General features: G+C 44.7%; 12 protein-coding genes and 2 long non-coding RNA genes across 33 annotated transcripts; 9 read left to right on the top strand and 5 right to left on the bottom strand.

Moving 5' to 3' along the window:
- The first annotated feature begins 1518 nt into the window (after positions 1 to 1518).
- On the top strand, positions 1519 to 9570 carry pak4 (p21 protein (Cdc42/Rac)-activated kinase 4). The gene is made up of 11 exons (XM_085916662.1): positions 1519 to 1669; positions 5953 to 6190; positions 6277 to 6449; positions 6643 to 6835; positions 6920 to 7153; positions 7236 to 7685; positions 8034 to 8167; positions 8260 to 8386; positions 8482 to 8607; positions 8698 to 8832; positions 8903 to 9570. The coding sequence occupies exons 2-11, from the start codon at positions 5990 to 5992 to the stop codon at positions 9056 to 9058; spliced, it is 1929 nt and encodes a 642-aa protein (XP_085772788.1). The 5' UTR covers positions 1519 to 1669; positions 5953 to 5989; the 3' UTR covers positions 9059 to 9570.
- A 3045-nt stretch (positions 9571 to 12615) lies between these two features.
- eml2 (EMAP like 2) lies at positions 12616 to 22021 on the top strand. The gene is made up of 22 exons (XM_085916880.1): positions 12616 to 12798; positions 14936 to 15163; positions 15229 to 15346; positions 15416 to 15520; positions 17495 to 17523; positions 17604 to 17733; positions 17895 to 18044; positions 18288 to 18357; positions 18430 to 18540; positions 18610 to 18705; positions 18774 to 18908; positions 19055 to 19154; positions 19231 to 19385; positions 19448 to 19573; positions 19710 to 19841; positions 19915 to 19982; positions 20053 to 20141; positions 20206 to 20303; positions 20416 to 20503; positions 20574 to 20669; positions 20810 to 20940; positions 21039 to 22021. Exons 1-22 carry the CDS (start codon positions 12702 to 12704, stop codon positions 21162 to 21164), a joined length of 2478 nt encoding a protein of 825 aa, XP_085773006.1. The 5' UTR covers positions 12616 to 12701; the 3' UTR covers positions 21165 to 22021.
- A 1255-nt stretch (positions 22022 to 23276) lies between these two features.
- On the top strand, positions 23277 to 30179 carry gpr4 (G protein-coupled receptor 4). 4 transcript variants are annotated; one of them, XM_085916356.1, is made up of 5 exons: positions 23277 to 23427; positions 26560 to 26649; positions 27300 to 27810; positions 27897 to 28161; positions 28376 to 30179. In XM_085916356.1, exons 3-5 carry the CDS (start codon positions 27682 to 27684, stop codon positions 29059 to 29061), a joined length of 1080 nt encoding a protein of 359 aa, XP_085772482.1. In that variant the 5' UTR covers positions 23277 to 23427; positions 26560 to 26649; positions 27300 to 27681; the 3' UTR covers positions 29062 to 30179. The 4 variants fall into 4 exon arrangements, with proteins under 4 accessions (XP_085772482.1, XP_085772483.1, XP_085772484.1 ...); XM_085916357.1 differs by lacking the exon at positions 26560 to 26649; XM_085916358.1 differs by lacking the exons at positions 23277 to 23427; positions 26560 to 26649 and adding an exon at positions 26931 to 27024.
- Positions 30180 to 30530: 351 nt separating this feature from the next.
- Positions 30531 to 35451, top strand: LOC147054085 (nucleotidyltransferase MB21D2). Its single transcript, XM_085915906.1, has 3 exons — positions 30531 to 30971; positions 31058 to 31440; positions 31554 to 35451. The coding sequence occupies exons 1-3, from the start codon at positions 30719 to 30721 to the stop codon at positions 32433 to 32435; spliced, it is 1518 nt and encodes a 505-aa protein (XP_085772032.1). The 5' UTR covers positions 30531 to 30718; the 3' UTR covers positions 32436 to 35451.
- Positions 35452 to 35576: 125 nt separating this feature from the next.
- On the top strand, positions 35577 to 47405 carry LOC147054086 (fibroblast growth factor 12-like). 2 transcript variants are annotated; one of them, XM_085915907.1, is made up of 5 exons: positions 35577 to 36117; positions 43183 to 43293; positions 44094 to 44197; positions 44679 to 44877; positions 45234 to 47405. In XM_085915907.1, exons 1-5 carry the CDS (start codon positions 36090 to 36092, stop codon positions 45413 to 45415), a joined length of 624 nt encoding a protein of 207 aa, XP_085772033.1. In that variant the 5' UTR covers positions 35577 to 36089; the 3' UTR covers positions 45416 to 47405. The 2 variants fall into 2 exon arrangements, with proteins under 2 accessions (XP_085772033.1, XP_085772034.1); XM_085915908.1 differs by lacking the exon at positions 35577 to 36117 and adding an exon at positions 41264 to 42277.
- Positions 47406 to 47810: 405 nt separating this feature from the next.
- Positions 47811 to 62991, top strand: rsf1a (remodeling and spacing factor 1a). 7 transcript variants are annotated; one of them, XR_015066611.1, is made up of 22 exons: positions 47811 to 48008; positions 49776 to 52433; positions 53679 to 53770; positions 53865 to 53957; positions 54121 to 54326; positions 54406 to 54530; positions 54717 to 54812; positions 54987 to 55532; positions 55666 to 56125; positions 56220 to 56400; positions 56486 to 56683; positions 56771 to 56875; positions 57038 to 57117; positions 57196 to 57244; positions 57325 to 57428; positions 57509 to 57570; positions 57650 to 57818; positions 58103 to 58314; positions 58372 to 58557; positions 58798 to 59452; positions 60005 to 60122; positions 62962 to 62991. XR_015066611.1 is itself a non-coding variant. In XM_085915620.1 (21 exons), the coding sequence occupies exons 2-21, from the start codon at positions 52280 to 52282 to the stop codon at positions 60045 to 60047; spliced, it is 3816 nt and encodes a 1271-aa protein (XP_085771746.1). In that variant the 5' UTR covers positions 47811 to 48008; positions 49776 to 52279; the 3' UTR covers positions 60048 to 60473. The 7 variants fall into 7 exon arrangements, 6 of the variants coding, with proteins under 6 accessions (XP_085771746.1, XP_085771745.1, XP_085771748.1 ...); XM_085915620.1 differs by lacking the exon at positions 62962 to 62991 and having other exon boundaries at positions 60005 to 60473; XM_085915619.1 differs by lacking the exons at positions 60005 to 60122; positions 62962 to 62991 and having other exon boundaries at positions 58798 to 59815.
- Positions 48422 to 51726, bottom strand: LOC147054088 (pannexin-1-like). Of its 6 annotated transcripts, none has more exons than XM_085915626.1 (8): positions 51634 to 51726; positions 51467 to 51535; positions 50586 to 50775; positions 50133 to 50502; positions 49783 to 50067; positions 49446 to 49668; positions 49052 to 49283; positions 48422 to 48983 (listed from the first exon to the last, which is right to left on the bottom strand). In XM_085915626.1, the coding sequence occupies exons 3-8, from the start codon at positions 50764 to 50766 to the stop codon at positions 48895 to 48897; spliced, it is 1380 nt and encodes a 459-aa protein (XP_085771752.1). In that variant the 5' UTR covers positions 50767 to 50775; positions 51467 to 51535; positions 51634 to 51726; the 3' UTR covers positions 48422 to 48894. The 6 variants fall into 6 exon arrangements, with proteins under 6 accessions (XP_085771752.1, XP_085771756.1, XP_085771755.1 ...); XM_085915630.1 differs by lacking the exon at positions 51634 to 51726 and having other exon boundaries at positions 49783 to 50061; positions 50133 to 50320; positions 50387 to 50502; positions 51467 to 51627; XM_085915629.1 differs by lacking the exon at positions 51634 to 51726 and having other exon boundaries at positions 50133 to 50320; positions 50387 to 50502; positions 51467 to 51627.
- On the top strand, positions 62969 to 64574 carry sertad3 (SERTA domain containing 3). The gene has a single exon (XM_085915634.1). The coding sequence runs from the start codon at positions 62969 to 62971 to the stop codon at positions 63794 to 63796; it is 828 nt and encodes a 275-aa protein (XP_085771760.1). The 3' UTR covers positions 63797 to 64574.
- A 46-nt stretch (positions 64575 to 64620) lies between these two features.
- kcnk6 (potassium channel, subfamily K, member 6) lies at positions 64621 to 67331 on the bottom strand. The gene is made up of 3 exons (XM_085915633.1): positions 66925 to 67331; positions 66088 to 66480; positions 64621 to 65140 (listed from the first exon to the last, which is right to left on the bottom strand). Exons 1-3 carry the CDS (start codon positions 67241 to 67243, stop codon positions 64935 to 64937), a joined length of 918 nt encoding a protein of 305 aa, XP_085771759.1. The 5' UTR covers positions 67244 to 67331; the 3' UTR covers positions 64621 to 64934.
- A 1362-nt stretch (positions 67332 to 68693) lies between these two features.
- On the bottom strand, positions 68694 to 73985 carry LOC147054091 (uncharacterized). The gene is made up of 6 exons (XM_085915625.1): positions 73667 to 73985; positions 71043 to 73120; positions 70535 to 70674; positions 70315 to 70430; positions 69775 to 69889; positions 68694 to 69677 (listed from the first exon to the last, which is right to left on the bottom strand). Exons 2-6 carry the CDS (start codon positions 72904 to 72906, stop codon positions 69546 to 69548), a joined length of 2367 nt encoding a protein of 788 aa, XP_085771751.1. The 5' UTR covers positions 72907 to 73120; positions 73667 to 73985; the 3' UTR covers positions 68694 to 69545.
- Positions 70136 to 74711, top strand: LOC147054092 (uncharacterized). Its single transcript, XR_015066612.1, has 4 exons — positions 70136 to 70461; positions 70538 to 70646; positions 72505 to 72758; positions 73712 to 74711. It is a non-coding gene; the product is annotated as an uncharacterized LOC147054092 (long non-coding RNA).
- A 394-nt stretch (positions 74712 to 75105) lies between these two features.
- Positions 75106 to 93491, bottom strand: prx (periaxin). Of its 3 annotated transcripts, none has more exons than XM_085917053.1 (9): positions 93434 to 93491; positions 89017 to 89072; positions 88776 to 88883; positions 88094 to 88219; positions 87643 to 87811; positions 87377 to 87570; positions 86991 to 87220; positions 76830 to 86854; positions 75106 to 76644 (listed from the first exon to the last, which is right to left on the bottom strand). In XM_085917053.1, exons 1-9 carry the CDS (start codon positions 93489 to 93491, stop codon positions 76394 to 76396), a joined length of 11217 nt encoding a protein of 3738 aa, XP_085773179.1. In that variant the 3' UTR covers positions 75106 to 76393. The 3 variants fall into 3 exon arrangements, with proteins under 3 accessions (XP_085773179.1, XP_085773177.1, XP_085773178.1); XM_085917051.1 differs by lacking the exon at positions 93434 to 93491 and adding an exon at positions 91573 to 91721; XM_085917052.1 differs by lacking the exon at positions 93434 to 93491 and adding an exon at positions 91573 to 91721 and having other exon boundaries at positions 76508 to 76727.
- On the top strand, positions 80894 to 103102 carry LOC147054094 (uncharacterized). Of its 3 annotated transcripts, XR_015066748.1 has the most exons (5): positions 80894 to 86914; positions 87019 to 87237; positions 99259 to 99325; positions 100060 to 100168; positions 100409 to 103102. It is a non-coding gene; the product is annotated as an uncharacterized LOC147054094 (long non-coding RNA). The 3 variants fall into 3 exon arrangements; XR_015066747.1 differs by having other exon boundaries at positions 100060 to 103102; XR_015066746.1 differs by having other exon boundaries at positions 99259 to 103102.
- pld3 (phospholipase D family member 3) lies at positions 94528 to 98579 on the bottom strand. The gene is made up of 12 exons (XM_085917054.1): positions 98418 to 98579; positions 97660 to 97730; positions 97446 to 97496; positions 97214 to 97371; positions 96890 to 97073; positions 96709 to 96826; positions 96490 to 96617; positions 96220 to 96417; positions 96012 to 96151; positions 95645 to 95810; positions 95464 to 95563; positions 94528 to 95390 (listed from the first exon to the last, which is right to left on the bottom strand). The coding sequence occupies exons 2-12, from the start codon at positions 97684 to 97686 to the stop codon at positions 95203 to 95205; spliced, it is 1458 nt and encodes a 485-aa protein (XP_085773180.1). The 5' UTR covers positions 97687 to 97730; positions 98418 to 98579; the 3' UTR covers positions 94528 to 95202.
- Positions 103103 to 111553: the final 8451 nt, after the last annotated feature.

Below are 111553 nucleotides of genomic sequence, written 5' to 3' on the forward strand. Positions count from 1 at the left end.
GAAGTACCTCCCCGTGGACCCTTACTATACTACCTCCAGGATAGCTTTATTCTTATTAAAGTCTTTTTTTTTTTGGGGTGCCACTTTTTACCAGTTGTCAGTCACACATTTTCAACAATTATCTTCAAGCATGTATAATGTATTGGGAAAAAAAAATCCCTTGAGTTCACTTTATAAATAACTTCACTTGACAAATTTATATGTTGCAGGATTATGGAATGTGAGTCACCGACTGATACTTTTTGTTATGTAATGTCAGAAATTTGATCAAGATTGGACCCTAAAAAAGGAGGCATGACTAAATCGTCCAGCTAATCTAATGTGATGATATCTCTTTGGCAAAAAAAAGGTCAGTTTTTCTCCTTAAAAAAAAAAAGAAAGTAAATTAGAACATAAAACAAAGATACGGACATACAGAAACTCCGTTCGAGCCCGACTACAAAGTTCTGAATTGAATTTAAACCATAATCTTAATGATCAACCACGATAAACCACATGAGCATATTTGGAGTTATATTTCACACACCGAAAATCACTTTTCCCCACGTAATGTCCTAAATATAATCCGAGTGGGCTCAGAATAATTCGGCTTTTGCAATTTTACAGATGACCAAAACATCTTTCAAAATGGACCCGGGACCCTCAGTTTGGGAAACCTGACTGTTTTAGAATATAGCTTGGCTCCTGTGAGCAGATGTCTCACTACAGTATGTGCACTGATTTAAGACTATTCAGGTAATATCTCAAGTGTAGCAGAACACGTAGCCTGATATCATCTAGTATGTTTGTATAGCTCCGCTGTGGCAACGCTTTGGATGGAGCTTCATTGGACCTTGTGACAGCACTTTCTATGCTCGCAGTGACTGTTTTGTTGATTGCGACAATGATCATGATGATAAACTATGCATTTATTCCTGTGTGGGTGTTTTTTTTTGTGTGTGTGTGATGATGACGATTGACTGTGATTTGGATAATACTGTAAACTAGACTAAACAAATGTTATTGTCATGCAGTACGTGGTCTGGACGCTAGGTGGTGGTGTTGTACAGCAGTGATTTTCTCTAGCGTCGGGTTTGCATCCATAGTTCGTATTTTTCTGATATTTAGATTTTTTCATCATTTGTATTTTTCCTCTCACATTTAACCATCTTTACTTTGTTTCTATAATATTAGTTGTGTATTACCCCAGCTATTTCTTACGTACTGTCCAGAATATTTATATCTTTTCTCTTTTCCAACATGTTTTCAACATTTCAATATTCCTGTATTCATCCTCTCACATTTGTTTCTTTTTGTCTAATATTTATTTTTCCAATATGTGCCCTTTACTTCTATTTTTCCACATTTGTGCATATCATTTTTATTCATTCTGATAATGATATATTTTGGTCTTTTATTGTTTGTGCTTTTTTTTTTTCCTATTTCAAGCCGTCGTAGCTTTGAAACGTCGCATGTCGTTCCCTGCTCGGTTACCATGACAGCGGCCCTGCAGTTTCCCGGATGTAGTCTACCCCCACCTCTTCCTCCTCACCGCCACCCCCTGCCGCTTCCAACATGGCGTCGGCAAAGTGAGACTTTGGGCTGATAGTTTACGGCTCTCATAAAGTCCTCCCGGGGCTCTCTTGCGCTCTTTGCGGCGCCACGGACGGTTCACCGGGGATCTTACATGGTGAGTAAGCTCTCTTTTTTTGTACCTATAAAGCAAAAGTTCAGCGACTTCTTGTGTTCGAGTTTTGAGTTGAGAGAGAGAGGGGGGGCGCTTTTCTCCTTTACCTGCTATCACTTGCTAACGTTAGCTTCTCCTCCTGCGAGGATACTTTGCTCGCTCACTTTTTCCTACTTTATACCTCGATATGATGTCACAAAAATATTTTATTAGTGATGTTTACACCTTCTGAATTGGGTTGAGTGTTTTCAATCAAATCGACGAGACACTTCCTGGTGGAGTTGTTGGAAGCATCAGAGTTACAGCTGTTCCATTTCCAGTAGGGCTAAAATCCAAGCTAAATGCTAAAATCTCTTCCTGCGTGTGTTGGGAGTATCACACATTCCCGGGATGCCTCAGATCCACGGAAGAGTGGGTCGACGCTCCTTACTATTTTGCCATGTTGGTCTGGATGGTGCGATTAAAAGTAATCCTGCCGACATTTTCAGGAACGAAGTTGACCGGGCACTTTTCCGACTGTGGAATGTGAGGATGGTGACCTCAAGTGGGTAAAAATAACTCCAGTATTTCTTTATTACTGAATATAGCCTAATATTTTTTTTTTTTTGATTGTCTGATCAGTTTGGTGTTTTTTTTAATCTTCGTGTTACAGAGCGATGTTGTGCTGTGTGAAAAGCACTGACATGGAATGATGAGGTGACAATTATCTCAGTAATTTTGCGCTTAAATGATTCTATCAGGGATGGGCTAGCCTCGCAAGCCCTTTTGCATTCATGTTTGTGAAAAATATGATACCGTTTTTATCTTTTATACATCTCAGCGGATCAGTTTGTGGGTTGGGTCCTTTGGAATTAGGGATAATCTCAGCAGGGAGGCTGAACCTGCTTGAAGTGTGTGTTGTGGTTAGTTTCAAGTCATCTGACTCGCCGGCTGGCTTTGAGGCAAACACAGCTGGTGAATGACCGCAAGGGAGGAGCTGCCCCTCGCAGTGCCTGATGAAAACATCTCGAGCAAGAGTACAGTTTGACTTAAAAGAAAAAGTGGAGGACATTGAATTGCATACTTCCCATTCAACTCCAGGCACAGTCAGTCATTGTTTTAGCTAGTCATGTCTAACACCCGGTAGAGGAAAAACTGGTTTTCACATAATCTGTTAAATATATATGCTTTACATTTTGGTTCTTTCCGTGTAAGTTAACACAATATCATTATTTGCTGTCATGGCAAGTTAATTTGTGTGAGTAGAAATCTGAGATTTGATTGTCAGGCTTTCCTGGCTAACCTGATGTAAAGAGGTTTAATTTGTGCAGGTTTGTCATGGTTTTAATCTCACAACCTGTTGCAGAGTAGAAACTGGAGCTTCCACGCCAATCGGAGAATTGTTTGAGTGGTGGCCCGCAGCAGCGGGGAGGCATGAAGCGGCAAGTTAAGTTGATGAAATAAACACAGCAAAAAATTCAGTCAGTGCATAAGCAGAACAAACGCTGGGAGGGGCGGCCAGGTTTGTTGCCTTTAGAAGGCCGGATTTTGGGGGGGGTCTTCACTGCAACGGCCACAGGACCCAATATCAACACCCCACCACTTTTGGAAACAGAGGTGAAAATACACAGAAGGTAAACAAAACCTTTTGAGTGAGAGTGAACTAGCGGCGTCCTTATCAAGGGTTAGCGTTCCCGCTGCATTCCTTTGTGTTGTTGTCAGTTTGTTCTCCTCCCAATGTTCGCATTTGCGAATAACTTGAAAAAAAATATGTTTTAATGCCAATCCAAAAAAAGTCAAGCTAGGACGTGCTCTTCACAAACACACAACACACATCATTCGAAAATTCAAAATGGTCTGACTTGAGTCCCGGTGGTGTTGAAGCGGTAGAGAACAGTGGTGGGAGTAAACAAGAGCTGCCTTTTTGTCTGTTTGAACTTTTTTTTTTTTTTTTGACCGGAATGTTCCGCATGGCTCTGAGTGTGAATGGACACAGCATTGTTGTAACTAGGGCTGCTACAGTTAATCTAAAAAAAAAATATGCAACATTGAAAAGGGGTTTCATGTGTAGAAATAAGTTGAACATTTCCACGTGACATTTTTAACAGCACACACTGAGACGTGATGCAAATTTGCCAGCATCGTGGTCTCAGTGTCGACCTGCAGACCATCTGGCTTTCATTGACCCGAAGAAGTGTGCGGGAGGATTGCGAGAGAAATATGTGAGGATAATCAAAGAATCCTACAGGAATGTTACAAGTACAGTAGGAAGTGCAGTTGGAACAACAACGCCAAGTTTCCAAGTACCGCTAATTGCACTGCTGGAGTCCATCAAGGCTCCGGTCTAAGCCCACTCACTATATTTGTATAAAGGCATTGACACGGAATGGCGGGGCCCAGTTGACCTAGCATTTATCTGGGTTTTGAAGTTTGAATCCGCCTTCAGTCCATTATGTTTGAAAGCTGTCTTTTGTAAAGATTGATGAGTCATTAATCTACTTCTGCTGATGACAGTAGCAAGAGATGGGAAACTTCCTCATAGCACATTTTACCTTGTAAACTCTGTGTGTGTGTCTGTGTGTCATTGGTTGTCCCACATTCCACAACCTGTCACTGGAATCTCACGGCCATTGGCCACGGCCCTCCGTGCTTTTGTTTGAAAGAAATCTGGTGATTGGCTGCCGACCTGTTGGAGGCCTTCCTCGTGTGTGTGTGTGTTTTCAATGTGTCACATTTGGTTATTTATTCAAAAGGTAATTGACTTGTGCTGGATTTGTTGGTGTTAGTATGTACAAGCTAGTTTTCTCACGCTCCTGTTTAGCTGACAAAATTGACTCGTCAATGGTTAACAAAAGCCACTAAACACACTGAGAGAAAAAGAAGGCCAGCAGAATAAAGATTAAAAAAAAAAAAGAAAGGTATTTTTACAGTATCTCTGTCTAACTTTTGTCCCTGCTGATATTTAACCAAAGGGAGCAGTTTGGACTTTTTGCCCTCAGGTTTGTTTACATTACCTTTACGTGACATTTACCTGCTAGTCCACATATGAAAGAATTGAAATCTCCTGCTTTGGGGGGCTTTTCAACACACTTTTCCAAACATTTGGTCAGTCCTCCTTTGTTTCCCCCCATTTTGAAAAGTTGGGAGGAGCTGAAAGAGAAAAAATCAACTCTGCTTTATTTAGCTTATTTAATTCCCGACTCTGGTCTCCACGGTTTTGGCATTTTTCTCCATTTCAAAGCGCGCGTTTACAAACACGGCCGTCTGCTTTTGAAAGTCAAGCCGTGTCTTTGTCCTCCGCCGCGTTCCAACAAGGACAAGCGCAAGTTGTTTACGTTGGCCTTATCAACTGAGGCGAGCGGCGTCCCGGCATCCAGACGTCTCGCTATGTCAACGAAAATCACGGCAGATAAGAAACGTGTGCTAAATGTCGAACCGCGCTCGATGACAGGTTGCAGATTGTTTTTGCATCATTGCCACCGCTACCCATCCATGTATACAAGTGGAATGAGGTCACCGTGCTCCTCCGATGATTTCCGACATCCTTTCTCGCTGCTCGGCCAGGCGAACCTACGGCAGAGGGCGAGATGGCCGCTACTGTGCTTCTGGTCGTTTTTGTTTATATCCGCTCTGTGATTGGCCGGTGAATGGAAGTCGTAAAACCTTAGACGAGGGAGGTTTTTGTCGCCTGCACGCGAGCCGTCGACACTCTCATTAGCTGAGCAGAGAGGCATGTAAGAGTGAAGCTACCAGACTCTTTCACCCTGAGCCGTCAACTCTAAATGTAGGCTTTTGACTTCATTGAGGTTAAAGTAACCCCGTGGTTAAGTTCTGTCAACAGGCTGACATGTCTTCAGCGCTTGGTGTCATCAAAGTGCTGCTAACCTCAAATGTTCTCAGTGTCTGACTCACCAGCTGACAGAGCGTCTTTTTTTTTTTTTTTAGGCTCTATGGTTCTTCTTTTCATGGTCTTCAATGTCATGATCTTGCTCCACCTGTTCCTCATCTTCTTGGTCATGCCCCGCGCAATCATAGTCAACCTTTCTGCTCCTTTTCTTCTCTTGATTGTCGTCAGTTGTTTTTCTTCTTTATTGCCCGAGCCTTCACACGCACGGATGGATTTTCCAGAATGAAAGATCTTTGTTGGGAGTAACCTTTGGTTTTTAAGATCAAAGTCACTCCTTTTGGCAAAGTTAGCATGCAGGTGGTTCATCTTCAGCGCACATGCTGAACATCTGTGCGACAACGTTGATTTGTGCACCTCGACGTCATAGTTTCTCTCTCTCTCCCTCCCTCCCTCCCGGCAGCGCTGATGCTCGGCTGTTTGCCGCCCCGGCCGCCGCCATGTTCACCAAGAAGAAAAAGTCGCGCATCCAGATCTCGGCGCCGTCCAACTTTGAGCACCGCGTGCACACCGATTTTGACGAACAAGAGCAGAAGTTCGTGGGCCTGCCCCGACAATGGCAGTCGCTCATCGAGGACACGGCCAAGAGGCCCAAGCCTTTCATCGACGCCACCGTCATCACGACCGTCGAGCCGCACAAGGTGGGACGAGCAGAACGACACTCGTCAGCCAGAAATTTGAAACCATCAAATATTCTGTATTTATTTCATTCTCTGTTTGTCTTCAGCCCATCGTGCGCGGCACAAAGCTGGGGGTGGACGGCTCACTGACTTGGCTTCTGGACGAGTTTGACACCATGTCGGTGACTCGCTCCAACTCATTGAGGCGGGGCAGCCCCCCCGTGCAGCCTCGCCAGGAGAACGGAGACCCCCACCAACGACAACCCTCGCAATTCGACAGGTGAGACGAGTTAGAATTAAAGCGTCGTTAATCCTAACACGACCCAACGCGCAGGGAAAATCGCAATTGGATTGTTTTTCTAAATCCTTCTTCCCTACTGCCCACCCGTGGACCAGACCATTGGATTTCCAGTCCGCAAATTAAATAAACACGAAAGAAACTTTGGAGACCACTCCCGTGTTTTGTTTGATAGAGAGCGCCTGGGCTCAGACCCCCGCCACAATCTGCAGCCCCACCGAGGCTCTCAGCGAGAAGACGGGCCCCACGCTCGGCCTCAGCAGCAACCTCGAGGCCAAGAGCCTGGCTGGGTCAACAGGGACAGACCGGGTTCCGGTCCCCCGCCACCACCTCCGCACAGAGACAGACAGCTTCGGGACCAGAATCAGGTTAGACCCGCTTTAAATGGATTCATTTTTCTGTTCATGAAGAATTTTTCTATTGTTCCTCATCCTTACATTTACTGTCTTCAGGATCAGGTTGTCCGCCGCGATCCACATGGTGAACACAGACCAAAGTCCAGCTACCAGGTGCGGGATGGCAGCCCTCAGTCCCCCCGGGAAAAGCGGCCCCTCTCAGGGCCCAACATCCGCACGCCAAACCTCCCGGTGACCGACGGCGTGGCAAAGACCGCGCAGCAGACGACGCGGCCGTTCAACACGTATCCTCGGGCGGAGAGCGACGGAGGGCGCAGCCCCACCGGGCCGGTAAGCACGCCAGTAGAACATCCCAATGGACCTTCGTAATCCATTGCGTTGGTGATAATGATCGTTTTTGTCCTCCTTCTAGCCGGTGCGTCCTCACGAGTCATCCCCTCAAAACGGCCCCTCCGTCCCCCTCCGAGGGTCTTCCGGTTCCAAGCCCCCCGTGGGCCACCCGCACCCTCACCACACCTCGTCGCATCCCAGCCTGACACCTGAGGCCGGCCAGCACCCGCACACCCCTCACCCCGGCGTGCCGGCCCCACGGCCGCCGGCCCCCTCCGGCCTCCCGCCACCTCCCGACGCCCGCTCCCCGCAGAGAGAGCCGCAGAGGGTCTCCCACGAGCAGTTCCGCACGGCTCTGCAGATGGTAGTGGATCCCGGCGACCCCCGCACCTACCTGGATCACTACATTAAGATCGGAGAGGGCTCCACGGGCATCGTGTGCATCGCCACCGTCAAGACCACGGGAAAACTGGTAGCTGTGAAGAAAATGGACCTGAGGAAGCAGCAGCGCAGAGAGTTGCTCTTCAATGAGGTAACCGCTAACAAGCTTAGAGAACATCTGCAAAGTATTCACAGAGCTTGGCCTTGTCCACAACGTCTTCTGTTACAGCCTGATTGGAAAGTGGATTACATTCATTTTCTGTCTCAACACCTCATTGTGGCAGTGACTTAACCCAATTGTACCCCCAAAAAATATTGTGTCCCAAAATTTATATTTCATTCATATTCATAATTCATATTTGTTGTGTGTTGAATTCCGAAGGGGGGGGGGGGGAATCCATTCCACTTTGCAGTCAGGCTGCAACAAAATGTCTAAAAAGTGGAGCACTGTGAAAACTTTCCTTACAATGTATCGCTTTTCCCCACGTGTGGCTTTAAGGTGGTGATCATGCGAGACTACCACCACGAGAACGTGGTGGAGATGTACAACAGCTACCTGGTGGGTGACGAGCTCTGGGTTGTGATGGAGTTCTTGGAGGGAGGCGCGCTCACGGACATTGTGACGCACACCAGGTGAGAGCCGAAGGACCCCTCCGCGAATCGGAGAGTAACACCTCAAGAGTCAGGTCAAGTCACTTCAGAAATTCTCTCGTGGCACTTTGCAGAATGAACGAGGAACAGATTGCCACCGTGTGCCTGTCCGTCTTGAAGGCCTTGTCGGTGCTACACACGCAAGGCGTGATCCATCGCGACATTAAGAGCGACTCCATCCTGCTCACGCACGACGGCCGGGTACAAACATTCAAGTTAACTTCACGTGTCACCTGCAAGGCGGCTTGGGAAAAAGAAAAATGGCTGACGTTTGCTTTTTGCGCGCGGTTGTCCAGGTGAAGCTGTCCGACTTCGGTTTCTGCGCTCAGGTGTCAAAGGAAGTGCAGCGCAGGAAATCACTGGTGGGCACGCCGTACTGGATGGCGCCCGAGCTCATATCGCGACTTCCTTACGGTCCCGAGGTACCGTTCCAGCCTCCTTTCGTCACTTCCTGTCTGGACCTGTAGTGGACAGTGTTTTGATCTCTCTTTGGGTCCCGCCTCTTTGTCCAGGTGGACATCTGGTCTCTGGGCATCATGGTCATTGAGATGGTGGACGGGGAGCCGCCGTACTTTAACGAGCCACCGCTCAAGGCCATGAAGATGATTCGAGACAACCTCCCACCCAAACTCAAGAACCTGCACAAGGTACCGTCGCTGCTAAAGTCGACGTTCTCAAGGGACGGCGCACCGGAAATGAATTGTTTGTGCTTTTCAGGTGTCGCCGGTGTTGAAGGGCTTCTTGGACCGCATGTTGGTGCGTGACCCGTCCCAGCGCGCCTCCGCTAGCGAGCTCCTGAAACACAGCTTCCTGAGCAAGGCTGGCCCGCCGTCCTGCATCGTGCCCCTCATGAGGCAGAACCGCATGAGATGAGGACTACTTGTACATTTTGGGCTTTTCTACTGTGGGGGTGCATGTGTGCGTGCGTGTTTTCCTGGATACAAAGCAATAATTTGGGTCGAGTGACTGTGTGTGTGTGCGTGTGTTCACGACTCGAGCACGATTCTCACTGTTAATGAAAAGAACACATACCGTAACCTGCCTAACCTGGAACTTTTATTATTATTTGGACCCGGCTTTGGATTTTGACGGGGAGACACTGGTCCCGGGCTTGGCCCCGCCTGGACTTTTGACTACTGAAGGGTGCACACCAGCGGGGGGGGGAAAAAAAAAGCAAAACAGAGGTAAACACTGGAGTTGATTTTCTTGCTTTTCTGTGTGTACGTATGAGTGTCACTGTCATAAGGTCTAGAGTTGATTTTAATGTTTATGATAATTTGATGTGGTGATGATGATGAGGATAATGATGATGATTTTTCAAGCACTGTCAACACTAGAAGCTGCACACACACACACACACACACACACACACACACACACACACACACATGCCACAACATGACTGCAAAATAATGAGTTTGACACAAATAATTAATTCAAACATGCAGCCTCATATACACACACACACACGCAGATTGTCATGTTGTGGCTGATGGGTGTACATACTGTTTTTAATTAACTTTTTAGATCACACTAGTTTTTTACAAAAGGAATTAGATAACGCTGATATTTGATACAGCCATGAGGATTTATGACAACTTTACAAGCGGTGCTTCCTTTTCCCCTCCCTGCCGTGAACATAATTTGATACCAAACAAAAACATGGCTTTAGCATGTAGCACAGAACATATATGTTGTTATTTTTATACATGGAAATGTGCTTATCATGTAGCAGAACTAGCTGGTACGTCCCTGGTCACCTCCCAAGCAGCAGGGGGCAGCGTGCACACCTATCCTTGCTTTTGTCTCTTCTTGATCCGAACGCAATGTTTTATGTGTACTGTAGATTTGACCTCCAAAACACTAACCACTCAGAGAGTCTGCAATTATTATTATTATTATTATTATTTTGTAGTTTGATAGTTCGTGAGTGAAGCGACAATCAGGTGCACTTGAAATTGGTAACGCTAAAAACAAAGATGACACTCTTTTGAGCCGAAACCTCACTCAAGGGCCCAAAATCTGAATGTGTATCCAAGTTGTGTCATGAACATATGTACACTATACCCTGAAAATATGAGTATAAATCTCGAATGCACCAAAATTAAAGCACCCACCCTTCTGCACAAATGTGTGGAAAAGTCATGTTTTTCTGTTACATTAAAATAAGTATTGACAAAAAAAAAGGAGGTAATGAGATAACTTGGGTCCTGCCCAGTAACGGCAGGCTAGCATGTCGCGGAAAAAGGCTAGCTAACGCTGGCGACTACAACTAGTTGAAATTTTAGACCATTATTGTTTGTAAAATAATTCCTGCTTTCATTTTTTTGGGGTGTTTTATGAGTTACTAAATGATTTTCATAAAGCAGAACAAAATGACTAGACCAGCTAACTCCTGGTGACGATGACTGGCTAGTTTTACATTAAGATCCAAGACAGTAAGACGCATACAACATTCCTTGCACCAAGAGTGTTTTTCTTGGCCTTTTGTTCAACAAGATGGCGTCTAAGAAGTAGAAGATAGTTACAATGCTATTCAACGCTGGTGTGCTAGCATCACCGAAAATGGCCAGCCAACACTGCCGACTAACTAGTTTTGTGCCATTTTAAACTTCCCTGCATGGAGAAAATGTTTTGAGATGCAAGGTGGCATCCCTAAAGGCTAGCATGGCTGAGTCAAAAGTTGACTACGCTAGCTAACACTGGCGACTGCAGCTAGCTAGTTTTACACAACATTCCTCACATGTTAAAAAGTTTTCCCTTGTGCCAAGTTGGAGTCTGAACAAGTAGAACATGGCTACCTTTGACGAGTGACTAGGCTAGTTTTACGTCACGTTCTACAATACGACATGCATGGGGAAATCCCTCGCGCGTTGACAAAATTTTCCTTGGGTTTTTTTTAGTCTAGGAAGCAGGCCATAACTTCGTAGTGCGACAGACCTTCCATTTATTCTCCCTCCAGATCTTGTTCCTAAACATTTTTCTTCCATTGCCATCGTCTCTAGAGCCGTTGTTGGTTTGAGTGCCTTGCGTGGACGCTTTGACGTCATCGCTGGCGAAGTGATGGGTCATGATGGGTATTTCAGTGTAAATAGAACAAAAGTTCCATTCTGGTAGCTGATGACATCATCAGCGCCTGTCTGTGTTGTCACTGGGATTTGCGACAAAATAAAAAACACTTTGCTTTGAAAATGTTTGATTATTTTGGGAAAAATAGCTGTCTGTCAGTAAACTGTCTCTATATTTTTCTGTCCATTCACTCATTCATCTCTCTGTCTGCCCATCTTCTTTCCCAAAATGAGTAGTTTATATATGCCAAGCTTATACATAGCACTTTTAGTCCCACAACGGAAACAACAGAAAACCACACGGAAGACACCCAACTGATGAGGAAAAAGACATTTGCAAAACATTTGAAGACAAAGTCCTGCTGCTTTTACTTTGTATATACCACTAGCGTAAAAATTACAACAAAATATTGGTTTGGATAAATATGTACATGCCATCATTACAGCACCCTCAATAATTGTCTAAATAAATGAAATAAGTGTTTATAAATGTGCTTCTGCTTCAGTAAATATTGTGGTTTTAATCGTGTTGTGATTTACGGGTAGAGAGCACGTGATCGAATTGATGACGTCATTCCGCGCCTTGCATTACAAAATCTCATTTAAAAAAATATATTGACAAGCTTTGATTTTTAAACAAAGCAGTTTGCTGCCTCCAGGTGGTCACTTGATGTCTTGCAACAGGGGCGGTCTGATCCGGTAAATAGACTCAGACATTAATGAATGTGATTCTAAAAACATACTCCATGTTTAATAATTCGTTGCAATTTCTCTTGCCCATATGGTGTTAGCAACTTGTGTGAAATATTAACTGATGACGTTTTTAGATTGGTCTACTCGACACTTCCGGTGAAGGTAATCGTACCTTGGTCACATGACACGGCGTGAACACGAGAAGGCTGTTGTTGCCATGGAAACAGCAGCACTGTTGCACGAGGCAGATGGAGGTGAGGAGATCTCATCAAGTTAACGGAAACTACTTGAGAACAACATTTTTGCTTTTCAAATTAAAACTGGATGTGAACGTAAAATCTGAAAAATGATGTAATAGGGAGTCAAGATTAAGGTTTCAAATGATTATTTTGGGCCTGATTTGGAGCTTCAGTCAGGTTTCAGGACATGGTTGAGGTTAGAAATCATAGTTTCAAATGTGGACTATGAAATCAATGGGTTGGGTTTGAAATTAACACATTTCCAACCAAGATTTTTAAAGTAGGGTTTTAAGAAATGATAAGTAGGGCTCCAAACTTGGGTTTTCAACAAAAAAAAAAACATCACGGTACGTGTATCGAATTTTGAAATACAAAGGCTTTACTTTGAAAGGGCCCCCGCGGAAATGCGGATCTGCGTGTCAATTTAACTTGGAGTCAGTCGGAGAGGTCGGCGCGAGAAGGTAAAGGCTGCAGGTAAAGGTGCGAAGGAGAAGGAAAGGCGAAAGAAAAGACAGGATGGATGGAAGAAGAGGATCGGACAAGAGGAAGATGATGTCTTCGTGCGGGAGCTTGTACGACAGCAACAACCTGCTTATGCAGTACTGCAACAACGGTTAGCGCGCGCACCCGCACACACACACACACACTGAATCACAATATACAACGATCCATAATCAACACGTTTGTGGCCATTTATTTCGAATTTCACACACTCAAATTGGCATCAAATACCCCAGAATATATGCATAATGTTAACCAATTTGAAAATAAAGACGCCTAAAATGCTCAGTTTGATTTGAAATATCACTGGAATGAATTTTGCGACAATTATTCCGTGTTTGGACAATATACGCATGTCAATCAACTCACAAATCCTCTCTGTTGATTTAAATGTGTTCGTCTCAGTTGACATTTGGACATTTTTGGTGTCGTGAGTGTCAAACGTCCAACAAATCAGGAGACATTTTTCTGCTGCGGTGAAATTGTCTCTAATAACATTTGCGTTCGTCTGAATTTGTCTCTATGTTTACTTCCTCACTCAACAAGTATTTATCAAAACGCCGAAGCAACAGGTGGCGCTGGAGACCACAACTGTCAGATCCTTTTAGTAATCAAACAAGAGGAAGAAATTAATGCAAAAAAGAAATGAGATTTTTTTTTGTCTTTAATCTCATATTTTGGCCTTTTTGTTGTTGTTGTTGCCCTAATGAGTAATTAAGGCATTTTGTTTTTCTAAGAGTCTTGTCTAGCTTTTGAGTGTTACATTCAAGGCACTTTGTTGTTTTAAAAATGACATTCACCCTATTTTGACGATTACATTGGAGGAATTTGACACAGAATCAAGTTTTATTTTGGTTTAGGTTATGAACTGGCTGATCTGTGTCTGACTGATGCTTTGTCTTCCTCTTTGGATGTTTGTTGTCTACTTCAGCGCCACCTGCTGATGGTTCACTGCCATGCAGTTGTGTGTGTGTGTGTTGATTTTGTCCTCTTCGCAGCATCTCTTCCTAGTGGTGCTTGATTTGATTGATTCTTGTGTGTGTGTGTGTGTAAGGAAGCAATAGGGTGATGGAAGCAGGAAGTGGGCGTGGTTTCAAGGAATAGTCCGGCAGGCGGGAGGGGTTGAGGGCGATGGAGGAGCATGAGGGTGGAGTGGGGTAAGGTTGGTGGTGGTGGTGGTGGGTTAGGGTCTGGTTGATGAGGAAGACACTGGGGGAGGAGTTTGTGCTGAGTGGACGCCGCCGCGCCTGCCTGATTGTTGCTCTGCGGAGTCTTTGATGGACAGCAGCCAGCAAACCAGCAAGATGGCAGGTAGGCCGGACCTGCTCCATCATCATCATCAATGTCTCCCCATTTTCCATCCATCCTCTTTGTGGTCATTTTTTTTAGCTTCCTGACAGTGATCATGGGACCTTTACTCACCTTGCCACCTCACCCTGGTGCCGGATGAATAGCAAGCAGATATTACGAGTGTGTATAGTTTTCAAGGTTATATAGCTCAGACCAGCCTTTTTTTGTGGCGACAGTGTGTTGCGCCCCTTTATTATGTTGCAGATTTTTGAGGAATTGTTTTGACGGGTTTTTATCGTATACAGGCGAGTCGTAATTTATCGCAGTGTAACTTTAGCGCAGTACCACATATGGCACACGTACAATACCCCCTTTGCCCATTGCTTAATATGAATAATAAATTGATATTACTTCATTTTAATCTTAATGAATCTATTATTTAAAAAAAAAAAAAAAGGAAAACCTGAACAAGAAATCTAGGAGCTTAATATTTCCCAGTGTCTTTTTTCGCACATGATCAGTTAGGGTGTAAAACCGTTTGAAGGATGTCCGTGTTTAAAGCAACAGTAGCAGCAATTGTGTTGAGGACCTGAGATGTTTTGAATACTGCAGACCAGTTCATTGTTCATACGTTGACTATCTTGATCTGGTTTAAGCAAAACAGGCTCCAATTACTTCCGGTCTACTTTATCTGTGACGTGATTGGACCAGATGGGTAGATTTAGGTGCTAGGGTTGATGGGTAGTCTTATTGTTCAATTGTAATCCAACAAGATGCTGAATTATTAAACATGATCAGGTTTCCTGTAAGCTCTTATTGTTCCTTTACTTCCTACACATTCACAAACCCCCAAAATATCCAAGGAGACCGAGGAAGTCTTGACATTTGGGTTTACAAAATTGAATCAGGCTTGGCTGCGCCCGTATCAAATTTTTAAAACAATGCGTTCCTCCATCCAGATGACACCATGTCAGCAGGCAGCAACATGGAGATGGAGGACCGCGTGTCCCACCTCGAGCAGAGGCTTCAACTTCAGGAAGACGACATCCAGCTCCTGAAAGCGGCTCTGGCCGACGCCCTGCGCCGTCTCGGTTGCTGCGAGCAGCAGAGTCTGGCCTCGCAGCAGCCGGGAGGCGTCCACGCCACCGGGAGGCGCTCTCTGCCCGGCACGGCCCCGCCCGCCAAAGGTGAGTACGGTCGTGTGTTGTGAACGCCACACATTCTGCATTTATTGGAGTGGAATCTTTTTCAGTTCGTCAGCTACTTCAGGCTCTTCCTTCCAAGCCGCTGAGCAACGGATATGTACAACACAAACGCCTTCTCTCGTCACCGTCCTCGCCCAAGAAGGACGTGCTGAACTCCATCAAGCGGTAGCCAATACTAACACATTGGATCCACATCGATGGATTTATATACTATAACGCGACGTGTGTGTTCAGGAAGAGCATGTCGACAGAGCGCCTCACGCTGGCCAGGAGGGAAGTGGCAGCGGCCGAGAGTCGGAGTCGAACAACTTCATCCAGTAGTTCTACAGGCGGAAAAAGGTGAATATATATATATATATTTTTTTAATCATAATTATGGTCATCAATCCCTCCAGGGGAAACTTTGCTGTACAGTATATGTACTATTTTTCTCGTGCTTAGAAGGATGTAGACGAGCGGGCGAGCATGACACATTTTTTTCATGCGATTCTCTTGTGAACAGTTGACATATCCCAGGAACAGCGAACGCAGCACATTTGCGGATTTTTTTCCCATCCTCACTATTGATTGACAGATTATTTAATTATAATGAATCATGACTGAGTTTGTTCAAAATATTAGGATGGAGTTTTATTTTTTTGAACAATTAGCTTCTCGTCGCATGAAACGGGAACGTGAGATGAGAACGAGATGGTGCAGTGCTCCTTGTTGCAGCCGCTGATAGCATCGTATTTCAACATTGGAAAAAGGGGGCGGGGCGGGGCGGGGTTGCCGAGTTCAGAAGCTGACTTGGGATTGGTCGAGAGCCGAATATGAGTTGGCAGGCTTTAATGAGGAAGTGAAAAAGTGTTGCTGAGCACCGCAAACACACACACACGCAAGCACGCAAGCAACGCGCAGTAACGGTCACGTTTGGTTGTAACGGACGCAAGTAGCCATGAAGAAATCAAGCAGGTAAACTTTGTAAGGTTTTAGAACTTCCGATTGATGACGTCGTCAATCTCTCGCATGATCGTGCAGCTTGTCAACGGACGTTTTTCGTGAGAGATGTAGCGTGTGTTGCGTTCAAGTTCATGTTGAGCGAGTGTAATGTGAACTTTCAACGACTAAGTGTCGAGGGGGACAACACACACAGAATTAGGTTTTTGTGTTGCAAAGTTGTCTCAAGTTTTATTGTGTATGTGTGTGTGCATTATTCATACACACTGTGGCTTTATTTATTGACTGGAGCCAACGCGTCTCCTTGTGTTGCGTTCAAGTGCTCCTCGCATGTTTGATCATCATTTCTGCAGCAAGAACTGATTAATTAGCTTTAAATACGAGTGTCGCAGACACACGCACGAGAATGGATTGTGTTGTGTTAGTTTTTCCGCAGTGTTTTGTTGTTTAAATGTGATGACATTATACGCGCGCGCACACACGCACTCAGACGCGCACAAAAAAAAGTATCCAATGGAGTGCAGTTTGTGGTTCTTGCGAGTCCATTAGAAGCAAAGTAACAACGCATTAACATTCCCATATGGCCGACAATGAAAAACATCTAGTCACACCCTTCAAATCGAAAAACAAAAAAGGAAAATCTTCAAATTTCACGCACATGTAAAAACTGGTTGGGGCCAGAATGAGAACATCAGTAAACAACTGAAACAGGGCGCACCACTTAAGCTTTAATCAATTTAATGTGTTTGGTGCAAGCTAAATGTGTGAATGCAACAGCAATCTGTAAAGAAAGGATTAAGTTCTTATGATGACTGAATCGTGAACGCACGCATCCGTGGGCGACGTTCTGACTGGTTCTGATAAGTGCTCATCAAGTGAGTGCCCGTGTTTGTCCCAACTATTTGGAACAGCTCGAACCCGCTGGCTGTGGTTAAGTACCCAGCATGCACCGTTCTCATTAACGTCTCACCGCGTTGGCGAGAAATGGGACACGCACACGCGCATTATTGGAGACAAAACACCTCTTTGTGTGTTTGATGAGCCTCTCAGTCCTTTTTTTTTTTTTTTTGCTTTTTGCCTGGCATCAAGTCAGCGTTTCCGTGGAAACCGCCAGAAAAAGTCAAACACTCCAGACACGGAACAGAAAAGCAAGACAGTGTCCATAAATTTGAGGCTAATATGCTAAAGGCTAAAATGAACTTTTGGTCAACATGCTAAAAATACATTTAAACTGTACGGTTGGATAACTAGAGGCTAACATGCTAAAGCTCTCGCTAACAAACATTCTGATTAGAGAATTGGGTCTAACATGCTAAAATCATCATATTTGGCTAACATCTAACTTCTAACATGCTTTTCCTCCCTCAATTTCAGTAAATCCAAAGAATGCGCATATAATGCAGGTAAGAGGCCTTCCGTCGTGCAAAGGAATAAGATGGATATTTTTACATTTTAATCATCCCTTCTTCACTCCCTCCATCAGAGGACGGCTACGTGAGGATGTTCCTGCGCGGCCGTCCTGTCACCATGCATGTGCCTGACCAGCTAAGAAAGAGTTACAGCTTGGACCACAAGGTGGCGCTACCCGACCACAAGCTCAAGCTGGAGTGGGTGTATCCTTCAACGAAAATGCTCCGCCCTCTTTACACCCAGATGCTAAGCTATGCTATCCCGGGGCTATTTTCATAACCAATCATTTTCGAGTGTCGTGGGTGTGCATTTTCCACATCAATTTCATTTATGATGTTTATTTTCCGTGATGGCGCGGCTACAGCTACGGCTACCGTGGGCGAGATTGTCGCTCCAATTTGTACCTTCTGCCTACTGGAGAGATTGTCTATTTCAACGCCTCCGTGGTGGTCCTGTACAATACCGAAGAACAACAGCAGAGACACTACTTGGGGCACAATGATGATGTCAAGTGGTGAGCGGCTATAAATTAATCTCACGATAACTGGGCAAATTAGAAGATGAACTCGTACATATTTAAAATGTATAATATCGAAAACCTTAAAACGCATACTCGGCTAACGTACTAGTGGCTAACCTGATGTACTGCATGTTCAGCCAGAGGCTAAAGCTAAAGTACACGTTTAGCATATCAAATGCAAATCAAACATGTTTGGCAAACATGCACAATGGTCAAATGCAAACTTTATCTTCTCAGTTTGAGTGTGCATCCTGACATGGTTACCATAGCGACGGGACAAGTGGCAGGAAATACTAAAGATGGAAAGGTACTTGACACAACTGCTCACTAGCACGCTAGATGCTAAAGCTGTGAACAAACTACTTTTATGCGCGTTCAGCTGCTAGCGCCCCACGTCCGGGTGTGGGACTCTGTAAGCCTCAACACGCTTCACGTGCTGGGTATTGGCGTCTTCGACCGAGCCGTCACCTGCGTGTCATTCTCCAAGTCGGCAAGTAGCGCCAACTCGACTTCAGCTTCCATTTGGTCAAAGTTTCAAAGTGTGACTTCAACCCTGTAGAACGGCGGCAGCTTCCTGTGTGCCGTAGATGACGCCAACGACCACATCCTGTCTGTGTGGAACTGGCAGAAAGAGAAGCAACTAGCTGACGTCAAGGTTAGCGTCTGAAGTCCACCTTGATGTTCCTTTACGGAAGGCTAAAGTCCCTCCTGACGTCTTCGCAGTGCTCTAACGACTCGGTGCTAGCGGCCGTCTTTCACCCGATGGACACTAACCTGATAGTCACCTGTGGAAAATCGCACATCAACTTCTGGAGCTTGGAGGGAAACACGCTGACCAAGAAACAAGGACTTTTTGAGGTGATCACGACAACATCACTTTTGTTGTGTTTTAAAACGGAAATAAAAGTAGGTCAAATTATGTAGCTATAAATAGTGGGATGAGTACTAAGCCTCGAGGTACTCCATGTCGCTTTGTTTTACTCTTTATTTGTTTTCCACTGTAGAAACACGAGAAACCGAAATATGTGTTGTGCGTGGCGTTTGCCGAGAACGGAGATGCCATCACCGGAGACTCCAGTGGAAACATCTACGTTTGGGCCAAGGGTAGACACCACATTTGTCTACAATAAATACAGAACGCGTGCAAGTTGTGATGAGTCGTCTCGGGGCGGACAAACAGGTGGAAATCGCATCAGCCAGGTCTTGCCGGGGGCCCACGAGGGCGGTATCTTCTCCATCTGTGTCCTGAAAGACGGCACCATGGTGTCTGGTGGAGGGAAGGACCGCAAGGTGGCGCTGTGGGACCGTGACTATCGCAAGCAGGCGGACATGGAGGTCAGGAGGAGTTTAGGATGACATGATAGCGGTACTGACTATCAATGAACCGCTTTTTACAGGTGGCTGACACGTTTGGTCCGGTTCGGGCCATTACAGAAGGCAAAGGAGGTGAACTCTTCATCGGCACCACCAAGAACGCAATTCTCAAAGCGGCCTTCCCTGACACACTGACACCCGTCGTACAGGTAACAAGAAAATATGCTAACATGCTAAATCGCAGCAGTTAACACGCGAAATACGAAGATGCTAATTTGGCTAGCATGAGCTAACCTGCTAGGCCGACCTGCTAGATGACTGTCGGATGATTGCGCTCATTCTCAGGGTCACACGGACGAGCTTTGGGGTCTGGCCGCGCATTCCAATCTGGACCAGTTTGCCACCTGCTGTCAGGATAAACAAGTTCACCTGTGGGACACAAACTCCCACCAGCCCATCTGGACCAAGAGCATTGAGGTCATTTAAAAAGCAAAAAAAATTTCTAGCATTAACAAGCTGTTTCAAACGTCACAAAGTTTTGTGTTTGCAGGATCCGGCAAGGTGCGCGGGTTTTCATCCCAACGGTGAAGTTCTAGCTGTTGGAACTATGACCGGAAGGTATGTGACCTTTAATATTTTTGAGTGGCAAATGTATATTGTGTGTTTTCCCCCTCTTAATCTGTTTCAGATGGTTAGTGTTGGACACAGACACTCGTGACCTTGTGTCTATGCACACGGACGGCAATGAGATCATTTCCAACGTCAAATATTCTCCAGGTAAAAAAACGTAAATAAAACGTTAGCGTTTGACGCTAACTTGACCACAACGCCTCTGTGTCAGACGGCAACTTCCTGGCGGTGTCTTCCCACGACAACTTTGTTTACATCTACGCCGTGACAGAGAACGGACGCAAGTACAACCGCACAGGAAAATGTACTGTGAGTAGAAGAAAAATCTGTCCAGCAACAATGAGCAAACACGGCATGTTATCAGAAAATACTTTTCAAGAGGCCATTTTTATAATTTGCATTTATGAATGTGTTCCTCAAGGGTCACTCCAGCTTCGTGACACACGTGGACTGGTCCTCTGACAGTCACTACCTGGTCACCAACTCAGGAGACTATGAGATCCTCTTTTGTGAGTGCTCTCTTCCCGTTCTTGTGTTTGTGTGTACACGAATATGTCGTAAAAGTGTCTCGTGGTCCAGGGGAGGCACCCAGCGGCAAACACGTGACCAACATGGACGTGGTCCGAAACCTCACGTGGGCCACATCCACCTGCACGCTGAGCTTCAACACCTTTGGTAGGTTAGGCCATTTCCACGTTCCAGTTTTGTGGCCCCGCTATGAAGTTGATACCTTTTATTTTTTTGTGATGCCACTGTCAACCGCTAGGTGGCATTATACATCCTGCTCCATTTTTTTTTTTGGTATGGTTTTACAGGAATTTGGCCAGACGGTGCAGACGGCACAGACATCAACGGCGTGTGCCGGTCACACGACGACTCCCTGCTGGCATCGGCTGACGATTTTGGCAAAGTGCATTTGCTGTCGTATCCGTGCTCCCAACCCAGGGTGAGTTGGCCACCCTTCCTCTGGTTTCCGTGCTAACTTGCTACGCTATGGGTTTATTGTGGTTTGTTGAACCCTTGTTAAATATTTCAATATTCTAGGCGCCAGGCCACGAATACGGTGGCCATAGCAGTCACGTGACCAGCGTGGCCTTCCTGCACGATGACAGCCGCCTCATCTCCACCGGAGGAAAAGACGCCAGCATCTTGCAGTGGCTGGTCGCTTAGGTAATTCCTGCTTAGTGGCCTCCTGTCCACCGGAGGGCAGCATTCTCTTTTTTTCCCCTTACGTGCCTGCACGTTAATACACGCGTACGCTGGATGAAATGAATGTTTACTATGGTGCATACATTTGTGTTTAGTGTTCAAAAGAGCAGCAGAATGTGAAATGTAACAAAAAAAAAAAACTTGCGCTCAAACTATGTGGGCTTTGTTTGGTTATCACTGTGAGGAGATGAAGATGAATTGCTGGCTGTGCTAGATGCAAAAAACTGCTAATGCTAAAAACGTGGCGCAAGCTCCACCTGGCAGATGTCACACACATATACAATTGTGAATGTAAACAACAAAAACAGCGTCCTGTCCCTTTAAGAGTGGCCCGGCTGCCTTGTCTCTGGTTTCCACTGCAATATGTTTCTCCTCCTCTTCCTTCCTCTTCTCTTACTAAGATGGTGAGCTTGCACCTCTTTCTCTTTTTGCCGTCCTCCTCTATTCCTTCACCACCTTTCCGCTTTTCCTCCCTCTCAAACTTCTCCTTCAGGTCCAATGATGATTTCTAACCTGCTGTTATGCTGTTCATATAAGTGCATATTGTGCACCGGGTGGCGCTACAGTGCAACTAGTGCATGAGCGAGTTGCTTCTAAAGTGGTCGATAGATTTACAAAATGCACTATATACAAATTCTAAAAATACATAGACGTGTAATGCGATGTATCCGAGTGGCTGTGCTATTTTAATATCGAAGCATTTAATATATTTAATAGGATATGTCTGATGTGGGCATGTCGCTTCTAGTGGTTGCCAGGCAAGCTTAACTGTGTTTGTTTGGCCTTTTTATTTGTGAATAAAGTTTTTAACCAATGATGACATTTGTTGTTTCTTATGTCTTCTCATCAGCAATCTTAAAATAAAATAAAAAACATTTCCCTGCCTTAAGGGTGTACTGCAGTTCTTTTATGTAACACTAGAGGGAGCAGTTTCATTGAGTAAACAACATTTGAGTGTGGCCGAGTGAACCAAGCTGTGGCCCTCACTCGTGCATAAGCATGACTCAAACACAATCGTTCATAATGCAATGTGATTATAAAAGATAGACATGATGAATAAACACAGAGATATATCCAAGTTTCAACAAAATAGCAGCGCTAGCAATACTAAGCTAGCACAAGCCGTGCAGAGATTTAGCAGGATTTATTCCAAAGATTTCAAAGTCAAAGCGAGGATAAACTCAGCTGTCAACCAAAAATGTAAATAATTCCGTGTCATTTGTTTTCAACTGCCTCATGAGGTCCCTTCTGTTTGCTGGTCTGAATGTATGCCCAGAATAATGTCTTTTTTTTTTTTCTCCCCTCCTCTCGCTCTTAGACGTTTTGCGTGCTGATAAAACTTTTGCTCCACAAAGTGAGGTCCATAAAAAGAATGCTAGGATGACTGCCATTTTTTAAGTGTCCCAATATTTTTGTTCACTGTGTGTTTATGTGACAACAAGTCGTGGGAAGAGCAAACATTGCGGAACATTTCATTTAATTGGAATATAACGGCTGCCCCCGAAGCTCCGACCTTATTTTTGCACGCGCGCTCACGCGCACAATGTCATGGGGAAACGACGCTCTTTACTGAACAATCAATCAACTTTAAAATAGACATCTATGGAGTGGAATGCAATTTTCAAAGGCTGCGATTTTAGAAAAAAAAAAAAAAAAGAAGTCAATTCAAGAACCACCCGGACTACATTTTTGTGCACACGGTCACGATGATTTCGCCTTTTGAGAGAAAAAAAAACAATGGTGGCATCTTATTTGGACTCCGCTTGAATATAAAGACCGAGTAGGACTCACATTCCTGCACATTGTTTTCATTAAAAGGCAGATTTGATTGTTTATTGACAACCATGTGCGCGTCTTGTGTATGATTGCATGCAGAGAGAGAGGACGTCCATGTTTGCGTGCGCAAAATATGGGGACAATGTAAAGGAGGCTGGCTGCACATGTCGGCCGCACTCGCAGGAAGTAATGTTGCGTCGCAGCTGTTTACGCCTCCACCCTCATTCACTCATTTTGCCCCCCCCGCCCCTCCCGTAGTCTCTCTCGCTCGTCTCAATGTGCAAGCAGCCACGGACTCGGCTCACATTGAATTCACGAGTGTTACTCTTCTTTCTTTTCACTTTTATCGGCAGCAAATAATTGATGGGCTTTTTTTTTTTCTTAATACATTCTTTCCACATCTGTGTTGGATTTGCTTATTTTATTTGCTGAGGACTAAAAAGTGAATGTGAGTAGAAAACTTTGTCTGTCTATCCATCCATTCACATTCTCATTTGTATCAATCTATTATGCTGTTCTTTGACATATAATATATATGTGTTTTTATTTTAATCATGTTATGAACTATTCATGTTTCCACACTTTGAAATTGCAAAGCCATCCTACAAGATTTCTAACGTATTAAATGGAGGTAAATAGATTTTGTAACCATTCTAATGAATGGACTTGTGGCGTCACACAAACCAGTTCTGTGTTGAGGTTTGGATGACACACAAATCACACAAATCCTCCTCTTCCGAACTGCTTGTGTGTGTGGAAAAGAAAACCTGTCCACACAACAAACACAAAAGAGTTTGTTGCCGGTGCCGGGGGGGGCTGACAACTTGGAGTTCAAACAAGCTGGAGCGCAAACTGGACCGGCCGCCAAATGGCGCTGATAGCTTGGCCTGCCTGGGCTCAATGCGACACAGATGCAAAAATCACTCTGGGTCACTTCAACACCATTCCTAGGAAATCACAATAGCTCATGAGGTTCCTCGGAGGGGGTCACCGCGTCTGTGACCTCAGATGTAAATTGTTGGTATTATCGAGTCAAGTAGGAGACAATGCCGAGCGCGTGTGCGTGTCTGCTAATCCCAAACGTTTCCTGACGTTTCCAACAATCAACAATGCTTACTCAGTTCCTCCTCCAGAATTCTTGCTTTGCACATTTTTGCCCCAATCTTCTCAAAGTAAGTCCTCAACGTAATACCGGCATCTTTTACTATACTCCTCCAATGAAAGGAAGAAATAGAACAAAATGTAGGATAAATATAATATATTGTATGAAACAGTTTGTTTTTTATGAGCGTACAAATTTAAACGTCTGCCCGTTAAGGAAGGATGCTTTGTGAAATTGGAGCCGGGACCTCCAAGATGGACAGGACAGACGTCTGCGGTCCACATGCGACATCTTTTCACTTGAGACAAACAAGCCTTACCCCTTGAAAAGAGAAATGATGATCAAGTGAATATAAAAAGTCTACACACCCCTTTTCAAATGCCAGGCGATATGAAATATATATTAAAAAAAAATTGAAAGTTCAGATGTTTTAGTAGGCTTTTCCTAAACCCCCCCCCCCACTCCTCTGTGCAATTAGGACGATCCAAAAATAAAACAAATATGCATGGAAGATGAAGATAAAAGTCAGAGTTCTTCAGAGGATGTCATGAGAAGCAAAGACAATCAGCCAGATGTTATTACGTCACAGCTCGTTGGTTGATTAGATAAAAACAGCAGCAACTATTTACTATTGTGTAATTCCTCCATCTCCATGACGACTGGACAGGAAGTCGCCAGGATGTCAGGACCGACTTGTTCCTTGTCCTCCATCTAAATGTTTTGTATTCAAATTGATCCAGTATGGCGGAACAATAACATTCGCTCACCTTAGGTAACACAAAAAAAAATAATTTGGCTAAATGAATGCAACAAATGTGACGTTATTATTATTATTTTTGTGAAACGGGACTTTTCCTTTTCTTCATCTATAACGTGGAGGTGCCATTTGATTGACTGCTTTGTTGCCACGGTGATCTGACATCGATATGGCGTTTTATTGATCTTTGAGGCTCTCATTAAAGTCGAGGAGACCCGGGGTGGTCTTCAAAAATCAACTCTCACTCAATTGGATGTACTATTTGAATAACCTTTGAACTCTGCTTACGCAACTGCACAGTTAAGGGACTATAAAAATTAGTAATCAAGCAGCAATGAGTCCCGTGATGCGGGGAATCCAGCATGGGGAAATTCCTGGCTGCTGAGCACTTTGAAAAGCATCAAAGATGATTCACTCAAACATTAATGAGCCTCTTGAAGAAATGATTTGGATGGGATGTATTTATAGTGGCGAGAAAGGCGGAGGATGCTCGGAAATACAAAATGTTTGCTGTCAGTCACATCAGAATTGCATTTCAATAATTCAGGCAGAAAGGAGAGGATATTTCGGTTCTTGGCATCCCACAGGGAACCCTTCTCAGGCCGGAAAGTTTTCCATTTGATTGTCATTTTGAAGATTATCCATAAAAATAAAAAAAAAAAGAGTTACACAGGGGACTCTAGCAGCTTTCATTTGTTCCTTAAATAAACGGACTGCCGATAAATCCGATTCCATCAACGTGGCTTTTGAAATCGCCGCGGTTGAGCACTGAAACGAGGAAAGCAAAGAAAGGAGCAAAAAAAAAAAAAAAACCCAAGCACATGTCTCTCATCACGGGCAACAAAAACACAAGCGAGCAATCAGACAAAAAGACAGAACACAGGAAGGCCGCCAGGAAGCCCACTGACAAACACACACACACCAGCAAGCCGCCATTGTAGCGCACACACTATTGTACAAGACAGGAGAAACGTTTGGACTCCAAAATATTGTGAGCGCGATGCCTCCTCAAAATTCACTGGCGCTCGCTCTCAGGGTGCCAATGTTCTCGCTCACATGACTTTTTTTTTTTTTTTGTATGTGAACAGACTCAAGTTTCTCCTCATGTTGTGAATCCAAACATTGTGTAACCCTCCATTTAGGTTCGCGTCCTTTTGTCTGAGGTGCGGCCTGCTTTATTGGCTTTTACTCGCAAGTGTGTGTGTGTGTGTGTGTGTGTGTGTGTGTGTGTGTGTGTGTGTGTGTGTGTGTGTGTGTGTGTGTGTGCAGAAGTTGTTTATGAGGAAGCTGGCTGGTCTTATCCGGCAACCAATCTGAAATGACCCACCAGATATCATACATCATCTCTTTCATACGCATTTGGTTATCTAATCACGGTGAGTTGCGATCAATGAAGCAGAGGGTGCACGTTTATTAAAGTCGTTCATTTTCGTGTCAAACGATCGTTTGCTATTTACAACCTCCACACCGGACACTTTATTAGGTACACTATTTCGAATCAGATTCGATATGAGACTACAAATTTGAATCAGAGATGGATTTTTTGCACTTGAAATTATTTTTGGCTCCATATTTATCTTGCCATTCACATCATCCTGGCAAGCGTTCCTAATATTTGGATTCGTGATATGGTCACTGGTTTTCTGGCTGGAGTTTGAACTTCCACGAAGGAAGTGACGGATTGAAGCACTTCACTGATGTCATCGTGTTTTTATTCCCAGTTTGGCACCGCACCTGAAATTCCACGAATGCTTTTTCAGGCATTTATGCGAGCCAGCAGGAAAGAAGGAAGGAAGGAAGGAAGGAAAGAGGTGTGTGTGTCTCCTTTTGTGTTTCTATGAGTGATAATTTGACTTGAACATGCTCGTAACATGCACACACGCAGAGTATCCCTTTCCAAATTGTGTTATTGTCGATAATCAACATGACCCGGCATGCACTCAACATAATTAAATACAAAACACTTGAAATCAGCCGAAAACTGCGTTGATTTAATACCTTGACGTCTCAGTTCTGATATTTAATGCATTATGACTGAAGGGGGCGCTGTTTCACTCTATGAAACGATGACTGAGTTGGAGTATTTGTTGATTTCCTGTTGTGGGTACTTCACGCTTAGCTAACAGTATTTGGTTCACCTGTGTCAATGAGGTCCAAATACAGTTCAGGTTCTTTGTGTTTAAAAAGTGAGTGAGACAGTCAGGTTTCACTTCCTGTCGCAGTTGTGCAAGCGCGTTGGACTTCCTGTCTTTGTTTGCTTCTCCAGTCAAGTCTGGCCTTAGCACCTGGGTCTGCTGCTGTCTATTTATAGATAGCGCATTGCTGACATGCTTGATCCTTGAAAGGTTTTCCAGAGTTCCTTTCCAGGAGGGCCAACTCGGTGGCCAACTTGGTTGTCATGTGATTTGTCATGCTTTTTTTTTTTTTTAGCTTCTTTTTGTCTTTTTTTTTCTGTATCCAGGTCATCACACGTCGAGCAGCCAGAGCATCAGCCACTGCAAACACTAATCTCTGAAAGATTGATGAGGCCCACTCAGGCCCCACCAGGCCCGGTCCAACGTCGATAAGACGGCTTCCATTTCACCGCCATTCAAGCCTCCGTCTCTCCAATCAGACCTGGCGCCTTGACGAGGGGCGCGGCCGAGGCGGCGGACGATGATAAATTTAGGGCCCTTAGACGGGAATCGGTTGTCATGACAGATCACGGGAAGGACGCCTCGGCCCGAGCCGGTTGGGAGGAAGAGGAGGACACCGTGTTGTTGTTAAAATGGCGGACGAGCAGGAAGCCGCAAAGCTGAGAGTGACTTGGCACATATAAATCACACACACATATATTGAGGACAATGTGCAACATCTCCTTCTGTAATGTGGACAGCAAGGTGGATCAGTACTTCCAGCCCACGCTCTACATCATCGTCATGGTGCTGGGCCTGCCCACCAACTGCTTGGCCTTGTGGGCCGCCTACATGCAGGTGAGCGTCGACCAACAAAGTTAAGAAACTCTAGCTGTGCATGCCGGGGCCACTAGAGGGTGCTAGATTTGATGTCCTGCATCCAGGTGAGGCAACACAACGAGCTGGGCGTGTACCTGATCAATCTGTCCGTGGCGGACCTGCTGTACATCGGCACGCTGCCGCTGTGGATCGACTACTTCCTGCAGCGTGACGATTGGATCCACGGCCAGGAGAGCTGCAAACTTTTTGGCTTTATCTTCTACACTAACATCTACGTCAGCATCGCTTTCCTCTGCTGTATCTCGCTGGACCGGTACCTGGCGGTGGCTTACCCGCTACGCTTTGTCAAGGTGCGACGTGTCAAGACAGGTATGTTGAATTTTTTTCATTCAAATAAGAGAATTAAATGAATTAAAATAATACATCAAGAATTTTTCTTTTCTGGAAAAAAAAAGCCTATACATGGTCTTTTTAAAAAAAAGCCTTACTTTACATGGTCATTTAAAAAAAAAAAAAAAAAAAAAAATTAATTAATTAAAGAAAAACATTTTCTTTTTTTTTTTTTTTTTTTGGCCCCACGCAGCAATCTTGGTCAGCGCCACTGTGTGGCTCATGGAAATCGTGGCCAACTCGGCACCTCTCTTCCACGACGAGCTCTTCCAGGGCCGCTTCAACCACACCTTCTGCTTCGAAAAGTACCCCATGCAGGACTGGGTGGCTGGCATGAACCTGTACCGGATCTTTTTGGGCTTCCTGGCTCCGTGGGCCGCCATGCTGGTGGCCTACCGCGGCATCCTGGCCGCCGTGCGTTGCAACGTCTCCACCGAACGGCAGGAGAAAGCCAAGATCCAGCGGCTGGCGCTGAGTCTGATTCTGATCGTGTTGTTCTGTTTCGGGCCGTACCACATCCTCCTGCTGGTGCGGAGCGTGATATTTCTTCGGAAGCCGTGCGACTGCGGTTCGGAGGAACGCTTATTCCCCGCCTACCACGTCACGCTGGCGCTCACCAGCCTCAACTGTGTCGCCGACCCCATTTTGTACTGCTTCGTCAACGAGGGCGCCAGGCACGACGTGGGCCGGGCTCTTTCCGCTCTGATGTCGGCGGCGTGCCGCAGGGGTTCCTTCTCGCCGTCGCAGGCCGACGTGCTCAACGCCGCCTCCGTCACCTTGGAAACGCCCCTGGCGGCTAAGAAGCAGCCGTGCAAAACGGAAGTGGTGGCGCTCAAGGAGGAAAGTCTGCAGATGAGCATCCTCGCCGGCAGACAGTGACTTGACATCCAATGAAAAAGTAGGACGAAGGATTCCAATTGAAATTGCGGGTTTCAAACTAGCCGACCCATTTCCTGTTGTGAAGGGTGCCAAAATTTGGCACCGCACACACCATTTCCAAAGTGGAAGACAGCTTGATGGATAAGTGACAGAGGACATTCCTGTTGAAGAGGAAGCAAGCTTAAGTGCGTTTAAAAGCAACAAATCAAGAAGCTCGACAACGTCTTTCGTACGATGCGGAAGATTCCGTCCTCTATCAAACTGTAACTCGTCGGCCGCATCAGCCAAATGCACAAATGGACACTCTAGTTAATGTTTATTCCGTTTTTTTTTTTAATTATTATGAATGTTGACGTTTGTAAGTTATTCATTGTTTTGTTTATGAGCAAAATAAAAAAAAATGTCACCTCGCCAACGCCCACTTAAATACCCAGAAAAGAAAAATGTTTCTCAGGAACACATTCTTATGATTGGACAAAGACTGTATATTTATTTTTGGATGGATGTTTGAAAAATGCCAACAGGTTTAATCCCGTTGTTCCGCCTTCAGAATGTGTGCCATTTATTCCTCCTACCAGCGTGACCAATGTGACCCAGAATCCATTTCGAGATCTAAAGCAGAAAAAAACAGCACCATTTAAAATGATTCTAAGGCTGCTCCATAGGGACCTAAAAATCAAATGGGCCTTTTTTTTTTTTTTACTCTTTCAAGGCTCCATGACATGTTCCGCAACCAAGCGTCTTCAAATGTTTGGACCCCCTTGGAGATGGCTCCGGTCCACTCAAGCCTGGGAATGCTATTGTGGTTGCTCTATAGGGGGAAGAGAAACACAACTTCCTGCCAAAAACCGCCTTGTTAGGGTCAGCGTGAGCTCTGTTAATATCAACATTGGATGCACCGAGGTCGTCAGACATTCGATAGCTAGGTTTGTCGGTGTGATGGACCTTTGACCTTTCCTGGCCCTGATCAATCAACTCTGTCACTACCTGTATCTCAGCAAATGTGTTTCTGTTTAGAACGTGCATAGAAAATAAACTTTCTCACGGTACCCGGAGGGCTTGCATGTAGAACAAACAAACGCTGAAGTAAAGAATATCGGACTACGTGACTTTAGATGTTTAACTTAGCCCAGAAAAAAACACCATGGAGACTGGTTTGAACTTTTTAATATACTTTGAACTAAAGCAATCTTTTATTTTTTTATTTTTTTTAATAACGCAGTCATACGTAGTTGTGTAATAAAGACACAATCTTTGTGTACTGGAAAAAAAAATCACCAAAAGAAAAACTTGACTGAATTCTGTCCAACACCGCCATCTTGTGTCTGATTAGGAAAATTACACAGACAGGCTATTCATTCATCCGTAATCACAGTGTCGATCAAATAAATCAAATCAATGCATTCAATAATGGATCTAATCCTATTTATTAGGGTTATTTATATGGATACACTCGCGATGAATGAAGAGGTCTTATTTTGAAATAATTTTAGCGGAAGTCTATTTCTTATTTCCGGTTGTTGTGTTTGCTGATGTGCATGTGATTTTGGATGCGGTCCGTTGCTTTGCGTCCGTAGTGTTAACGCCCGCTTCGATTCATCATCTCGGGCAGCAGCAAAGTGTGAAAGACCGCTGAAATCCCAGTGGAGAAGGAATTATGGCCGCCCCCGCTCTCTCCAGTCGCGCCGGCTCTGCGGGAAGCCTCGGGAACAGCCCAACCATGGCCGCCACCGGCAGGCTGCCCCACGGCAGCAGCGGTGTCGGCCCCGAGTTGGACTTCAGGTCGGCGGCCCGTATGGAGGACTTGAACAGGCTCATCCAGGAGTTCGGCAAACACGACCAGCGAGAGTACGACGATCAGCGGGCCCTGGAGATACACACGGCTAAGGATTTCATCTTCTCCATGCTAGGTGAGGAGCCTACACGAAGATCAAAAATCCATTCACACACACATGCATATACACATTTATTGTATTTGTCCTATCGGGTCGTCCAGGAATGGTCCAAAAGCTGGACCAGAAGCTTCCTGTGGCCAACGAGTACCTGCTGCTGTCGGGTGGCGTACGTGAAGGCGTGGTGGACATGGACCCGGACGAGCTGAGTGTGTATGCGCGTGGTGCCGACTACGACATGGACTTTACGCTGCTGGTACCGGCGCTTAAGCTGCACGACCGCAACCAGCCGGTCACGCTGGACATGAGGCACTCAGCGTTGGGACACTCCTGGCTCAGCTTGCGGCTATTTGACGAGGGCACCATCAGCAAGTGGAAGGACTGCTGCACGGTGGTGGAGCACATCAGCGGAGCAGCAAACTACTTCTTCTCGCCCACCTTGGTGGCCGACTGGTTCTACCAGGCCGTCTCGCTGGTGCTTCTGGAGGTCTGTTTTATAATAACAGAACAAAGACTCATTATTTGGAGTAACTATGTAATCATTGGTCATGTAAAAAAAATGGAGGAAAATGTTTTAATTGTTCTGCAATGTCCGTCCAGATACAGAAGAAGCCACAGAGGGGCGTTCCCCGAGTGGAGAAGGTGGAGCGCAACGGCACGGTGGTGTCGGTCATCCTCGGCGTGGGCAGCAGCCGCATGCTCTACGACGTCGTCCCCGTGGTGTCCTTCAAGGGCTGGCCGGCCGTGGCCCAAAGCTGGCTGATGGAGAACCACTTCTGGGACGGCAAGATCACAGAGGAGGAGGTGATCAGCGGCTTCTACCTGGTGCCCGCCTGCTCGCACAAGGGCCGGCGGGAGAACGAGTGGCGGCTTTCGTTCGCCCGCAGCGAGGTGCAGCTGAAGAAATGCATCTCGCCCGGCCTCATGCAGGCCTACCAGGCGTGCAAGGCCATCATCGTCAAGTTGCTGTCACGTCCCAAGGCGGTGAGCCCCTACCACTTGCGCAGCGTCATGCTGTGGGCCTGCGACCGACTGCCCGCCAACTACCTGGCGCAGGACGACTTCTCCGCCCACTTCCTGTTGGGTCTGATCGACGACCTGCAGCACTGCTTGGTCAACAAGACCTGCCCCAACTACTTCATCCCGCAGTGCAACATGCTGGAGCATCTGTCGGACGACACGGCCGTCCTGCACGCCCGCAAGCTCTCGTCGGTGCGCTCCGACCCGGCCGAGCACCTGCGCACCACCATCGAGCACGCCAAGGCCGCCAACAGGCTGACGGTGGAGCTGCAGTGGCGCGGCAGTACCAACAACCTGCCGTCGCCGCAGTCAGACGCCGGCGGTGAGAACCAGCCCGACGACCGCCTGGCTAAGAAGCTCCAGCAACTGGTCACCGAGAACCCCGGGAAGTCCATCTCGGTCTTCATCAACCCCGATGATGTCACGCGGCCGCACTTCCGCATCGATGACAAGTTCTTCTAATTTTTTTTTTTTTGGGCCCCACATTTTTGCCACTCTGTCAGTCAGGTGTCTATTTTATAGTCTTAGTTCTCCTCACTCACTGTGTACTTACCTGCCGGAGGCCTTCAGAATGACATCCGTAAAGTCACCCGGAGAAATCCTTCGGGATGTCCGCTCCGCTCTGCTTTCAGGCTGACATCTCCTGCCTGGAGAAATCAAAAAGGAGCCGCGCACCCAGTTTCATCCACCCAAAGAACCCGACTTGAACTCTGAAATGATCCTCTTGGATTGACCACCGTGAGTTGATTGACCCTGGTGTTGTCCACCCACTTGCAAAAATTGACACTCAACCTGGCGGAAACCTCCAAGAGAAATCCACTTGGACAATTTCACCTGGAAAAATTGAGGGGGGAGAAATCATCCACCTGACCTCAATCCGCTCCAAGGTATCCCACCAGGATCTTCACTTGGCTATCAGGGGTGCTGTGAAAAGACACCAAAACTGGTCCGCAGATCCGATCTACACCAAGTTGCTGCGTGTTCACCCATCAGAACCACATCACGATGCACGGCAACAAAAGTAGTACGATCTTTGTTCTTCAGCGTGGCGCTAGGGACTAAAAGCATATCTTGTACTCCACACCTAAAAACATGTACGTGTTAAACTGCTAGACTAAGAATGAAAATATTTTCAAATTAATGAGAAGCTAATCAGCGAGAAAGATTTCTCAGCTTAATTGCAAGTGCTAATTGCGAGGCACTCACGATCACAATTTGATTCTGTTTGTTGTCTCACACTGAATGTGAAATGGCTTCTTATTTTGCAAACCACAATGTCTGAATGTAAAAATCACACCTTTTTTAACTCCATTTGGCCTCCACGTGTAGCAGTGGGACAAATTTGTAACTCTCTTTTCAATTCCACTTTGGAACAGCAGCTAGATTTATCACCGTGAAGCTTTTTTTTCCCCCCACTGTACGATTGTCAACAAGCATTTTTGTTCAAAAGAAAAAAAGTCGATTGTCTGGACGGTACTCAAATGTAAATAATCCCAAGAAGCCAGAACGGTACCGACTACTGCTTATCATCCAATTCTTATTTTGCACAGAATGTAAAAAGCACCAACCACACTCCTCTTGATTGTAGTCACGCTCGTGAGCCACGGTGCTAAATACACTACTTTGTGTGTGTGTGTGTGTGTGTTAGCCTACATGCCAATGAATATTTCCGTTGGTATGCATGTTAGCATACTTGTATATGTTAGCGTACGTACAGTATGCTAGCGCGTGTGTGTTAGCATGCGTATGTGCTGGCGTGGATGTTAGCAAGCGAGCGTTTCAAATCATGTATGTGAATTCTATTTGTATGTGAGCATGTTGCTGTCACAATTGTGTTAGTAAATGTGTGTGTCCTTTAGCGTGTGTATTTGCCACACTCCGAAACCACATTCCCGCTTAGTGAGACCACCTTAAAACCGCTAACGGATCAAAAAGGACTCATTCACACTTTTCTGTTTGCAAACAGGCCTCATTTTGAAAGTGAGTTTGCCTAAACACTGGAATTCTTTTGAGTGAGACAAAACAAGCTGATGTTTTACCTTTTTTTTTTTTATTTTTTTTTTCAAACAGGACTGATTTGAATTTCAAACTTTTCCATTTACAATGGTACCGTGACTCACAAGTGCCCCCCAACCTTGGAGTTTTTCTAGGTACAAGCCTTTGCTACAATTATTTATTTATCTTTGCCGGTCAAAATTTAAGTTACGCTTCAGATGAGCCGTGACTTGACTAAAGTGGGGAAAAAAAAACATTGAATAGTTTAGGTACCAAGAATACTTGGAAATACCATGTCAAGTAGTATTCGAAAGACGCCTTCTTCTGCGAATAGATCATGAATCTTTGTCACATCGCTGCCTACTAGTGGCCTGACATGCTTATTACACTTTTTTTTTTTTTATTGTGCGTAAAAATGTTAAAGCTGCCTCCCCTTTCGCACGCACGCGTACGATCAACGCGGCAGGATTGGTCTTTATGCAAACACTGGGGCTCAGCTTTGATTGTACGTCCAATCCCGGTTTTACCGCCGCATCCGGTACCCGCTGCTCGTCAGCACTCAGGTTTGAAAATCTGCTGCATCGTTTTCCAGAATGTTCCTCGTAGACAACGTGCACTAATATCTCCTCTGTCTTGGATTGTTGTCGTTTTTCCACTGCTGCAGCTATAAATCACTTCTTTTGTATGTTTTATTCTATTAGCTCCCAACGGACATATCTGCTGTATTTTGTGGACTTTGTAAATCAGTTTTTGTTGATTTTTTTTAACACTAGTATATTTTGTGATGTTTTCTTCGTTTTTGTTCATTGTCGTCGACAACCAGCTCAGACACGCCTATTTATTATTTCATTATCTCATATGGGCAAGTTAACTAATTATTCCATTTAAGAAGTAAATCTATTATCGTATATTGTACTAACTATACTCTTCAATTAATAAGCAAGATAAATGACAAAATAATACATTTTATTCAATCACTAAATTTAAGGGACGGCTACATAAATGCAACAAGTATTATGACACTCTCAATAATCTAAATGTTCCCGAGACTAAATTCTTCCTGAGCTGGTTTGGTCGGAACACAATTTTTGTTTTGTTTTCTGTGAAATTTGTGTTGTGAAAAGGCAGAAAAAAAAGAATCCAGCATATTTGTTATACAACAAAAGAAAAATGTAATTGTGGTCTTGCGATTCCCATTCCCTTACCCTCAAGTGCAATTAGTAAAAAAGAAAAAAAAAAAAATTTCACAAACACACAATGTATGACCCTCCACACCACTAACAACATACAAGTGCCCCCCCTACACACACACAAACACACACTTGTGGTTGGTTGCGACGTAATCTGTTTAGTGCTCTTTTGTTGTTGAGAACATTTGAACTGTGATTTCTTGTGTTGCTGCTCTGCCATGGATTTCTTTATGCAAACGTCCACCTCCTCTTCCTCCTCTTCTTCACTGTACAGTAGAGTCACTATAAAGTCTTTTAACAACAACTCACTTGTTTGCAAAGCCTTCTTTATTACTGCCGTCAAGTCCTTGAAAAAGAGGGATGGGGTGAAGGAGAAAGGGGAGGGAGACATTGGAAACGAGAGAGAGAGCGAGTGAAAGACATTGGAAATGAGGGAGAGGGTAGAGAGACCTCGGAAAGGGGAGAGAGAGAGCGTGATTGAAAAGGCGAAAGCGAATTGGGAGCGTTTGATTGGATGAGAGAAAGATGGAGAGAGAGACATTGGAAAAGAGAGAGAGAGAGAGGGGCGGTAGAGAGACGTTAGAATACAGTGAGAAGAGAGGGAGGAGGGCTGAGAGACATTGGAAGAGAGAGAGAGAGAAAGCACAGGTGAACGAATGAACGCACGAGCCTCGGCGGGAAAACAAGTCGTCTCCTCCGCAGCCTTCGCCCGCTCTTTGAACCACCATTTTGGCTCGTTAGCCCCATTCCGGCGTGGACATTGTCGGCCGGTTTCATTGACCCACCGGCTACGCCTGTCGACTCGTCCAGCTGAGTCAGGAAGGAGGGAGGGAGGAAGGCGGCGACGACGACGAGTGGAATTCCGCCAACACTTCGCCGGACTGAGCCGCCAGCCAAAAGCTTAGCCCAACCAAGCTGAGCCTAGCGTGAAATGGAAAGCAAAGAAAAGGCACCGGCAGGTAAGGAAGCTATGCAAGTTTTGGGATGCGGGATGGCGGGCAGGGAAGGAAGTTAGGGAACGGAGGGTGGGGACGACCGTGATGCATGTTGGGTAGAAGTGGACTACACTGCGGTATCCTCAATGCAGCTGCTCCATCCCCACACATCCTAGGTGTGGTTATTATGGGATCTGGTGCAGGCAGCCTGTGTGTGATAGGGTTTGTTATGGGCCCAGCAGTTTAGGAAAAGAAAAAAAAAAGAAAAATCCTGATGCAGCAAAACACAGTAAGACAGGTGGGCCAAGGGGAGATAGATAGATAGATGACAGGCAGGCTCGACAGAATGAGCCAGAAGACAAATAACGAGGTGGATGAGAAAGATATTTATGAATAAATGAGACAAGCAGGAGGCAGCCAGACAGGATTTCCAACTCAATAAATACAGAGAGACACCAAGGTATAGTGAGAAGACAGACAGGAGGATGATTCTCCAGAGAGATTTGATTGTAAAACACAAATCGTGACTTTCAGGAAGTTTGACAGACAGCTAATGAGTGACATCAGAACATCTAGTGACATCTAATGAAGACAAGGTTGAGAAGATAGATTTGAACAGAGACAAGAAGCTGGACAGACTGGTCAAACTGGGCAAATTGATGGGAAATCATTATTCGCTCTCTTTGAGAACATTTATTCATCCTCATGACATTTCTTGGACTGTTAGTGGATTGCTTTGAAATGTATCAAGTTTTCCTTTACCGGAATTCCACTTCAGCCGACGTGAGGTGCAATAAGAAGCCACTTAGTAGCCGGAACGGCTTCTCCAAGGAGCAGACTGCTGCTGAGTCATTCCCACTTTTGATCCAAAGTGTTTTGCCGACACGCAGCCTTCATTCACTTTGTGTCCCGCGGGAAGTCCTAAACCCAACATGGCCGCCACAAAAATATGTCGTGAAGGACCCGTCAAATGTAAGGCGAGTTGAACTCGAGTCGTTTAGCGTAGGGATAAGTGAATCGTCATCCTCGGTGTTGGGTTTGTTTTCGCCAGACATCAGTCTGTGTGTTTGTATCGATTGCGGGATGGGATGGACAACGTTATGGAATGTTGTGACCCCGCCGCCAGTAACCTGAGAGACTGCGTCCCAGAGGACCAGTGTGTTCTTCTTGTCGTTTTTCTGCGTGCGTCGGCTTGATTGTCACTCGCTAAACTCTTTCACGGTTTGTAGACGATGGTGCCAAATGCACTCTGCCACCGTCAATGACAGTCTGTTGGAATAATTCCGCTAATAAGCTTTTCATGGATTTTTAGCAGTCATTCCCGATGAAGATGTCAGTCTCGGAGTCACTTGAGCCACCTTCCCGCTACCTTCTTCTGCCAACTTCCAGATTTTAAATTCAACCAGTTGCTGGAATACCTTCCATTGTTTTTCGTGATCGTCAATCAGCGTCCATTAGCTTCCAATTAGCTTCCATTTACTCCAATCAACTTCCACTAAGCTTCCTTTGCCTTAAGCCAGCTTCAGCTTTATCGAACTTCAGTCTAACTCCAGTAATTTTCACTCCAGTTCCACAATTATCTATTAACTAAGTGAGTTTATGATTTCCGCTCGTTAACCTCGGCTAACTTCATTTATTGTCCATGCTACGTATTCCAGTTGCAGCTTGGGTTATAGGGAGGGGTCAAGTTCTGTGCTAGAAGCCAGAGGAGACTTTTACGGCTGTTGAGTGTTCTCCATCGATTAAAAAGTCCCATTAAGTTTAAAATATGTTGCTGCGCTGGCACGGATCATCAGCGCCGAGGTGCAAGGACGACATGACCGTGAAGCCTCGTGCTGACGCTTTTGCGGTCCTATCGGGCAACGTCAAGCGGTATGACCTCACCGGCGCCCCAACGTCGTGCTCCTTTAACGCCATGGAGGATGGCGAATGAAAGCGGCCATACCCTGAAAAGCGTGCGTCTTGTTTTCGATGACGCTATAAAATACGACGTGTCACTTTAATGTAATGCGACTATGTGGCTGCAGCAGATGGAGGGCAGAGCTGCATTAACGTTCCCATCAACCCCGGCGGCTTCAACATCACCACCGCTGCCACGCATCACTTCCTGAATGACGTTGCATTTAAAAAAAAAAAAATAAATACAGGGAACAAGGCCTGAGTTTCAAGCTGCGGTGTTTCCTGACACGATTTAGCGTTTCGGAGACGACAGCGCCCTCTGACAGTGTTTGTTGAACGCTCCCGATATAAATAGTCACCGCTTCACCTTCCAGTCCCAAAAATAGCTGCTCTCTTTACTGACACATCACGTTCCTCGCCCCCGACGTGAATCGCACAATCGGAGGCTCCAGAGACAAACTCGACTTCCAAAAAAGATCGTTTATCTAGCCAGAGCAGACGAAGCTCCGTGTCAGTTGAAAATAGACACACGCTAACACCGTTTTAAAGTCCTCGTATCGAGTTCCGGTCAAGCGTCTGGTCGGGTGCCACGGTTGGCCTCGATACCTCGGCGTGTCGACACCGTTGGTGGCTAAAAGCGTTGCGCTGAAAACAGCTGAGAAGTGTTTTGTCAGGCCGATCGGAAAGCGAGCAGCACTCGGCTCCGTTCGCTAACTTCACCAATTAATCCGTCCGTTGAAGGGCCAAATGAGTCCGTACTGCGGTCTCTGCGAAAAGAAGAGCGAGGAGGCGCACCGGGATGAAACCAACGTTGTCAAAGAGAGCTCCAAGCCCAGTGAGCCGTCACGACGATCACGTCAGTCACGTAGGTCAAGTCAGTTAGGTCAGCGGATTTGATATTTTAACAGCTTGCTGTTTTCTAACAGTGCATTTCCTGGTTTGGTTAGAATTTGCAGAATTGTTTTAACACCATGAGACTCAGACGACGTCTAACAATGGATTAACAGTATGAGACTTGAACCAGTATCAGGGTGTATTTATGGGACTGGTGAGTCTTTCTATGTCTCCCTCTAGCGGCCTAAATAATATTGAATCTTTCTGCTGGCATACGAAAATTAGATATGAAGTAAGATATGACGAGAGGGAACTTGCCACGTTTAATGGCTAACTGTATAATTCGGATCCAGAAGACTTTGATCAAATATTGATCAACAATAATGTGAGTACAGTACAGTACTCGTATCTGTATTTCTATAACAAAGAAGCAACCTAACGTGAGAATACTAAGATCACTCGGCGCTCGTTTGCTTTTTTTTTGGGGGGTTTTTACACTCATAAATGTTGCAAAAGCAGAACGTCCTCAATTAAGGATTTACCATCAAATATTTAAGACATGCACGCTTAGGAAGGAACTTTGTTACATTGCTTTGCAATTTGTGCCCGCGCTCGCGTGTCTGTTACTAGTGAGACAAAACTTTGCCCTAGTTGACATGCTACTAGTACTTTGAGTGACTGAAATCCTGCTATTTAACATCTAGAACTTGACTAGTTGTGTCCCAATGTAGATCCGCTCAAACGGCTTCCCATAATGGGAGCAGTACACTTGCAGTTATGCTTTACGTCCAGCAGATGGCGACGTGTCTCCACTCCGCACCGTCTGTCACTTTTAGGCAGCACAGTGCACCAGTGTTTAAAGGACCTCTGTCTCGCAGTGGAAAGGTTCTGGGTTCAAATCAGCTTGCGTGTCTCCCACATATCTTTTTAATGAAAAGTGATTTCATTTGATTCGCTGTGTGTTCCTTGACAGTGATGACTAATCATTTTCTATATGTGTGATATTGACGAGTCCATTTTACACTGTATTTAAAAATTCTGAAGGCTTTAAAAAAAAAACTCTATGGTGACAATGCATGGCCCAGATTTTCTTCTAATATTACTAACACTGTTAATAATAGCCCATCATTAAGTTTGGCTTATCGGCGTGTGCTTGGAGGTTTCGTCTTTACCTGACGACTTTATTCTGCCCTCTGATGTTGGCACTTTGTGTATTGATCAGGAAAACTTACCTGCTTAACACTCATGAGTGAACACACACACACACACACACACACACACACACACACACACACACACACACACACACACACACACACAAAGTGCGTGCTTGATGACACAGCAGGTCAGTATTGTTTAAAAAAAAAAAAAAAAAGTCATTATGATCATAATTGGCCAGGATTGCACTGTAGAAGTTAATGAAGCTGTAATTATGCACGGGTGTTAAAAGCAAAGTGGTGGCCATGTTCAAGTGTCAAATATCCAAGAGGCCCGTCCCATCGCGCAGGTACACAAATACACATCGGTAATTGAAGGCGCTGACCTGTTTTTTTTGTTTTTTTTTTCCCCCTCCTTCCAGATGATGAAGTTCTACTTTATCTACGCATTGTGCTGTGCATGTGGCCGCCTCGGGCAAACTGATTGGATGTGCTGGATTAGTTTTTAATAGCATCAAAGTGTTTGTGCTGCTTGCTGAAATATTCAGTGAACGAGCGTTTGGAGCTTAAAAGCTGCTTGTGTAATGTTGCTCGCCACACATCCAAACATGGTTGTTTCGTAAACTTTTGGCACCCTCGCAGTTAGCAAATAAATAAGAGAGGAATTCAAAAGTTGCCAAGAAAAAAAAGTTGTATTATGATAACAAAAAATAATAATGAGGGTGATTTATTTTATTTTTTTCAAGAAAAGATGACGAGTCAGCTTAATGTTGATTCTCAACACGATAGCATTTAAAAGACCTTGAGGACTGCAGTCCTTGTTTTACATTTGATTCTTTTTCACACACACACACATAAAAAAATCAACTTAATGAAGACCTCAAAGACATCTTGCTTGGAAGTGTTTTCAAAGGCGTCCCTCAACGTGAAATCTCAGGAGTATGTCTTTGGCGCAGCCTCCAAGGAGAACAAAGTTGCTTCTGCTGCATCCATCTTTTTTCATCCTCTAAGTTTCTGAATCACGCCGCTGCATCGGATTCCTTTACATTCTCAACATCCTTTTTTTTTTTTATTTTTTTTTTTTTTTTACTAAGAGTCGACATATGTGTGGATGGAGACAAACGTTGTGATGTGGGAGCAACATGAAACATCAGGCTGACTATTTTTAGGAGCTTCTTCCACACCTCCACCTCCCTCCCCTCTCTCTCTCTCTCTCTCTCTCTCTCTCTCTCTCTCTCTCTCTCTCTCTCTCTCTCTCTCTCTCTCTCGCCCTTCTTCTCTCGGATTCCCGCCACATTCGGCGGCGTTCAGCCGGCGACGAGGACCGAAGCCGATGGAGCGTCCGGACCGTGTCCACATTTTGGATTCTCCCTCATCGCCATCAACTTGTGACTTGCCGCATTGTGCCGGTTGAAGTTGAAGCTGCAGAAAAACCTCCTGGCAGGCATGTCGAAGCGCTTGCTGCTATCCTCATGAATATTTATGGGGAAAGGGAAAGCGGAGGTTCGTTTTTATTTTTTAATTTTTTTTTTTATGTGGTGCATTTTCTTTGTGGCGGCGGGAGATAGCTACCAAGGATGCATCGTAACTATGGCGTCGCTAAACTTGGATGAAGGCAAGTTTTTACACTTCACTCCCGCTCATCTGTTATTATTTTCACGTTTTTCTGGGTTTTCACCTTCATTAATTGTCGGATGTAACTCCAGTGGATTCAGATACGGCCGACACGTTGATTCTTCATCATCGGGAGAAATCATGAGAAAAAAATGATCGAGGTTTTCATAGAAGCTTTTTTGACGCAACTGTTTTTATTGAGGAAAAAAAACAACAATTCTGAAGTTTCTGGCTGAAGCCGTCGCAGATGATGTCAACTTTTTTACCAAGAAGCTCAATTGTCATCTGGATCGGAAATCAAAATCAGTCACCAAGGATCCTTCACGCGATGCCGTAAAAAAAAAAAACTCACATCGTCATCTGGAATGAAAGCCAAGCCTAAAAGGATTCTTCAGAACTTTGACAGTAGTGGACATTTCAGCCCCTCTGACATGACGCCCGTCCCGGACTGAAAAACCATTTCAGGGGCCGAACAGGGGCGATGGCGGCGGCCATCGCCAGCTCCCTGATCCGACAGAAGCGTCAGGCCCGTGAGTCCAACAACGAGAAGGTCGCCAGCAACAAGAGGCGTTCCAGTCCTACCAAAGAGCCCCGAGGCTTCAGGCACATCTTTAGCGTCTTTAGCAAAGTCCGCTTCTGCAACAGCGGCGGCAAGAAGAAACCGGTACGACGGAAACCAGGTGTGTTGTCGGATGCCGTATCTCCACCCCGTCAAGAAATGAAAAACCTTTTCAGCTAGTTGGATTAAAAAAAAAAAAATTCAATTCAATCAATTTGTTGGAATGAATTTAGCACAATACCTGATACATCAGTCGTGATCGAGTTGGAGGATCGGGTTCAAGTCTATTGTTGCATCCATCCTTTCATTTTCTCCCTCCTTTGTCCTCTCGGGGTCATCACGGGTGTGTCGGAATCGATCCCAGTTGGGTTTAGTGTTCACCCCCCCAAAAAAATCCTTTTGATAGCACCATTATGCATCCAACTTAAATCTTGATGATGATTAACTTCTCTGGACTATTTTTAATTATAAAAGTCCGACATCTGTTTTGGATTTGACTTGATAAGAAAAGTCATTATTTTCCCAGCTGTAATTGCAAAGCCTAGGTTTTTATCGTCACGTTTTCCTCCGGAGAAACGACGAGTCAGCACGTGACAGATTTCATGTTTTATACATTGACGCGCCGCCTTATGTTTCCACGGCGATATCGCAAGCTAGCTTCTTAAAGGGACAGCGCACAAATAGTTCATTTCTCAGAAAAAAACACTGAGAAGACAAGTTTGGGGAGGGGGTCCAGGAGGTAAAATGTCCACCGACATGACGGCACATGTAAGCCGGCTGCCCTAACATCCAATATAATCCTCCGCTTGAATTATAAATGCGCTGAGAGTGTTTAGAGTGCACAGATGGGTGCCGGTGGCTTGGTAGCACTCACCCAAAGAACATATTTTGATACTTTTGCCTGTGTGTGTGTGTGTGTGTGTGTGTGTGTGTGTGTGTGTGTGTGTGTGTGTGTGTGTGTGTGTGTGTGTGTGTGTGTGTGTGTGTGTGTGTGTGTGTGTGTGTGTGTGTGTGTGTGTGTTGCAGAGCCGCAACTGAAGGGCATCGTGACGCGTCTCTTCAGCGAGCAGGGCTTCTTCCTGCAGATGCAACCTGATGGAACCATCAGCGGGAACAAGGATGAGAACAGCGACAACAGTGAGGCCCAAAACACTTGGCAACATGACACCTGCAATATTTTTTTTATTTTTATTAAATTAATTCTTGAAACTAAAATCCACAAAAATGATTTTTTTTATTAAATTAATTTTTGAAACCAAACTCTAAATTAAATTAAATAGAATAAAATGAAAATATTTTTTCATTAAATTAATTCTTGAAAATAGAATCCACAAAACTTACTGTTTTATTTTTTTTTTATTAAATAAATTCTTGAAACCAAACTCTACTAAAAGAAAAATTATGTTTTTTTTTTTTATTAAATTAAATATTGAAAGCAAAATCCACTAAAAGGAAATTGCGTGGTGCAATATGCAGTGTAAATGCATGTTCAACACATTCCACTGCTTCCCAAAAAGAAGAGGCGAGCAAGCGAGATGAGATTTTTTTTTTTTTTTTTTCATCTCACATGCTCTTTTGTCTCCCAGTTCTCCCGGAGAGGATTAACGCCACGGGCTTCTTCCTCCGCCTCCTCCTCTTCACCCATAACGGCGTACTCGTTTTTTTTTATCTCTGAGCGTGTCGTCGACATTCATGATCGTCCGTGGAAAAAAAAAAAATGTTGATGTTCCTTTATGGAGCAGGTTCATCCCGGATGCCGATTGGCTGCAAAGATCATAAAGCAGAATTATGCAACGTCCCAGGCTTAAACATGCGCACGGATACGTGTCGAGATGAATTACTTGACAAATGACAAAGCGGGTTGAAGCTTTTTCATTTTACTGCGTGCCTTGACATACGAGTGACCTGACTTATGAGCATCTTTTTCACATTTGCAGCTCTCTTCAACTTGATCCCGGTGGGTCTACGGGTGGTGGCCATGCAAGGCGTCAAGGCGGGACTCTACATGGCCATGAACGCAGAAGGCTTCCTTTACACGTCGGTAAGAACATGCTTGCTCTCGCCGACCAATAAGGCGATAGAAAATCATCATCATCGATGTGAGGATGAAGATGCGATCGGTTACAGAAACAGTCCCATTGCGAAGAAATAGCAGTTGACTTTTTTTTTTTTTTCGGAGTGATCTATGGAAACGTTAAATTGTCTTCCATCTTCACGGTAACCGTTTTTTCTCGGGTGGAGCTCACGATGCCGCGTTATACATTATTCAGCCTTCTGCCGGCATGAAACTTTAAAATGTCATTCTTTGCTGATGCACTCGTGCAGGAGGGAAAATGTTTTATTGCCTTCACGTGTGCTCAGAATACCTTCAAAAAAAAAAAAAAATCAAGTCGAGTCAACTTACTGTTTTATTTTCCCAGCAATCCATTTTTGTGGATTTAGTCAAATGGAAACATTTAATCTGTTAAATTCTCTTTTTTGCCTTCACTCCAAATGATATTCTACTTTGTTGCGTTATTCAGGACATCTTCACGGCCGAGTGCAAGTTCAAGGAGTCGGTGTTTGAGAACTACTACGTCATCTACTCGTCCACGCTGTACCGCCAGCACGAGTCGGGCCGGGCCTGGTTCCTGGGTCTCAACAAGGAGGGTGTCATCATGAAAGGCAACCGCGTCAAGAAAACCAAACCCTGCTCGCACTTTGTGCCCAGACCCATCGAAGGTAGGTTCCAATTGTGGCGGCAAGGCGGAGGTCGTGTCGCTCCGGTGTCGCACTTGGAAGTTTCGAGCGAGAACATCGACCTCCGTCTCGGCTTTCAGCGCGCCAGCCGCTCGCCCTCCCTCTCTCTCTTTCTCTCAATCCTCGCTCCCATGGCGTCATTTAAAAATATCTGTCAACTTCCTTCTCCTCTTTGTCCTTCAACCTTGTCCTGCTTCACCTCATTACTATCATGGACGGGAGACAGAACGTTGGCTGTCATTTTTAGTTTTATTTTTTTAAGAACATGGGAGTTATTCAATGAAAGATTTTTATTTTTTGCAATATTATCGACCGCCATTGTGTGTTTTTGTCCTCAGTGTGCATGTACAAGGAGCCGTCACTGCACGAGCTGGAGGAGAAGCTGCTCAAGTCTTCGAGGAGTCCCACCATTAACGGCGACGAGCAAGGCCGGAGTCCCCAGCGAGCCATAGCGGGTCAAGACGGCCAGCGGGAAGACGACGACGACGACGAGGACTGCACAGAGCGGGAGGGCTCGTAGCCTGCAGCGCCCCCCGCTGGAGAACTCCCATATAACACTCCCCACTGTTCAGCACCAACCGACAACAACCATGACGATGGAAACGACAACCCAAATAAGCAGAAAAAAAAGAAGCGGGAAAAAAAGGGCAAGAATCCTCTTTCAATCTTCTTTTTGGTGATGACGATGTACATTTTATGCAAAAGGCCCGGCCGGAGGCTAGCACATCTACTCTTCATCGTCATCGTTACCGTGACGACAAAGCGTCCCCCCCCCCCTCCCCCCTTCCCTCCCCGAGTCGGTCGAGCGCCGAGAACTCCGAAGCTTTAAGCCATGTAGAAAACGTCACCATTATCATCGTACGCTTGTTTCTCTCTAGCAATGCAAACACTTCAGCACTTTCACATTTGAGCTTTTTTGTGTTGCCACATCGCAGCCTATAATTTGAATTTATGAAAGGTTAACGCAAGCGTGCGCGCCCTGACGAGAGTCCATATCGTTTGGTCATCATCCAGACGTTAAACTCGCAGGCTCGTGGTTTGACTCACTTTCTGTTTGTAAAACAGAACGCTGCCAAAGTACACCATTAAGATCCAGACAACTTCCCTGTATCTCATATCAAGCATGTTTTATTTTGCTAATATTTCATCCGAGAAGTTTTCACATTGCTTCCCGAATGAATGTTCCGTAGAGTCTGGACTGGACGGCGTTGCAGTGTGCATGCTAGGCTACTCGTTGGATCCATTAAGCTAGCAGATGAGTCTGCGTGCACTCGATATCCCGTTTATTTGTTTTTATTGTGGGCTGGATTCTGATTGGTTTCAATCAAACCAAGAGGGGGAAAAATAAAAAGCCAGTTTTTAGCGTAAATGCGTGCAAGCCAATCGTAGAAAAAGACATGCATCCATCTTTAGGGCCTTGTCATAGTCAATTTGTCATTTCGACTACTTAAGCAGAATATCAAAGATATGGAATTAATGCATTCCACTTAAATCCATGTTATGATCACGACACTCAAGTCTTAAAATTTCAAATCAGTTCTATTTATTGAAAACATTCTTTGTAATATAATATGTTGGGATTTTCTTTCAAAAATGCTGAATTCATTAGGAAAGATATATTGAATGTAATGTTGCTGTAATTTACACCAAAAAAATCATTTGACAAAATATCCCAAATTGAGTTAGACCTCATGTAAAACACAAATTAAAAGAAAAAAAATCATAGAAATGTCATTTTTATTGATTTATTTTAATGAATTTTTTTTCCTCACATTAGTCCACCTGCCTCCAACACAAAAACGTTCATTTTTTTCTTCGCAGAATATTTGCATGTGACTCGAAATAAAGTGTCCATCCACCCGACAGCTGAATTGTGATGCATGCTTGCTTTGTGGTTATGTCTGTGGAACACTGATGCGCGGCAACGGACCAATCACCATCTACGTCGCACTGCCTCGGAGAAAGTCTTCCAATCAGAGTTTTGGGGCATCATTTTAGAATGTCAAACGTTTTTGAATAATCGCTGACTAGTCGCACCTTTTTGAGGATTGCAAAATCAATGTTGGAAATTATTCATGAGAATAAATCAGATGTCAAGCGAGTACGAGTACGACTACACTAATTTACAGGACTTTTTGATTTGCAAGATTACAAGTGGCAAGCGGTTTATCTGCTTGTCATTCTAATTTTGTGAAAATTCTCAAATGTAAATTTGGTGTAGTCGTTAGTCAAGGTTATCACGAGAGTGTCTTAATATTATGTTTTGTGTTTGGAAGAAACTTGCTCACTTTAAATCATTTTAGCCGTTGAAATGATTCGAAAAGGAAAAAAAACGAGCAGCTGTTAAACCGTTGTTGAACCTGCCGCAGCCTAAACGTTTTTTTTTCCTTTTGCGTTCTTGTTTGTGTTTGCTGATGTTTCCGCTTATTCCAGACACACTCATCATGTAGTAGAAAATATCGCAATTACTCAGCAGCAGGATGAAAAGATGATGGAAAAATAAAAAGGAATGATACAACAATTATTGCATGGCTTTCCTTTTTTTGAAATTCACAAATAATGCCAGAACCCAAAAATATGAAATTAAAAATATAATAATTTTCCTCATTAAGCCAGTTCAGCCTATCCTTGAGAGGGAGGCGGGTTTGGTTTCTTGAGTCTATAAGCGGAATCACTTTCTCTCATGCTTCCTGGACCTTTCTTCTTGAAGCTCTCGTCTGCTCTGCGCTGCCTCAGGCCCTTTTTATGACTCGAGTAAATAAAAATTCAAGTCTGATTTTGATGATGTCATTCGTTTGGGGTGGGGGGGGGGGGCAAGGCTTTGCACCTTTGTTTACACGGTGAGCACATGGGCGTGGCTGGACTCCATATAACAAGACTCACCTGCCGCGTGCTCGTTCCTCTTTGCACTGTGGGTCATGCCAGCGTGTCTACGGAACCCTTAACAAGTGGACCTCGACGAATGAGCGCCGGAATCCGTCCCAGGACCCAAGCAGGGATGGACACGGCCTTTTTTTTTCCCAATTTGACCTTTTCTTCAATTTTGCTGCTAACTTCTTCCTGCATGGCCACTGCAGAGACATTTCAAAGTTGCCTCCGAGCTCATCCAATCAGTAAGTGCAATTTACCAGTCTACAGAATATGGGTGCATAAATTTGGGGAAATAAGGAGTTAAGTTGGTTCACCTTTTGGCAAATGAACACCAATTCATGTACAGACCGCAATTTTGAGGTTCTTTTATTGCTTATCTCCTATCTGATGATATTCTTAAGTGTGTCGCTTTCGAATCTAAGGACTGATTTAAGTTTCTTTCATTTGTTTAAGCCTTCATAAATGAAAGAGAAACGTGGTGCCCCTAGTGGCGGTTGATTGTACTGCTGGCAGTAGATTAACTCTGCCATTAATCATTCAAGATTTAACAAATTTAGAATTAATTATTTCAATAATTTGACCCTTAACTAGCCCATATTCGTTACACAGACAACACAATAGAAAGACATGATCAATCAACGCAAAGCACAAAGAGTTTCACTTTAAAAGAAAGTTTACTGCAAAACATCGCAAGTAACTCCATTAGGGTCCATTTTACATTCATGTGGCCAGTATAAAAGCTGCACCAAAATAGCTGAGTGGTATGTAGCACCATAATCCATTCTACTGTTATTAATCTTTTGTACCTCCATTGTAATTAATATTTTTACATTATTCCAGTATATCCAAAGTCAAACTAGTATTATGAGTTGAACATTACACACAAAGAAATCTACATTAACAATCAAAAAACGGAGTAAATAAAAATTCAAGTTTCATTCTGATGTCATGAGTTAATGGATGGGAGAAATGGTCATGTGATCCTATTGAGAGCAGTACATTCCATAATAAAGAAGCTAAAGCAGCACAAACACAAAAGTATTTAGAAACAACATGCAAATGAGCTGGATGGATATTTGCATATCTGGGCCATTCAATATGCAGTTCTCCCGGGAAAGGCACAGCCAATCACATGGCCCGCTGCCGCAGAGCCCCGCCTCCGCTGTTTGCTTTGCCGTCCGTCACGTCGCCGTTTCCAGGAACCAAAGGCGTTAACTCTAGAAAAAAAAGAATGTGATTCTTAGACCTTTCAAAATAAAAATAAACTTCCTGTCCAGGATCTTACCTTGCATTTCGGTTCCTGCCGTTCCTTCATCCTCGTGCTTGTTACGTCTTGCGCTGTTGTTCTTGTCCGGCTCTTCCTCGTGAATGACGAGCTGGTCGGGTTTGGCCGCCGCTTTGGCGGCTTTCTTGGAGTCCACGGTGTCCATCTTGACGAGACATAGTGTCTGCAGCAAACCCATGGCGTCAAAGTCCTCACCGGAACATTCTCCTCCTTTCTTCAGCAACTCCAGCACCTACAAAAGACATGGTTAAATAATGTCATAGGGGCAAAAAAACATTATCGGATTAAATGGGACGTAATGGAGGCCAATGTTGAACAACATTGTTACACTGTGGAAACAAAATGTGGACTTCAAATTAAAAAGTGATCTTGTTGATTTTTTACATATCCAGACCTTAATATACTTGTAAGACTTGAGCTCACTGATGTTCTCCTCCAGGAAGAGCAGATAGAGGGAGAGGTCGTCCCATTGGCCGGTGGGGGTGGGCAGGACGCTCACCGTGGGCAACGATTGGTAGGTTTCCAGGAAGTGGGCGTAGCGGTGACACAGAAGGGGGCGGAGACTGGCATAGATCACCAAGGGGATCAGCCCAGAGAAGACGATCAAATTGACCAGGCTGGGAGGAGAATGTTTCCGTTATACTTTGCAAATCTTTTTTTTTTTTTTGCCCAGCATCAGCGCCCCCCCCCCCCCCCCCTTCCATCTCTGTTTCTATCCTCCTAGGACGTACCTGAGCAGCGTGAAGACTCCCACGGCGATGAGCTTGCACTGGACTTTTTCCGGGACAGTGGAGTCGTTGACGAGCAAGCCCACTCTCAGCGTGCAGCCAAAGTCATCGGTGAGTGAGGCTAAGCGCAGGTAGTAGCCCAGGTAGAGGCAAGCGCACAGCAAGGTGGCCAACGTCAAACCTCGGCACAGCAGGTAACGGGTCAGCAGCACGTGAGAGAAACGCTTGGTCGTCAGGAACTTCTCCACCAATGGGTAGTTGAAGCAGCCCTCCGTCGGATCGCTGCAACTTTGTAATTAATCGTCAGAACTGAGTGGAAAAGGAGCAAAGTAAGAAGTTTGATTTTCAAGTACCCGTCGGCGCCCTGCAAAGACTCAGCGGTCATTCGCTTGGCGAGCGTGACGGCTCGGTTGTAACATCGGTCCAGCTCCTCCATGATGAAGCCGAGGTCCGACTGCAGCAACGGCGCCGACCAGAACCTCCAGAACAATGCCGGACTGTAAGTCAGCATGGCCACCAGAAGCAAGATGTACGGGAAGAACTGGGGCCAAAACACACGTGTTAGCCCGAAAAGAGCGCGTGTGCGTCCGCGTAAGCTAGCGGCTACCTTATGCAACCACAGAGGCAGCGTGTGCGTGTGCACGGACGCCCAGCAGTACGAGTCGACGTACGCCGCCTGTCTCCATGAGAAGTTGCTGGGAGCGAAGCAGCTGATCTGAGTCCCTGGAACAAATTCCACATTGTGAAGACACGTTTTGTATTTGTTAGCTAGCAGGCTCATTCTTGGAGAGTTAGACGCCTCTGACCGACGGATACTTCCTGCGCGAAGGCCAGAGAGATGAGGAGGAGAGGAAGGCCAACGGCCACGCAGGTCACCATCTTGTCCACCGCTAACTCGGTGCGTACGCTGCGGTATCGAGCCTGGTTGGGATCTTTCAGGAGAAAGTCGCTGAACACGTACTCGGTGGCTACGTGGGCGATGGCCATGATCACGCTCTGGGATGCAAATTAGCAAAGATCTTAGATTTCATACCTCAAGTAAACAAGTTTGGAGTTATGCTTTGACTCAGGGGACATTAGTTGGATCTTTTTATTTTGGTAAACATGGTAGCTTGTCGTCATAAGACTATTATTAACACTGGTATGCAGACTTCCAGATGTGTGGTTAAAGTTGCTAAACATGACGCCCAATGTGACTCATGACTTGTGATCTGAATAACATGCGACGGTCATCTCGTGAAACACCGTGTGTATGTTTTCAAACATCGCGCGAAGGGAAACTTCCTCAACTTCTTGCGTGATCAGTAAAGTAAACACAGAGCTCTAAGAGGAAGAACGATCGTAATCAATCTAATGACAGAATATACAGGATATAGATTTTTTTTCTCCAGAATCAATAGTGTGTACAATCACGGTGTATTTAATAATGAGTATGTAAAAACATTGGGAAAAATGCCTGCAGCACAAATGCATGTGCAGCTGTTTGCTTGTAGGCTAAAAATAGGTACAACACAAGATGGGACAAGAACAAATACAAGTTGCATTCACGGCAATCTTAACAAGGTGAGTTTGAAATATTAATTTAGCTGAATGTATCTGAATGGATCACTTATTACTTCCTGAAAATGAAAAAAAGAAAATCGGCTTGTTTAAATGTACATATTCGGTGAAATGAATGAGAACTCACCTTTCCACTCTTTGCAAGTCGTTTACCACTCTTCACATGACTTTGTTTACACGTTTGGAGTTAACCAGGCTGAGTTAAAGAAGAACATGTGCCCGGCGACACACAACAGCTGAAACAAAAGATAACTTTCACTATGAAATCACTTCCGGTATTCTTTACGGCGATACCTTCATCGAAAAGTTCTCCAAACCACCAGCGTGCTGACCCCGGAATTTAATTTGATTTATTTGTCAGGGTTGATTAAATTGTTACTTTACTAGGATGAAGAAAGACTAGTATTGTTTAAAGAAATTTTTAAGGATTCTGGGTATGAAACACACGACACAACTGTAAACTGCTGTAATTTAATGCTCTTGTATTTGTTTTTCTAAGTTGTAGACGCGGCTGCATAACAGCAAGTTTTTATTTAAAATGTCGTTATGCTACGGAAACGTAAATGAATTTTTACAGTGAGCTGTTTAATATAGCTTTATTGTGCGCACTTGCTTAATTAAGGCAAAAAAAAACAAGCGGGACTGCTGCTGTTATTTTTCTATCGCGATAGATTTTTAGCACGCCGAACTTCTCATTTTAGAGTCAAGTTACAATCACACACCAGAAATATCGCTATAATTTGCTATCAATGTAAAAAAATATCAGGCCACAAAAAGTGTTTTCTGGAGATTGTAGGTTTATGCTGAAAAGCTTATCCGGAAGTTGTAGTCTTTCTCCAACCGCTGCCTTGCCCGCCAGTGTGCCCCATTCATTCCCTTTGACTCGCATCCCTCCCAAACGCGGCCGGCCCTCCCCTCCCGCTTCAGTCCGCCTGGAAAGATGGCTGCTCCGGCGTTGCTCAGGAGCTCCGAACCGGCGCTGTGCCCGAGCTTCGCGGAGGTCTGCTCGTTCCTGGAGCGCTACGGAGCCGTCCTCGACCTACCCGAGATGACGTTCCCGCAAATGGAGGACTACCTACGCGACAAGACGTCAGGTGAGAGGCTCATTTTTGTCAATATTGTGGCGAAGGGAAGAAGTGGCGGAAAAGCTGCGACACTCGGAGGAGGAGAAGGAGGAGGAGAAGGGGGGCACCCGGGCACCATCACCACTATCATCGCGAGGATGGTGACGGTGAGGAAGATGTGTGTTGGCCCTGGTCAACATCACCAGTCTACTTAGGACGTTGCACCATATAGCGACATTTTAGTCCCGCTTTTCTCGCTTTTCAGTCGAGCGCCATTTGACACACAAGCAATCACAAAACAAGTTCTCAAGTTTGAACGCGGAGGAACGCTCGAAGCTAACACAAAGCTAGCGCCCCCTAAAACATGTACTCTCATTTTCACGTGGAAATAAAAAGGCAACGAATTTCATTTAGCGGTTCACTGGTGTCCATTGTTCTTTTAAAGTGTTGAGACGAAGCTTATGGTGTGTTAAAGAGAAGACGAGCAACAGGAAGACTTTAAATGTGTATATGTGACCAAGAGAAGGTAGCCATGATGGAGTCTGGTTAGCTCCTCCGACTCGAGTCAGGTGTACTTTTTTGCTTTAATTCAGCGGCAATAGGCAACAGGAACTGAATTTTAAGCTGACGTCCAACCTCAACCTTGTTCGTTAGTTTTACATCTATGGAGTCGTCACGGTTGAAGAAAGAAAGGAGGCGAGAGATAAAAACAGTTGATGAGAATTGGTGGCTGTCAAATGTACGCATGCGCAGTAGGGGCCTTTACAGCTAACTAGCTCGCTAAGTTAGCATTGATGCTGAGAGTTGAAACAAGCTGGATTTATGGTTATTGTCATGTTTTGGCGTAATAAATAGTAACTGAAGTGTTACTTCAATGCTATACACTGCTTGCGCCTGCTTTGTAAATCGAGTAGTGTAATTGAAAATTTAAATGTCGCGCTACGCCGTAAACGCGATTTACGACAATCCTTCCAACCACAGTGGAATATCTACTTCAATTTATTGATCTAATGAAGTATCTATCTGCTTGGTCGCACTTAAATTTACCGTTGATAATATGTTATAATCAATTACATCGAAGTTCAGTTGTTGCATTCGGCGATAGTTTGAAATCATATTCTCTTTGTATCTCCCTCGCGCTCTCTCTGTCTTTCTATCTATCGTCTAATTCTCAAATCATAGCGTTTATTTAGTTGAAAGTAATCGGAACAAGTGAACCATGTGTGCATACTTTTCAAGTTTTGAATTTTCTGTTATTTTCAATTTCTTTTTCAGTTCCCAAACCTCTCGTAGATCTTCATGTGAAACTACTCCGAAAGCTCGGCAAGACCGTTACAACGGAGCGTTGGGAAAAATACCTGGCCAAAGCAAGTGAAGCACGCAGTCGGTCCAAAGTTGATTTGTGATCTGCGCTAGGGTGAGGCTTTCCAAGAGCTAAATCTGATATTTATTTTCTTCTAGAGTTGCCAGGAGCTGAACAGCGCCTGGGCATGGGAGTTGGAACAGAACGGCTACCGGGACATGTCCATGGAGTGCAAGTCCAGCATCCTCAAAGTATGACATTCATTCATTCAAATTGTGCACTGGAGAAGAGTGTTGCAATCAGACCTCACAAAGATTGTGTGCCCGTCTCACGGTGCCACGTACATAAATATGTGATGGGATAAACAATTTTTGTGACGATGGAAATTGATTGTGTCGTTGTGTGTTTTCTCAGTATCTTTGCGAATGCCAGTTTGATGACAACTTGAAGTTCAAAGGGGTGATCAATGAGGAGGAGCCGGACAAGATGCGCCTGCAACCCATCGGGCGGGACAAGCAAGGCCTGATGTACTGGTTACAGCTGGACCAGGAGCAAAACATCCGGCTGTACACGGAAGAGCAGGACGACTTGGACGGCTCCACCTGGAGGTGCATCGTCAGGTACTGGAACCAAAAGACTGCTTTTCCATCCGATTTGCGTTTCTCTCAACCTGTGGGTTCTTTCCGACGGTCGCCTCAGGACTCGCAACGACTTGGCTGATGCTCTGGAGCTCCTAAAGGCCCAAGTCTTTCCCAACCTGAACCAGGACCAAGAGGGGAAACCGGCTGATTCCGGGAGCAGCAGTCCCACTTACAGAGAATCAGGTAAGTGACTAAATAATATTTCATATTTTCAAGTTACCCCCCCAAAATGATTGAATCCACCAATTAATGTGGCCTACAAGTCAACTGATGGGTTTCATCTCACCCACTCTCACCAATGAGTGAAAGTGCTACAGAAAATTTGGTTTAGTGCCTGAAAGCAACATTCTTTCTTGTGTGGCATCGAAGTAGATGAAGACGGCAAACCCCGCAAGACCTCACAGGATGTTGCTGACGATGTGAAGGTTGAAGAAGAAGAAGAAGAAGATAAACCCCTCCAACAAGGTAAGGTTAATGGGATCGAAGCAACCTTAAGGCAACACGGCGCTGTTCATTTTTTTTTTCTGTTTTGTGATAAAAATGTTGTATGGCATTTTCAAGGATTGCTGTAGATAGCACCCCTAACCAATTAAAATAAGAAAAATAAATTTTTGTTGGGAAATATTTGCCTGCTTCTAGTGGGAAACACCGAGCAGATGGCGAGCATCAAGGAGGAGGCAAAGGAGGAGACCAGTGATCAAGCGCCTCCCATCGATAACCACGTGAGCACCATCACCTCCGTCATCAAATCAGATTGCAGGGACGTGTCTGTCGTCGCGACCGCGGTGCCCAAGCAGGACGCAAACAAGGAAGAAGAGGCGGAGCGCGCCGTAGTCAGGAGCAGCCAACAGGCTAAGATACCGCTGAAGAAAAGAGAGCTGAAGTTAGCCGAAAGTTACCATGACAACCACCTCAACAACAACAACAACAGCAGCGGCAGCGGCGGCAGCAGCAGCAGCATCATAGTGTGCAATCCCTCAGTCATACAAAGCAAGGACACATCAGCAACAGCTGGCGGCCAGGCGGCGGCGGCGCCGCAAAACCAACCCGAACTGACTAACGGGAGATCGTCAATAGTGTCGCATCACGTGGGGGTCATCCGTGGACCGACGTCCAACGAACCGAATGGCTGCAAAGCGGCAGAGGAAGAGAAGAACCTGCAGGGTTCCAACGCAAGTACGGAAAGTATGCAATTTTCTTTTATTTGATTCGTTTTTTTGGCTCTGGAAAAGTAGCTCGCTGTCAGTAATTGCTAGTTTTACAGTCAAGATAAATCACTTTCTACTAGGTGTGGAAGTTTTACATTTGAAATGCGCAGGAACGTCAGAGGTGGGACGCCAGTCGGTGCTGGTGCGGAACGAGCCCGTCGCCGTGGAGACCGCGCACGTCGACCAAGATGCCAACACAAGTGCCGACAAAGAAACCGATGAAAGTGTCCTTTCGGGAGAGGCTGCTGACGAAGGAACAGAAGAACCTAAGGTGGAAAAAGAAGCAAGCCAAGATGAACACCCGATGGATGTCAGTACTTTAGAAAAAGTGCAAGGAGAGTTGAAGGAAGACGACGGCGTCAATGGCGAGCTACCGGACCAGTCAAGCGAGAAGAGTTCCGGGGAGAAGCCGCGGCCACGAGAGGAAGCCTCCTCGGAGCTCCAGAAGGAAGGAATTCGCTTGAAAATTAAGATCCCGCCTCATCGCAGGAACAAGCTGAAAGCCAAGGCACAGCAGAAGGAGTCGTCGGAGGGGGAGGGCTCCCTCAGGAGGTCTGCCAGGATTTCCAGGTTTGTCACCCACCTCAAAGGTCCTCTCCTCAAAGCAGAACTTGATTAGCTGTTCCGTGTTTTATAGCGTACATTTGCCCTGTCAACCTTACAGGCCAAGCTCCAAGGCAGTCGAGAGCCCGAAAAAAAAGAAAGGCCAACAAAAGCAGGGCGAAGGGGCAGAAGAAGCGGAAGGAGAAGAGGAGGAGGAGGAAGAAGACGATGATGAAGAACAGAGTGTTGGTGCCAGCAAAGACATAAAAGCAAAAGCTGTCGACCAAATGAGGAAGCGCAGGGTAACGTAGCCTCTTCTACAACACTTCAATCTGACTGGGGGAAAAAAAATCGAATCTCCTCCATGACTTTTTTTTACATGTTCAGGGTAAGCGGAGACATCGGCACCCCCGCTGGTCCAACATCAAGCGCCACAAACACAATGAAGAAGATGAGGCCAATAAAGCTGGAGGAAGCGAGGAGCACAGCGAAGGAGGGAGCCACTCGGACGACTCCTGCCAGTCCGAGGACGTTCCCAAGGAGGACGCCTGTACCCACTGCGGCCTTCCAAACCACCCGGAACTTGTACGCAACTTTTTTTTTTTTTGGTCTCGTCTGAACGATGTCATCGTTGGAGGTTTGTTGACGCTTCAGCCCGTTTGTCATCATCAGATTCTGTTGTGCGACTCGTGCGACAGCGGATACCACACAGCCTGTCTCCGACCGCCACTCATGCTCATCCCCGATGGCGAGTGGTTCTGCCCGCCCTGCCAGCACGTAAGTCAAAAATATGCCCATTAGTGGCGCACACGGTTAAATCCGTCCTACGCTGTCCACATTGAAACAATGCTAGTATAGTTTATGCGGCCAATCGGAAATGGTTTGACTAATGCTAACCCATTAGCTGTGCTGCTCATGTCCCGTGTTTTGTGACTGCAGAAACTGCTGTGCGAGAGACTGGAAGAGCAGCTGCTGAACCTGGACAGCGCGCTGAAGAAGCGAGAGCGTGCTGAGAGGAGGTAAACACGCACGCGCACACGCACACACGCATGTACACTAACGAGTTGATGGAATGACACATCTCTGTCTGCGTCAAGACGGGAGCGGCTGGTGTACGTGGGGATCAGCGTGGAGAACATCCTCCCCGTGAGTCCACAGCAAAATGACGGACGCCTTTAAGTTTGCAATGGAAAGTGACAGCCACGAGGCGTTTTATTGTGTCCTAGCAGGGAAACGAGGAAGATGAGAAGACGCCCAAAAAAAAGGATGCCAAGAAGAGTAAAAATCTAGGGAGGAGGTCAACCAGAACGAGGAAGCACATCAGTTACAGGTGACTGACTTTGTTGGCGAATGCGTTTATCGTTTGTTATTTTGCGGTCGAAAAACGAAACGTGACCACATGTGCTTCAGATTTGACGACTTTGACGACGCCATCGACGAAGCCATCGAGGAAGACGTTGGCGACAACACCGGTGAGTTGGTCCACGTTCACTCGGGAGTGGTTTTTGTGTCGCTGCCGTATTTTCTCATTTTGTTTCATGCCGATGTCAGGGGAAGGCCGCGACATCGCCGCCGACGGGGCATTGTCTGAACACGGCACGGCGAGCCGCCGCCGGCCCATGATGCTTGCCGCGCAAAACAGGAAGCGCCGGCGTCTCAACGACTTGGAGAGCGACAGCACGGCGGCGGAGAGTGAAGACGACTTCACGCTCAGCAACAGGTGACGTCATCGCTGCAAGATACTGCGCATTTGGAGCGACCTTGTCCAAAAGGATGCTCCACATCAAGCAATTACATTAGTAAAACTTGTGATATTTCAAATTTCCTATCTTAATTTAATTTAGTCTGATCATTTTTTATTAATACCAAATTAATATATGATTAATTGTCACTCATTTATGAACTATTTAAATACAATCTTAGAGTTGACACTTTTTAATGAATTGCTTTTTGTTTTGGTTTAGATTATTCTTGACTGTATCTTGCTGAATTCTTCTTGTTCAGCTCTGAGGAGGAAGAATTTGGCGGCTCGGGGGCCGACGACGACGACGACGATGAGGACGGCGCCAGCTGGGACAGCGCAACGCGGCCCAAACGTTCAGCGAAAGCACTGGCCAAACACAAAGCCGGCAGGACCAAACACAGAGTCGGGAGGCCGCCCGGACGGCGGCGCCGGAGACATTCCTCTGAGGAAGAGGAGGAGGGCAGCGACGAAGGTGAGTCTCATGGATCTCATGAAAGCCGCAGGATTCAAATACGCTTTCCGTCGACAGACTCCGATCAGTACAGCGACATGTCGGACAAAGCGCGCGGCGGGCTGAGGCGCGGCCAGCGGCAGCAGGTCAACTACCGGGAGACGTCGGAGTCGTCGGACAATTCGCGGACGTCTGCCAAAAAGAAAGAAGTGAGACAGCGCGGACGGCCGCGAAAGGAACGGCTTTCGAGCGACTACAGTGACGGTCAGTGCTCCCCGCAGAAATCGTAAACAGAACAAGTACAGGAAGTCGGCACCAGTTTTATTCCTAAAATGCTGGAAGTCTATCAAGATAATTTCCCATGTGTATTTTTGTCTTATTAATTGTGTAATATTTCATCCAACACTTCTATGTGTACACTAATTATGTATTCTTTCTTTTTTTTTTTTTTTATTCTAATTGTGTATTTCATAATGTTTAAAGTCATCATACTTGTTCCCCCAGCATCATCTTCCTCAAGGGACTCTGAGGATGAGGATGAAGGCGATCGGGGGAAGAGGAAGCGAGAGAAGCGGCAAAGACAAAGAGAAGAGGATGACCTCTGCGCTCGCCGCTTCAAAGCCAAGCAAAGGCGACACGACCGAGAGGAGGAAGAGGAGGAAGAAGACGACAGCAGAAAGAAAAGGCGTCGACGGAAAACTTCGGAAGAAGACGAGGACGAAAGGAGGGACGCCCGGCGGACGGGTAAAGAGGACGACGACCCGGAGAAGATGGGCAGAGGGAAGAGGCGGGAGATGTTGTCCCAACAGCGGCGTAAGCGTTTGGCTCAGATGCTGAAGAAGCGAAGACCTTCCATGGACGAAGATGAGGACGAATCCGACGAATCGGAGTCCTCCTCCTCTGAGGACCGACCCGTCCGCAAAAGACTCAACCGCATTGACTCAGACGACGACGAGGAGGAGGATTCGGAGGAGACGAAAGACGACAGTGACGCTGAGGACGAGGAGCGAGGAGGACCAAGCGAACACGGGAGCTCTGAGGGAGCCACAGGTGGCGGCGCGCCCACGGACGCTGCGACGGCGAGCGGGCAGGACAAACACAACGGCCCCTCGCACGCCAAGGAGGAAGAAGAAGAGGGAGAGGAGGACAAAGAGGCCAAGTCAGACTCGTTAAACTCTCCCCACAACAGTCCGCACTCGTGATCCGTTCTTCGTCGCTTCTGCTTTCTAAACCCGGGGGTTCCCAAACTTCATAGGTCCAGGGGAGACGTTTTCCCAAAGCTTTCTCTGAGCTTTTAATAATTGTAATTAGTTTATTAAGGTTTTGAATTGGTCGAGCGGTCCCCTACTCGTTGGTAAACACTTTGTAAAATGGTACAACATAATTGAATGCAAATGATTTCACCGACGCTAGTTCTAGCAATCCCCTCCATCCAAACAAACACCTTGCAAGGTTGTCGTGACCATAAAAGGAACGGCAAGTGATCACACGATTATCACAGACCTTACTCTCCCCTCGAGCCTCGCTTTCCTTCTCGCAGCACTTGTTCAGTGGCCCCGGCCTCGGCACTCTGGATCGCCTGACTTGAAGTGACTTTTCGACACTGCTGTACATAGCGTGTGGCCCGGCCGTGCACTTTTCTCTTTGTAAAATAATAGATGTTGCATTTTAGTCCACTTGTAAAATATAGTGTTCTATTTTCTCAATGAAGGAGGAGGAGGAGCGTTGCGGTGGTCGTTGGAGGCCCAGTTTGACACGCCGAGACAGAGAGACGCCTTAAAAAGCGCAGCGGATAGATGCCAACCCCCCGACGGCCATAAAGATGTCAGGTAGAAGGGGAGCTCTCATTTCACTTTGCATTAGTCTGATTGGTAAATAGACGGTAAATTTCAGAAATGATCACTCAAGCTCAGGCTTTAAAAAAATTGTATAATTGCGCCCCTTTAAATGTTTGGTTTCAATACGCAATTAGTTTTTTTCGGGGTCATCTTCCCATGGTGTCAATTTTGATCGACAGCAGGTGGCAGTAAAAGACTTTTTTATTATTATTTTTTTTACAAGCCACAGCAATAGTTTGGCTTACAGAAGGATGTCCCACTGGAATGAAATGTAAATAACTGCAATTATTTGTCGCAGGAAAAAAAAAAAAAAAGCCAGTGCTGTCGTTACTGTATATTCAATAGCCAAAGTTCTTGGAACATCATTTGTGCTCGTTTACGCTCTTAGTTTGGTAAAGTCAAGCCAAAACTAAATGATAAAAAGCCCCTTTCTCTGGCCACTAAATGTAAATTCTCTGCATCTCATATTTTATATTCAAGCTGCAGCTTTTACGGATGCTGTTTTTTCTACCGTTTTTTTTGTTATAGAGAATTCACTTTGTCACCTAGGTGTGAACAAATCCCCTGACTCTGAATCAGACAGAAAAGGAAAAAAAAAAAAGCGGTCGTGTTTCCTAAGTGCACCTTAGTCGGGATTTAAACGGACTGGACAAGGACGTGTGACTCTGTTGTTCTGTTACTGTAGTGTCACATTAATGTCACCTCAATGTTGTCTAAGTTATTAAAAACCAGCACTGCGAGCATCTCCTCAAAAGACACTGTCGTTATGTCTGTTTTGGTTTTTTTTTTGTTATTGGTAAGCGGTTCCGAAGACGATGGATAGTCCTTTGTGCGGTTATTGTACTAAATCAGGCACATGAATATCCCTTACTTACTTAGAAAGTTTTTTTTAAACACTCTGAGTAAATTGTCATAAATACAATGTGATCAAACGCAGAACGTAAACACTTCCGGTGTTTCGAAAGTTCTTTTATTGTTTGTTACAAAGCCATTGCGTCATTTCCGTTTGTCGCGCATGAGTCGTCAAAACAAGGCCACCACGTTTTATTTCGCCAAACTGTGATATAAACGTCAGACTTATAACAGCAACAGTCGCTGTGTTAAATATGTGATGTCGTGCTTTAATCGCTTAATTCAACTATCAATACATATTACGCAACTCCCGCCAAGTTCAAAATCACGCCCAGGAAAAACAGATACCATCACCGAAATTCGCCGTATGAGTCTTCCCTTCAAAATAAAATCTAGTGAGAAGTCATAACGAACCTACTACAACCCTGTTACTCAAAGATAGCCGGTTCATAATGTACTACAATTGGCGATATGTAACTAAATGTTGTTCGACTCATAATCAAGGTGATTTCAAAACCTTCAAGGGCTTCAACAGTTTGTTTTGAAATTCCTGTGCTGATTAACATCCGGCGAGAAGTTGTCTCACTGATTGGCTGAAGGAGTTTCATGTGGCAAAAAGGTCGAACAGAGGATTTTAAAATCAGAATCGCAACATTTTCACTATATTCCCTATTTTTACGGCAGCTGCGTGGTTTTGTAGCAACTACGACTCATATTCCAGGTAAGACATGGTGACATTTAAACATTAAATGTTGTATTTCCTGTCATCTTGTACGAAAGACGTCGCCCCCCACCCCCGCCCGTTGACGTGTTGAAGTTCATAAAAGTTTAATTGTATTCACAGTTACTGCCGGTCTGTTACTGATCTGTTACAGTGAATTGAAGCGCACATGTACGCGTTAATTTCGTTTATAATTAAAGTTTAGCACGGCGAAGCACATGGTAGTCTCTCCTCATCGGTGATGTCATCGTGTTGGAATTACGGCGACTCAACGTGTTATAAAACACGCTAGTTAAACACAACGGTAGAAAATCACTAATTGTGTCTCTATATGTGCACCGTTGACGCTTAGTGTGATTTTATCGTATTGAACTCCTATTTTGCAGCTTTTTCATTTTTTTACTTTGAAAAACCGTCGACCGTATACCCGCCATGCTAAAACTACATTACCCATGATGCACCTCTCCACCCAATTTTTTTTTTTTTTTTGCTTCATCGAGCTCAAATCGTAGGCGGGAGAAGGAGGAAGCAAGAAAATGGTGGCAGTGTTTAAAGTTTAAAAAACGACGCGTCTATACGGTCTTTATTTATCTACGTTCCACTTTGTTGCTTGTGAGGCGAGGAAGAGAGTGAGTGTTAATGAACACTTTTCAACGTTAGCTGGAGAAGCAACAGGTCGGTGTTTGAACTTTGACGCGTCCCCCCCCCCCCATACGTGTTGAAGTTATCCTTTGAGCATTTAGTTACATAAGCAGTAATAAAAGAGTAAATAAGGAGTATTTTTTTTTGTGACGTACGTAATACTCGCACCCAATGACGTCATTTATACTGCAACAAAGTTTTTTTAAGTCTTGCGTTTTATTTAAAAAAATAAAGGCAAATTTTGACGCAAGCATATTTAAATGTACTTACGTAAATGGATCAAACAATGTTTTTAATCCATAACGACGCTGAAAAAGTAACATTTGGGATGTTTTTTGGCGGGGCAGGTGCTATAGGTAGCAGTGTTAGCTTTAGCATCTTGTTATGTTGTGTCTACGAATGTGTTTGTGAGACTCAAATACAACACGTGTCGCACAGCAATGTGTATTAAAGTAGTTCCACACTCTTGGAATGTCCTTGATGTTAAAATTGAGTTCGTTGGTTTTCTTCAAAGTTGTTGATGTTTTGACCCACGACTTTCAAAGTGACTTTGGATTTCTTTGTAAACTACTCTCGAAAAATAATTTCGCCACTTTTTCTCTCACTCTCCTTCAGTGTGAAGATGATCATGAAGACGCACAAGCGCAAGCTCCAGTCGGAGTCCTCCGACGAGTCTCCGGGTGGCGGCAGCGCCGTAGCGTGGGAGCGTCAACGTCAGTTTGTGTTCAACGTCTCCCTGCACAAGTATCAGCGGGACCAAGAGCTGGCCGAGCCCAGCCTACGGCGGTCTGTCCTCATCAGCAACACCCTGCGGCAAGTGGAAGCGTGTCGAGTGTCCTCCCTTGACATCCGGGCGCCTCTTCCGCTCGACCATCCGTCGCCAGAGCAACCGATAGCCGGCAGCGTGAACGACCTGCCGTCCCCCGCCAAATGCCAGCGGGTGGCATCTAGTTGTGCGTCGTCCGATGACGCGGAGGACTGGAGCTCTCTGTCCGCCGACCCCGATTTTGCCATTTCGCCCGCAATCTCGTCCATCCTCAGTGGCTTGGACTCCAGCCTGGACGCGAGTGTGCAGTTGCCGTCCCCGCGGGCAGCCCTCAGGTCCCTGGAAAACCTGCAGGCCTGCTCGGACGCCGGCGGGTTCTGGCCGAGGCAGCAGGTCCGAGGGGCTCAGGACCCCATGGAGTGGGAGGCCGGCGTGGAGGCGGCGCGCTCCAGCTACCTGAAGGATGTCACAGCTGAGGACATGTTCCAGGACATAGACACGTCCCAGCTGGAGAGGGACATGGGGATTCTGGGCCTGAGGAACGACGACTGCCTGTCCAGGGAATACCTGCCGTACCACAGTGCCAAGGGCCTTCCGTCCTTTTCGTCCTTTAGCTCACCACCGACCTCATTCAGGGACGGACTGGATCTTGAGCACCTGATGACCATGTTGGTCGAATCCTGAGGGGGGGTATCAGGGTGTCTGATTCTAACTAATGCTGATAAGTATTATGTAAAGCCATTTGAGCATTCCATAGTCTTGTTATCTGTTTTTAAGAGCCATGCACTAGTTGAACACTATGTCCTCACTAGTAAGACAATTCAGCCCCTGGTAGAGTTAAGTAGTCACGTTTGTAACTCATTCTGAATTGTTACTTGTGAGGACAAAGAGTGAATTAGTGCATGGAATAAATGCTCGGGGCCCCCCGCATGAAGCAGTGAGCCCATGGACAATGAAGCAACTTTCTAAATCTGTTACCGGACACGAACCTGAGCTGACAAGTGTCAACACTAAAACGTGTGGAGTCTTCCGTGAAGAAACGTTTTGTCACGTATTTATCAAGCATGTCTTACAATTTTTTGTTTTTCGTATTCAAAAAAGTTCCAGTAAAGGCTCTCAGATCAGTTTCTTTTCTGGAATAACTGCACTTTTTTTTTTTTTTTGTAATTGTTAGGATGCATCACTGAGGTTACTTTGTTGTTCATTGACACCGAGTGTTTAAATCGACATCTTCCATAACTGTTAACATGCGTCACTGAGTTTCTTTTTGTTTTTGTCTGTCGACACCAAGTGTTGACATGCCACATGTTTCAGTAAGCCTCAAACAGGTCTTTGTTTTCACTCATATTTTTCATGCTTGTTTTAAAATGAAGGGCAAAAATGTCCATTTCCTGTTTAAGATAAGATTTGTAATTGATTTTTCACCATACTATTTTAGTAAAATGTGATCATGAAAATGCTGTCTAGTCTGTTGCCTCCCTCCCACCACCAGTCATAATTGACAATACTTATTTCGACATCTTTATTACCAACAAAAATGCATTTAATTCAAACAAGTAACTATACAGTATTTCACTTAAAATGCACATTTAAGTGCCACTCAAGTGTTAAACCTTTGGCCCTAAATCATTTGTGAGATACAACAAAACCAAAACAAACATGAAAAACATACTTTGGCATCAGAGGGGCCGTCCTGAGGATGCGAGGCTTCCTTTGAAAGTTCATCAAAAAATTGCATACCTCAAATCGTCCCGGAAAAGTCAAGACTTCTTATTCAAATTATTATTATTATTATTTTTTAGATCCTCAGGAAAGCGTCCGGTCATCGGTCGCCCATTGAATTGTACGATGGTCGCTTTTGGGCGGCGGCGGTTTGTCCCTTTTCCACGATGGGCTCGCGAGACTCATCCTGGTTGGAGTCCTCGCAACGCGGCAACTGCAGGAAGGTGGTCAGGCCGTGGAGGTCGGCCATCTTGTGGAAAGTGCGTAGCAAAAGGTACATCATCATCAGGCCCATGAAGAGGTAGACTGCAAAGCATGATGGGGAAAAAAAAAAAAATTTATTCCAGTGTCTGGTGAACTTTACTACAATTATTTGTATTCAACGCACTGAAACAATCTCATAAGAGTGAAGAGAAATTTATGTCAAAGGTGACAATAACAAGGTCTGTTATTCCTGATCTCAAGGCCACGCGGTCACATGCAAGCAACAAGCTCCGCCCACAACCCGGCAGCCACTAAAGAGCGAAGGATTATGACCAAGAGAGAACAGTGGCTGGAGGATTAGTTGACTTTTTTTTTTTTGTCCGGTTTGAAGCAATTGAAAGTAACAGCGATACCCCTTAGTACATTATCCAAATGAAATTCCAACACGTGAGGAAATCAACCAAAAACTACCAGTCAAATAGTCCAAACTCAAATATTTGCTCGATGCAAACATTAGAAAAGACATTCCAGGAATAGAATCCGCTCCAAATCTGTCCTGATTTTAGTTTGTAGCCATTTTTTTTTTTAATCCCATTCTATGCAGAATAGAAGATACCGAGCCAAAGACAATCAATTGTCAAAAATTTTACATTTGGAGACAAAAATAGCATTCAGAATGTGCATTCTGATTAGATTAAAGAAGATAGACGCAAAGAAGAGGGCCTCCGCCACCCAGGCGTTCATGTGACGCCACGTCCAGCTCTTAAGAACAAAGAAACACATGCTGAAGCCTGAAACCAGTTTCACTGATTGACAGGAAATTGGATGGTCATGTCCATCTAAACTGGAGATAGAAATATTTCTCAAGGAACCATGCCAGGAAGTCACGAGTAAGTCTGCCCTTTTCTTTCAGCTGCCATGTTGCAAGTCTGTGTGACACCAGCCTCCAGTTTTTGGTCACTGGTCCCCCCCATGTAAAATATCAGCCGGAGGTCAAAAAAAGGTCGAGGAAATTCCGACTTTGACGACCTGCCGTGACATGTACTCACCCATGACGGCAACCTGGTAGAGCTGTTTGAAATCCTGCTGAGGCCTGGCGGCGGGCACAAAGTCCCCCAGGCCGATGGTACACAGCGAGATGAAGCAGAAGTAGAAGCCGTCCAAGAAGGACCAGCCGTCTTCCAGGGTAAGGAAGACGGCCGCCGGTGCGGCAAACAGAATCAGCAGCACCAGCGCCAGCAACAACAGGAAATGCACGGCGGCTGCCCGACGGGCCTCCAGGCCGCCACGCTGGAGCAGGTTGAGGGGGGCCGCCACCAGAGGGTACATCAGCCTCTGGACGCACGCCGTTAGGACAAGCATGGTGAAGGGCACGCCCAGGAGAGCATACACGATGGAGAAGACCTTGCCCACATCCGACAGCGGCGTAGTATGACCGTAACCTGCACAACAGAAAATTGATCTTCTCAAACATGACGTCTTTTAGAAAAGTTGAGTAGATGCCACAATATCATTTCTATTGAGATCATTTAGTGTTGCCTTCAGTGACAATCGGAAAGCACAGAATGCCTAAAATTCCTTGTCCCAAATGTTGAGTTCAATGACTAGTATGTGCCTATCAAAGTCAGATTACATTTCCCGCTCAATGAGACAAAGTTAAAGCATTTGAAGGTCTCACGAGTTCGAGCGTGGCTTTTTCTTTTTCTTTTTTCTTTCTCCCACGATTTTGTTTGACGAAACAAAAAGAACCCACGTGGCAACTTTTGGTCAAAATGGAGTTTCCTCAGCGAAGCTTCTTCTTGGTGGTATTTTGAGAAGTTCAATGTTTGCAGGAGAATGTCAAGGTGATTAAAAAAAACAAACTAAAAAAAGTTTGCCTGACTCACCCACGGTGGTAACCAGCGTGTTAGCGAAGAACATGGACGAGGTCAAGTCCCAGTTGGAGGTGTCAGAGGAGGCGTTCGGGAAAACCGCCACGCCGTACCTGTTGGCCGCCAGCACCTGGTCCAAGAAGTGGTCCAGGGCGGCGGCGGACACGCAGCTCTGGTTGAGAAAACTTTGCTTGAGGGCGTCCACGTCCCGACGGAGCTGCTCCTCGACGGGCCGTTCGAGGCTGGAGAAAACGAGCCCACCGAACAAGAGGTAGATGACGTAGAAGATGACAAAGCCGGTGAGGAGCAGCCACGACTTGCCCAGCGGATGCATGTCTGTCTGTCTGTCTGCCACCAAAACCGGGACGGCTCGGAGACACTCCAGCCTCTCAGATGGAACTTTGAGGGGGCCGAGCCCCAGCTGGGACGACGGACGACCCCGCCCCGTCGCCTGCGTACTCCACCCACCCACACAGGAGGAGGAAGTTCGTCCTGGAGCTTTATCCCGGAGGTTCATCCTGGAGGTTCATCCCGGATCCACGGTATCACACGATCACGTTACACAATTGTCAGACAAAAAGGTGCTTCGTGTTCGAAAAACAAGAAAGTTTATTCATTCTTTTTCTCCACGTGTTTATTGGACACTACATTGGGTACACCTGCATCACCTAACCTGAGTTTCTACCTAAAATTCGGTCCCACCAGATGTTCATTTTTGGATTAAGTTAAAGTTACTCACTCATTTAAATTTTCCACAAATTTCTTTTTGTGTATTTTTCTTGAAATCACTCCAAAATGACCGCTTCCAAAATGAATGGTTGCCTTCCTCAAGGATGTTTTTTTTTTTTTAATAGACTTTTTTCGTCCATGCACTTGCATGTCCATTTGGGGAACGGGTGTTAATAGGCCGTTTATTTTTCATATTTTCATTTTATTTATTTGACTTATTCCTAAAATGCACCAAACATCATTCCTTTTCTCCTTTTGTGTTCCCTTTCTAAACTCTGTGACAATTTATCTGACGCATATAGAAAGAAATCCATTCGAACGTGTACATTATCTTTCTTGTGACTGGCACACATGACAAAGATGTCAATCCATTTGCTGTTGTTATTTTCCACCCAGATTGTCCTTGGGATCACATGAGTGAGTGTTTGTTCAGCCTCATCTCATCCAACTTGTTTTCACTCTTGGGGTGTTCTTTTTTATGCAACCTTGTTTTGCTTCCTCTCTAGCTTAAAGCACTTTTTCTTCATCCTGCTGCTGTGTTGACTCAGCAATTTTTTTTTAACTCTTACCTCGCAGTTCAAAGAAACAGAAAAATAAAACACACTTACTAGAAATGATTAGCGGGGAGATGAGAAAAACGCAACCTAGCCGTCGCACTGTCTCGACATCCACGTGAGAAAAACAATCTGGAGATGTCTGAAGATGTCATGAATAGGCGACATGAATATAAATAGGCCAAGGATCGATAGATACTATTAAGCTAGCTACTAGCATGCTAGCTGGATCGATGGATATTCTTTCTTTTTAAAGAAAACTGTTTATAGACCTTCCCTGAACGACAGCACTTGATTTACAGTAGGTCCACTGTGGTTTTTTTTTTGGGCTGCAAGCCAAGCTGCCTTTTTCTCACTGGTCTTGTGAGTCCATGTTAGTGGTCAGAATTCTACTGTCTGCCTCTTAAATCAGATGTTCTTCTCTGATTTTTAACCTCATTTGATTAACATGACGCAGAGAACATGATTGAGGAAGCAGGATCAATTTATTGATTATCTGGTCAAGGCTTTCCTCATTGCAATGAAAATTGTTATGATACAAACACAGCAGGACATCACAAACAAACAAACAAACCAGTGACAGCCATTCAGTCCACAAAGTAAACATAGCACGTTCCCATAGCAACACTTTGATTGACAGCATGGAAAGGACAGAATGTGGAACACAGCCAATGAATCCACGTTGGAAGCAAGGCGACTTCCTGCTTGGGGCCACCTTGTAAATGTGGAGGAGCAGGCCCAAAAAACAAACCATGGCCTTATATAAACACATGATGACGGAGATATCATGTGAGTGCTCCTCAGCGTCATCTACTGGCCAAAAGGGATCACTGAGGGTTGACCATTGAGCAGGCATAGATGGTTAGGTATGGTCTTCAACAGACTGACTTGTATTCTGGTGTTTTTATTTTTATTTTTAAAAACACAAAATGATGGTTGCAGTCCTTATTTTAAAAAAATCCACTTCCTGAAAAAAGGAGTTGCGGCGCTTTGTGGCTGAGTCCTACGTGTGACAACGGTTAGTGGTGTAACAAAAAAAAAAAAAATAAAGCTAGTCATTTCTACCGAGGGCATTCTTGTTACCTACATTAAAAAAAAAAAACTGATGGAAAAATGACACTTAGTGAAAAGAACAAAGGCAGAACAGGAATTTCTGACAACAATTCCTAAAAGGTGAGAAGCAACATGAACAATAATTTCTGACAAGTGGTGGCTGCGGGGTCTCATGTGACACCAATCTTCTGTATTTTCATACGTGTGGTGAATCTTAACATTTTCTAGGCCTCATCCAGAAATCTTTTGTTTTTTTGGTTAAAAAAAACAAAACGACTGAATGCTGACCGGATGCCCGCGTCACTCTGGCCCACTCCTGTTGTAGTCATATGACAGCCGCCGCTTGGCCACCGCGTTGTGAGTGTACCGATTGGGCGAGTGCAGTCCAGGGGATGGCCGCCGATTCGACCACCTATTGGTGGCTCGCTTGTCCTGTACACATTGAATGACCAGATCAAATTGGCAAAATTCAGTCATAGAAAACAGGAATTTGAACATGGGTGTGTAGACTTTTTATATTAGCACTTACACTGCTGGGCTGCTCCATGTGTAAGGAGGTCAGCAGAAGACCTCGGGACACGCTGACACCTCGCTTGTGTTTGTGGATGGACATTTTGCTGACGTCATGTAAGCCCTCCAACAATCTAAAGAGTCATGAACAAATTGTCATAAAAGTGTCATTGAACACCACCTAGTGGAGGTGTGGGCAAAGTGCGTTTTGTTAGGAAAACTAAAGTAATATTGGCTACAATATTTATTTTATGAAATATAATTCATTTGGATGTAATTATTCATGTTATATTAATTTATCAAAATGAAAATGTCTTCATTGATTTATTGTAAATAAATAATAAAATAATGTGATATTTAAGTTCAATTACATAATTGGTTATCAATAAATTATGACTATTAAAACAAGCGAAATAATAGCAAAATGATAAATTCCTATTTCAAAAGATGAATTGCTTTTTTCTCACCCCCCTCTGCCTCTTTAATGTTGCAGTTCACCACGTGGCCACAAGAGGGCGGTATTTACAGCAAGATCAACAAAATCTTATGTTTGACTCACCGCTGCTCCTGACTGCTGCTTTCTCTGAGGAGCTGCGTCAATGTGGGAATGACGTCGGCAGGATGACGTGGGGACGAGGTGGGCAGCGAGGGAAAGGCCGCGGCAAAGAGAAAACCCTGCAGGAGGGCGAGACCACATCAGTCTTATGTAAGTAAACTGCCATTGTCATGGCACGCTCATGGAATGTCTTTGCCCTTCAATGATGAGACAACCTTCTTACCAGTTTGTGTTCTACCTTGTCCCCGTCCGACCACCACTGTCCCACCGAGTCCCGATTCTGATCCCACACATCCCGTGGAAAGGCCGTCCATGTTTCCGTACTTCCCTTCCAGGTGGGCTTCCAATCACTGCTCGCGAATGCTATTTTGAGTACACAATGTTGAAAAGGGAAGATTTGTTCATTTGATAAAACAACTGGACGTGTTCCAAAAACCTTACTATGTTATGGTCTTAAAACCAGAAGCACAAGACTGCCTAATCCTGAGCAATAATTCCAAAAATGTTATTAGGTAGATGAAAGGAGAAGAAGTAAACAAATGTAATCCAACAGCTCAGCCTCAAGGTCTGACCTCACTTGGATTTTTTTCACATTATTATTCATGTAGAAGAATGCTGTAAATAATGGGAATGTAGAAAATAGTTTTTTAGAAATATTTTGAGGTCTCATGGTGGTGTACCTAATGAAGTGTCTGGTGCATGAACATGTGCTAAAAGTTGTGTAAACTTACCCGCTGAGCTCCCAGAAGACACCGGCACAGAATCGGCGACGCCCCGGCTGCACTCTTCTCCCTCCGCTTGCATAAAGCCTCCAAACTCATCTTCCTCTTCCTCCTGTTTTTTGTCCCGGCTCTCCAGCTCTATCCCGTCTTGGCCTCTTTTTTCTACTTCTTCAGACTCGACGCAGGGCTGACTGGTTGCCATGGCGCCCGAGTTGGGCAGGGCGGGGGTGGGATTATGCAGGCAGGGGCCAACGGGAGTTACCTCATTTGGCGTCCAATCAGTTCCTTTCCCTTCCTCACAGTCCACTTTAACGTTTCTTCTTGAAGAAGATTCTCTTGTGTTGGTCACATTGTGCTCCGGTTCCTCGTCGAGCCAAATATTCCCGAGCGCTCTCCCAACCTGGCAAAGCTCACCTTCTGCTTCTGGATCCTCGATGCATCTGCTTGCGGCTGTGATGTCATCAAAAGGCGTCTGGACGATGCTCTTTTCCTCATCTGGTCTCTTTGTTATGTTTATGGAGTCTTTGCCGGCCTTACATTCCGACTGAGAGTGAGAAAATTCCACGTCTGGGTTGGGCCCCAACAAAATAAATGGAGCATTCTGATAGAGACCCTTCCCCTCCTCGTTCTCCTCTGAATTCTTTTCCAACTCTGGCTTTGTTCCTGTTATCTCCCCACACAAAGTGCCCTCTCTCCTCGCACTTTCCTCTTTGAAAACATTCCGGTGGCATCCAGCACTTTGCAGCTCTCGACTTTCCTGACAGAGTTCCCATGCAGGACTCGAGAGGTGCTCCGGACTCACTTTGTCTGACTCTTCCTGTTTCTTGGTGACTTCCTCATTAGGGACTCTTTTGTCTTGGCAGGCCACACGACTAGACTTCCTCTCACTCTTGAAAGCGTTTTCAAAGCATCCGATCAGTTCTAGGCTTTTGCGACAGGGACTCTTATCAAGACTGGCCTGGAAGACCGGGACCAATTTGTTTCTCCTTTCTTGCTTCTCTTTGACATCCTCATCAAGAGTTTTTTTGTCTTGGCTGACCACGTGACTGGGCTTCCTCAGGGTTTCCTCATCGGAAGTATTCTGAAGGCATTCGGGACTCGCAGCTGGTCCGCAGCTTTTCTGACCGGTTCCTTCGTCGGGACTGGCAAAGTACTGCGGCTCCTCTTTCTGTCTCGGTCCTCTTTGTTCCCGACAGCCTTCCTCTTCAGTAGCGACGAGACGCTGCAGAATAGCTTTGCCTTGTTTTTCCCGGTTCCCGGCAACTTCTTCATCAGGATGTCTTTTCTCTCGGCCAACCGGGTGAGTGGACTTTCTCCATCTGCGACCTGACCGCACTCGAACTCGGCTCGCTGCAGTCTGCGTTTGGGGTGCGGAAACGTCCCGCCGTCCGGTCCCAGGTTTCCCTCTGAGCCACGCTCCGGCCCCGCTGATCCCACCAGATGTTGAGTACAAACCTTTGTCATTTCGCAGAAAGAGACACTGAGTCTGCGTTTTCCCGTTGCCTTCCGATGTCTTCAGAGTGGCCACCGTCACCAAGGCGCCCGCCCCGGCTTGGGGGAGGCCATACCCCGGACCCCACGTCCCGCTCAAGTGCACATCCGCCGGCCTGGGACAAGAAGTCCTCCGACCGGCGGGGGGTGTCACTGGTGAGCCGCTGGGCGGAGTGGCGCCCTTCTGTCGGTTCTTGGAGCACAGCGCCCACGCTCGCAGGCCCCGGATGAGCGGTAGGTCCGCCAAGCCGAGTTCCAGCCTGCTTGGGAGTGGCTGGGAGCCCAAGGGACATTTCAGAGGTGCCTCACGAGGGGACGCCTTCAGGCACGGGTAATTGTTGTTGTTGTTGTGCTGCAGCATGGCGCTCCACGTGAGCCTCATCTAGAGAGGCGTTTTGTTTAATAATTGGAAAACAACTTCAGCCAGAAGTCATTCAAATAGTCCCGAAAGAGTGCTTGGAAATAAAAAAAAAAAAACAACAGGCCTCTGCGTTGCCACCCTGTGGTCCTCCTGGTGACGACGCCCAGGAGGTAACAAGAAGTTTATGTGGATGGGTTCAAGCTCCGCAGTCTTTCTGGCCCACTTTATGAACAACCTGGGGCGAAGAAACATAAAACATTTTTATTTACATCTTTGAACTCGCATAGGAGTGTTCAAGCTACAGTGAATGTAAAAAAAAAAAATCTGCATAAATGTCTTAGTCAGAATAATCAGAAAAGTACAGTTTTGGTTCAAGGAAAAAAAAATATGGGGGGGGGGGTATTTTAGAGAAAAAACGTTGCATATTCAGACAAAAAGTCCTACAGGCAGGCATGCTACCGTCGTGCTGATCATTTCAACCCTCTTGCATTTTAAATAGGAAAATTGTGTCCTGCTGCTACTGCATCAAATCTATTTATTATGACTCATATTTTATGTATGTTTTTTGTTCTTTCGGATGTCATCAGATGGAGTGACTGCTCCACGTGTAGAGTTAAAAAAATAAAATAAAAAAGCTTTATCCAACCCTTGTGTGCATGTAGAAGACAAAGTGACACAATAGTCGTTCGTGGGCCGTCACGCTCATTCCTATCCAAGCTTGCACGTCACTTACGTCATTGACCACACACTAAAAAAAATATGAATACAAATAATTGCTCACCTAATTTGATGATTATATTTGTCTTGGCTTCTGTCGTAATCACAGGCGGATATTGTGTGTTCTCCTCGGGCTGTGCAGCATCCTCATCTTCCCTGTGGGCCTTGATGATCCACCGAATGTTCGCCCGTTCCACGCTGGCTTAAAATAGACACGACAGCACCACAAAGGCTCTTTCCTCCTCCTACTCTGCCCTCCCTCAACATCGTCAGCCTCCCCCCCCAAGCGGCACCAGCACCAGCACCAGTACCGACACCACTGCGGCCATTGCGCGTCATCTGCGACATGCACTGCGTGAGAGCAGCCGCATCATCGCCGCAGCTCGTTTCCACGCACTCGGAGTTCCAAGCCCCAGCCAGCCAGCCAGCCAGCCAGCCTCCCCCGTGCTGCCTAGGACGGCCCACTAACCATCAGTGGCGGGGGCTGCAGGCGGAGCCAATCGAGCTGTCACTCAAAGGGAGAACGAAAATTGATGCAAAAGTGTCAAAATGTCATGTCATTTTTATTTTATAATCACAGTGATAATAATATCCATCAAAACCTATTTTCATTTCAGAAAAATGTTGGTTTCTTATGTTTCTACCGTATCCCTCTGCGTTTAGAAAGACTAAAACGGAATTGAATTATTATTATTACTGTTAATCTTTATTATTCCCTAAAAGTGCTAGAAAAATTATTTATATATAAAATGCGTAATAAAAAACATTAAAATATACTATCACCATTTTTTTTTTTAATTTCCATTATCCGTACTTAGATTTCAAGTTATTAAACAAGTAACGGCTGAATTTTGGAAAAGTAGTTGCTGGAGTAAGATGAAAAGTTGCTAAATCTTGGGACAAACATGTAAATTATAGGGAAAAAGTGCTAAAATGTGCCAAAACGTGGTGTATTTAACGAGTGTTTATTAGAAGCAAAATGGAAATACGTTTGAATATTGGTTAATGGGATGATTAAAAGCGGGAGAATTCACTTATCTTTAGTGCAGCGATCGATTGGCAATGCCTTGATTTAAGTGGCCATTGAGCTGTCACGCATAAGGAGTAAAATATCCCCAAATTGTTATGTTTTTTAAAAATAAATAGTTATTGGTTGAAAATGTTTAAGTATATTTGAGAATTCATTGATAATTAATTCACCGTGTTTACCATATTGATCATGGTTTCTTCACATCCATTGTGCAGTGATCTATTGGCAGTGACTCTGCAGTCGACTGGAAAACCTTGATTGGCTCCAGCTGTGGCGTTACCGTTCTTCTCTCACAATTTTAACTTTTTAAGAGGTATGTAATAAATAAATTACATTATCGTTCCGATTATGTCTTATAGAATGCCATCTGTGTTTTAAAAAAGACGTTTATGTCGAGTTTATGACAAATTTTTCGTATTTGCTAGTTGTGCTAATGCTAATCGTGCCGTACGAACCCCCGGTGTCTAGTAGCAAGTTAATTTTTATTTCATTTTTATATTGAGTCACAAATTATTTGTGTTACAGCTTGATACACCGTTATCAAAATATACACAATGTGTCAATATATTATTTTATTCATGTAATTTCTTCACCAACAATCTCTCCAGTGCAGTCATGACAACACATTTACTATACCGCCTAACAAATACGTTCAAACTCGAAAGTTTTCGTTTCTACACAAACATCTCAATGTGTGCTGACATGTACGCTTTATCCAGCATTTGAAAAATGTAAAATAAAATGTAAATTTCACCTGCAAAACAGGCGCAGCAACCGGACTCAAAAACAAATGTGTATACATTGTCAAATGTTACTCATAAGAAATTTGATGATGAGCTGTAATGCTGTCAGATATTCTTTTCTGTTTTTTAATTCTACAAAATGTCATCTTGTGAAAACTGTATTCTGTTGTAAATATGAGGGTGAGGTGTATATTCACTATATGGACAATCATCCTTTCATTTCTACTGTATGGTGTTTATCCCACGCAAATAGCTTGTTAACTGTGTCCATATAATTCTTATGAGAAGAAATATCTAACTTTAGCAAGATATTCCTAACTTGGGATCCAAGAAAAATATAAAGATGAACTAGATCAGCAGCATTATGGTCTAAATGATTGACCACCAGTCAAAGGTTTACAGATATGATCCAGACAAATGGCAAAAAAATGTTATAGCATGACTGACAAGCTAAAAGTACAAAATGTGTCACAATGTCAAAGAAGCCTCAAAGACACACAAATCAATGTGACAAAAAATTCCCGTCACTATTTTTGGAGAATATGGTAATAATACTAATGAAAAAACTACCTCCACAAGAAACAAACTTCTATTTACATCCTCCTCTGGCAGTAATGTCAAATGTAACTACTTCAGCTACAATGAAATTGCGTTGCAAAAAAATCCTGTTGAACGTAGCTTGTAAAATTGTATTTTTTTCTTACGTTGTAATATGAAGAACTGTACACTAATGAGACTGAATTGACTAGATTTTCAACAAACAACGATGCGCTAAATGAACAGGCACTTATACGTAGTGACAATAGTAAAATGGCAACTTTTTCCCTAAAGTCCTAAAAATGTAAAAAGACTGTCACACCATAGTTACTGTAGGGTTCTTTGCAAATTAAAATAAAGCTCAGTCACAGATTACAAACAATTGAATATACAAACAGCCTCCTAGAACATAACTCGTAAGGTGGGACGTGTCTGTATTTACCAAAATATAGACTTGAATTTTGTAGGCTTCTCTGGTTCCTCAAAGGTCTGACGGTGGGTGAGTGGTTCCCATTAAATGACCCACTGACGTCCCGGCTGGTGTGGAGTGCTGCTTCGTCCTGGTTGTCTTGGTCACCACTGTAACTGAGCCCCCTCCCCTCGAGGAAGACACTTCCCTTGTGGTGACGTCGGTGGACTGCTGGCAGAAAGAGCCTGACAAGTTGGCCTCGCCTCCCACCTCCCCTCGCCGCTGTGCCTGAGGAGACCCCTCTGGCGTGATCTGGAGGAAGCCTGCCAGGAGGCCAGGTCAAGAGGACAAGAGGCGAGGAGGGAAAACAGTAGGAGAAGCATGTAAGACAGAAAGGAAGGTTAGCCTTTGTAGCAGAGAGACAACACAAGATGGGACAGTTAATAAAACGAAAAAAACAAGTGCCCAAAAAATGTAAAATACAAGACTGCTTTCAAACCAGGCCTACCTGTGGAGTGAGGTTTCAGGGTGACCTTCGGGACCTTGAACCAAGAGGGAGCCTCTGTTCCCTGGCGATCTTCTATGGTGTCTCCCTCGCTCCAGGTTTGGACCTTTGTTGAGCTGAACCCCATGGTAAAACCAGCTGGTGATCCTAAGGTGTCCTGATCCAGCCTTTCTGTTCTGGAGTGGTGTGAGACAACTTCCGTCGAGGACTCCTCAGCAAAACCTTCAAATGAAACCTTGCCAGGTTTTATCTGGAGCCCTTTAGTAGCTTCCCCTGACAATGAAGGTTTGCCCAGTCTGTTTGCCATTTCAAAGTTGGCGTCACCTGCGGCTTTCTTTCCGTAAGGAGAAGTGAATTCCACCTTTGGAAGTTTGACTTTTCCACTAGCGGCCAGATCTTCGCTCTTGAAGCCCTTATGAGGTCTTAAATCTTTTTCAAAGTGGAACCTTGACATTGGGTCTTCTGTCTTGACAGTTGTCCTAACAGATGTTTCCATGGTGTTTGTTTGAAACTTGGAAGTCTTCACTTTGACATCACCTGTGTTTAAAGTCACATTGTCTGTTTGAGGGGGATTTACTAAAACAAAAACTGCTTTCTTTATTTTGGGGCCCTCTTGTTTGATCTCCGACCCACAGAGCTCCAGTCTTCCTTCCGGGGAGGACAGGGAGGGAAGAGGGACACCAAACTTGGGGATTTTTATCCTCTTTCCTAATTTGTCCTCATCTTCATCTTGTGCTGTGCCGATATCAAAGTCTATGTCTGGAATCCTGGGGACTGCACTAGATGATGACTGTAGGCCCCGTTCTGCTGAGCCTTCTTGGCTTTTCACACCTGCACTTGGTAACGCAACGCCTGGCACTTGGACGTTAACGGGTCCGTCTTTGTGTCTGTTGTGATTCGTGGATGCCAGACCAGAGACTTCAACTTTCACACCATTTTTCTTTTTGGGCATTCCAATATTGAATTTTGTTCCTTTGACTTTGGGCCCTTTGACTTTGCTGCTGGTTTCTACATCAGATACATCTGCTTTGGTGTCTCCTTTCCGAAGTCGCAAATCCAGCTCCAAGTCCCCTTTTGGACCTGTAATATCCAGTCTTGGCATCTTCATGGATATGCCGGTCTTTGGCATTGTCACTTCTGGTTGGTCAATGTCGGCATGTGGAGTCTTAAAGGTGCCTTGCCCATCTCCATGAATGTCAGCATCTGGTGGCTTGGGTAGGGACACGTCTATTGACTGCATTTTAAGTTCAACTTCTGGTGCTTCCATCTTTAAAGATTTGCTTTTTGGCATGCTGCCAATTTTTCCTTTCGGTAGGGATAAGTCCACATCAGGCATCTTGAATTTGGCTCCTCTCTCAGAACTGGACTCGAGTTTTATTTTGGGAAGGGGCACATCTAGGTCTCGTTTAGGCACAGTCACGTCAATCACAGGCTTTTTGGGAATTTTCAGGTCTCCCTCATAGGTTTGGATGTCACATTCGGAAACGTCTACCTCTGCTTTGGGGAGAAGAACCTCCATTTCTGGTGATTTAGTGGCGGGAAGTGATAGCTCAACTGAAGGCATCTTAGTCTTGGCCTTAGCTTCAAGGTCACCACTTGGCTTTCCTGGCATGGAGAATTTTGGGAGTTTGATAGTGACATCAGGTGCATGGAAGTGACCTTTCCCCTCTACATCAACATCTGGTTTAGGAATGGCAATGCCCCCTTTTTTTGTATTGACATCAAATTCAGGACAAGACACAGACACATCGGCATCTGTTGGGGATATTCCAAAGGAAGGCGTTTTGAGTTTAGCTTTTTTGCCCTTCACTGTACCGTCCAAACCCAACTCCACGGATGGCGCCTTGAGAGAAATGTCGCCCTCAGAGCTTTGTCCCGACACCTCCAAACGACCACTCTTGGACTTTCCACCAAACCTGGGAAGCGTAAAACTCGGAGCTTTGAGAGAAACATTAGGCAAATCGAAACTTCCTCCAGAAGATGGTCGACTTCCCTCTGCTTTCAGAAGCGCCACTTCCACATCGTCACCTTTTGGTTTGGTGAGGCCGAAGTCAAGATCCACCTTTGGAGCTGAGATGTCAACAGTTGGAAGTTTGACTGCCCCACGTTTTCCACCTTTTACATCAGGACCCTCCAAACTGAAGTCTACTTCTGGAGATTTGATTGTAGGAAGAGAAACATCAACCGTTGGGATGGCGACCTTTCCCCCTTTAATTTCATGCTCTTCAATATTTTTGTGTGGACCTTTTGCTTTCATTTTAGGAAGAGAAATATCCACAGAGGGCATGTGGAACTTTCCTCCTTTGTCAACATGCCCTTCTATTCGCATTTCTCCTTCTGCTTTTCCTTTGGGAAGTGAGACATCGATGTCCGGCATATCCATCTTTGCTCCCTTGAATTCCGGACCTTTCAGTTTTACATTTCCCTCTGGAAGATTGACTTTGGGTAAAGAGACATCAATTTTTGGCATTTTTAACTTTCCTCCTTTGACATCAGGGCCTTCAATGTCAAAATCTCCCCCAACGTTTGGAAGTGAGACATCACTGTCTGGAGTTTCCATCTTTCCTCTGAATTCTGGACCTTTGATTTTGATACCACCCTCTGGAAGTCTGACCTTTGGAACCGAAACATCAACTGTTGGTATTTTGAATTTTCCTCCTTTGACATCAGGGCCTTCAAAATCAACATCACCCTCAACTTTTCCTTTGGGAAGTGACACGTCCATGTCTGGAATTTCCATTTTGCCCCCTTTGTATTCCGGACCTTTTATTCTTAAACCACCTTCTGGAAGATTGACCTTTGGCAAAGAAATGTCCCATGATGGTAGTTTGAACTTTCCTCCTTTAACGTCCGGGCCTTCAAGATCCAGGTCACCTTCAACTTCGGGAAGTGAAACGTCAACTGTTGGCATAGTGACTTTGGCACCTTTAACATCAGGACCTTCAGTATTTATCTCTGGAGCTTTTGTTTTCACTTTAGGAAGAGAAATATCAACAGTGGGAATATGAAACTTTCCCTCCTTGCCGACATGCCCTTCAAATCCTATTTCTCCTGCTTTTCCTTTTGGGAATGACACATCCAGATCGACCTTCCCAGTTTTCCCTCCACTGATCTCCGGCCCCTTTAATTTGACACCACCCTCTGGAAGATGGACATTTGGTAAAGAAACATCCAATGTTGGCATTTTGAACTTTACCCCTTTGACATCAGGGCCTTGCAGCTCAATGTCACCTTCAAGTTTTCCTCTCGGAAGTGAGACATCGATGTCAGACATATCCATCTTTGCGCCCTTGAATTCTGGACCTTTCAATTTGACACCACCCTCTGGAAGATTGACTTTTGGCAAAGAAACATCAATGGTTGGCATTTTGAATTTTCCTCCTTTGACATGAGGTCCCTCAATATCGCCCTTGATTTTGGGAATTGACATATCAACATCCGGTGCTTCCATCTTTCCTTGGAATTCTGGACCTTGAAGTTTAACACCCCTTTCCGGAAGACTGACCTTTGGTAAAGAAACATCAAAAGTAGGCTTTTTGAACTTTCCTCGCCCTTCCAGCTCACCCTGAACTTTGGGAAGAGAAACATCAACAGTTGGCATGGTGACTTTTCCACCTTTACCATCAAGCCCTTCAATATTTATCTCTGGACCTTTTGTTTTCACTTTGGGAAGAGAAAAATCAACAGAGGGCATATGGAACTTTCCTCCTTTACCAAGATGACCTTCAATTCCCATTTCTCCCTCTGTTTTTCCTTTGAGTGAGACCTCCCCCAAATCTGGACCTTTCATTTTAACACCACCCTCTGGAAGATTTATTTTTGGCAAAGAAATATTAAGTTTGGGCATTTTAATTTGGCCTCCTTTGATATCAGGACCTTCAATGTCTAAGTCCGGCATCTCAATCTCTCGACCGTCAAAGTCTGGACCTTTTATTTTACCACCACCCTCTGGAAGGTTGACCTTAGGTAAAGAAACATCCAATGATGGCATTTTGAATTTTGCTCCTTTGACATCAGGGCCTTGAAGCTCAATGCCACCTTCCAATTGTCCTTTGGGAAGTGAGACATCGACATCTAGCTTGTCCATCTTTCCTTTAAATTGTGGACCTTTTACTTTAACACCACCTTCTGGAAGGTTGACTTTAGGTAAAGAAACATCTAATGTTGGTAATTTAAACTTTCCTCCTTTGACATCAGGGCCTTCAATGTCCAAATCTCCTTCAACTTTTGGAAGTGACACATCGATGTCCGGCATATCCATCTTTTCGCCCTTGAATTCTGGACCTTTTAGTTTTGCACCACCCTCTGGAAGATTGACTTTTGGTAAAGAAACATCCAATGTTGGCATTTTGAACTTTCCTCCTTTGACATCAGGGCCTTGCAGCTCAACACCACCTTCAAGTTTTCCTTTGGGAAGTGAGACATCGATGTCCGGCATATCCATCTTTCTTCCCTTGAATTCTGGACCTTTCAGCTTTACATTTCCTTCTGGAAGATTGACTTTTGGCAAAGAAACATCCAACGTTGGAATCTTGAACTTTCCTCCTTTGACATCAGGGCTTTCAATATCCAGGTTTGCTTCAACTTTGGGAAGAGAAACATCAACCTTTGGCATGGTGACTTTTCCACCTTTGACGTCAGGGCCTTCAATATTGATCTCTGGAGCTTTTGTTTTCATTTTGGGAAGAGAGAGATTAACAGAGGGCATATGAAACTTGCCTCCTTTACCACCATGGCCTTCAATTCCTGCTTTTCCTCTCGGGAATGACATATCAACGTCTGGCATGTCAATTTTTCCTCCGCTGAACTCTGGGCCTCTTATTTTAACATCACCTTCTGGAAGGTTGACTTTTGGTAAAGAAACATCCAATGTTGGCATTTTGAACTCTCCTCCTTTGACATCAGGGCCTTGCAGCTCAATGTCACCTTCAAGTTTTACTTTGGGAAGTGAAACATTGATGTCCGGCATATCCATCTTACCGCCCTTGAGTTTTGGACCTTTCAGTTTGACACCACCCTCTGGAAGATTGACTTTTGGTAAAGAAACATCCAGCGTTGGCATTTTGAACTTTCCTCCTTTGACATCAGGGCCTTGCAGCTCAACGCCACCTTCAAGTTTTCCTTTGGGAAGTGAGACATCAATGTCCGGAATATCCATCTTACCTCCCTTGAGTTCTGGACCTTTCAGTTTGACGCCACCCTCTGGAAGATTGACTTTCGGGAATGAAATGTCAAATGTTGGAATTTTGAACTTTCCTCCTTTAACGTCAGGACTTTCAATATCCAGGTCTCCTTCAACTTTCGGAGGTTTAATGTCAACCGTTGGCATCGTGACTTTTGCACCTTTAACATCAGGACCTTCAATCTTTATCTCTGGACCTTTTGTTTTCATTTTAGGAAGAGAGAGATCAACAGAGGGCATATGAAACTTTCCCCCTTTACCAACATGCCCTTCAATCTCTATTTCTCCTACTTTTCCTTTAGGGCATGAAATGTCTAAGTCCGGCATCTCAATCTTTCGTCCGTCAATGTCTGGACCTTTTATTTTAACACCACCCTCTGGAAGGTTGACTTTAGGCAAAGAAACATCCAATGATGGCATTTTGAACTTTGCTCCTTTGACATCAGGGCCTTGAAGCTCAACACCACCTTCCAATTGTCCTTTGGGAAGTGAGACGTCGACATCTGGCATGTCCATCTTACCTTTAAATTGTGGACCTTTTACTTTAACACCACCTTCTGGAAGTTTGACTTTAGGTAAAGAAACATCAAATGTTGGTAATTTAAACTTTCCTCCTTTGACATCAGGGCCTTCAATGTCCAAATCTCCCTCAACTTTTGGAAGTGAGAGATCGATGTCCGGCATATCCATCTTTTCGCCCTTGAATTCTGGACCTTTTAGTTTGACACCACCCTCTGGAAGATGGACCTTTGGTAAAGAAACATCCAACGTTGGCATTTTGAACTTTCCTCCTTTGACATCAGGGCCTTGCAGCTCAATGTCACCTTCAAGTTTTCCTTTCGGAAGTGAGACATCAATGTCCGGCATATCCATCTTTCCTCCCTTGAATTCTGGACCTTTCAGCTTTACATTTCCCTCTGGAAGACCGACTTTTGGTAAAGAGACATCTAATGTTGGCATTTTAAACTTTCCTCCTTTGACACCAGGGCCTTCAAGATCCAGTTCGCCTTCAACCTTTGGAAGGGAAACATCCAAAGATGGGGTGGTGACTTTTGGACCTTTAAATTCAGCACCTTCGATTTTTACCTCTGGACCTTTTGTTTTCATTTTAGGAAGAGAAAGATCAACAGAGGGCATATGAAACTTTCCTCCTTTACCAACCTGCGCTTCAATTCCCATTTTTCCTTTCGGGAATGAAATATCCAAGTCTGGCATCTCTGGCTTCCGTCCCTCAAGTTCTGGGCCTTTTAGTTTGATATCACCTTCTGGAAGACTAACTTTTGGTAAAGAAACATCAATTGTCGGCATTTTGAACTTTCCTCCTTTGACATCAGGTCCTTCAAAATCCAGGTCACCTTCAACTTTTCCTTTTGGAAATGAAGTATCCAAGTGTGGCATTTCAATTTTTCCTTTGATATTTGGGGTTTCCAATTTGGGATCAAACTTTGGGAGATTGGCCTTTGGTAAGGAAACATCAATTGTTGGCATTTTGAACTTTCCTCCTTTGATGTCAAGGTCTCCTGGATCAACCTCTACCTTTCCTTTGGGAATTGAGACATCAAGGTCTGGCATTTCCATCTTCCCTTTCTTCAATTCTGGACCTTTCAGTTTGACACCACCCTCTGGAAGATTGACTTTTGGTAATGAAACGTCCAGTGATGGCATTTTAAACTTTCCTCCTTTGGCTTTAGGGTCTTTAATGTCAAAATCTACCTCAGCTTTCGGAAATGAGACATCAAGGTCTGGAGTTTCAAGCTTTACTCCCTTAAGTCCTGGACCTTTTACTTTAACATCACCCTCTGGAAGACTGACTTTGGGTAAAGAAACATCCAATGTTGGCATTATGAATTTTCCTCCTTTGACATCAGGGCCTTTGAGATCTAGCTCACCTTCAACTTTGGGAAGGGAAACATCCACAGATGGGAAAGTGACTTTTCCACCTTTAAATTCAGGACCTTCAACGTTGATCTCTGGACCTTTTGTTTTTATTTTAGGAAGAGAAAGATCAACAGAGGGCATGTGAAACTTTCCACCCTTGCCAACATGCCCTATTTTTCCTTCTGCTTTTCCTTTAGGAAATGAAATATCTAAGTCTGGCATTTCAATCTTACGGCCCTCAAGTTCTGGACCTCGTAGTTTGACATTGCCCTCGGGAAGATTGACTTTGGGTAAAGAAACATCCAATGATGGCATTTTGAACTTTGTTCCTTTGAGATCAGGGCCTTCAATGTCCAAATCACCCTCAACTTTGGGAAGAGAGACATTGATATCTGGATTTTCCATTTTTCCTCTGAGTTCTGGACCTTTCAGTTTGATGCCGCCCTCTGGAATGTTGACCTTTGGTAAAGAGACATCCAATGTTGGCATTTTGAACTTTCCTCCTTTGACATCAGGGCCTTTAAAATCAACATCACCCTCAACCTTTCCTTTGGGAAGTGACACATCGACGTCTGGAATTTCCATTTTGCCCCCCTTGAATTCTGGGCCTTTAAGTTTGACACCACCTTCTGGAAGATTGACTTTTGGTAATGAAACGTCAAATGTTGGGATTTGGAACTTTCCTCCTTTGACCTCAGGGCCTTCCAACTCAATGCCACCTTCCAATTGTCCTTTGGGAAGTGACACGCCAATATCTGGCATATCCATCTTTCCTCCGTTGAATTCTGGAGCTTTCAGCTTTACATTTCCCTCTGGAAGATGGACTTTTGGTAAAGAAACATCCAATGTTGGCATTTTGAACTTTCCTCCTTTGACATCAGGGCCTTGCAGCTGAACGTCACCTTCAAGTTTTACTTTTGGAAGTGAGACATCGATGTCCGGCATATCCATCTTTGCTCCCTTGAATTCCGGACCTTTCAGCTCTACATTTCCCTCTGGAAAATTGACTTTTGGTAAAGAAACATCCAATGTTGGCATTTTAAACTTTCCTCCTTTGACATCGGGACCTTCAAACTCAAGATCACCTTCCAATTGTCCTTTGGGAAGTGAGACATCGACATCTGGCATGTCCATCTTTCCTTTAAATTGTGGACCTTTCAGTTTACCACCACCCTCTGGAAGACTGACTTTGGGTAAAGAAACATCAAATGTTGGCATCTTAAACTTTCCTCCTTTGAGATCGGGGCCTTCAATGTCAAACTCTGCTTCAGCTTTTGGAAGTGAGACATCAACATCTGGAATGTCCATCTTTCCTTTAATTTCTGGACCTTTTATTTTGACACCACCTTCTGGAAGATTGACCTTTGGTAAAGAAACATCCAACGTTGGCATTTTGAACTTTCCTCCTTTGACATCAGGGCCTTGAAGCTCAATGCCACCTTCCAATTCTCCTTTGGGAAGTGAGACATCGACATCTGGCTTGTCCATCTTTCCTTTAAATTGTGGACCTTTTAGTTTAACACCACCCTCTGGAAGGTTGACTTTAGGTAAAGAAACATCAAATGTTGGTAATTTAAACTTTCCTCCTTTGACATCAGGGCCTTCAATGTCCAAATCCCCTTCAATTTTAGGAAGAGAGGCATCGACATCTGGAGTTTTCATCTTTCCACTGAATTCTGGACCTTTTAGTTTGACACCACCCTCTGGAAGATTGACTTTTGGTAAAGAAACATCCAACGATGGCATTTTGAACTTTCCTCCTTGAATATCAGGGCCTTGAAGCTCAACGCCACCTTCAAGTTTTCCTTTCGGAAGTGAGACGTCAATATCTCGCATTTCCATCCTCCCAGCCTTGAATTCTGGACCTTTCAGCTTTACATTACCCTCTGGAAGACTGATCGATGGCACATCGAGGTCCACATCTTTGCCTTTGGGAAGCGTCAGGTCCACACTGGGCATCTTAAATTCACCTTTAACATCTGGTCCTTTCAGATGAGCTTTTTGTGATTGACATACATCAAAACTGGGTAGACTGAATGTCCCGTCTCCACCAATGTAATGGCTCATGTCTACTCCAATCTCAGCAGAAGGAAGAGAAAATTTCCCTCTACTTTCTGCACCATCAATATCCAGATCAGACGATCCCATCTTTGGTAAAGAGATATCCAGTGTGGGCATGGAAATTTCTGGTCCTTTAAAAGTTCCTTCCACCTCATCAGGAATTCTCCCTACATGGAGGTCCACGTCCGGCACAGAAAAGTCCATTCCAGGCTTCTTAATCGTTTTCTTTACATCCATGTCTGATGTTCCTTTGACTTTGGGTAAAGAGATGTCAACAAAAGGCAAAGATGGAACGTTTCCTTTGGTGACGTGTACTTCAGGGAGAACAACGCCACTTCCTCCCTTTATCTCTACCGTTGGAACACTGATTTCTCCTCCTGCTTTGACTTTCATTTTGTCATCTTTCTCATCCAAATGACGTGATAGTCTCATTTTGGGAAGTTTCAACTTTGGCATTTGCAGTTTTCCATCACCTTTGCCTGTTTCCACATCGACCTTTCCCATTGAAACTTTGGCGTCGGCTCCTCTTACTTCAACTTTCGGTGCTTTAATTTCCACCATTCCCTTCTCGGCGGGCAAAGATGCACCAGCTTGGATGGAAGGGAGGGCAAACTCCACATCCGGGGAATTTAACGACGCTCCCCCCATCTCCACCTCTACTCCCTTCCCAGCAGGCAAACTGAACTCTACAGATGGCGACGCAATATTTACACCCGGCTTCTTCAGTTCCACAGATCCAGACTTGGCGTCCTTACTCTTGGGAAAGTTGATTCCAAACTTGGGAGCTTTTCCTTTGGCTTTCACTTTGGCTGCGGGAATCTCAGCTGGGGAGACCTTCACCTTTGCTTCCAGTCGTCCGCTGTCCTCTTTTCCTCCACTCTGACCTTTTATCTTCATCCCAGGAAACCTGAGAAGACATTTTATTTGGATGAAAACTGCTACAGAGAAGAATGAGACTTTTACGGATGTACGTATATATCATATATATACACACAAGATATGTTCCTAAAATTCCTATGATAAAATAGTACACCTTGACCAACCTTATTTTCGTCTTTGCCTTTGCTGCAGAACCCCCATCGGCCTCTAGGTGGCCGCTCTGCCTGTGTTTAAACTTGGGGAGGCAAAATTCCACGTCCACATCGCTAATGTCCAGCCGGGGCGGCGTTCCCTCGATCACCAGCTCTTCACGCCGCTTCTCCTTTAGCCTCTTCAGACCAAAGCGACCCCCTCGCTTCTTCTTGGCTTTGAACGGCTTGATGGCCTTCACGCTCTGAAACATACAACAAGGTCAGTCACCCTTCACCTTAGACATCTTTTGAAAGTCATAGTAAGCTTGTTATTGAATTCCAATTTGAAAAAGGCAATATGTTTAATTCCGATGCTGGTGGTAGAAAGTCACATGAGACAAATACATTTTTTTGATTACCATTTTGGCCATCTTGGTTTTGGGACCTTTGATGTCCACACTGGGCAGGCGGGGACGTAAGCAGACATCCTCCCCCTGGATCGTCCTCTTGACCAAAAAGCTGACTTTGTAGGGCTCGGCGCACTGAAGGATCTTCAGAGCGTCTTCATATCGCACATTGTCAAAGTAGACCTTGGCACTAAGCAGCTGGTCACCTGATATGCAGAGAAGGTCAGCAAGAATTAGGGTTGACTGTAGTCGGAGGCAATAGGGTAGCATGCAGGCACCTTGTTGCAGACTGAGATGTTTGGCGGCTGGCGAGTCCTTGAGGACGTCTTTGATGAAGATGCCTTGCTCTCCACCGCCGGTCACGCTGTAGCCACTAGCTCCGGCCTCCGCTTCCGTCTCCACCATGATCTCCACCGGAGGCTCGGTGGCTTTCGCCGGGGTCTGGTCCTCAATCACAAACGCAAGGTTTTTCAGTCTGGACTGTCACTGTTGTGAAATCCATCAAGCTACAAATCAAGATGGTGAGCATCAGCAGCAAAACTTTTAGCACTTCATCAATAGGGGCAAGACGGTGGACTGGTGGCTAACACGTCTGCTTCTTCGTTGTGAATTTGTCTTTGTCCTTTGCCTAGATTAGCATTTTTCTATGGTTTGTATTTTTAGGAGACTATTTGAACGTTTCTAATTGAATCCGCGGTCGATGTTAGTATGATGGCTATGGGGACTTACTGTCTGCTCGTCAAACGTTTCTGGGTCCATCTCGGGTTGGGCCAGTTGGCAGGTGGATGCTCTAAGGTGACTTCTTTTCTGACTCAGCACCTTTTTCAACTCTGCATGGAGCTTCTCCTTCTGCTCCTGAGCACAAAGGAATGTCTGATGAAGATCTTGCCATAATGCCTTCAGCTCCATCATTACTATTCAATTTGGTAACATTGATTCGTGTCATTTGAGTGTGTCAGCAATATTTTAAATAATTTTCTTGCCTATACTGTACCAAGCAGCCTTACCGTGATAAGATCTATTTCTGGCTCTAGAGTAATTTATCAAAGATGATCCACATTGTTTGTTGTTGATGCCCTGGTGTAAAGACTGCTGACAACTCTGCTGACTCCACACAAATGAAAGCTGTTTATGTGGCCCGACCATTGTGCTCCACAATAGCATAGTGAGCGGGTTGAGGCTGTGTTGCCGGCTGAGCTCATGAGTGGCAGCAAATAAAAGTCTCTGGAGACACTTTTTTTCAATTGATCCACTGTTGAAACTCTTTGCAGAAAATAGAAGGTGGAAGCAACTCCACACTGTTGCAGTATTTTTGTTGGCATAGAGTTCATAGTGTTTGTGTTTGTAGATTATGGATGGGATGTTGATACAAAATAATAGGCTACAGTATATGTCTGAATTTGCGTCTCACCACTCTCTCTGGACTCTCGTGTTCCTCTGCAGAGGCGCTGTGGTGAGGGTTGCGTTGTGGGCCGGCGGGGGGTCTGCTGGACGGGGGAGAACGCTTCTTATCTTTCACCTGTGCAGAAGAACCACACAGTGATGGCTCTCATATATTTCAATGTGTGTCAATCGAAAGGAAACATTATCTTTGCGAAACAAATGAAATGATGTAAGGGCGTAGCTCGTCATTTGAGATGCGTTTTGCTTACCGTGTGATCTCTGCTGGCAAAGTAAACATGGCCGTCGTCGTCTTCTCTGTCAGAGTCTGGAAGGGGAACAACAAAATGTATAAAGGAAGCATATTAAACCATGTTGCTGGGAGGTTGTGTAGCAATTTTAGCTGTCCATATAATAATAATAATAATAATAGTAATAATAAACATAGTTGCACATATGTCAGTGTGCAGGACTTAAATTCATGTCAGAGACTGTTTTATGCCCCTCACTTGTTGCTTCTGTTATGCTTAGCAACAGACGTCATATCTTGTGTGTAAACAATTGCATCTGTGAACTTGCAATGCATGTTTTTCTTGAAGAGGGTAAAAGGAAGGCGTTGATCTGTCTTAAGTGGATGATGCACCTGGCGACTTATTTGGGTCTGGGCCTTTATTGCAGCAAGGGTCGTTCCGTATTAAAGTGAGCGCCACAGAATGCGAGTTATGTCATCTTGTGACCCGCTGGTCACCGGACACTCATCTACACACCCCAAACGGGGTTCGCCATTCCACAAGGATGAATTTACGCTCACACACACACACACACACACACACACACACACACACACACACACACACACACACACACACACACACACACACACACACACACACACACACACACACACACAGGTGCACGGAACATACATAGCCAAAGCGAGGTCCTTAGAAAGTGATCACATGAAATAGCTGAAGGTCCACAGTGACTGCAAGCCAAGCCATTCCTGAAATGTTAACGTGCTGGGATGTCTGGTTCTACACACGTTCAACTGAACTTGATTTGGAAAGCACTTTAAAAACAACCACAAATATTTGAACATCAACCAACTTAAAAACAAAACAACTAAAAAGGTGCTGAACCTAAAAATCGAACGTCCGAAAAATCTGTCGAGTATGGCTACCTGAAAAATCTCGAGTCCAGTAAGTATTTGTATTTTGTTACTTCCAACACAGACAGGAAACATCCACTGACTTCCTATCTGACTCATGAGACAAGAAGAAAACAAGTGCAGACGGAACCAATCCTTCTTAAGATCAAGTGTGTAAAGCCAGCTCTTGTTCTGATGGTCCATGAATCAGATTAGCCCATCTCTGGCCAGGAAATGGCTCCATGTAAACAGGAAAGTCTTTCTGACAAAGATGCCCACCTATTTGTCAGTAAACATCGTGTTACATTCACTGACAGGGTTCTTCCCTCACAGATTCATGCTCCTTCATATGTCAAACATTGTTTCCTCATGGGATGAAAAGGGGGTGGGGCCTTCCCAAACCCAAATCCACTCTTGACCCAACTTCCTGCTCAAAAATGAACCTCACCCACTTGCACCACAGCCACCGCCTGGTCGCCGGATGCCAGGAAACCACGGTTGCAATCCATCATGTCACTGGTGGTCCATGTTTACGCTGAAGCGTCAAGAGTTCATGCGATGCCGTCGAGCTGCTTCCACTACGCTCGGAACCTTTTTTTAAAATAAGGAGAATCCAGTTCTTGGCCTCAGTTACACCTGCTGGACTCATGGAGGCTCACATGTCAGAAGCAGCTTGACAAGACATCTGACCATAAAGACCTGACCAAAATTCCATTCGTTTAGTGACCAGTGATTGGAAGTAACAATGTACAAAAACTTGGTTGATGTACCAAACTAGATTTTAGAGGCATCTATACTTGAGTGTATATTGTTAGAACAAATTCACCAAAATCACGTTACACCACCTTGCACTACATCTTAGACCTACTTTCAGCATTTATATCGTAAAATGTCAGCAACTTTCAGACAACAAACTGTCTGGTGGGCCTGGGGTATCGGCACGCCCACAACTGCGCAGACAAATTCCCAAACATGCTAAAGGAGGCTTGCATCTGCATAAAAACCAAGACACATACATGCACAGTCTACGAAAATAGAGCTCATGGACTAAACCATAGGAGATAGCACCGATAGTGACGTGTCTTAAACACGACCACTCGAATAAAAAAGCTTTGTAAGGCCTACATACACAAAAAAGTTCTAATTCAGACGCAACTATCTTGGGTGTCATCGTTGTGCCCTCGCCATACCTACATACCAGGCTGGGGCGGGTAAGGCTGGTAGAAGGGTCCATTTCTGTGTAGGAGGGGGCAAACGGATCCAATGACCATCATGCCGCAGCTGTCACTGGTGTGTAACGCTAAAACGAAGGCTGAATCAATGCCATGCCAGAACCTCTGACAGCTCTGCGTCACTTAATTTTCTGTGGATATTTGGTATTTGACGAACGGTGAAATTCTGACATTCTGCAAATGTGGCTTGTCTACATACTGAGTGAGGTAGTTAGCATTTATTTTGGCCAGGTCTTGTCACCAAACACTCTAAAAGTCATGGTGACACACACACTCTCGAGTGTTTGTTGAAACAGCATGCTATTGTTCCGCCATGTGCAGCCATTCTGCACTGTGCAGGCCAAGCAACTTTCCGCCAAACCTCCCATGACAACTACAGGACAGAAACTTGACGGTTTTCTCCAGAGCTACTCAATGACGCTTTAAAGGAAGCTGAAGCTCCATCCTACCTTCTCAGGGTCTCCCTTCAGATCTCCAGTCTCAGCCTCTGTCTTCTTCCCGCCCTAGAACTTTCAGTCTCTCACTCTTGGTGGTATTTCTTAAAATCCCCCCCCCCCTCGCTCTCTGTCAATAACGTTTATTCCTCGTCACCAGCCAGCCCGTGGCTCCCCTCACTGAAAGCCTCCGGGCCGACACGGGACCACAGCATCTCCAGGAGGGATGGGGCCGGCTTGCTGATTGGCTGGTAGGCAGGAAGATGCACCATATTAGGTCAGCGGGAGGCGGGGACTGAGTTACTGATAAAGTCAGGAGGCAGAAAGAGATAACAAGGTTTGGGACATGGTGGAAGTGTCTTTGTGAGACGATTGATTGTGGTTCTACTCACTCAACAAGCATTATTTCAAAAGCGGGTATCATTTTTGAGCCAATGTCAAAGTAGGAAGTTTAGGAATGTGGAGAGAAAGCTCTGATGGGCTTCTAGAATGACTGACCCGGCGGGAGATGTTTACAGATTATTTTTAAAGCAAAGGTCTAAAAATAGAAAGAACGGGATTTGGAGAAAGGGTGAAGCTTCCTCTCACTATGTTCGAGCAGCTGCAACAGTGTGTGTGCCCCTCTCTATTATTAGTGTGTGTTTCTGAGTGTGTATTATTAGTGTGCTAAACAGTGAGTCCGCCCAACCACACAAACAGACCCATCATAAAATTCCTGCCTTGCGATGAGGTGGATTGTTGACAAAACACAAGATGTGTTCCAAGAATTCTCATAATCTGAAATGGAAAGTGTAAATTTGATATCAGGACTGAACCGTCAGCATAATGAATTTGTTCATGGTAGATTGTGTGACTTTGTCCAGTAGCTACAAATCAAATCCAGTATCACACTGCAGTCCTGGTATTGGAATGTAGTCAGGATGATGGTGGGACCTATGGTTATCAAGATGTTGTTGGAATTTGTCAGGTAGGCATTGGGAGGTTTTCAGAATGCCTTTGGCATTTGCCCAGGTGCTGTTGTGGTTAGGATCGTATTAGATTGTTTTTGGGATTATATCAAGATTTTGTAGAGATTGCATATGTAGAGTGTTAGGATTTAGACAAGATGTTTTGGGAATGGCGTTGGATTTTGATGGGATGTCGTTGGGATGTTGTGGAGATGGCCACAGTAGAGTGTTAGGAATTTGTCGAAGTTTTTTAAAATAACCCTAGAGGATGAATCCAAGAAACCCATATAAGGATAATATTTGGATGTTGCTGGCTATGTGTTGGTCTGGTATCAGGATTGTGTTGAGATGGGGCGACTACTATGACTGTCAGCAAACATGGACTGAAACACAAAGCCTGGATTTCCATTATTCAGTTTGGGGTATCTGGACTTGGATGGGGTTCAGCCATTGGTGCTGCTGGGTCGCTGTTGTTTAGTTTTGCCGTTGCCATGCTGGTTTACTTCCCAAATAGAAATACACTAAGAATGAACTCCACCCAGCTGTATAGTGTTCAACCAAGAATCTAGACAAGCCATCAAAACTATTCCGACAATGGATGTCTAATTGAGTGAAATGATAGAAATCAGAAGAATCTTGCAATGTTACATGACGACATAACAATGTATCACGTTACAAGGTAACACTATTCTGGAGTCATGGCCACTACTTGTGAGTAAAATCAACAGATCTCAACTAAGTCTCAAGCAAAGTAGTAAGAGAAGGGGCAACATAGTTAATGGTGAATAGGAAACAATCACCATTGAAGATATCAATTAGCCACATTTTGCACTTCAAAATTCATCACCCAAGTATCAGTTTGATGTCTTTGGCGGATCTCAATCTCTGGGAATTATAGTCGATCCAGACTGAAAGTTTTCAATCCTAACCTGCATCAGAGGAAGGTGTCCAGGTGACTCGGAATATTCCACGGAGACACTCACACATGGTCTGCAGGAGGATGCCACTGGAGCACACCAACACAGCAGCCTGCACTCGGGGCTCTCGAGGTGGAGGCGATCCCGGGGTGGCTTTGACGCTTTGGGGCCGGCACACCGGCGACGCACTCAATTTGGTTCACACCGAGGATGGAAAAGATGGTCCAATCCAATACCCAACTTTGCACCCTCAACCACTCTGTGTGTGTGTGTGTGTGTGTGTGTGTGTGTGTGTGTGTGTGTGTGTGTGTGTGTGTGTGTGTGTGTGTGTGTGTGTGTGTGTGTGGACCACACAGAATAGCCCTGCATTAGCAGTTGAGGAAAGTCAGCACTTTGCTCAGTGTCCCTGCAAAGCTCTCATTGTTGTTACCGTTAGAGGCTTTAGCACTGGCTGTTGTTGGTGGGCTTAGCGGGGGGGGGGCTGCATGCTGGATGGCAGACTGACCCCCAGCGCAGAGTACAAAGCTCAGCGTGTTGATTACTGCGGCATCAGGAGACCTTTTTAATCAACTCATTATTCTCTATTGTTGGCTCGACAAGACCAGCGGATGAATTATGTCTACTCTGCTTTGGTCAAGAAGTAGTGAGGCAGAAAGTTTGCGCAGAATTGTGGAATAAGTTATTCTAGAATTGTGGCCCCCATGGTGGGTCTGCAAGTCATAGTTTGAGGGTGGGGGGAAAAAAAAGAAAAACCTTGTTCCCCCTCAATCCCAGTCCCACTTTATTGGGAGCATTTGTCGTAGGTTTTTAGGGAAGACTGAAGTAAAAGTGCGTGTCTTTAGTGTAGTACCAAGTTGTGCCACAACATGCCAGGCAGCACTGAGCTCAACTGCAAGAGCTGCAGCATAATTAAGAGCTAATTAGCGTTAGCCTCACAGTGTGAAAACTTGTCGTGTCACACCTCTTCACTTCACTAGTCTGGTGAAGAATGACATGGAGACGGAAATAGACCCTCCGCTGCATTCCGACCACTGTGGAGGGGAGGACATGTTGGACAGAACCTGGAGGAAACGCATGCTGTGAAGTAAAACCAGGGAGTCTACATGGACAAGAGAATTGAACAATTTAATACAGGGCCAAAGTAAGATTTACGATTAGCGTGTTTGTGGTGTGTTACCTTACTCAAGTTTTCTAGTGGTGTAAAATATTTAGGAATCACAGCCCTTTCTGTCTGTTAAGGAAATTTTACAATTTTTTTCCTGATCTTTGTTCTGCTTGAACCAGGACAACTTGGAATTTTTGGGCTTTGGGTGTACAGGTCAGTGATAGCTTGAAAAAAACAAGGCCCTCTTGAGTTGATCTTACAGCACAAATAGTGCCCCCTAGAGGTCAATCCAAGTCGTTAACTCCTGCACCCAAATCAAATTAAAATAATGTAAAACATTTGAAGTTTAGCAATTGTGATTACAAGTTTGTTTAGAGTAGTTTTACTGCTGGTCTTTCTTTTATGTCCATTTAACAGTTGCCACACCCGTGATCATGCCAACAAAATTAACGACAAATGATTTCAATTTTTAAACTTGTGATCTCATGTATTTACACACAGCAGACTCCAGAAAAAAAAATATCTCCAGTTTCTCCCTGAGATGAACTCTGATTCTAAGACGTCTTAATGGCGATGTGCCAAGTCCTTGTCAAAAGCAGCTTTTGTAGTTGTGAAAATGTTCCTGATTCTTGTCGGCATGAGCTCCTCAACAAAATATTCGTTGACAACGTGTGGACTAACAGATGTTCTTGATATTGGTGTCCTGCGTGAGGGGTACGCTGTAATCCGAGTTCCAGTCTCTCTCGAAAACATCCCTTAGTTGCGATTGAACGCTTGGCTCAAGGGACGAGGATGTCGTCTGGTTGACCACGATTGCAGAGCCTGCAGTGTTGACAAAGTAGTCGCCGCACCAGTTCGACGTACCTTAAGAAATACAAGCAACCTGACATCAGTCCCATTTTATATCAGCTGGCTAACATTAGCAATCACGCCCTACCGATATAAGCCACTTGGTCTGTCACCATGTACTTGTTGTGGTTGACCCTGGCGTATGGGATCCGCTTCTGCTCGGCGCTAGCGGGAACCACGAAGAGTCGCTGTTGACAATAGAGACGAGGTGACTGTCCCGAGCGTGTGACAAACATCTGGACTACTCGCCACAAAACGCAGCTACTCACCACCTGGATGTCCAGCTTGCTCTTTGGGTCGTAGACTGATGCCAGCGACTTGAGGAAAGTCAACATGGCGGGCGGCGTGTTGGACCAGCAGCTGATCAGGAGGCGCACTCGCACGTGCTTCTCATACGCAACCCGTCGCAGCTGGGTGTCAATATCCGCCCAATACCTGCGGAGATGCCATGTTCAACCGGAACATGTCAACCAAGTCATTTGCCAAAAGAAAAATGCTGACAACAGCTGTAAGCCTAGCTTCTTCAACTCCAATCAACCAGGTTCTCAGGTTGAGCAGCTAGCCATTAGCAGTGGATCAACCATTGCGCACAGCAATCCAGATGATCTCGGCCGGATGATCCCGTTAATATTTTACCTTTGGGGATGTGAGAACTCCATGGTGGGCATGTAGTTCATGACTGCAATGTAGACAAAACTCTGGGCATCCTCCATCACATTCAAGATGGACTCCAGGTCAAACGTCCTGCCGGTGGCACACAAGGACTGGGGAGAACTCTGGTGAAGGAGAAGAAGTTGTTAACACAACAACAACCACTGAGAAAAATTTTCTTGATGTGCCACACCGTCAAGTAGACACTGGACGGAGTGTCGTTGAGTCTCAGCTCAAGTGGAGTTTCTTTGTTGTAGAGGGTAGAGAAGCTGGAGGGCCATGGTGAAGGGATGGACTGGCTGGTCCCCAGGAACCAGTAGGCCTCAAAGATCTTGCCCAGGTCTGCGGCCAGGCAGCTGCAGTTGTACACCACCACGCCTAACTCCTTCACCTGACAATCACATTCAAACGTAACTTTGAGTCTGTTTGCAAACAACGAGAGATGTTCTTCATATTTGTCTACCTGTGTGAGGGATCTCCAGTCCATGTTGGCGCTTCCTATGTACATGTGTTTCTTATCCACCACCCAAAATTTGGTGTGCAGGACCCCCGTAGTCAGCTCCTTCATTTTCACCATCCTGATGTCAGCCCCTAATAGACACAAATTAGTTTTTTTAACTTTCAAATTTTAAATCATTTTTAATGCCTACACAAGACTACTTAAGTATATTTTGATAGTAACCTGAATCATTGAGCCTTCTGAGATCTTCGGTCGTCTGACCGTCTTGCGGGGCGCTGACGGCGATGCGGACCGTCAAGGAACCTGACAGCTCGGCCAATTTCTTCAGAACGTTCTCACCCTGCGCTTACAAACACAAGACGTTAAAGAAGGGACGGGCGGACAAGAAAAGAAGTTTTCGCACCTGATCTGCGCTGGGCTCGTGGGTACCCGTGTCTTGGTTGGTAAGCGTCCAGTAGAAGGAGGCGATGTCCACGCTACTGCGGGCCTGGAGCATCAGCTGCAGCCACGCTTGGTAGATGGAACCGTGAGACGGGTCGCTGGAGTTAAAGCGCAAGCCTTCAGGGATGCTCTCCACCAGGGAAATCCTGAGAGGACAGATCAAGTTAGATTAGTTTGGACTATTCAGACGTCCCAGTTTTCTTGAAAGCAGCATTTTGTTTTTAAAACTTTTACAGCACTTTCATACTTTTTTCATCACTGTTCCTTTTTGATGCTGTTCACTTACTCGCAAGGGTCCGAGCAGGACTTCAGGTCAAGTCGCAGATCACCACCGATTTTAGACGTTGCAGTGGCGGAGGCATCAAGTGCTAGCAGGTTGTAGAGCGCCATGGCGGAAAGGAGCAAAGTGGCAATGGCAGCTACTGCCACCAAACAGCAGGAGTACTGCCAGTAGAGAGGACAAAAGATGATTGTGTGAAGCGACCTTTGAACCTGAATCAGGTAGACATGTGTCGTACCGTTTGAGCTTTGCTGTTGGAGTCCGACCGCCTCTGGAACACGTCCGACAACTGGGGAACAAAAACTAACACTTGTAAAAGGAACTAAGGTTAATCATTTCCTACGGATACAAAAACATTTTCTCAATTTCTTCAGTGATCGATCATGGTTAGAGATGCCACGCCAGTGTTGAGCATTTCACACGTGTAAGTAGTAATTAACTTCTCATGGTACCTTCTCATAGGGCACGTCAATCTTCATGTTCACACGGCAAGTTTCTCTGCCTTTATCCTCAGAGGACTTAACTAAAAAAAATAAAAATAAAGCAGCATCAACACAAAGAATCACATGATCACACACACACAGAGAAGCTTCTAGGATTCCATTTACTTCACACTGCTCCTGAGTTCAACATCAATAATAATTGATGATTTCAAGTAATTCCAAAGTTAAAATGAGGAATTGAGAGAATGGGTGGTTTTGGAGTTAAAAAGTTGGGAAACTGCAAAACTTCACTTTGACTTTAGCTGATTTCATCACAAATAGTCTGATGCATTGCATTGAATTTGAATATATTTGCAGATTAGTGCACATTTCCATTGTGACTAACCACAGCAATGCGGATGTACATTTGATCACCTATAACTTATAAAGATCAATATAATAGTTATAAGCACTAATTAAGTTCATTATGGATAGATGAATTTACTGTAACAAAGTTCTTAAAACCGTTTAATTATTTTTTTTTTATAAAAAGCTTTACTTTAAAAAAAGGTTTTACAATTACATTTGAATGACATTTTTGACTCTTTGGTCTACAAAGTCGCAAACCAATGCCGTTAAGTATTTTTTTAATGAAAAGAACACAACGTTAATAATAAATCCATGATTTACTTCAATTCACAGCTTCCATTTCGACTTCATTGTTTTGCTGAGCCTGCACAAACGTCGCTTTCAAAAGAAAAACAAGCTTTCAAAAAAAATTGACGCACCTTATTTCAATCTTGTCTTTTCACTGAAGTCCCAGTCTACAACGTCGGTATGTCAATGAGAGACAAACTGTCATTTAAAATCACCTTTCGTTACGATTTCTGTTTACAAAAACAAAGAAAACGGATCGCAACAGACAAAACAGCGCACAGAAGTAAATTGCCTGACAGTCATGTGACCTGAGTAAGCCAATTGGGGGAGGAGGAAAGTCATGTGACACGCGAGGGCATGTTATTATTTGCATGCAGTTTCGAACGCTACCGCTAGATATCGCTGTCATCCCGCGCATGTCAAACCCTGTGAGAGGAAAAGTACCTGGCAGGTCATGTGAATTTGAATCAGCCCCGCAGGCTACAAAACATTCTACCATTTGATATTTGTTTTAACAAATGTCGACTTACAACGTAATATGTTCATAAGAGTGGTGAGGGAAATGTAACAGATGCCCGAGAAGGTAAAGAAGTCAATAACTCTCAATTGATCAATATTTATATGTGAGTATTTAATCACGCTAGGTCAAATAATATGAATACAAGTCATTAAAAAAAATGTTAAAATTCACACGCAGACCAAACGAATACATCTATTACAGAATATTGTGTTTGATTTTGTTTCATTAAGAGTTAGCTATAATTGTACTGACTGAATGCTTAGCTTGTGTTTTACTCTTTGTCATTGCAAACGTCACTAAAGAACAGTACAAAAACGTGTGTGTACTTGAATTAATACAGTAATCCTATTTTACATTTAACAAACTAGAAAATATAAATATTCAAAATTATGATGTAAAAAATGCACTAGAAAAACTTGAGAATTAACTTGTGTTTCTGTGCTCATTGGCAGGGGCAGGGAAGACGCCATTGAAGTACCAATTAGAAACATCAATAAAGCAACTTCTTGAAAAGCCTTGGTGAGTACACAAAAATTCAAATTCAAATTCATTCAAAGCCTGACTGTGCTCCCATTTACCTGAAATGTTAATACAATAGAGAAAGTATGTCGTATGTTTTCAACGGCACTCAGGTTTAAGAGTGTGGAATGTGTGTCTATGATTGCCAATTTGTTTTGTCGGGGGCTGAAACTTAACATTTGATAAGAAAGAAAAGAAATTCCAAGATTATCACTCCAAAAAGGTAAAAGAACCACCCTTCCCCACTCCCCATTTAATTGAGAGTTAAAATAAGTACAGTCAGACGATTTGCTTGACAAACTTGTGTGCTATTATCTGTTGTTAGAGACAATGTGTGTCATTTCTCTTTCCCAGACTCATTTAACGTTTATGGCCGCTACGATGCCCGGTTAAGCCACAGTCATAAACGCTGACTTCCACAGTCAAGCTGCTAGTCTTGATGTTGTATTTCCGTCATTTAGTACACTCGATACACAAAATGTTATCTGCTGGAGAAGTTCGAGCTAATTTGCTAATATCAGTGAAATGTTTGTGTTTTCTTTCAAGTATGATTTTTGTAGTTAAGATAATCCGTTGACTTGATGGTAAATTCCATGCAAGATTGGCAGTGGTATAAAATGACTCATTGGTGACGTCAGTGCTGAGAATTTACTTCCTATTGTGTGTGTGTGTGTGTGTGTGTGTGTGTGTGTGTGTGTGTGTGTGTGTGTATGTGTGTGTGTTGTTTATGTAAGTATATGACTATCTTTTGACGTCGAGGTGGGTGTGTGCATCACGGAACACATTGAGGGTCACAAAGCAGGAACATGAACAAAATGCACCGGTGGTCTTCTACCAACACAAGTACATATATACGTTTTATATTAATTTCATAAATAAATAGTTTTTGTAGGTTTGGTTAATTGACAGTAAAATGGTAAAAAACGGTGCTTGTGCTTTGCTAGTGATAAACTGCACACAATCGTGCTTGCAAAGAGGTTATCTGTCAACCTTCACCTGATGCTAAACTGCCAGTCCATTTCTCCCTTCCAACCCCCCTTCACCATTTTACCCCATACCGTGTTCCCACCTCCCTGGTCTCAGAGTCCAGCTCGCACAGAGAGTGGGCGGCAGGGGTCAGAAAGAACTGGACGAGAGTCAAAATCGATTCCTGATCACGTGGAGTGCGCTCTCAAAATTGCTCAAAGAAGTGAGGTGAAACCTGAGGCTTTGGGGATATGCGTGGAACGCCACCAACAGGAGGGGGACGATCTTGGGGTAGAACATAGGAGGGGTCCCAAGTTTAGATGCGAGAATCATAGAACCAAGACAATCTTGGGAAAAATCTGAGCTGACTTGATGTTTGAAGGACCATATTTGGGTGGGATGGAAAGAGGCGGATGGATTTCGAGACCGGCCAGGGCAGTTCTTTGGACTTACGGACCAATGACGGGAAAGCGGAGCTCGCCCTGAATGATTACAAAATAGAAGAATAAACACACCAGAAAGAGCAAAGATACACCTCTGTGCTGCATTTCTTGTGTAATCTTTTGAAAATATTTCAAATCAATTGCAGTGATAGGTGCAGTCAAGACGTTCTGAATTTGAGGAAAGGTTGTGATAGTTTATAAAAAAAAATTACGCCTAAAATTGAAAAGGAATCACCTTTGTACACGCTTTCAAGGAAATCAATTTTTTGCGTAATCCTGCACAGAAACAACTGATTTAAAAAAAAAAAAAAAAAGCCTTTTGGGCCTTTATTACATAAACCAACACATTGGCAATTGTCTTGCATTAATCACGTTGCAATGGTATTTTATAAAATTAAAAAATCAAATGTCAAAGCTGGTGCAGGCGGACAGAGGAAGGCCCGGTTTGTAAACTCTTCGGAAGTTTTAACCCTTAAAGCTTTGACACGGACGAGGATTTCCTCTGCATTGTTGGGCTAAGACGCAAGAATCACAAACACGGCGGGAGTTGAGCTCTTAAAGGAGGAGTCCGTTGGCCGCTTTGGCAAACAGGATTTGGAGCCTTGGGAGGGTTTCGGGTAACAAAGATGATTTTTTTTTCTTTTTACACCTTTTAGTGACTTCATCATGTTCATTCCCACGTTTGGCCATTCAGAATGAGGAAGAGAAGTTCCAGACAGGTTACAAGGAAGCGAGTTGTCATGGCAACCCCTTTTAGGTCACTATCAGTGGTCTTATCGGTCTTTCAATGTCATCAGTCACCGCCACATTCCGCCATTTTATTCTTTTGTAATCATGCGTGGGCTGTAATTGGCTAATATCACTTCCTGTGTTGGTAGCGCTTCCGTTTTAAAACAAGTGTTACTCATGTAGTGGAATCACAAGGAATCGTTTTATTATTCGTTTCATATTCTCAGCGTGCCCATGAATCATCCAGCCACTTTCCTTAAGTCACATTTGAGACGTTTTTCAATCCTCTTCCGTATGTTTCCGTCCCCTGGCTCGCCGCTAATGTTAGCATGGATGCGCTAATGTATGGCGACAGTCTTTTACTGCTGCCACCCCCCCCCCCCCCCCTTTAAAAGTCACTCTGTCGTCCCGTCCCCTCTTATCAGCGCGGCGTCCCGGCCGAAACCCCCCACACCCGCCCCACCTGTAGCGCCCAGGCTCATTACTCATTAACCAGGACTTCCTTTATCAAGCCCAGACAACCAGCAGGTCACTGGCCGACCTGCAGCGTTAGCTTTCGGGCGCACCTCTAAACTAGGATTTAGTCCTAACCAATCGTCTGTGTTTTTTTTTTTGGTTTTTTTTACTTTTTGTGGGCCTACTTATGATTTGGTAAATTTGGCAACCAATTTTTTTGTGTTGTCAATCTGGACTGAATCTTAATTTGGCTTTTTTTGTGGGTCTACTCATGATGGACATGCCTCCATGCTACTAAGTCAAATTGATTTTGCAGCCTGACGTTTAAGAAAAAAAATCAATAGCGTAAATTGTTTCAATAAAAGTACAATTAATAGTTTATTTTACGGATAATTGATCAAATGTAATTGAACGCCCAACCTGAGTCCACAAACAAGACATGCACATTTCGCAAACTAATATTTCCCTGATTAATGGTCTTCTCCGCCGCCGTGTGACGTCACAAGGCGGGCATCCGGGCGTTCAGCTAGTCGGGCGCGCGGCGCTGTGACCTGATGGCGCTCCAGATAACGACCCTGCGCCCTCCCCCCCACCCCTTCTACTCCATTAGTGCCCACTCAAGTCCGTTTGATGTTAATGGCCGCCGGCTTGAGCTGACCGTCTGCAATCTTCCACACTGAGAGGGCTCTCCGGTTAGTGCCTGAACAGAAATATGAAAATAAAGGCAGGTTGAGTAATCATTAATGCGGCAGGTATGCCCCGCGTCGGCCTTATCAGCTGGCAGGCAGCCTAGATTAGGATTTTGAAAAGCGTAGGGGGGAAAAAAAAAAAAAGAATCTATCAGCAGCGCTGTCTGATTAGTCGAACCTTGAGGTCAGGAGTGAGGGGACCGCTGGGGTATGGACAGGGTAGGCAAACTTTTGCCCTCGAGGGCAAATTATAAGCGAAAAAAAATCAGCCCAACTTTATTTATTGTTTGTATGTGGGTGCATGTTTTTTGTGTTTATGCGTTGTCAAAATCCAAATAATCTCATCGTGTCACACACACTTGGACACACTCATATTCTCTGGATCAAACATGGGTGGGGTTGGGGCCGGGTCAGTGTGAGGCTTCCAACTGATCCCCTCAAACCTATCAACTGTGTGTGTGTGTGTGTGTGTGTGTGTGTGTGTGTGTGTGTGTGTGTGTGTGTGTGTGTGTGTGTGTGTGTGTGTGTGTGTGTGTGTGTGTGTGTGTGTGTGTGTTTGCACAGTAGTAAAAACCTGAAAGAATCCTCCTTTACCTCCCCTCCTCCCCCCCAACTTCACTTCTTTCTCCTCCATAAACCCTCCTCTACCACCACCGCAACCTATCGGAACATCCAGGTGCGACTACACGCACACACATACACACACACACACACACACACACACACACACACACACGCACACAAACTTAACAGTCATAATGCATACTTGAAATTTGATGCACAGAATGACATTTTGTTTTCCTTTTAGTTGCGAATGTACAAGTGGGGAGGGGGCGGGGTCAGGGAGTGCTGGGTTGATGGTGGTTGTTCGGCGGTCCCCCCTGCACTGATAGATAGAGCGTACGCTATTAGCTCAGTGCCAGGTGAGTCTGTGAGTAAACACAGCAGACAATGGTTCCAGCCCATCTCCTCCTGTCAGTCGGCCTCTGTCAAAGCCGCCCATTGTTCTGAGACTCCACTGTGAGAGAATATAGAACCCCCCCCCTTCCACGCCTTCCCATGTGCACGCGCTAACACGCAACAGCTCGCATGCGACGACTCAAGCCGGTTTCGGCTATTAGAAGCCACGCGTGTGTCTTTTTATTTATTTGTTAGGGGAGAGCCGCTGTTTGAGTTAAGCCGACCGCCGCTGGCGTAATGCGCGTCGCCTCCCTACTTGGAACTGGATAACCATGTCGACGAAAACACTTAAGGCTAGCGCCGCAAAACAGCTGCTATTAACGGACATCCAATAAGTTTTCTGTCAAAAGCTAACTCACCAACATGGACGTTTCAAAAATGTACATCCTTTTTTCCAAATGTTGCTTTTTGGTTATCAATATTGAGTCGCGAGAAACGAAAGGATCGCTTTCACGACGTTGTTATCAAAAGCAACTTTGACGTCAATATTTGTATTTGCGTCGCTTCCTAACCACCACCGGCACGACTTCTGGGTTTGTCATTAGAAGTGCAGGAGCGGCGCATCTCTCCGGCTAAGGGAGCATCCCCGCTCCTCCTCTGTCACCATATTGTGCAAACACACCATGCAAACATGGCCGTGCTGGCCATATGTGTTTGTGACGTATACGGCCAAGCGTCGGACCAAATTAGAAGCAAAGCAAAAGAGCGCCCGCGATCAAAAGTGTGAAATAGTGACAGAGAAACATAGAGAGAGGTCTTTGTGTGACTTGGCTCTCCTCAAAAGTTTTAATCCCCATGATTTGTTCACCTGGCACCCCCTCCCACCCCCCAAAAAACATGGCCGCCCTCCACACCCCATCCCATTCATCCCAATGCAAACACTCCCGCCTGCCGCAAGAACAAAAGCTGCCGTGAATAATGGCAGCCAAATGTCATCCGTTTTCTTTCGCGGCCGTCGCCGCCGCCTTTCGGCTCGCTCCGCCGGGAAGGGCCCGGCCCACTGTTAACCATTAACGCAACACCTGAAGCGGCAACAATGAACAGAAATCCAGGGCGGAGTCGGGTAGAGCTGGAATCGAAGCCGGAAAAAACCCCCATCCTATTTATGTCGCTTTGGAGTTCTCTCCTTGTTTTTAGGCAAAATTGATTTTTGTTTTTTTTAATTCTGCCCCCGAAGCAAGTTTAACTTATTAACCTGCAATTTGGTAGGCATGTCTATCATGAGTACACCCACCAAAAAGTCTCATCATGCCATTTTTGAAAAGACAACAGAAGTCTGCCATTTTCTATTCAAATATCCCATTTTGAGTCATTTTTGATGGCCCTTCAATTTTGTCTGATTGCGACTAAGCTTGAGCAATATCTACCAGACACATTTTTTTCTAATATTTCAAGTGTGATAATAACTCTTTGAATCTTTTTTGGGGGGAAATACTGCCCCCGAAGCCAGTTTGACTTGGCACCGCGAAACCCCGTAGGTGTGTCTATCATAAGTAGGCCCACAAAAAAGTCAGACCAGAAAAGATATAGGCAGTCTGCCATTTTGGTGGCAAGCAAGTCGAAATGATGGCTAAAACGATTTCATTTCAATGATTCATTTTTTGACTTTCTGACTCAAGGATTACTTTTTTTTTATTTTTTTTAAATTGATATTACGACACCCTCCAGACGATGGTGACAAATCTGCAAGCTTTTTCTCCCTGCCGTCACCGCCGCTTCTTCTTCTTCTTGCTGACTTCCCTCCACAGGAGACTGCGGCCATCAGCATCAATACCTCGCTGTGTTCCGTCCCTTTTCGGGCCAACACTGCTGCCTTTGTGCCAGCGCGGTGCTCGATGAGACTAAAATGAATTGCACTTTAATTGCAGCCTTGTGGGGCTTCTGTGCGTGTGCCTGTGTATAAAGTGAAGAGAGGAAACAATATTTTTAGCTTGCGATTTAGCCACGACATGCCATACGTCCAAATTTCTAGCTGTATCGACACAGGTGAAGTATGCGGTATGTTCCATAGAATCTATAAAAAAAAAAGAACGAATTTTTATTGTTAAATTTTTTTTTTGTGCAAGTTTTACAAAGCGATGATGCAAAATATTAGCATCTATCTTGTAATATGTATTGTCCAAAACATTTATTGGCAGTTTAACACCATCCATCCATCCAAAACATCTTCAATATGAGTTTCGCTTTGATATTGTTTATGCGCTTCATTAAAAAAGTCCTAAAGAACATTTCAGCATGGTTGTTCATTCCCGCTTGTTCATTGAGTCTGATGGCCGCTTTTACAACTCTTTGGGCCGCTTTGAGAGAGGGAGAGAGAGAGAAAAAAAAAAAAGCCACCAAACTAACCTAAAGCCTTTCAAGAAGTTTTTTTTTTTTTTTTTTTTTTTCCTGGGCCGATGAGACGAAAAAGGGACGGGAGGGGCCAACGGGCTGAGGCTGCTGGCGAAATAAGATGTCTCGATTCATGCAACGGATGTTTTGAAGGAAACGTTCGGAGGATGGAGCTGCACTAACTGTACCCTCGGGCTCAACTGGACCCGCTCTGTTTAGCTCTTTCAGCCTGGTTAGCTTGTTAGCGTGGCATTTTGCCCCCCCCACTTCATCGTCATGTTTAAATAAACAAGCTCGCATTTTCACGCTCTTGCTTCTCTGTTGATTTAAATTTTTAACGCCAAATGACGATCCAGTCCGACCGCCTTCACTGCCAGAACATCACCTGATCATCGTGATCGGAATCCTAGTTGTCCTCTCGCTCACCTCCCATTATTTGTTTGTATCTTTTCCCCATAGTGAGGATTATAAATTAATGAAAAAAAGAAATGCAGTGTATTCTTGAAAAATACAAGACATTATTTTTTCCGATAATAATATTTTATTTAAAATATATTTAATAATATAAGACAACAATATGAAAGAAATTCAGGGTTTGGCGTTCCGGAAAAATTAAAAAGAAAATTTAAAAATTTGAAAAATTAGGACTTTATTTTTGTTGTTGAGTTTTCCCGTGGAATTATTCCATCGAGCATTTACAAAAAGTGAGGGCTGTTCTTCCTTTTGTGAAGTATCGTATAGGAAAAAAAAAAGGAACAAAAATTCACATCGTTCTGGTGTCGAAGATGTTTTGGTCCCTTTGGGGTCGAGTGAGGTTTGTTTTCCTCCATGCTGCCTGCGAACCGCTCTGACCTTTTTCCTTTCAGCTAACATCTTTCTGTTTATTTTGCTATTCCTGGCCCAAAGTGGGGAACAAGTGTAAGTGTGTGTGTATGCACTTGTAGAATTGTATAGCTATGTGTGCGCGTGGAGCTCGGCCGTGTCATTCCTCTGTTGTTGTTTTCATTCACGCAGCCGAGGAAAATCAATGTTGTTGTTTGCGGACTTTGGCGGAATTCTCCTTTCGCAGCGAGCCATCGCACGTCCAATCACAAATTCCGTCTCGCCTGTAAAGTGTTACTCTCTCTCGCTCCATAAAAAAAAAAAAAAAAAAAAAGTCATGTGGACGAGATGTCGTAAAGGTGAATATTAAAGCGCTTCCTGTTCCGTGTTTGGACTCATTTCAGAGCGTTTGAGTGATATTTATATCGTATTGCTGTATTTACATTTGCGCCACACGCCAACCGAGTTTCCCGCGCACACACACGGGTTTGACATTCATGCATAAGAAAAATGTAAACAAAGACAACTTCAGAGTAGATCCAAGTCAACGTTTGACGTTTTGTATTGTTTACGTTCCTCGACTGGCTGACTCCGCTACAGCTCCAAATTAGCATTTTAGCGGTTCTAACATCGAGCGCCCTTAATAGCTATCGTACTAAGTTAGCATATGTATCTCCTATTTCATGTTCACTTTATTGACGTATTTACTGGCACAATTACGATGACTAATGTATCACATTTATCATTATTAACAATAGCTACTTGTGATATCTAAACGTTGATGATTAATCTTCCCAAGGAGGAAAAGTCCATCCCGTCCGTCCCTGGCAGTAACTTTCCTGCAGCTTCCACGCAATGTTCCGTGCAGCAACCAGTTGAACCAGTCGTATTTGCTCACAACCAGCGGCTCTGTTCCCGCCTTCACTTTGTCTTGTTTTCTTTCCAAGTGTTCAACGGGAACTACCCGTGTTTGCTTTTAGGATGATGGGCTCCTCTTTTTTAACATTTAATCCTTCTTAACCGCCACGAACGCAGGCTTATTTCTTAGAAATGATTGTTCTGCAGCATTTTTGTGTCCTGTTGTCGTTTTTGACGAATTTTTAATCCCATCGCCAAAATTGTCTTTTTTTTTTTTTCCCTGAACCGTCAAACCAATTTTGACCGCTTGTCTGTCAGAGGCCGCCTTACAAAACGTCTTAGAAAGCAGAACAGAATTCTTTTCTTCATCTGCGAGAAGTTGGCGGACGTGGCGCGGCGGCATGACAGCGATACGCTTGGCCGCGCGGCGTACGCTCAATGAGCCCATAGATACGTCAGCGTAGATACCTCGGCATCGATACTCATGAAAGACACATTGAGTGTGTTGGCAGGCACTGCCATCCATATCCACCAAGTGCCTAGTTGGCTATTTTGTGATGTCATAGTAACGTGCTACATTGATTTCATTTCTTCATTTCCTGAATGATACTGAAGAATGTATTCATTCTTTGTGTGACAAATTTAAATCCTATCAAAACGGCGAAATCCACCCGACCGTAGTGCGGCACTGAAAGATGATCAGTGATGTCATCGGCAACTAATCAACTGGATTTTGATCACGTGACTGTAGTTTTAACTTCTAGAAAATCTGAAGTCATGCAGCCACTAACACTGGCACATGCAGGTTTGATGGTGTCAGTGAGTGAGTCATGCGTGAGTACACATTGTCGAAGGTGAAAAACCACGCAGGTTCCTGGAAGGGATCAAGAACAGCTGACGTGACAACAGGATGCGAGCCTCAAGCCATCAAAATGGCTACCAGTCGCTTACATACTCAAAATTATGTCCTCCTCTCTTACGCCATTTCAGTTCCATGAACAATATTTGTATTTATTATTACAACACGGAGTGTAAAGTTAGTTTTCTAAAAAGTGGTGTGAATACTTTTCAAATGAGAGGAAGCGGCGCTGCCTAAATGTCGCTGACTTGACAACGTTTGATAAAACTGCCTCGTCTCTAATTTTCATTTCAGATCCAATATCCGTGTCCCAATACTTATGTCCATAACACTTAACTTTGAGGAATAGATATAGCACTTAAAGTGGTTTTTTTTTTTTCTCTTCTTTCCCCCGTAATTTATTCCTGGACATTTTCCGTGTCCCAGGTGGCTTGGATCTCCTACTCCACCCCTCCCTTTCTGAACTTCCACCTCTTTCTCTATCCACGTTGATCCCATCTTTATTTGGATCTTTTTTCTTACCGCAGCTCTTTGAATAACGCCACTCAGCGTCCTTACGGGAAGAGCGCGGCAAAGCTCGCAGCGGCGACGGCAGCATCTTGGGCCGGCCAGAAAAGTCTCCCACCGTTTCTCGCTACTACTGCAGCACGTTCTAATTTTAAACGCGCTAAAAGGTAGCTTTGTGGAGCTCAAGGTGGGGGGAAATTATGGGGGGGGGGGGGGGGGGAGTTGCGGATGAAGGAATGTTTTGAAGCTACAGCGGCCGGCAGAACATGACATACAAGAGCAATATTCATATGTACATTTTCGAAGAGGTTGACTTAAGAACTCCAACAGGGGGATGACCTCCGCCGAGGCTATCAAACTCCGATCAATCAACTCCGTGACTTCAAATAAGTTGTCCATTGTCATTTCATCTATGAAGACATTTTTGATTGAAATCATTTTTAAAAGTACAACCTACAAATATCTTCACTTGCAAAACTATGCCAAAATTGGATCTTAGCTTGCTAACCAATACCTAAATTGATATCAGCAGGAATGATCCATTTTTTTTTTTTTTTTGGTATGAAATGACTTGATCAAATGATAGCATTAAAAAAAATAAAAAAGCCAGGAATAAGAGACAGGAGCGGATTCTGGAATGGACTGCTTGTATGTACATTTGATATCGAACCGATAATCACAATGTCGGTATCAAATCGGGACAATCCTACTTGAAATACTGCTGTGCGAAAACTTAGCAAAGACTAAATCTAATTATTCTTAAACAGTTGATGAATATTATGCTGACTAACATTTGCATGTTTAGGGGAGTTGAGACGGGCGAGTAGAGAAAGCAAGAGAGTGACATTCCCCGGGCCCATGGCGGCAGCTTTCTCTCCAGACCCCATGAAAGGTGGGATTGTCCCGAGGCTTCCCCGAGCCAGGAAAGTTCCCCCCGTCGGGCTGCGGGCCGGCCGACCGCCGGCCCCTCTATCTGCCAGGAAGGCCCAACGCCGCCGCTTATGTCAGATACCACGCCGTGTGTTATAAATACTCGGGCACATACACACACACACACACACACACACACACACACACACACACACACACACGCTAAATGAGCTCGCAATGTGTTTATTTTGACAGGAGGCAGTGAGTGTGAAAGGGGGTTTCTTTCTTGGGAACAGCCAGCGATGGAATATTTAGCTCAGGTAGGATCTTTCTCTCTCTCTCTCTCTCTCTCTCTCTCTCTTTCTCCGTTTGACAGGGAGGGAGGAAAAGACCAAGGTGATGGTCGCTTCTGGTTTGGGGTTATCTGCTGGGGGTTGGTGAACTATAAGGCAGGCGGTGGAGACGATTCAAATATAAGGCCCGCCTGCATGTGGCCTGGGGGGTTAACTGTTGACGGCCCCTCCTGGTTAACACCGCACACGTTGGAAGCTTTTTTTTTTTTTAATCTTCTAGAACAGTAGCAAAGCTGTAAAGATTGGCAGCAGTCCAGTCTTGTCCTGCTGGGCCAGATAGACTTTCTAATTTAGAGTCCCATTTTTTATTCTAAATGATTCTCATTCAAAAAAAATCCATATAAAACAATTAAATAAAAAAATTAATATAAGCAATTTTGCATCGACCACTGTAATAATAAATTTCTTCCTCAAATAGTCGCCTCTATTTTTCACTCTAGTGACTAGTGAACAATCTCTCCGATGAACCACTGGACTAACATAGCAATAATACGATTTTACTCATTTATAAAATCGGATCACCTTATCTACGGTGGCTTCAGAGGGCCAAACTGCCTAGAAATAAGAAGAACTTGTGTATCTGGCTAAAATACACACACATGCACTGAAGACACAGCGGCATTCATTCATCCCCTCCTCCCCATCCTCCCTCTCATTTTTTTTCATCCTTTTAATCGAATCGCCCATCACTGTCGCCCAACAAGCTAGCCTAGCATGGCTAGCCTGAACTCACGACTGAGTCGTGCTACGTAGCTAATGCCAACTAGAAAATGTCAACCTGTTAACATGAATAACTCCATTGTTGGTGTCGTCATTGTAAAACTACTCGAGCAAATTGGATGCCTGAACAAGCATGCTAACGCTAGGTTAGCACAGTGCTGCGCCTTAGCTCTTAGATGCTGCCATGCTGTGATCCGGAGTCTCCACTTTGCTTTACGTCGCAACTAACTGAGCTGATAAATATAAACATATGCACTAACGTTAGCCGGTTTCAATAATAAACACAGTCTTCATTTGTAGCTAGCTTAATTTTGATTTGAGCCAGACACAAGAGTAGCGTCACATCCTCCTCAGGTGACACGTGTCTCCTCTTCACAGTTTTTTTTTTTTTTTTCCGTCTCTGGTGTGTGAGTGTTAATTTCAAAGCATCCATCTTAATGGCCTGGGCGGAGGCTCGCTAATCTGACACAGCTGGGTGCCACACTCGGTGCATCTGTATGTGTGTGGGAAGCCGGGGGGGGCGGCCAACGGGGGCTTGTTAATTGGGGCAGGCCGGGGGTCCTCCGATTGGAGGCGACGTACAAACAACATCAAGTCACAGAGGGGTGAAAGTAAGAATGGAATTCCTGTGAGGATGGGAAAGTACGTCTGGAGGCCTGCAGCTG

The sequence above is a fragment of the Syngnathus leptorhynchus genome, chromosome 7, assembly GCF_054491065.1.
Source record: "Syngnathus leptorhynchus isolate UIUO chromosome 7, UIUO_Slep, whole genome shotgun sequence".
Lineage (NCBI taxonomy): Eukaryota > Metazoa > Chordata > Actinopteri > Syngnathiformes > Syngnathidae > Syngnathus > Syngnathus leptorhynchus.

Excerpts from the sequence above, each read along its gene's own strand:
- pak4 (XM_085916662.1), top strand. The coding sequence starts at position 5,990 with ATGTTCACCAAGAAGAAAAAGTCGCGCATCCAGATCTCGGCGCCGTCC. Across the intron at positions 6,450-6,642 it reads CAACCCTCGCAATTCGACAG|AGAGCGCCTGGGCTCAGACC; the intron begins GTGAGACGAGTT and ends TTTGTTTGATAG. Across the intron at positions 8,833-8,902 it reads AACTCAAGAACCTGCACAAG|GTGTCGCCGGTGTTGAAGGG; the intron begins GTACCGTCGCTG and ends TGTGCTTTTCAG.
- eml2 (XM_085916880.1), top strand. The coding sequence starts at position 12,702 with ATGGATGGAAGAAGAGGATCGGACAAGAGGAAGATGATGTCTTCGTGC. Across the intron at positions 20,142-20,205 it reads CAACGTCAAATATTCTCCAG|ACGGCAACTTCCTGGCGGTG; the intron begins GTAAAAAAACGT and ends CCTCTGTGTCAG. Across the intron at positions 20,504-20,573 it reads AGACTATGAGATCCTCTTTT|GGGAGGCACCCAGCGGCAAA; the intron begins GTGAGTGCTCTC and ends CTCGTGGTCCAG.
- gpr4 (XM_085916356.1), top strand. The coding sequence starts at position 27,682 with ATGTGCAACATCTCCTTCTGTAATGTGGACAGCAAGGTGGATCAGTAC. Across the intron at positions 27,811-27,896 it reads TGTGGGCCGCCTACATGCAG|GTGAGGCAACACAACGAGCT; the intron begins GTGAGCGTCGAC and ends TCCTGCATCCAG. Across the intron at positions 28,162-28,375 it reads GGTGCGACGTGTCAAGACAG|CAATCTTGGTCAGCGCCACT; the intron begins GTATGTTGAATT and ends GGCCCCACGCAG.
- LOC147054085 (XM_085915906.1), top strand. The coding sequence starts at position 30,719 with ATGGCCGCCCCCGCTCTCTCCAGTCGCGCCGGCTCTGCGGGAAGCCTC. Across the intron at positions 30,972-31,057 it reads TTTCATCTTCTCCATGCTAG|GAATGGTCCAAAAGCTGGAC; the intron begins GTGAGGAGCCTA and ends CGGGTCGTCCAG. Across the intron at positions 31,441-31,553 it reads TCTCGCTGGTGCTTCTGGAG|ATACAGAAGAAGCCACAGAG; the intron begins GTCTGTTTTATA and ends ATGTCCGTCCAG.
- LOC147054086 (XM_085915908.1), top strand. The coding sequence starts at position 42,079 with ATGGCGGCGGCCATCGCCAGCTCCCTGATCCGACAGAAGCGTCAGGCC. Across the intron at positions 42,278-43,182 it reads ACCGGTACGACGGAAACCAG|AGCCGCAACTGAAGGGCATC; the intron begins GTGTGTTGTCGG and ends TGTGTGTTGCAG. Across the intron at positions 44,198-44,678 it reads AAGGCTTCCTTTACACGTCG|GACATCTTCACGGCCGAGTG; the intron begins GTAAGAACATGC and ends TGCGTTATTCAG.
- LOC147054088 (XM_085915626.1), bottom strand. The coding sequence starts at position 50,766 with ATGGCCATCGCCCACGTAGCCACCGAGTACGTGTTCAGCGACTTTCTC. Across the intron at positions 50,503-50,585 it reads CGCGCAGGAAGTATCCGTCG|GGACTCAGATCAGCTGCTTC; the intron begins GTCAGAGGCGTC and ends AATTTGTTCCAG. Across the intron at positions 48,984-49,051 it reads GGCAGGAACCGAAATGCAAG|AGTTAACGCCTTTGGTTCCT; the intron begins GTAAGATCCTGG and ends TTTTTTTTCTAG.
- rsf1a (XM_085915620.1), top strand. The coding sequence starts at position 52,280 with ATGGCTGCTCCGGCGTTGCTCAGGAGCTCCGAACCGGCGCTGTGCCCG. Across the intron at positions 56,126-56,219 it reads AGGTCTGCCAGGATTTCCAG|GCCAAGCTCCAAGGCAGTCG; the intron begins GTTTGTCACCCA and ends TCAACCTTACAG. Across the intron at positions 58,315-58,371 it reads GGAGGAGGGCAGCGACGAAG|ACTCCGATCAGTACAGCGAC; the intron begins GTGAGTCTCATG and ends TTCCGTCGACAG.
- sertad3 (XM_085915634.1), top strand. The coding sequence starts at position 62,969 with ATGATCATGAAGACGCACAAGCGCAAGCTCCAGTCGGAGTCCTCCGAC.
- kcnk6 (XM_085915633.1), bottom strand. The coding sequence starts at position 67,243 with ATGCATCCGCTGGGCAAGTCGTGGCTGCTCCTCACCGGCTTTGTCATC. Across the intron at positions 66,481-66,924 it reads CACGCTGGTTACCACCGTGG|GTTACGGTCATACTACGCCG; the intron begins GTGAGTCAGGCA and ends TCTGTTGTGCAG. Across the intron at positions 65,141-66,087 it reads CTACCAGGTTGCCGTCATGG|TCTACCTCTTCATGGGCCTG; the intron begins GTGAGTACATGT and ends CATGCTTTGCAG.
- LOC147054091 (XM_085915625.1), bottom strand. The coding sequence starts at position 72,906 with ATGAGGCTCACGTGGAGCGCCATGCTGCAGCACAACAACAACAACAAT. Across the intron at positions 70,675-71,042 it reads GTCTTCTGGGAGCTCAGCGG|CATTCGCGAGCAGTGATTGG; the intron begins GTAAGTTTACAC and ends TACTCAAAATAG. Across the intron at positions 70,431-70,534 it reads ACAAGGTAGAACACAAACTG|GGTTTTCTCTTTGCCGCGGC; the intron begins GTAAGAAGGTTG and ends GCCCTCCTGCAG.
- prx (XM_085917053.1), bottom strand. The coding sequence starts at position 93,491 with ATGTGTGAGTGTCTCCGTGGAATATTCCGAGTCACCTGGACACCTTCC. Across the intron at positions 89,073-93,433 it reads GACACCTTCCTCTGATGCAG|ACTCTGACAGAGAAGACGAC; the intron begins GTTAGGATTGAA and ends TTCCCCTTCCAG. Across the intron at positions 86,855-86,990 it reads AAGGCAAAGACGAAAATAAG|GTTTCCTGGGATGAAGATAA; the intron begins GTTGGTCAAGGT and ends ATGTCTTCTCAG.
- pld3 (XM_085917054.1), bottom strand. The coding sequence starts at position 97,686 with ATGAAGATTGACGTGCCCTATGAGAAG. Across the intron at positions 95,811-96,011 it reads GAGTTCTCACATCCCCAAAG|GTATTGGGCGGATATTGACA; the intron begins GTAAAATATTAA and ends GCATCTCCGCAG. Across the intron at positions 95,564-95,644 it reads GCAAGCTGGACATCCAGGTG|CGACTCTTCGTGGTTCCCGC; the intron begins GTGAGTAGCTGC and ends TATTGTCAACAG.